We start from the raw sequence: 144179 nt of genomic DNA, 5'->3' as shown, positions 1-144179 counted from the left end.
TTTTCTGGCATGTTAGCCGTCTTCAGCCAGGCTTGCTTGAATCCAGTGGCAAAGTGAGCAAGGGACTCACGTCTGAGCATACCCTGCCAACTTATGGCGAACAAAGCGATACAAAAGGGGGTGGTGATGGACGGAGCATCAGAACCAATCAAACACTCACACCCAGTCAACAGATCTGAGTTTGATCCATCACCGTTCTTTAGCCCACTTGCCACCCCAGTTCAGACATGGCCATATGCAAATCAGTCTGACCCTGTGCCTCATGGGAACAGTCCAGCCCGAACTGCCAAGCCATGCATTCCCTGGACCGGAAACAAGCTTCCTAGGACCGGTTTCTGGCATTTCAGCCGTCTTAAGCCAGGCTTGCTTGAATCCAGTGGCAAAGTGAGCAAGGGACTCACGTCTGAGCATACCCTGCCAACTTATGGCGAACAAAGCGGAACAAAAGGGGGTGGTGATGGACGGAGCATCAGAACCAATCAAACACTCACACCCAGTCAACAGATCCGAGTTTGATCCATCACCGTTCTTTAGCCCACTCTGCCACCCCATTTCAGACATGGCCATATGCAAATCAGTCTGACCCTGTGCCTCATGGGAACAGTCCAGCCTGAACTGCCAAGCCATGCCTTCCCTGGACCGGAATCAAGCTTCCTAGGACCGTTTTCTGGCATGTTAGTCGTCTTCTGCCAGGCTTGCTTGAATCCAGTGGGAAAGTGAGCAAGGGACTCACGTCTGAGCATACCCTGCCAACTTATGGCGAACAAAGCGGTACAAAAGATGGTGGTGATGGACGGAGCATCAGAACCAATCAAACACTCACACCCAGTCAACAGATCCGAGTTTGATCCATCACCGTTCTTTAGCCCACTCTGCCACCCCAGTTCAGACATGGCCATATGCAAATCAGTCTGACCCTGTGCCTCATGGGAACAGTCCAGCCCGAACTGCCAAGCCATGCCTTCCCTGGACCGGAAACAAGCTTCCTAGGACCGGTTTCTGGCATTTCAGCCATCTTCAGCCAGGCTTGCTTGAATCCAGTGGCAAAGTGAGCAAGGGACTCACGTTTGAACATACCCTGCCAACTTATGGCGAACAAAGCGGTACAAAAGGGGGTGGTGATGGACGGAGCATCAGAACCAATCAAACACTCACAACCAGTCAACAGATCTGAGTTTGATCCATCACCGTTCTTTGGCCCACTCTGCCACCCCAGTTCAGACATGGCCATATGCAAATCAGTCTGACCCTGTGCCTTATGGGAACAGTCCAGCCCAAACTACCAAGCCATGCCTTCCCTGGACCGGAAACAAGCTTCCTAGGACCGGTTTCTGGCATTTCAGCCGTCTTCAGCCAAGCTTGCTTGAATCCAGTGGCAAAATGAGCAAGGGACTCACGTCTGAGCATACCCTGCCAACTTATGGCGAACAAAGCAGTACAAAAGGGGGTGGTGATGGACGGAGCATCAGAAACAATCAAATACTCACACCCAGTCAACAGATCCGAGTTTGATCCATCACCGTTCTTTAGCCCACTCTGCCACCCCCGTTCAGACATGGCCATATGCAAATCAGTCTGACCCTGTGCCTCATGGGAACAGTCCAGCCCGAACTGCCAAGCCATGCCTTCCCTGGACCGGAAACAAGCTTCCTAGGACCGGTTTCTGGCATTTCAGCCGTCTTCAGCCAGGCTTGCTTGAATCCAGTGGCAAAGTGAGCAAGGGACTCACGTCTGAGCATACCCTGCCAACTTATGGCGAACAAAGCAGTACAAAAGGGGGTGGTGATGGACGGAACATCAGAACCAATCAAACACTCACACCCAGTCAAAAGATCCGAGTATGATCCATCACCATTCTTTAGCCTACTCTGCCACCCCAGTTCAGACATGGCCATATGCAAATCAGTCTGACCCTGTGCCTCACGGGAACAGTCCAGCCCGAACTGCCAAGCCATGCCTTCCCTGGACCGGAAACAAGCTTCCTAGGACCGGTTTATGGCATTTCAGCCATCTTCAGCCAGGCTTGCTTGAATCCAGTGGCAAAGTGAGCAAGGGACTCACGTCTGAGCATATCCTGCCAACTTATAGCGAACAAAGCAGTACAAAAGGGGGTGGTGATGGACGGAGCATCAGAACCAATCAAACACTTACACCCAGTCAACAGATCCGAGTTTGATCCATCACCGTTCTTTAGCCCACTCTGCCACCCCAGTTCAGACATGGCCATATGCAAATCAGTCTGACCCTGTGCCTCATGAGTACAGTCCAGACCGAACGGCCAAGCCATGCCTTCCCTGGACCGGAAACAAGCTTCCTAGGACCGGTTTCTGGCATTTCAGCCGTCTTCAGCCAGGCTTGCTTGAATCCAGTGGCAAAGTGAGCAAGGGTCTCAAGTCTGAGCATACCCTGCCAACTTATGGCGAACAAAGCAGTACAAAAGGGGGTGGTGATAGACGGAGCATCAGAAACAATCAAACACTCACAACCAGTCAACAGATCTGAGTTTGATCCATCACCGTTCTTTGGCCCACTCTGCCACCCCAGTTCAGACATGGCCATATGCAAATCAGTCTGACCCAGTGCCTTATGGGAACAGTCCAGCCCAAACTACCAAGCCATGCCTTCCCTGGACCGGAAACAAGCTTCCTAGGACCGGTTTCTGGCATTTCAGCCGTCTTCAGCCAAGCTTGCTTGAATCCAGTGGCAAAATGAGCAAGGGACTCACGTCTGAGCATACCCTGCCAACTTATGGCGAACAAAGCAGTACAAAAGGGGGTGGTGATGGACGGAGCATCAGAAACAATCAAATACTCACACCCAGTCAACAGATCCGAGTTTGATCCATCACCGTTCTTTAGCCCACTCTGCCACCCCCGTTCAGACATGGCCATATGCAAATCAGTCTGACCCTGTGCCTCATGGGAACAGTCCAGCCCAAACTGCCAAGCCATGCCTTCCCTGGACCGGAAACAAGCTTCCTAGGACCGGTTTCTGGCATTTCAGCCGTCTTCAGCCAGGCTTGCTTGAATCCAGTGGCAAAGTGAGCAAGGGTCTCACGTCTGAGCATACCCTGCCAACTTCTGGCGAACAAAGCGTTACAAAAGGGGGTGGTGATGGACGGAGCATCAGAACCAATCAAACACTCACACCCAGTCAACAGATACGAGCTTGATCCATCACCAGTCTTTAGCCCACTCTGCCACCCCAGTTCACACATGGCCATATGCAAATCAGTCTGACCCTGTGCCTCATGAGAACAGTCCAGCCCGAACTGCCAAGCCATGCCTTCCCTGGACCGGAAACAAGCTTCCTAGGACCGGTTTCTGGCATTTCAGCCGTCTTCAGCCAGGCTTGCTTGAATCCAGTGGCAAAGTGAGCAAGGGACTCACGTCTGAGCATACCCTGCCAACTTATGGCGAACATAGCAGTACAAAAGGGGGTGGTGATGGACGGAACATCAGAACCAATCAAACACTCACACCCAGTCAACAGATCCGAGTATGATCCATCACCATTCTTTAGCCTACTCTGCCACCCCAGTTCAGACATGGCCATATGCAAATCAGTCTGACCCTGTGCCTCACGGGAACAGTCCAGCCCGAACTGCCAAGCCATGCCTTCCCTGGACCGGAAACAAGCTTCCTAGGACCGGTTTCTGGCATTTCAGCCATCTTCAGCCAGGCTTGCTTGAATCCAGTGGCAAAGTGAGCAAGGGACTCACGTCTGAGCATATCCTGCCAACTTATAGCGAACAAAGCAGTACAAAAGGGGGTGGTGATGGACGGAGCATCAGAACCAATCAAACACTTACACCCAGTCAACAGATCCGAGTTTGATCCATCACCGTTCTTTAGCCCACTCTGCCACCCCAGTTCAGACATGGCCATATGCAAATCAGTCTGACCCTGTGCCTCATGAGTACAGTCCAGACCGAACGGCCAAGCCATGCCTTCCCTGGACCGGAAACAAGCTTCCTAGGACCAGTTTCTGGCATTTCAGCCGTCTTCAGCCAGGCTTGCTTGAATCCAGTGGCAAAGTGAGCAAGGGTCTCACGTCTGAGCATACCCTGCCAACTTCTGGCGAACAAAGCGGTACAAAAGGGGGTGGTGATGGACGGAGCATCAGAACCAATCAAACACTCACACCCAGTCAACAGATCCGAGCTTGATCCATCACCAGTCTTTAGCCCACTCTGCCACCCCAGTTCATACATGGCCATATGCAAATCAGTCTGACCCTGTGCCTCATGGGAACAGTCCAGCCCTAACTGCCAAGCCATGCCTTCCCTGGACCGGAAACAAGCTTCCTAGGGCCGGTTTCAGGCATTTCAGCCGTCTTCAGCCAGGCTTGCTTGAATCCAGTGGCAAAGTGAGCAACAGACTCACGTCTGAGCATATCCTGCCAACTTATAGCGAACAAAGCAGTACAAAAGGGGGTGGTGATGGACGGAGCATCAGAACCAATCAAACACTTACACCCAGTCAACAGATCCGAGTTTGATCCATCACCGTTCTTTAGCCCACTCTGCCACCCCAGTTCAGACATGGCCATATGCAAATCAGTCTGACCCTGTGCCTCATGAGTACAGTCCAGACCGAACGGCCAAGCCATGCCTTCCCTGGACCGGAAACAAGCTTCCTAGGACCGGTTTCTGGCATTTCAGCCGTCTTCAGCCAGGCTTGCTTGAATCCAGTGGCAAAGTGAGCAAGGGTCTCACGTCTATGCATACCCTGCCAACTTATGGCGAACAAAGCAGTACAAAAGGGGGTGGTGATGGACGGAGCATCAGAAACTATCAAACACTCACACCCAGTCAACAGATCCGAGTTTGATCCATCACCGTTCTTTAGCCCACTCTGCCACCCCTGTTCAGACATGGCCATATGCAAATCAGTCTGACCCTGTGCCTCATGGGAACAGTCCAGCCCGAACTGCCAAGCCATGCCTTCCCTGGACTGGAAACAAGCTTCCTAGGACCGGTTTCTGGCATTTCAGCCGTCTTCAGCCAGACTTGCTTGAATCCAGTGGCAAAGTGAGCAAGGGTCTCACGTCTGAGCATACCCTGCCAACTTCTGGCGAACAAAGCGGTACAAAGGCGGGTGGTGATGGACGGAGCATCAGAACCAATCAAACACTCACACCCAGTCAACAGATCCGAGCTTGATCCATCACCAGTCTTTAGCCCACTCTGCCACCCCAGTTCACACATGGCCATATGCAAATCAATCTGACCCTGTGCCTCATGGGAACAGTCCAGCCCGAACTGCCAAGCCATGCCTTCCCTGGACCGGAAACAAGCTTCCTAGGACCGGTTTCTGGCATTTCAGCCGTCTTCAGCCAGGCTTGCTTGAATCCAGTGGCAAAGTGAGCAAGGGACTCACGTCTGAGCATACCCTGCCAACTTATGGCGAACAAAGCAGTACAAAAGGGGGTGGTGATGGACGGAACATCAGAACCAATCAAACACTCACACCCAGTCAACAGATCCGAGTATGATCCATCACCATTCTTTAGCCTACTCTGCCACCCCAGTTCAGACATGGCCATATGCAAATCAGTCTGACCCTGTGCCTCATGGGAACAGTCCAGCCCGAACTGCCAAGCCATGCCTTCCCTGGACCGGAAACAAGCTTCCTAGGACCGGTTTATGGCATTTCAGCCATCTTCAGCCAGGCTTGCTTGAATCCAGTGGCAAAGTGAGCAACGGACTCACGTCTGAGCATACCCTGCCAACTTATGGCGAACAAAGCGGTACAAAAGGGGGTGGTGATGGACGGAGCATCAGAACCAATCAAACACTCACACCCAGTCAACAGATCCGAGCTTGATCCATCACCAGTCTTTAGCCCACTCTGCCACCCCAGTTCATACATGGCCATATGCAAATCAGTCTGACCCTGTGCCTCATGGGAACAGTCCAGCCCGAACTGCCAAGCCATGCCTTCCCTGGACCGGAAACAAGCTTCCTAGGGCCGGTTTCAGGCATTTCAGCCGTCTTCAGCCAGGCTTGCTTGAATCCAGTGGCAAAGTGAGCAACAGACTCACGTCTGAGCATATCCTGCCAACTTATAGCGAACAAAGCAGTACAAAAGGGGGTGGTGATGGACGGAGCATCAGAACCAATCAAACACTTACACCCAGTCAACAGATCCGAGTTTGATCCATCACCGTTCTTTAGCCCACTCTGCCACCCCAGTTCAGACATGGCCATATGCAAATCAGTCTGACCCTGTGCCTCATGAGTACAGTCCAGACCGAACGGCCAAGCCATGCCTTCCCTGGACCGGAAACAAGCTTCCTAGGACCGGTTTCTGGCATTTCAGCCGTCTTCAGCCAGGCTTGCTTGAATCCAGTGGCAAAGTGAGCAAGGGTCTCACGTCTATGCATACCCTGCCAACTTATGGCGAACAAAGCAGTACAAAAGGGGGTGGTGATGGACGGAGCATCAGAAACTATCAAACACTCACACCCAGTCAACAGATCCGAGTTTGATCCATCACCGTTCTTTAGCCCACTCTGCCACCCCTGTTCAGACATGGCCATATGCAAATCAGTCTGACCCTGTGCCTCATGGGAACAGTCCAGCCCGAACTGCCAAGCCATGCCTTCCCTGGACTGGAAACAAGCTTCCTAGGACCGGTTTCTGGCATTTCAGCCGTCTTCAGCCAGACTTGCTTGAATCCAGTGGCAAAGTGAGCAAGGGTCTCACGTCTGAGCATACCCTGCCAACTTCTGGCGAACAAAGCGGTACAAAGGCGGGTGGTGATGGACGGAGCATCAGAACCAATCAAACACTCACACCCAGTCAACAGATCCGAGCTTGATCCATCACCAGTCTTTAGCCCACTCTGCCACCCCAGTTCACACATGGCCATATGCAAATCAATCTGACCCTGTGCCTCATGGGAACAGTCCAGCCCGAACTGCCAAGCCATGCCTTCCCTGGACCGGAAACAAGCTTCCTAGGACCGGTTTCTGGCATTTCAGCCGTCTTCAGCCAGGCTTGCTTGAATCCAGTGGCAAAGTGAGCAAGGGACTCACGTCTGAGCATACCCTGCCAACTTATGGCGAACAAAGCAGTACAAAAGGGGGTGGTGATGGACGGAACATCAGAACCAATCAAACTCTCACACCCAGTCAACAGATCCGAGTATGATCCATCACCATTCTTTAGCCTACTCTGCCACCCCAGTTCAGACATGGCCATATGCAAATCAGTCTGACCCTGTGCCTCATGGGAACAGTCCAGCCCGAACTGCCAAGCCATGCCTTCCCTGGACCGGAAACAAGCTTCCTAGGACCGGTTTATGGCATTTCAGCCATCTTCAGCCAGGCTTGCTTGAATCCAGTGGCAAAGTGAGCAACGGACTCACGTCTGAGCATACCCTGCCAACTTATGGCGAACAAAGCAGAGCAAAAGGGTGTGGTGATGGACGGAGCATCAGAACCAATCAAACACTCACACCTAGTCAACAGATCCGTGTTTGATCGATCACAGTTCTTTAGCCCACTCTGCCACCCCAGTTCATACATGGCCATATGCAAATCAGTCTGACCCTGTGCCTCATGGGAACAGTCCAGCCCGAACTGCCAAGCCATGCCTTCCCTGGACCGGAAACAAGCTTCCTAGGACCGGTTTCTGGCATTTCAGCCGTCTTCAGCCAGGCTTGCTTGAATCCAGTGGCAAAGTGAGCAAGGGACTCACGTCTGAGCATACCCTGCCAACTTATGGCGAACAAAGCAGTACAAAAGGGGGTGGTGATGGACGGAGCATCAGAACCAATCAAATACTCACACCCAGTCAACAGATCCGAGTTTGATCCATCACCGTTCTTTAGCCCACTCTGCCACCCCAGTTCAGACATGGCCATATGCAAATCAGTCTGACCCTGTGCCTCATGGGAACAGTCCAGCCCGAACTGCCAAGCCATGCCTTCCCTGGACCAGAAACAAGCTTCCTAGGACCGGTTTCTGGCATTTCAGCCGTCTTCAGCCAGGCTTGCTTGAATCCAGTGGCAAAGTGAGCAAGGGACTCACGTCTGAGCATACCCTGCCAAACTTATGGCGAACAATGCGGTACAAAAGGGGGTGGTGATGGACGGAGCATCAGAACCAATCAAACACACACACCCAGTCAACAGATCCGAGTTTGATCCATCACCGTTCTTTAGCCCACTCTGCCACCCCATTTCAGACATGGCCATATGCAAATCAGTCTGACCCTGTGCCTCTTGGGAACAGTCCAGCCTGAACTGCCAAGCCATGCCTTTCCTGGACCGTAAACAAGCTTCCTAGGACCGGTTTCTGGCATTTTAGCCGTCTTCAGCCAGGCTTGCTTGAATCCAGTGGCAAAGTGAGCAAGGGACTCACGTCTGAGCATACCCTGCCAACTTATGGCGAACAAAGCAGTACAAAAGGGGGTGGTGATGGACGGAACATCAGAACCAATCAAACACTCACACCCAGTCAACAGATCCGAGTATGATCCATCACCATTCTTCAGCCTACTCTGCCACCCCAGTTCAGACATGGCCATATGCAAATCAGTCTGACCCTGTGCCTCATGGGAACAGTCCAGCCCGAACTGCCAAGCCATGCCTTCCCTGGACCGGAAAAAAGCTTCCTAGGACCGGTTTATGGCATTTCAGCCATCTTCAGCCAGGCTTGCTTGAATCCAGTGGCAAAGTGAGCAAGGGACTCACTTGTAGGACACCCCCGCGCCGCACGGCCACCAGCTGCTGCGTGTGCCCCTTCCGCCTTGTGCCTCGCTGCCCGGCTGCTGCCGCTTGACCACGCCCCCTCCCTCGAGCCTCGAGGTCCGTGGTTGCTCCTGTGCCCTGCTGTCTTCTGTCTACCCTAATTAGTTCTGTTTGCTTTATTCTTTGTGATTTCTTCATTTTTCCCTTATTGCCAGCATTGTCGTCTTCTGTTCCCTCCCCGCTCCCCGCTTCCCGCCACCGCCGCTAAGCCCCGCCCCTTTTGCCTTCTGTATCCCTCCCCGCTCCCGCCTCCCAGCTGCCCCGCCCACCCGCGCACTTGGCCATATATGGCGACCGTGCGACGCAGGTGAGTGTGACCTACTTGTAGGACACCCCCGCGCCGCACGGCCACCAGCTGCTGTGTGTGCCCCTTCCGCCTTGTGCCTCGCTGCCCGGCTGCTGCCGCTTGACCACGCCCCCTCCCTCGAGCCTCGAGGTCCGTGGTTGCTCCTGTGCCCTGCTGTCTTCTGTCTACCCTAATTAGTTCTGTTTGCTTTATTCTTTGTGATTTCTTCATTTTTCCCTTATTGCCAGCATTGTCGTCTTCTGTTCCCTCCCCGCTCCCCGCTTCCCGCCACCGCTGCTAAGCCCCGCCCCTTTTGCCTTCTGTATCCCTCCCCGCTCCCGCCTCCCAGCTGCCCCGCCCACCCGCGCACTTCGCCACATATGGCGACCATGCGAAAGCGCAGCGGTCACGCGCAGCGGTCACGCGCAGCGGGCGCGCCGATTGTGCGCCGAAGGCGCGCCAAAGGTAAGCCAGTCTGCGCCCGTCCGCGCCTGGACCGCGCCCAGTGCCAGGACCCCCGGCCCTCGAGGACCCCGACCGACCCGCCTGACGTACAACGCCGCCACCCTCATCGCACTCAACACCGGCGGAACCCAGGGATGCTACCGAGCTACTCCGAAGCACACCCACGGACCCTTCAGCTGCCACGCCTGCAAGTTCACCTGCATCCGGACCTGCCCGACACCAGCACCTGCCATGCCGAACACCAGCAGCAACCACCTCAAGTGCATCCTGCTCAACACTCGCTCCGTCCACAGACACGCCATCGAACTCTGGAACCTCATCGACACCACAGCCCCCGACGTCGCCTTCATCACGGAGACCTGGATGAACGCCTCCTCAGCGCCCGACATCGCCATCGCCATCCCAGAAGGATACAAGATCACCCGGAAGGATCGCAACGCCAACCAGGTGGGAGGAGGCATCGCCATCGTCCACAAGAACACCATCCGCATCACGACCAGCACCGACAACTCCCCACCCTCCGCCGAACACCTGCACTTCCAGATCCACACCGACCCGAAGACCACCCTCAGAGGCACCCTGATCTACCGACCTCCGGGACCACGCACCCAATTCAGCGAGGATATCGCCGACTTCGTCAGCCCGCACGCCCTCCCCTCCGCCGACTACATCCTCCTGGGGGACTTCAACTTCCACCTGGAGAACAACAACGACTGCAACACCAGCACCCTGCTCAACAACCTCACCAACCTTGGACTCAAGCAGCTGGTGTCCACCCCCACCCACCTCGCCGGACACACACTCGACGCCATCTTCTCATCCAGCAAAGACATCGCCTTCAGCCACGCCACAGAACTCCACTGGACGGATCACGGATGCATCCACTTCACCTTCAGAAGAACGACGATCCACCACCACCAGCAACAGGCTGCCCGAAGAAGCTGGAACAAGATCACAGCCGACCAGCTCGCCGCCTCCCTGAGCCAGCACCCTCCGGCCAGCTCAGCGAACCCCAGCCAGGCCGCCGACAACCTCTCAAAGTGGATCAGCGACTGCGCGGACGAACTCGCCCCACTGAGGACCCCGCCCAGCAGACCCGGCAGCAAGAGAGCCCCTTGGTTCACCGACGAACTCAAGAGCTCCAAGAAGAACTGCCGCGCCCTCGAGAAAGCCTGGAGAAGGGAACCCACGCCGGACAACAGGACCACCCTCAAGCTTGCCACCCGGAAACACCACCAACTGATCCGCATCGCCAAGAAGACGGCTTTCAAGAACCGACTGGACAACAACGCACACAACTGCAAGGAACTCTTCAACATCGTGAAAGAGCTCTCCAACCCCAACGCCGGAAGCAACGACATCACCCCTTCGCAAGACCTCTGCAACTCCCTCGCCTCCTACTTCCACAACAAGATCGCGGACATACACAACAGCTTCAGCACCCATCCGACCCACGCCACGACCGCAGCAACGCCACCCACCACCACCCTCCGCGCCTGGACCCCGGTCAACACCGAAGACACCGTCCACACGATGAACTCCGTCCACTCCGGATCTCCGACCGACCCCTGCCCTCACCATGTCTTCAACAAAGCCGACGCTGTCATCGCACCCCACCTGCGGGACATCATCAACACCTCATTCGACACCGCCACCTTCCCCGAGAGCTGGAAGCACGCCGAACTCAGCGCTCTACTCAAGAAACCTACTGCAGACCCCACCGAACTCAAGAATTACCACCCCATCTCTCTACTCCCGTTTCCAGCCAAAGTCATCGAGAAAACCGTCAACAAACAGCTGGCCGCCTTCCTCGAGACGAATGGATCCCTCGACCCATCGCAGTCCGGATTCCGTGCCAACCACAGCACCGAGACCGCCCTCATCGCCTCCACTGACGACATCCGAGCCCTGATGGACAACGGGGAAACAGCGGCCCTCATCCTCCTAGACCTCTCCGCGGCTTTCGACACGGTCTGCCACCGCACCCTAGTACAGCGCCTCAGCAACGTCGGAATCCAGGAGAAGGCGCTGGAATGGATCGTCTCCTTTCTCGACGGAAGAACACAAAGAGTCCGCCTACCACCGTACAAGTCAGAGGCCACCGAAGTAATCTGCGGCGTCCCTCAGGGATCCTCACTGAGCCCGACTCTCTTCAACGTCTACATGAGCCCTCTCGCGGCCATCGCACGCCAACACAACCTCAACATAATCTCCTACGCCGACGACACCCAGCTGATCCTCTCCCTGACCAACGACGACCCCGCCGCCGCCAAAGCCAACCTGCACGAAGGGATGAGAGAGGTAGCCAAGTGGATGACGACGAGCCGCCTGAAGCTGAACTCAGATAAGACGGAGGTCCTCATCCTGGGCTCCTCGCCCTCCGCCTGGGACGACTCCTGGTGGCCCCCCGCCCTGGGCACCGCACCCAAACCGACAGACCACGCACGCAACCTGGGTTTCATCTTGGACTCCTCCCTCTCCATGACCAGGCAAGTCAACGCCGTCTCCTCATCGTGCTTCAACATCCTGCGCATGCTTCGGAAGATCTTCTGGTGGATCCCCACGGAGACCAGGAAGACCGTCACCCAGGCCCTCGTCACCAGCCGACTGGACTACGGCAACGCACTCTACGCCGGAACCACCGCCAAGATCCAGAAGAGACTCCAGCGCATCCAGAACGCCTCAGCCAGACTCATCCTCGACATCCCACGTCACAGCCACATCTCCGGACACCTAAGAGACCTGCACTGGCTCCCGGTCAACAAGAGAATCACCTTCCGCCTCCTTACCCACGCACACAAAGCTCTCCACGACCAAGGCCCGAGCTACCTCAACAACCGAATCAACTTCTACGCTCCCAAACGCCACCTCCGATCCGCAAGCCACGCCCTCGCCACCGTCCCACGCATCCGCAGAACCACTGCTGGAGGAAGGTCCTTCTCCTACCTGGCCGCCAAGATCTCAAACTCCCTCCCGGCCGACCTGCGCCTGACCCAAGACCACCTCTCCTTCAGGAAGAAGCTCAAGACCTGGCTGTTCGAGCAGTAGCGGCACCCCCCCCCCCAAGCGCCTCGAGACCCTACGGGTAGGTAGTGCGCTCTATAAATTTCTTTGATTGATTGATTGATTGATTGACTCACTTCTGAGCATATCCTGCCAACTTATAGCGAACAAAGCAGTACAAAAGGGGGTGGTGATGGACGGAGCATCAGAACCAATCAAACACTTACACCCAGTCAACAGATCCGAGTTTGATCCATCACCGTTCTTTAGCCCACTCTGCCACCCCAGTTCAGACATGGCCATATGCAAATCAGTCTGACCCTGTGCCTCATGAGTACAGTCCAGACCGAACTGCCAAGCCATGCCTTCCCTGGACCGGAAACAAGCTTCCTAGGGCCGGTTTCGGGCATTTCAGCCGTCTTCAGCCAGGCTTGCTTGAATCCAGTGGCAAAGTGAGCAACGGACTCACGTCTGAGCATACCCTGCCAACTTATGGCGAACAAAGCAGAGCAAAAGGGGGTGGTGATGGACGGAGCATCAGAACCAATCAAACACTCACACCTAGTCAACAGATCCGTGTTTGATCGATCACCGTTCTTTAGCCCACTCTGCCACCCCAGTTCATACATGGCCATATGCAAATCAGTCTGACCCTGTGCCTCATGGGAACAGTCCAGCCCGAACTGCCAAGCCATGCCTTCCCTGGACCGGAAACAAGCTTCCTAGGACCGGTTTCTGGCATTTCAGCCGTCTTCAGCCAGGCTTGCTTGAATCCAGTGGCAAAGTGAGCAAGGGACTCACGTCTGAGCATACCCTGACAACTTATGGCGAACAAAGCAGTACAAAAGGGGGTGGTGATGGACGGAGCATCAGAACCAATCAAATACTCACACCCAGTCAACAGATCCGAGTTTGATCCATCACCGTTCTTTAGCCCACTCTGCCACCCCAGTTCAGACATGGCCATATGCAAATCAGTCTGACCCTGTGCCTCATGGGAACAGTCCAGCCCGAACTGCCAAGCCATGCCTTCCCTGGACCAGAAACAAGCTTCCTAGGACCGGTTTCTGGCATTTCAGCCGTCTTCAGCCAGGCTTGCTTGAATCCAGTGGCAAAGTGAGCAAGGGACTCACGTCTGAGCATACCCTGCCACCTTATGGCGAACAATGCGGTACAAAAGGGGGTGGTGATGGACGGAGCATCAGAACCAATCAAACACACACACCCAGTCAACAGATCCGAGTTTGATCCATCACCGTTCTTTAGCCCACTCTGCCACCCCATTTCAGACATGGCCATATGCAAATCAGTCTGACCCTGTGCCTCTTGGGAACAGTCCAGCCTGAACTGCCAAGCCATGCCTTTCCTGGACCGTAAACAAGCTTCCTAGGACCGGTTTCTGGCATTTTAGCCGTCTTCAGCCAGGCTTGCTTGAATCCAGTGGCAAAGTGAGCAAGGGACTCACGTCTGAGCATACCCTGCCAACTTATGGCGAACAAAGCGGTACAAAAGGGGGTGGTGATGGACGGAGCATCAGAACCAATAAAACACTCACACCCAGTCAACAGATCCGAGTTTGATCCATCACCGTTCTTTAGCCCACTCTGCCACCCCATTTCAGACATGGCCATATGCAAATCAGTCTGACCCTTGCCTCATGGGAACAGTCCAGCCCGAACTGCCAAGCCATGCCTTTCCTGGACCGGAAACAAGCTTCCTAGGACCGGTTTCTGGCATTTCAGCCGACTTAAGCCAGGCTTGCTTAAATCCAGTGGGAAAGTGAGCAAGGGACTCACGTCTGAGCATACCCTGCCAACTCATGGCATACAAAGCGGTACAAAAGGGGGTGGTGATGGACGGAGCATCAGAACCAATCAAACACTCACACCCAGTCAACAGATCCGACTTTGATCCATCACCGTTCTTTAGTCCACTCTGCCACCCCAGTTCAGACATGGCCAGCGACAAATAAGTCTGACCCTGTGCATCATGGGAACCGTCCAGCCCGAACTGCCAAGCCATGCCTTCCCTGGACCGGAAACAAGCGTCCTAGTACCGGTTTCTGGCATTTCAGCCATCTTCAGCCAGGCTTGCTTAAATCCAGTGGGAAAGTGAGCAAGGGACTCACGTCTGAGCATACCCTGCCAACTCATGGCATACAAAGCGGTACAAAAGGGGGTGGTGATGGACGGAGCATCAGAACCAATCAAACACTCATACCGAGTCAACAGATCCGAGTTTGATCCATCACCGTTCTTTAACCCACTCTGCCACCCCAGTTCAGACATGGCCATATGCAAATCAGTCTGACCCTGTGCCTCATGGGAACAGTCCAGCCCGAACTGCCAAGCCATGCCTTCTCTGGACCGGAAACAAGCTTTCTAGGACCAGTTTCTGGCATTTCAGCCGTCTTCAGCCAGGCTTGCTTGAATCCAGTGGCAAAGTGAGCAAGGGACTCACGTCTGAGCATACCCTGCCAACTTATGGCGAACAAAGCGGTACAATAGGGGGTGGTGATGGAGGGAGAATCAAAACCAATCAAACACTCACACCCAGTCAACAGATCCGAGTTTGATCTATCACCGTTCTTTAGCCCACTCTGCCACCCCAGTTCAGACATGGCCATATGCAAATCAGTCTGACCCTGTGCCTCATGGGAACAGTCCAGCCCGAACTGCCAAGCCATGCCTTCCCTGGACCGGAAACAAGCTTCCTAGGACCGGTTTCTGGCATTTTAGCCATCTTCAGCCAGGCTTGCTTGAATCCAGTGGCAAAGTGAGCAAGGGACTCACGTCTGAGCATACCCTGCCAACTTATGGCGAACAAAGCGGTACAAAAGGGGGTGGTGATGGACGGAGCATCAGAAACAATCAAACACTCACACCCAGTCAACAGATCCGAGTTTGATCCATCACCGTTCTTTAGCCCACTCTGCCACCCCAGTTCAGACATGGCCATATGCAAATCAGTCTGACCCTGTGCCTCATGGGAACAGTCCAGCCCGAACTGCCAAGCCATACCTTCCCTGGACCGGAAACAAGCTTCCTAGGACCGGTTTCTGGCATTTCAGCCGTCTTCAGCCAGGCTTGGTTGAATCCAGTGGCAAAGCGAGCAAGGGACTCACGTGTGAGCATACCCTGCCAACTTATGGCGAACAAAGCGGTAAAAAAGGGGGTGGTGATGGACGGAGCATCAGAAACAATCAAACACTCACACCCAGTCAACAGATTCGAGTTTGATCCATCACCGTTCTTTAGCCCACTCTGCCACCCCAGTTCAGACATGGTCATATGCAATTCAGTCTGACCCTGTGCCTCATGGGGACAGTCCAGCCCGAACTGCCAAGCCATGCTTTCCCTGGACCGGAAACAAGCTTCCTAGGACCGGTTTCTGGCATTTCAGCCGTCTTCAGCCAGGCTTGCTTGAATCCAGTGGCAAAGTGAGCAAGGGACTAACGTCTGAGCATACCCTGCCAACTTATGGTGAACAAAGCGGTACAAAAGGGGGTGGTGATGGACGGAGCATCAGAACCAATCAAACACTCACACCCAGTCAACAAATCTGACTTTGATCCATCACCGCTCTTTAGTCCACTCTGCCACCCCAGTTCAGACATGGCCATATGCAAATCAGTCTGACCCTGTGCCTCATGGAAACAGTCCAGCCCGAACTGCCAAGCCATGCCTTCCCTGGACCGGAAACAAGCGTCCTAGGACCGGTTTCTGGCATTTCAGCCATCTTCAGCCAGGCTTGCTTAAATCCAGTGGCAAAGTGAGCAAGGGACTCACGTCTGAGCATACCCTGCCAACTTATGGCGAACAAAGCGGTACAAAAGGGGGTGGGGATGGACGGAGCATCAGAACCAATCAAACACTCACACCCAGTCAACAGATCCGTGTTTGATCCATCACCGTTCTTTAGCCCACTCTGCCACCCCAGTTCAGACATGGCCATATGCAAATCAGTCTGACCCTGTGCCTCATGGGAGCAGTCCAGCCCGAACTGCCAAGCCATGCCTTCCCTAGACCGGAAACAAGCTTCCTATGACCGGTTTCTGGCATTTCAGCCGTCTTCAGCCAGGCTTGCTTGAATCCAGTGCAAAGTGAGCAAGGGACTCACATCTGAGCATACCCTGCTAACTTACGGCGAACAAAGCGGTACAAAAGGGGGTGGTGATGGACGGAGCATCAGAACCAATCAAACACTCACACCCAGTCAACAGATCCGACTTTGATCCATCACTGTTCTTTAGCCCACTCTGCCACCCCAGTTCAGACATGGCCATATGCAAATCAGTCTGACCCTGTGCCTCATGTTAACAGTCCAGCCCGAATTGCCAATCAATGCCTTCCCTGGACAGGAAACACGTTTCCTAGGACGGGTTTCTGGCATTTCAGCCGTCTTCAGCCAGGCTTGCTTGAATCCAGTGGCAAAGTGAGCAAGGGACTCACGTCTGAGCATACCCTGCCAACTTATGGCGAACAAAGCGGTACAAAAGGGGGTGGTGATGGACAGAGCATCAGAACCAATCAAACACTCACGCCCAGTCAACACATCCGAGTTTGATCCATCACCGTTCTTTAGCCCACTCTGCCACCCCAGTTCAGACATGGCCATATGCAAATCAGTCTGACCCTGTGCCTCATGGGAACAGTCCAGCCCAAACTGCCAAGCCATGCCTTCCCTGGACCGGAAACAAGCTTCCTAGGACCGGTTTCTGGCATTTCAGCCCTCTTCAGCCAAGCTTGCTTGAATCCAGTGGCAAAGTGAGCAAGGGACTCACGTCTGAGCATACCCTGCCAACTTATGGCGAACAAAGCGGTACAAAAGGGGGTGGTGATGGACGGAGCATCAGAACCAATCAAACACACACACACAGTCAACAGATCCGAGTTTGATCCATCACCGTTTTTTAGCCCACTCTGCCACCCCCTTTCAGACATGGCCATATGCAAATCAGTCTGACCCTGTGCCTCATGGGAATAGTCTAGCCTGAACTGCCAAGCCATGCCTCCCTGGACCAGAAACAAGCTTCCTAGGACCAGTTTCTGGCAATTTAGCCGTCTTCAGTCAGGCTTGCTTGAATCCAGTGGCAAAGTGAGCAAGGGACTCACGTCTGAGCATACCCTGCCAACTTATGGCGAACAAAGCGGTACAAAAGGGGGTGGTGATGGACGGAGCATCAGAACCAATCAAACACTCACACCCAGTCAACAGATCTGAGTTTGATCCATCACCGTTCTTTAGCCCACTCTGCCACCCCAGTTCAGACATGGCCATATGCAAATCAGTCTGACCCTGTGCCTCATGGGAACAGTCCAGCCCAAACTGCCAAGCCATGCCTTCCCTGGACCGGAAACAAGCTTTCTAGGACCGGTTTCTGGCATTTCAGCCGTCTTCAGCCAGGCTTGCTTGAATCCAGTGGCAAAGTGAGCAAGGGACTCACGTCTGAGCATACCCTGCCAACTTACGGCGAACAAAGCGGTACAAAAGGGGGTGGTGATGGACGGAGCATCAGAACCAATCAAACACTCATACCCAGTCAACAGATCCGAGTTTGATCCATCACCGTTCTTTAACCCACTCTGCCACCCCAGTTCAGACATGGCCATATGAAAATCAGTCTGACCCTGTGCCTCATGGGAACAGTTCAGCCCGAACTGCCAAGCCATGCCTTCCCTAGACTGGAAACAAGCTTCCTATGACCGGTTTCTGGCATTTCAGCCGTCTTCAGCCAGGCTTGCTTGAATCCAGTGCAAAGTGAGCAAGGGACTCACGTCTGAGCATACCCTGCTAACTTATGGCGAACAAAGCGGTACAAAAGGGGGTGGTGATGGACGGAGCATCAGAAACAATCAAACACTCACACCCAGTCAACAGATTCGAGTTTGATCCATCACCATTCTTTAGCCCACTCTGCCACCCCAGTTCAGACATGGCCATATGAAAATCAGTCTGACCCTGTGCCTCATGGGAACAGTCCAGCCCGAATTGCCAAGCCATGCCTTCCCTGGACAGGAAACAAGTTTCCTAGGACTGGTTTCTGGATTTTCAGCCGTCTTCAGCCAGGCTTGCTTGAATCCAGTGGCAAAGTGAGCAAGGGACTTACGTCTGAGCATACCCTGCCAACTTATGGCGAACAAAGCGGTACAAAAGGGGGTGGTGATGGACGGAGCATCAGAACCAATCAAACACTCACACCCAGTCAACAGATCCGACTTTGATCCATCACTCTTCTTTAGCCCACTCTGCCACCCCAGTTCAGACATGGCCATATGCAAATCAGTCTGACCCTGTGCCTCATGGGAACAGTCCAGCCCGAATTGCCAATCAATGCCTTCCCTGGACAGGAAACACGTTTCCTAGGACGGGTTTCTGGCATTTCAGCCGTCTTCAGCCAGGCTTGCTTGAATCCAGTGGCAAAGTGAGCAAGGGACTCACGTCTGAGCATACCCTGCCAACTTATGGCGAACAAAGCGGTACAAAAGGGGGTGGTGATGGACAGAGCATCAGAACCAATCAAACACTCACACCCAGTCAACAAATCCGACTTTGATCCATCACCGTTCTTTAGTCCACTCTGCCACCCCAGTTCAGACATGGCCATAGACAAATAAGTCTGACCCTGTGCATCATGGGAACTGTCCAGCCCGAACTGCCAAGACATGCCTTCCCTGGACCGGAAACAAGCGTCCTAGGACCGGTTTCTGGCATTTCAGCCATCTTCAGCCAGGCTTGCTTAAATCCAGTGGGAAAGTGAGCAAGGGACTCATGTCTGAGCATACCCTGCCAACTCATGGCATACAAAGCGGTACAAAAGGGGGTGGTGATGGACGGAGCATCAGAACCAATCAAACACTCATACCGAGTCAACAGATCCGAGTTTGATCCATCACCGTTCTTTAACCCACTCTGCCACCCTAGTTCAGACATGGCCATATGCAAATCAGTCTGACCCTGTGCCTCATGGGAACAGTTCAGCCCGAACTGCCAAGCCATGCCTTCCCTGGACCGGAAACAAGCTTACTATGACCGGTTTCTGGCATTTCAGCCGTCTTCAGCCAGGCTTGTTTGAATCCAGTGGCAAAGTGAGCAAGGGACTCACGTCTGAGCATACCCTGCCAACTTATGGCGATCAAAGCGGTACAAAAGGGGGTGGTGATGGAAGGAGCATCAGAAACAATCAAACACTCACACCCAGTCAACAGATCCGAGTTTGATCCATCACCATTCTTTAGCCCACTCTGCCACCCCAGTTCAGACATGGCCATATGAAAATCAGTCTGACCCTGTGCCTCATGGGAACAGTCCAGCCCGCATTGCCAAGCCATGCCTTCCCTGGACAGGAAACAAGTTTCCCAGGATGGGTTTCTGGCATTTCAGCCGTCTTCAGCCAGGCTTGCCTAAATCCAGTGGCAAAGTGAGCAAGGGACTCACGTCTGAGCATACCCTGCCAACTTATGGCGAACAAAGCGGTACAAAAGGGGGTGGGGATGGACGGAGCATCAGAACCAATCAAACACTCACACCCAGTCAACAGATCCGTGTTTGATCCATCACCGTTCTTTAGCCCACTCTGCCACCCCAGTTCAGACATGGCCATATGCAAATCAGTCTGACCCTGTGCCTCATGGGAGCAGTCCAGCCCGAACTGCCAAGCCATGCCTTCCCTGGACCGGAAACAAGCTTCCTAGGACCGGTTTCTGGCATTTCAGTCGTCTTCAGCCAGGCTTGCTTGAATCCAGTGGCAAAGTGAGCAAGGGACTCAGGTCTGAGCATACCCTGCCAACTTATGGCGAACAAAGCGGTACAAAAGGGGCTGGTGATGGACGGAGCATCAGAACCAATCAAACACTCACACCCAGTCAACAGATCCGAGTTTGATCCATCACCGTTCTTTGGCCCACTCTGCCACCCCAGTTCAGACATGGCCATATGCAAATCAGTCTGACCCTGTTCCTCATGGGAACAGTCCAGCCCGAACTGCCAAGCCATGCCTTCCCTGGACCGGAAACAAGCGTCCTAGGACCGGTTTCTGGCATTTCAGCCGTCTTCAGCCAGGCTTGCTTGAATCCAGTGGCAAAGTGAGCAAGGGACTCACGTCTGAGCATACCCTGCCAACTTACGGCGAACAAAGCGGTACACAAGGGGGTGGTGATGGACGGAGCATCAGAACCAATCAAACACTCATACCCAGTCAACAGATCCGAGTTTGATCCATCACCGTTCTTTAACCCACTCTGCCACCCCAGTTCAGACATGGCCATATGCAAATCAGTCTGACCCTGTGCCTCATGGGAACAGTTCAGCCCGAACTGCCAAGCCATGCCTTTCCTGGACAGGAAACAAGTTTCCTAGGACTGGTTTCTGGCATTTCAGCCGTCTTCAGCCAGGCTTGCTTGAATCCAGTGGCAAAGTGAGCAAGGGACCTACGTCTGAGCATACCCTGCCAACTTATGGCGAACAAAGCGGTACAAAAGGGGGTGGTGATGGACGGAGCATCAGAACCAATCAAACACTCACACCCAGTCAACAGATCCGACTTTGATCCATCACTGTTCTTTAGCCCACTCTACCACCCCAGTTCAGACATGGCCATATGAAAATCAGTCTGACCCTGTGCCTCATGGGAACAGTACAGCCCGAATTGCCAAGCAATGCCTTCCCTGCACAGGAAACACGTTTCCTAGGACGGGTTTCTGGCATTTCAGCCGTCTTCAGCCAGGCTTGCTTGAATCCAGTGGCAAAGTGAGCAAGGGACTCACGTCTGAGCATACCCTGCCAACTTATGGCGAACAAAGCTGTACAAAAGGGGGTGGTGATGGACGGAGCATCAGAACCAATCAAACACTCACACCCAGTCAACAAATCCGACTTTGATCCATCACCGTTCTTTAGTCCACTCTGCCACCCCAGTTCAGACATAGCCATATGCAAATCAGTCTGACCCTGTGCCTCATGGGAACAGTCCAGCCTGAACTGCCAAGCCATGCCTTCCCTGGACCGGAAACAAGCGTCCTAGGACCGGTTTCTGGCATTTCAGCCATCTTCAGCCAGGCTTGCTTAAATCCAGTGGCAAAGTGAGCAAGGGACTCACGTCTGAGCATACCCTGCCAACTTATGGCGAACAAAGCGGTACAAAAGGGGGTGGGGATGGACGGAGCATCAGAACCAATCAAACACTCACACCCAGTCAACAGATCCGTGTTTGATCCATCACCGTTCTTTAGCCCACTCTGCCACCCCAGTTCAGACATGGCCATATGCAAATCAGTCTGACCCTGTGCCTCATGGGAGCAGTCCAGCCTGAACTGCCAAGCCATGCCTTCCCTAGACCGGAAACAAGCTTCCTATGACCGGTTTCTGGCATTTCAGCCGTCTTCAGCCAGGCTTGCTTGAATCCAGTGCAAAGTGAGCAAGGGACTCACGTCTGAGCATACCCTGCTAACTTATGGCGAACAAAGCGGTACAAAAGGGGGTGGTGATGGACGGAGCATCAGAAACAATCAAACACTCACACCCAGTCAACAGATCCGAGTTTGATCCATCACCATTCTTTAGCCCACTCTGCCACCCCAGTTCAGACATGGCCATTTGAAAATCAGTCTGACCCTGTGCCTCATGGGAACAGTCCAGCCCGAATTGCCAAGCCATGCCTTCCCTGGACAGGAAACAAGTTTCCTAGGACTGGTTTCTGGCATTTCAGCCGTCTTCAGCCAGGCTTGCTTGAATCCAGTGGCAAAGTGAGCAAGAGACTTACGTCTGCGCATACCCTGCCAAATAATGGCGAACAAAGCGGTACAAAAGGGGTTGGTGATGGACGGAGCATCAGAACCAATCAAACACTCACACCCAGTCAACAGATCCGACTTTGATCCATCACCGTTCTTTAGTCCACTCTGCCACCCCAGTTCAGACATGGCCAGCGACAAATAAGTCTGACCCTGTGCATCATGGGAACCGTCCAGCCCGAACTGCCAAGCCATGCCTTCCCTGGACCGGAAACAAGCGTCCTAGTACCGGTTTCTGGCATTTCAGCCATCTTCAGCCAGGCTTGCTTAAATCCAGTGGGAAAGTGAGCAAGGGACTCACGTCTGAGCATACCCTGCCAACTCATGGCATACAAAGCGGTACAAAAGGGGGTGGTGATGGACGGAGCATCAGAACCAATCAAACACTCATACCGAGTCAACAGATCCGAGTTTGATCCATCACCGTTCTTTAACCCACTCTGCCACCCCAGTTCAGACATGGCCATATGCAAATCAGTATGACCCTGTGCCTCATGGGAACAGTTCAGCCCGAACTGCCAAGCCATGCCTTCCCTGGACCGGAAACAAGCTTACTATGATCGGTTTCTGGCATTTCAGCCGTCTTCAGCCAGGCTTGTTTGAATCCAGTGCAAAGTGAGCAAGGGACTCACGTCTGAGCATACCCTGCCAACTTATGGCGATCAAAGCGGTACAAAAGGGGGTGGTGATGGAAGGAGCATCAGAAACAATCAAACACTCACACCCAGTCAACAGATCCGAGTTTGATCCATCACCATTCTTTAGCCCACTCTGCCACCCCAGTTCAGACATGGCCATATGAAAATCAGTCTGACCCTGTGCCTCATGGGAACAGTCCAGCCCGCATTGCCAAGCCATGCCTTCCCTGGACAGGAAACAAGTTTCCTAGGACGGGTTTCTGGCATTTCAGCCGTCTTCAGCGAGGCTTGCTTAAATCCAGTGGCAAAGTGAGCAAGGGACTCACGTCTGAGCATACCCTGCCAACTTATGGCGAACAAAGCGGTACAAAAGGGGGTGGGGATGGACGGAGCATCAGAACCAATCAAACACTCACACCCAGTCAACAGATCCGTGTTTGATCCATCACCGTTCTTTAGCCCACTCTGCCACCCCAGTTCAGACATGGCCATATGCAAATCAGTCTGACCCTGTGCCTCATGGGAGCAGTCCAGCCCGAACTGCCAAGCCATGCCTTCCCTGGACCGAAAACAAGCTTCCTAGGACCGGTTTCTGGCATTTCAGTCGTCTTCAGCCAGGCTTGCTTGAATCCAGTGGCAAAGTGAGCAAGGGACTCACGTCTGAGCATACCCTGCCAACTTATGGCGAACAAAGCGGTACAAAAGGGGGTGGTGATGGACGGAGCATCAGAACCAATCAAACACTCACACCCAGTCAACAGATCCGAGTTTGATCCATCACCGTTCTTTGGCCCACTCTGCCACCCCAGTTCAGACATGGCCATATGCAAATCAGTCTGACCCTGTTCCTCATGGGAACAGTCCAGCCCGAACTGCCAAGCCATGCCTTCCCTGGACCGGAAACAAGCTTCCTAGGGCCGGTTTCTGGCATTTCAGCCGTCTTCAGCCAGGCTTGCTTGAATCCAGTGGCAAAGTGAGCAAGGGACTTACGTCTGAGCATACCCTGCCAACTTATGGCGAACAAAGCGGTACAAAAGGGGGTGGTGATGGACGGAGCATCAGAACCAATCAAACACTCACACCCAGTCAACAGATCCGACTTTGATCCATCACTGTTCTTTAGCCCACTCTACCACCCCAGTTCAGACATGGCCATATGAAAATCAGTCTGACCCTGTGCCTCATGAGAACAGTCCAGCCCGAATTGCCAAGCAATGCCTTCCCTGGACAGGAAACACGTTTCCTAGGACGGGTTTCTGGCATTTCAGCCGTCTTCAGCCAGGCTTGCTTGAATCCAGTGGCAAAGTGAGCAAGGGACTCACGTCTGAGCATACCCTGCCAACTTATGGCGAACAAAGCGGTACAAAAGGGGGTGGTGATGGACGGAGCATCAGAACCAATCAAACACACACAGCCAGTCAACAGATCCGAGTTTGATCCATCACCATTTTTTAGCCGACTCTGCCACCCCATTTCAGACATGGCCATATGCAAATCAGTCTGACCCTGTGCCTCATGGGAACAGTCTAGCCTGAACTGCTAAGCCATGCCTCCCTGGACCAGAAACAAGCTTCCTAGGACCAGTTTCTGGCATTTTAGCCGTCTTCAGCCAGGCTTGCTTGAATCCAGTGGCAAAGTGAGCAAGGGACTCACGTCTGAGCATACCCTGCCAACTTATGGCGAACAAAGCGGTACAAAAGGGGGTGGTGATGGACGGAGCATCAGAACCAATCAAACACTCACACCCAGTCAACAGATCTGAGTTTGATCCATCACCGTTCTTTAGCCCACTCTGCCACCCCAGTTCAGACATGGCCATATGCAAATCAGTCTGACCCTGTGCCTCATGGGAACAGTCCAGCCCGAACTGCCAAGCCATGCCTTCCCTGGACCGGAAACAAGCTTTCTAGGACCAGTTTCTGGCATTTCAGCCGTCTTCAGCCAGGCTTGCTTGAATCCAGTGGCAAAGTGAGCAAGGGACTCACGTCTGAGCATACCCTGCCAACTTATGGCGAACAAAGCGGTACAATAGGGGGTGGTGATGGAGGGAGAATCAAAACCAATCAAACACTCACACCCAGTCAACAGATCCGAGTTTGATCTATCACCGTTCTTTAGCCCACTCTGCCACCCCAGTTCAGACATGGCCACATGCAAATCAGTCTGACCCTGTGCCTCATGGGAACAGTCCAGCCCGAACTGCCAAGCCATGCCTTCCCTGGACCGGAAACAAGCTTCCTAGGACCGGTTTCTGGCATTTTAGCCATCTTCAGCCAGGCTTGCTTGAATCCAGTGGCAAAGTGAGCAAGGGACTCACGTCTGAGCATACCCTGCCAACTTATGGCGAACAAAGCGGTACAAAAGGGGGTGGTGATGGACGGAGCATCAGAAACAATCAAACACTCACACCCAGTCAACAGATCCGAGTTTGATCCATCACCGTTCTTTAGCCCACTCTGCCACCCCAGTTCAGACATGGCCATATGCAAATCAGTCTGACCCTGTGCCTCATGGGAACAGTCCAGCCCGAACTGCCAAGCCATACCTTCCCTGGACCGGAAACAAGCTTCCTAAGACCGGTTTCTGGCATTTCAGCCGTCTTCAGCCAGGCTTGGTTAAATCCAGTGGCAAAGCGAGCAAGGGACTCACGTGTGAGCATACCCTGCCAACTTATGGCGAACAAAGCGGTAAAAAAGGGGGTGGTGATGGACGGAGCATCAGAAACAATCAAACACTCACACCCAGTCAACAGATTCGAGTTTGATCCATCACCGTTCTTTAGCCCACTCTGCCACCCCAGTTCAGACATGGTCATATGCAATTCAGTCTGACCCTGTGCCTCATGGGGACAGTCCAGCCCGAACTGCCAAGCCATGCTTTCCCTGGACCGGAAACAAGCTTCCTAGGACCGGTTTCTGGCATTTCAGCCGTCTTCAGCCAGGCTTGCTTGAATCCAGTGGCAAAGTGAGCAAGGGACTAACGTCTGAGCATACCCTGCCAACTTATGGTGAACAAAGCGGTACAAAAGGGGGTGGTGATGGACGGAGCATCAGAACCAATCAAACACTCACACCCAGTCAACAAATCTGACTTTGATCCATCACCGTTCTTTAGTCCACTCTGCCACCCCAGTTCAGACATGGCCATATGCAAATCAGTCTGACCCTGTGCCTCATGGAAACAGTCCAGCCCGAACTGCCAAGCCATGCCTTCCCTGGACCGGAAACAAGCGTCCTAGGACCGGTTTCTGGCATTTCAGCCATCTTCAGCCAGGCTTGCTTAAATCCAGTGGCAAAGTGAGCAAGGGACTCACGTCTGAGCATACCCTGCCAACTTATGGCGAACAAAGCGGTACAAAAGGGGGTGGGGATGGACGGAGCATCAGAACCAATCAAACACTCACACCCAGTCAACAGATCCGTGTTTGATCCATAACCGTTCTTTAGCCCACTCTGCCACCCCAGTTCAGACATGGCCATATGCAAATCAGTCTGACCCTGTGCCTCATGGGAGCAGTCCAGCCCGAACTGCCAAGCCATGCCTTCCCTAGACCGGAAACAAGCTTCCTATGACCGGTTTCTGGCATTTCAGCCGTCTTCAGCCAGGCTTGCTTGAATCCAGTGCAAAGTGAGCAAGGGACTCACGTCTGAGCATACCCTGCTAACTTACGGCGAACAAAGCGGTACAAAAGGGGGTGGTGATGGACGGAGCATCAGAACCAATCAAACACTCACACCCAGTCAACAGATCCGACTTTGATCCATCACTGTTCTTTAGCCCACTCTGCCACCCCAGTTCAGACATGGCCATATGCAAATCAGTCTGACCCTGTGCCTCATGGGAACAGTCCAGCCCGAATTGCCAATCAATGCCTTCCCTGGACAGGAAACACGTTTCCTAGGACGGGTTTCTGGCATTTCAGCCGTCTTCAGCCAGGCTTGCTTGAATCCAGTGGCAAAGTGAGCAAGGGACTCACGTCTGAGCATACCCTGCCAACTTATGGCGAACAAAGCGGTACAAAAGGGGGTGGTGATGGACAGAGCATCAGAACCAATCAAACACTCACGCCCAGTCAACACATCCGAGTTTGATCCATCACCGTTCTTTAGCCCACTCTGCCACCCCAGTTCAGACATGGCCATATGCAAATCAGTCTGACCCTGTGCCTCATGGGAACAGTCCAGCCCAAACTGCCAAGCCATGCCTTCCCTGGACCGGAAACAAGCTTCCTAGGACCGGTTTCTGGCATTTCAGCCCTCTTCAGCCAAGCTTGCTTGAATCCAGTGGCAAAGTGAGCAAGGGACTCACGTCTGAGCATACCCTGCCAACTTATGGCGAACAAAGCGGTACAAAAGGGGGTGGTGATGGACGGAGCATCAGAACCAATCAAACACACACACACAGTCAACAGATCCGAGTTTGATCCATCACCGTTTTTTAGCCCACTCTACCACCCCCTTTCAGACATGGCCATATGCAAATCAGTCTGACCCTGTGCCTCATGGGAATAGTCTAGCCTGAACTGCCAAGCCATGCCTCCCTGGACCAGAAACAAGCTTCCTAGGACCAGTTTCTGGCAATTTAGCCGTCTTCAGTCAGGCTTGCTTGAATCCAGTGGCAAAGTGAGCAAGGGACTCACGTCTGAGCATACCCTGCCAACTTATGGCGAACAAAGCGGTACAAAAGGGGGTGGTGATGGACGGAGCATCAGAACCAATCAAACACTCACACCCAGTCAACAGATCTGAGTTTGATCCATCACCGTTCTTTAGCCCACTCTGCCACCCCAGTTCAGACATGGCCATATGCAAATCAGTCTGACCCTGTGCCTCATGGGAACAGTCCAGCCCAAACTGCCAAGCCATGCCTTCCCTGGACCGGAAACAAGCTTTCTAGGACCGGTTTCTGGCATTTCAGCCGTCTTCAGCCAGGCTTGCTTGAATCCAGTGGCAAAGTGAGCAAGGGACTCACGTCTGAGCATACCCTGCCAACTTACGGCGAACAAAGCGGTACAAAAGGGGGTGGTGATGGACGGAGCATCAGAACCAATCAAACACTCATACCCAGTCAACAGATCCGAGTTTGATCCATCACCGTTCTTTAACCCACTCTGCCACCCCAGTTCAGACATGGCCATATGAAAATCAGTCTGACCCTGTGCCTCATGGGAACAGTTCAGCCCGAACTGCCAAGCCATGCCTTCCCTAGACTGGAAACAAGCTTCCTATGACCGGTTTCTGGCATTTCAGCCGTCTTCAGCCAGGCTTGCTTGAATCCAGTGCAAAGTGAGCAAGGGACTCACGTCTGAGCATACCCTGCTAACTTATGGCGAACAAAGCGGTACAAAAGGGGGTGGTGATGGACGGAGCATCAGAAACAATCAAACACTCACACCCAGTCAACAGATTCGAGTTTGATCCATCACCATTCTTTAGCCCACTCTGCCACCCCAGTTCAGACATGGCCATATGAAAATCAGTCTGACCCTGTGCCTCATGGGAACAGTCCAGCCCGAATTGCCAAGCCATGCCTTCCCTGGACAGGAAACAAGTTTCCTAGGACTGGTTTCTGGCATTTCAGCCGTCTTCAGCCAGGCTTGCTTGAATCCAGTGGCAAAGTGAGCAAGGGACTTACGTCTGAGCATACCCTGCCAACTTATGGCGAACAAAGCGGTACAAAAGGGCGTGGTGATGGACGGAGCATCAGAACCAATCAAACACTCACACCCAGTCAACAGATCCGACTTTGATCCATCACTCTTCTTTAGCCCACTCTGCCACCCCAGTTCAGACATGGCCATATGCAAATCAGTCTGACCCTGTGCCTCATGGGAACAGTCCAGCCCGAATTGCCAATCAATGCCTTCCCTGGACAGGAAACACGTTTCCTAGGACGGGTTTCTGGCATTTCAGCCGTCTTCAGCCAGGCTTGCTTGAATCCAGTGGCAAAGTGAGCAAGGGACTCACGTCTGAGCATACCCTGCCAACTTATGGCGAACAAAGCGGTACAAAAGGGGGTGGTGATGGACAGAGCATCAGAACCAATCAAACACTCACACCCAGTCAACAAATCCGACTTTGATCCATCACCGTTCTTTAGTCCACTCTGCCACCCCAGTTCAGACATGGCCATAGACAAATAAGTCTGACCCTGTGCATCATGGGAACTGTCCAGCCCGAACTGCCAAGACATGCCTTCCCTGGACCGGAAACAAGCGTCCTAGGACCGGTTTCTGGCATTTCAGCCATCTTCAGCCAGGCTTGCTTAAATCCAGTGGGAAAGTGAGCAAGGGACTCATGTCTGAGCATACCCTGCCAACTCATGGCATACAAAGCGGTACAAAAGGGGGTGGTGATGGACGGAGCATCAGAACCAATCAAACACTCATACCGAGTCAACAGATCCGAGTTTGATCCATCACCGTTCTTTAACCCACTCTGCCACCCTAGTTCAGACATGGCCATATGCAAATCAGTCTGACCCTGTGCCTCATGGGAACAGTTCAGCCCGAACTGCCAAGCCATGCCTTCCCTGGACCGGAAACAAGCTTACTATGACCGGTTTCTGGCATTTCAGCCGTCTTCAGCCAGGCTTGTTTGAATCCAGTGGCAAAGTGAGCAAGGGACTCACGTCTGAGCATACCCTGCCAACTTATGGCGATCAAAGCGGTACAAAAGGGGGTGGTGATGGAAGGAGCATCAGAAACAATCAAACACTCACACCCAGTCAACAGATCCGAGTTTGATCCATCACCATTCTTTAGCCCACTCTGCCACCCCAGTTCAGACATGGCCATATGAAAATCAGTCTGACCCTGTGCCTCATGGGAACAGTCCAGCCCGCATTGCCAAGCCATGCCTTCCCTGGACAGGAAACAAGTTTCCCAGGACGGGTTTCTGGCATTTCAGCCGTCTTCAGCCAGGCTTGCCTAAATCCAGTGGCAAAGTGAGCAAGGGACTCACGTCTGAGCATACCCTGCCAACTTATGGCGAACAAAGCGGTACAAAAGGGGGTGGGGATGGACGGAGCATCAGAACCAATCAAACACTCACACCCAGTCAACAGATCCGTGTTTGATCCATCACCGTTCTTTAGCCCACTCTGCCACCCCAGTTCAGACATGGCCATATGCAAATCAGTCTGACCCTGTGCCTCATGGGAGCAGTCCAGCCCGAACTGCCAAGCCATGCCTTCCCTGGACCGGAAACAAGCTTCCTAGGACCGGTTTCTGGCATTTCAGTCGTCTTCAGCCAGGCTTGTTTGAATCCAGTGGCAAAGTGAGCAAGGGACTCACGTCTGAGCATACCCTGCCAACTTATGGCGAACAAAGCGGTACAAAAGGGGCTGGTGATGGACGGAGCATCAGAACCAATCAAACACTCACACCCAGTCAACAGATCCGAGTTTGATCCATCACCGTTCTTTGGCCCACTCTGCCACCCCAGTTCAGACATGGCCATATGCAAATCAGTCTGACCCTGTTCCTCATGGGAACAGTCCAGCCCGAACTGCCAAGCCATGCCTTCCCTGGACCGGAAACAAGCGTCCTAGGACCGGTTTCTGGCATTTCAGCCGTCTTCAGCCAGGCTTGCTTGAATCCAGTGGCAAAGTGAGCAAGGGACTCACGTCTGAGCATACCCTGCCAACTTACGGCGAACAAAGCGGTACAAAAGTGGGTGGTGATGGACGGAGCATCAGAACCAATCAAACACTCATACCCAGTCAACAGATCCGAGTTTGATCCATCACCGTTCTTTAACCCACTCTGCCACCCCAGTTCAGACATGGCCATATGCAAATCAGTCTGACCCTGTGCCTCATGGGAACAGTTCAGCCCGAACTGCCAAGCCATGCCTTTCCTGGACAGGAAACAAGTTTCCTAGGACTGGTTTCTGGCATTTCAGCCGTCTTCAGCCAGGCTTGCTTGAATCCAGTGGCAAAGTGAGCAAGGGACCTACGTCTGAGCATACCCTGCCAACTTATGGTGAACAAAGCGGTACAAAAGGGGGTGGTGATGGACGGAGCATCAGAACCAATCAAACACTCACACCCAGTCAACAGATCCGACTTTGATCCATCACTGTTCTTTAGCCCACTCTACCACCCCAGTTCAGACATGGCCATATGAAAATCAGTCTGACCCTGTGCCTCATGGGAACAGTACAGCCCGAATTGCCAAGCAATGCCTTCCCTGCACAGGAAACACGTTTCCTAGGACGGGTTTCTGGCATTTCAGCCGTCTTCAGCCAGGCTTGCTTGAATCCAGTGGCAAAGTGAGCAAGGGACTCACGTCTGAGCATACCCTGCCAACTTATGGCGAACAAAGCTGTACAAAAGGGGGTGGTGATGGACGGAGCATCAGAACCAATCAAACACTCACACCCAGTCAACAAATCCGACTTTGATCCATCACCGTTCTTTAGTCCACTCTGCCACCCCAGTTCAGACATGGCCATATGCAAATCAGTCTGACCCTGTGCCTCATGGGAACAGTCCAGCCCGAACTGCCAAGCCATGCCTTCCCTGGACCGGAAACAAGCGTCCTAGGACCGGTTTCTGGCATTTCAGCCATCTTCAGCCAGGCTTGCTTAAATCCAGTGGCAAAGTGAGCAAGGGACTCACGTCTGATCATACCCTGCCAACTTATGGCGAACAAAGCGGTACAAAAGGGGGTGGGGATGGACGGAGCATCAGAACCAATCAAACACTCACACCCAGTCAACAGATCCGTGTTTGATCCATCACCGTTCTTTAGCCCACTCTGCCACCCCAGTTCAGACATGGCCATATGCAAATCAGTCTGACCCTGTGCCTCATGGGAGCAGTCCAGCCTGAACTGCCAAGCCATGCCTTCCCTAGACCGGAAACAAGCTTCCTATGACCGGTTTCTGGCACTTCAGCCGTCTTCAGCCAGGCTTGCTTGAATCCAGTGCAAAGTGAGCAAGGGACTCACGTCTGAGCATACCCTGCTAACTTATGGCGAACAAAGCGGTACAAAAGGGGGTGGTGATGGACGGAGCATCAGAAACAATCAAACACTCACACAAAGTCAACAGATCCGAGTTTGATCCATCACCATTCTTTAGCCCACTCTGCCACCCCAGTTCAGACATGGCCATTTGAAAATCAGTCTGACCCTGTGCCTCATGGGAACAGTCCAGCCCGAATTGCCAAGCCATGCCTTCCCTGGACAGGAAACAAGTTTCCTAGGACTGGTTTCTGGCATTTCAGCCGTCTTCAGCCAGGCTTGCTTGAATCCAGTGGCAAAGTGAGCAAGAGACTTACGTCTGCGCATACCCTGCCAACTTATGGCGAACAAAGCAGTACAAAAGGGGGTGGTGATGGACGGAGCATCAGAACCAATCAAACACTCACACCCAGTCAACAGATCCGACTTTGATCCATCACCGTTCTTTAGTCCACTCTGCCACCCCAGTTCAGACATGGCCAGCGACAAATAAGTCTGACCCTGTGCATCATGGGAACCGTCCAGCCCGAACTGCCAAGCCATGCCTTCCCTGGACCGGAAACAAGCGTCCTAGTACCGGTTTCTGGCATTTCAGCCATCTTCAGCCAGGCTTGCTTGAATCCAGTGGGAAAGTGAGCAAGGGACTCACGTCTGAGCATACCCTGCCAACTCATGGCATACAAAGCGGTACAAAAGGGGGTGGTGATGGACGGAGCATCAGAACCAATCAAACACTCATACCGAGTCAACAGATCCGAGTTTGATCCATCACCGTTCTTTAACCCACTCTGCCACCCCAGTTCAGACATGGCCATATGCAAATCAGTATGACCTTGTGCCTCATGGGAACAGTTCAGCCCGAACTGCCAAGCCATGCCTTCCCTGGACCTGAAACAAGCTTACTATGATCAGTTTCTGGCATTTCAGCCGTCTTCAGCCAGGCTTGTTTGAATCCAGTGCAAAGTGAGCAAGGGACTCACGTCTGAGCATACCCTGCCAACTTATGGCAATCAAAGCGGTACAAAAGGGGGTGGTGATGGAAGGAGCATCAGAAACAATCAAACACTCACACCCAGTCAACAGATCCGAGTTTGATCCATCACCATTCTTTAGCCCACTCTGCCACCCCAGTTCAGACATGGCCATATGAAAATCAGTCTGACCCTGTGCCTCATGGGAACAGTCCAGCCCGCATTGCCAAGCCATGCCTTCCCTGGACAGGAAACAAGTTTCCTAGGACGGGTTTCTGGCATTTCAGCCGTCTTCAGCCAGGCTTGCTTAAATCCAGTGGCAAAGTGAGCAAGGGACTCACGTCTGAGCATACCCTGCCAACTTATGGCGAACAAAGCGGTACAAAAGGGGGTGGGGATGGACGGAGCATCAGAACCAATCAAACACTCACACCCAGTCAACAGATCCGTGTTTGATCCATCACCGTTCTTTAGCCCACTCTGCCACCCCAGTTCAGACATGGCCATATGCAAATCAGTCTGACCCTGTGCCTCATGGGAGCAGTCCAGCCCGAACTGCCAAGCCATGCCTTCCCTGGACCGGAAACAAGCTTCCTAGGACCGGTTTCTGGCATTTCAGTCGTCTTCAGCCAGGCTTGCTTGAATCCAGTGGCAAAGTGAGCAAGGGACTCACGTCTGAGCATACCCTGCCAACTTATGGCGAACAAAGCGGTACAAAAGGGGGTGGTGATGGACGGAGCATCAGAACCAATCAAACACTCACACCCAGTCAACAGATCCGAGTTTGATCCATCACCGTTCTTTGGCCCACTCTGCCACCCCAGTTCAGACATGGCCATATGCAAATCAGTCTGACCCTGTTCCTCATGGGAACAGTCCAGCCCGAACTGCCAAGCCATGCCTTCCCTGGACCGGAAACAAGCTTCCTAGGGCCGGTTTCTGGCATTTCAGCCGTCTTCAGCCAGGCTTGCTTGAATCCAGTGGCAAAGTGAGCAAGGGACTTACGTCTGAGCATACCCTGCCAACTTATGGCGAACAAAGCGGTACAAAAGGGGGTGGTGATGGACGGAGCATCAGAACCAATCAAACACTCACACCCAGTCAACAGATCCGACTTTGATCCATCACTGTTCTTTAGCCCACTCTACCACCCCAGTTCAGACATGGCCATATGAAAATCAGTCTGACCCTGTGCCTCATGAGAACAGTCCAGCCCGAATTGCCAAGCAATGCCTTCCCTGGACCAGAAACAAGCTTCCTAGGACCAGTTTCTGGCATTTTAGCCGTCTTCAGCCAGGCTTGCTTGAATCCAGTGGCAAAGTGAGCAAGGGACTCACGTCTGAGCATACCCTGCCAACTTATGGCGAACAAAGCGGTACAAAAGGGGGTGGTGATGGACGGAGCATCAGAACCAATCAAACACTCACACCCAGTCAACAGATCTGAGTTTGATCCATCACCGTTCTTTAGCCCACTCTGCCACCCCAGTTCAGACATGGCCATATGCAAATCAGTCTGACCCTGTGCCTCATGGGAACAGTCCAGCCCGAACTGCCAAGCCATGCCTTCCCTGGACCGGAAACAAGCTTTCTAGGACCAGTTTCTGGCATTTCAGCCGTCTTCAGCCAGGCTTGCTTGAATCCAGTGGCAAAGTGAGCAAGGGACTCACGTCTGAGCATACCCTGCCAACTTATGGCGAACAAAGCGGTACAATAGGGGGTGGTGATGGAGGGAGAATCAAAACCAATCAAACACTCACACCCAGTCAACAGATCCGAGTTTGATCTATCACCGTTCTTTAGCCCACTCTGCCACCCCAGTTCAGACATGGCCATATGCAAATCAGTCTGACCCTGTGCCTCATGGGAACAGTCCAGCCCGAACTGCCAAGCCATGCCTTCCCTGGCCCGGAAACAAGCTTCCTAGGACCGGTTTCTGGCATTTTAGCCATCTTCAGCCAGGCTTGCTTGAATCCAGTGGCAAAGTGAGCAAGGGACTCACGTCTGAGCATACCCTGCCAACTTATGGCGAACAAAGCGGTACAAAAGGGGGTGGTGATGGACGGAGCATCAGAAACAATCAAACACTCACACCCAGTCAACAGATCCAAGTTTGATCCATCACCGTTCTTTAGCCCACTCTGCCACCCCAGTTCAGACATGGCCATATGCAAATCAGTCTGACCCTGTGCCTCATGGGAACAGTCCAGCCCGAACTGCCAAGCCATACCTTCCCTGGACCGGAAACAAGCTTCCTAGGACCGGTTTCTGGCATTTCAGCCGTCTTCAGCGAGGCTTGGTTGAATCCAGTGGCAAAGCGAGCAAGGGACTCACGTGTGAGCATACCCTGCCAACTTATGGCGAACAAAGCGGTAAAAAAGGGGGTGGTGATGGACGGAGCATCAGAAACAATCAAACACTCACACCCAGTCAACAGATTCGAGTTTGATCCATCACCGTTCTTTAGCCCACTCTGCCACCCCAGTTCAGACATGGTCATATGCAATTCAGTCTGACCCTGTGCCTCATGGGGACAGTCCAGCCCGAACTGCCAAGCCATGCTTTCCCTGGACCGGAAACAAGCTTCCTAGGACCGGTTTCTGGCATTTCAGCCGTCTTCAGCCAGGCTTGCTTGAATCCAGTGGCAAAGTGAGCAAGGGACTAACGTCTGAGCATACCCTGCCAACTTATGGTGAACAAAGCGGTACAAAAGGGGGTGGTGATGGACGGAGCATTAGAACCAATCAAACACTCACACCCAGTCAACAAATCTGACTTTGATCCATCACCGTTCTTTAGTCCACTCTGCCACCCCAGTTCAGACATGGCCATATGCAAATCAGTCTGACCCTGTGCCTCATGGAAACAGTCCAGCCCGAACTGCCAAGCCATGCCTTCCCTGGACCGGAAACAAGCGTCCTAGGACCGGTTTCTGGCATTTCAGCCATCTTCAGCCAGGCTTGCTTAAATCCAGTGGCAAAGTGAGCAAGGGACTCACGTCTGAGCATACCCTGCCAACTTATGGCGAACAAAGCGGTACAAAAGGGGGTGGGGATGGACGGAGCATCAGAACCAATCAAACACTCACACCCAGTCAACAGATCCGTGTTTGATCCATCACCGTTCTTTAGCCCACTCTGCCACCCCAGTTCAGACATGGCCATATGCAAATCAGTCTGACCCTGTGCCTCATGGGAGCAGTCCAGCCCGAACTGCCAAGCCATGCCTTCCCTAGACCGGAAACAAGCTTCCTATGACCGGTTTCTGGCATTTCAGCCGTCTTCAGCCAGGCTTGCTTGAATCCAGTGCAAAGTGAGCAAGGGACTCACGTCTGAGCATACCCTGCTAACTTACGGCGAACAAAGTGGTACAAAAGGGGGTGGTGATGGACGGAGCATCAGAAACAATCAAACACTCACACCCAGTCAACAGATCCGAGTTTGATCCATCACCATTCTTTAGCCCACTCTGCCACCCCAGTTCAGACATGGCCATTTGAAAATCAGTCTGACCCTGTGCCTCATGGGAACAGTCCAGCCCGAATTGCCAAGCCATGCCTTCCCTGGACAGGAAACAAGTTTCCTAGGACTGGTTTCTGGCATTTCAGCCGTCTTCAGCCAGGCTTGCTTGAATCCAGTGGCAAAGTGAGCAAGGGACTTACGTCTGAGCATACCCTGCCAACTTATGGCGAACAAAGCGGTACAAAAGGGGGTGGTGATGGACGGAGCATCAGAACCAATCAAACACTCACACCCAGTCAACAGATCCGACTTTGATCTATCACTGTTCTTTAGCCCACTCTGCCACCCCAGTTCAGACATGGCCATATGCAAATCAGTCTGACCCTGTGCCTCATGAGAACAGTCCAGCCCGAATTGCCAAGCAATGCCTTCCCTGGACAGGAAACACGTTTCCTAGGATGGGTTTCTGGCATTTCAGCCGTCTTTAGCCAGGCTTGCTTGGATCCAGTGGCAAAGTGAGCAAGGGACTCACGTCTGAGCATACCCTGCCAACTTATGGCGAACAAAGCGGTACAAAAGGGGGTGGTGATGGACGGAGCATCAGAACCAATCAAACACTCACACCCAGTCAACAGATCCGACTTTGATCCATCACCGTTCTTTAGTCCACTCTGCCACCCCAGTTCAGACATGGCCATAGACAAATAAGTCTGACCCTGTGCATCATGGGAACCGTCCCGCCCGAACTGCCAAGCCATGCCTTCCCTGGACCGGAAACAAGCGTCCTAGGACCGGTTTCTGGCATTTCAGCCATCTTCAGCCAGGCTTGCTTAAATCCAGTGGGAAAGTGAGCAAGGGACTCACGTCTGAGCATACCCTGCCAACTCATGGCATTCAAAGCGGTACAAAAGGGGGTGGTGATGGACGGAGTATCAGAACCAATCAAACACTCATACCGAGTCAACAGATCCGAGTTTGATCCATCACCGTTCTTTAACCCACTCTGCCACCCCAGTTCAGACATGGCCATATGCAAATCAGTATGACCCTGTGCCTCATGGGAACAGTTCAGCCCGAACTGCCAAGCCATGCCTTCCCTGGACCGGAAACAAGCTTACTAGGATGGGTTTCTGGCATTTCAGCCGTCTTCAGCCAGGCTTGCTTAAATCCAGTGGCAAAGTGAGCAAGGGACTCACGTCTGAGCATACCCTGCCAACTTATGGCGAACAAAGCGGTACAAAAGGGGGTGGGGATGGACGGAGCATCAGAACCAATCAAACACTCACACCCAGTCAACAGATCCGTGTTTGATCCATCACCGTTCTTTAGCCCACTCTGCCACCCCAGTTCAGACACGGCCATATGCAAATCAGTCTGACCCTGTGCCTCATGGGAGCAGTCCAGCCCGAACTGCCAAGCCATGCCTTCCCTGGACCGGAAACAAGCTTCCTAGGACCGGTTACTGGCATTTCAGTCGTCTTCAGCCAGGCTTGCTTGAATCCAGTGGCAAAGTGAGCAAGGGACTCACGTCTGAGCATACCCTGCCAACTTATGGCGAACAAAGCGGTACAAAAGTGGGTGGTGATGGACCGAGCATCAGAACCAATCAAACACTCACACCCAGTCAAAAGATCCGAGTTTGATCCATCACCGTTCTTTGGCCCACTCTGCCACCCCAGTTCAGACATGGCCATATGCAAATCAGTCTGACCCTGTTCCTCATGGGAACAGTCCTGCCCGAACTGCCAAGCCATGCCTTCCCTGGACCGGAAACAAGCTTCCTAGGACCGGTTTCTGGCATTTCAGCCGTCTTCAGCCAGGCTTGCTCGAATTCAGTGGCAAAGTGAGCAAGGGACTAACGTCTGAGCATACCCTGCCAACTTATGGTGAACAAAGCGGTACAAAAGGGGGTGGTGATGGATGGAGCATCAGAACCAATCAAACACTCACACCCAGTCAACAGATCCGAGTTTGATCCATCACCGTTCTTTGGCCCACTCTGCCACCCCAGTTCAGACATGGCCATATGCAAATCAGTCTGACCCTGTTCCTCATGGGAACAGTCCAGCCCGAACTGCCAAGCCATGCCTTCCCTGGACCGGAAACAAGCGTCCTAGGACCGGTTTCTGGCATTTCAGCCGTCTTCAGCCAGGCTTGCTTGAATCCAGTGGCAAAGTGAGCAAGGGACTCACGTCTGAGCATACCCTGCCAACTTACGGCGAACAAAGCGGTACAAAAGGGGGTGGTGATGGACGGAGCATCAGAACCAATCAAACACTCATACCCAGTCAACAGATCCGAGTTTGATCCATCACCGTTCTTTAACCCACTCTGCCACCCCAGTTCAGACATGGCCATATGCAAATCAGTCTGACCCTGTGCCTCATGGGAACAGTTCAGCCCAAACTGCCAAGCCATGCCTTCCCTGGACAGGAAACAAGTTTCCTAGGACTGGTTTCTGGCATTTCAGCCGTCTTCAGCCAGGCTTGCTTGAATCCAGTGGCAAAGTGAGCAAGGGACTTACGTCTGAGCATACCCTGCCAACTTATGGCGAACAAAGCGGTACAAAAGGGGGTGGTGATGGACGGAGCATCAGAACCAATCAAACACTCACACCCAGTCAACAGATCCGACTTTGATCCATCACTGTTCTTTAGCCCACTCTACCACCCCAGTTCAGACATGGCCATATGAAAATCAGTCTGACCCTGTGCCTCATGAGAACAGTCCAGCCCGAATTGCCAAGCAATGCCTTCCCTGGACAGGAAACACGTTTCCTAGGATGGGTTTCTGGCATTTCAGCCGTCTTTAGCCAGGCTTGCTTGGATCCAGTGGCAAAGTGAGCAAGGGACTCACGTCTGAGCATACCCTGCCAACTTATGGCGAACAAAGCTGTACAAAAGGGGGTGGTGATGGACGGAGCATCAGAACCAATCAAACACTCACACCCAGTCAACAGATCAGAGTTTGATCCATCACCGTTCTTTAGCCCACTCTGCCACCCCAGTTCAGACATGGCCATATGCAAATCAGTCTGACCCTGTGCCTCATGGGAACAGTCCAGCCCGAACTGCCAAGCCATGCCTTCCCTGGACCGGAAACAAGCTTCCTAGGACCGGTTTCTGGCATTTTAGCCATCTTCAGCCAGGCTTGCTTGAATCCAGTGGCAAAGTGAGCAAGGGACTCACGTCTGAGCATACCCTGCCAACTTATGGCGAACAAAGCGGTACAAAAGGGTGGTGGTGATGGACGGAGCATCAGAAACAATCAAACACTCACACCCAGTCAACAGATCCGAGTTTGATCCATCACCGTTCTTTAGCCCACTCTGCCACCCCAGTTCAGACATGGCCATATGCAAATCAGTCTGACCCTGTGCCTCATGGGAGCAGTCCAGCCCGAACTGCCAAGCCATGCCTTCCCTAGACCGGAAACAAGCTTCCTAGGACCGGTTTCTGGCATTTCAGCCGTCTTCAGCCAGGCTTGCTTGAATCCAGTGCAAAGTGAGCAAGGGACTCACGTCTGAGCATACCCTGCTAACTTACGGCGAACAAAGCGGTACAAAAGGGAGTGGTGATGGACGGAGCATCAGAAACAATCAAACACTCACACCCAGTCAACAGATCCGAGTTTGATCCATCACCATTCTTTAGCCCACTCTGCCACCCCAGTTCAGACATGGCCATTTGAAAATCAGTCTGACCCTGTGCCTCATGGGAACAGTCCAGCCCGAATTGCCAAGCCATGCCTTCCCTGGACAGGAAACAAGTTTCCTAGGACTGGTTTCTGGCATTTCAGCCGTCTTCAGCCAGGCTTGCTTGAATCCAGTGGCAAAGTGAGCAAGGGACTTACGTCTGAGCATACCCTGCCAACTTATGGCGAACAAAGCGGTACAAAAGGGGGTGGTGATGGACGGAGCATCAGAACCAATCAAACACTCACACCCAGTCAACAGATCCGACTTTGATCTATCACTGTTCTTTAGCCCACTCTGCCACCCCAGTTCAGACATGGCCATATGCAAATCAGTCTGACCCTGTGCCTCATGGGAACAGTCCAGCCCGAATTGCCAAGCAATGCCTTCCCTGGACAGGAAACACGTTTCCTAGGACGGGTTTCTGGCATTTCAGCCGTCTTCAGCCAGGCTTGCTTGAATCCAGTGGCAAAGTGAGCAAGGGACTCACGTCTGAGCATACCCTGCCAACTTATGGCGAACAAAGCGGTACAAAAGGGGGTGGTGATGGACGGAGCATCAGAACCAATCAAACACTCACACCCAGTCAACAGATCCGACTTTGATCCATCACCGTTCTTTAGTCCACTCTGCCACCCCAGTTCAGACATGGCCATAGACAAATAAGTCTGACCCTGTGCATCATGGGAACCGTCCAGCCCGAACTGCCAAGCCATGCCTTCCCTGGACCGGAAACAAGCGTCCTAGGACCGGTTTCTGGCATTTCAGCCATCTTCAGCCAGGCTTGCTTAAATCCAGTGGGAAAGTGAGCAAGGGACTCACGTCTGAGCATACCCTGCCAACTTATGGCGAACAAAGCGGTACAAAAGGGGGTGGGGATGGACGGAGCATCAGAACCAATCAAACACTCACACCCAGTCAACAGATCCGTGTTTGATCCATCACCGTTCTTTAACCCACTCTGCCACCCCAGTTCAGACATGGCCATATGCAAATCAGTATGACCCTGTGCCTCATGGGAACAGTTCAGCCCGAACTGCCAAGCCATGCCTTCCCTGGACCGGAAACAAGCTTACTAGGACGGGTTTCTGGCATTTCAGCCGTCTTCAGCCAGGCTTGCTTAAATCCAGTGGCAAAGTGAGCAAGGGACTCACGTCTGAGCATACCCTGCCAACTTATGGCGAACAAAGCGGTACAAAAGGGGGTGGTGATGGACCGAGCATCAGAACCAATCAAACACTCACACCCAGTCAACAGATCCGAGTTTGATCCATCACCGTTCTTTGGCCCACTCTGCCACCCCAGTTCAGACATGGCCATATGCAAATCAGTCTGACCCTGTTCCTCATGGGAACAGTCCAGCCTGAACTGCCAAGCCATGCCTTCCCTGGACCGGAAACAAGCTTCCTAGGACCGGTTTCTGGCATTTCAGCCGTCTTCAGCCAGGCTTGCTCGAATCCAGTGGCAAAGTGAGCAAGGGACTAACGTCTGAGCATACCCTGCCAACTTATGGTGAACAAAGCGGTACAAAAGGGGGTGGTGATGGATGGAGCATCAGAACCAATCAAACACTCACACCCAGTCAACAGATCTGAGTTTGATCCATCACCGTTCTTTGGCCCACTCTGCCACCCCAGTTCAGACATGGCCATATGCAAATCAGTCTGACCCTGTTCCTCATGGGAACAGTCCAGCCCGAACTGCCAAGCCATGCCTTCCCTGGACCGGAAACAAGCGTCCTAGGACCGGTTTCTGGCATTTCAGCCGTCTTCAGCCAGGCTTGCTTGAATCCAGTGGCAAAGTGAGCAAGGGACTCACGTCTGAGCATACCCTGCCAACTTACGGCGAACAAAGCGGTACAAAAGGGGGTGGTGATGGACGGAGCATCAGAACCAATCAAACACTCATACCCAGTCAACAGATCCGAGTTTGATCCATCACCGTTCTTTAACCCACTCTGCCACCCCAGTTCAGACATGGCCATATGCAAATCAGTCTGACCCTGTGCCTCATGGGAACAGTTCAGCCCGAACTGCCAAGCCATGCCTTCCCTGGACAGGAAACAAGTTTCCTAGGACTGGTTTCTGGCATTTCAGCCGTCTTCAGCCAGGCTTGCTTGAATCCAGTGGCAAAGTGAGCAAGGGACTTACGTCTGAGCATACCCTGCCAACTTATGGCGAACAAAGCGGTACAAAAGGGGGTGGTGATGGACGGAGCATCAGAACCAATCAAACACTCACACCCAGTCAACAGATCCAACTTTGATCCATCACTGTTCTTTAGCCCACTCTACCACCCCAGTTCAGACATGGCCATATGAAAATCAGTCTGACCCTGTGCCTCATGAGAACAGTCCAGCCCGAATTGCCAAGCAATGCCTTCCCTGGACAGGAAACACGTTTCCTAGGATGGGTTTCTGGCATTTCAGCCGTCTTCAGCCAGGCTTGCTTGAATCCAGTGGCAAAGTGAGCAAGGGACTCACGTCTGAGCATACCCTGCCAACTTATGGCGAACAAAGCTGTACAAAAGGGGGTGGTGATGGACTGAGCATCAGAACCAATCAAACACTCACACCCAGTCAACAAATCCGAGTTTGATCCATCACCGTTCTTTAGTCCACTCTGCCACCCCAGTTCAGACATGGCCATATGCAAATCAGTCTGACCCTGTGCCTCATGGGAACAGTCCAGCCCGAACTGCCAAGCCATGCCTTCCCTGGACCGGAAACAAGCGTCCTAGGACCAGTTTCTGGCATTTCAGCCATCTTCAGCCAGGCTTGCTTAAATCCAGTGGCAAAGTGAGCAAGGGACTCACGTCTGAGCATACCCTGCCAACTTATGGCGAACAAAGCGGTACAAAAGGGGGTGGGGATGGACGGAGCATCAGAACCAATCAAACACTCACACCCAGTCAACAGATCCGTGTTTGATCCATCACCGTTCTTTAGCCCACTCTGCAACCCCAGTTCAGACATGGCCATATACAAATCAGTCTGACCCTGTGCCTCATGGGAACAGTCTAGCCTGAACTGCCAAGCCATGACGCCCTGGACCAGAAACAAGCTTCCTAGGACCAGTTTCTGGCATTTTAGCCATCTTCAGCCAGGCTTGCTTGAAACCAGTCGCAAAGTGAGCAAGGGACTCACATCTGAGCATACCCTGCCAACTTATGGCGAACAAAGCGGTACAAAAGGGGGTGGGTATGGACAGAGAATCAAAACCAATCAAACACTCACACCCAGTCAACAGATCCGAGTTTGATCCATCACCGTTCTTTAGCCCACTCTGCCACCCCAGTTCAGACATGGCCATATGCAAATCAGTCTGACCCTGTGCCTCATGGGAACAGTCCAGCCCGAACTGCCAAGCCATGCCTTCCCTGGACCGGAAACAAGCTTCCTAGGACCGTTTTGGCATTTTAGCCATCTTCAGCCAGGCTTGCTTGAATCCAGTGGCAAAGTGAGCAAGGGACTTACGTCTGAGCATACCCTGCCAACTTATGGCGAACAAAGCGGTACAAAAGGGGGTGGTGATGGACGGAGCATCAGAACCAATCAAACACTCACACCCAGTCAACAGATCCGAGTTTGATCCATCACCATTCTTTAGCCCACTCTGCCACCCCAGTTCAGACATGGCCATTTGAAAATCAGTCTGACCCTGTGCCTCATGGGAACAGTCCAGCCCGAATTGCCAAGCCATGCCTTCCCTGGACAGGAAACAAGTTTCCTAGGACTGGTTTCTGGCATTTCAGCCGTCTTCAGCCAGGCTTGCTTGAATCCAGTGGCAAAGTGAGCAAGGGACTTACGTCTGAGCATACCCTGCCAACTTATGGCGAACAAAGCGGTACAAAAGGGGGTGGTGATGGACGGAGCATCAGAACCAATCAAACACTCACACCCAGTCAACAGATCCGACTTTGATCCATCACTGTTCTTTAGCCCACTCTGCCACCCCAGTTCAGACATGACCATATGCAAATCAGTCTGACCCTGTGCTTAATGGGAACAGTCCAGCCCGAATTGCCAAGCAATGCCTTCCCTGGACAGGAAACACGTTTCCTAGGACGGGTTTCTGGCATTTCAGCCGTCTTCAGCCAGGCTTGCTTGAATCCAGTGGCAAAGTGAGCAAGGGACTCACGTCTGAGCATACCCTGCCAACTTATGGCGAACAAAGCGGTACAAAAGGGGGTGGTGATGGACGGAGCATCAGAACCAATCAAACACTCACACCCAGTCAACAAATCCGACTTTGATCCATCACCGTTCTTTAGTCCACTCTGCCACCCCAGTTCAGACATGGCATAGACAAATAAGTCTGACCCTGTGCATCATGGGAACCGTCCAGCCCGAACTGCCAAGCCATGCCTTCCCTGGACCGGAAACAAGCGTCCTAGGACCGGTTTCTGGCATTTCAGCCATCTTCAGCCAGGCTTGCTTAAATCCAGTGGGAAAGTGAGCAAGGGACTCACGTCTGAGCATACCCTGCCAACTCATGGCATACAAAGCGGTACAAAAGGGGGTGGTGATGGACGGAGTATCAGAACCAATCAAACACTCATACCAAGTCAACAGATCCGAGTTTGATCCATCACCGTTCTTTAACCCACTCTGCCACCCCAGTTCAGACATGGCCATATGCAAATCAGTATGACCCTGTGCCTCATAGGAACAGTTCAGCCCGAACTGCCAAGCCATGCCTTCCCTGGACCGGAAACAAGCTTACTATGACCGGTTTCTGGCATTTCAGCCGTCTTCAGCCAGGCTTGTTTGAATCCAGTGCAAAGTGAGCAAGGGACTCACGTCTGAGCATACCCTGCCAACTTATGGCGATCAAAGCGGTACAAAAGGGGGTGGTGATGGAAGGAGCATCAGAAACAATCAAACACTCACACCCAGTCAACAGATCCGAGTTTGATCCATCACCATTCTTTAGCCCACTCTGCAACCCCAGTTCAGACATGGCCATATGAAAATCAGTCTGACCCTGTGCCTCATGGGAACAGTCTAGCCTGAACTGCCAAGCCATGACGCCCTGGACCAGAAACAAGCTTCCTAGGACCAGTTTCTGGCATTTTAGCCGTCTTCAGCCAGGCTTGCTTGAATCCAGTGGCAAAGTGAGCAAGGGACTCACATCTGAGCATACCCTGCCAACTTATGGCGAACAAAGCGGTACAAAAGGGGGTGGGTATGGACAGAGAATCAAAACCAATCAAACACTCACACCCAGTCAACAGATCCGAGTTTGATCCATCACCGTTCTTTAGCCCACTCTGCCACCCCAGTTCAGACATGGCCATATGCAAATCAGTCTGACCCTGTGCCTCATGGGAACAGTCCTGCCCGAACTGCGAAGCCATGCCTTCCCTGGACCGGAAACAAGCTTCCTAGGACCGTTTTTGGCATTATAGCCATCTTCAGCCAGGCTTGCTTGAATCCAGTGGCAAAGTGAGCAAGGGACTTACGTCTGAGCATACCCTGCCAACTTATGGCGAACAAAGCGGTACAAAAGGGGGTGGTGATGGACGGAGCATCAGAACCAATCAAACACTCACACCCAGTCAACAGATCCGAGTTTGATCCATCACCATTCTTTAGCCCACTCTGCCACCCCAGTTCAGACATGGCCATTTGAAAATCAGTCTGACCCTGTGCCTCATGGGAACAGTCCAGCCCGAATTGCCAAGCCATGCCTTCCCTGGACAGGAAACAAGTTTCCTAGGACTGGTTTCTGGCATTTCAGCCGTCTTCAGCCAGGCTTGCTTGAATCCAGTGGCAAAGTGAGCAAGGGACTTACGTCTGAGCATACCCTGCCAACTTATGGCGAACAAAGCGGTACAAAAGGGGGTGGTGATGGACGGAGCATCAGAACCAATCAAAAACTCACACCCAGTCAACAGATCCGACTTTGATCCATCACTGTTCTTTAGCCCACTCTGCCACCCCAGTTCAGACATGGCCATATGCAAATCAGTCTAACCCTGTGCCTCATGGGAACAGTCCAGCCCGAATTGCCAAGCAATGCCTTCCCTGGACAGGAAACACGTTTCCTAGGACGGGTTTCTGGCATTTCAGCCGTCTTCAGCCAGGCTTGCTTGAATCCAGTGGCAAAGTGAGCAAGGGACTCACGTCTGAGCATACCCTGCCAACTTATGGCGAACAAAGCGGTACAAAAGGGGGTGGTGATGGACGGAGCATCAGAACCAATCAAACACTCACACCCAGTCAACAAATCCGACTTTGATCCATCACCGTTCTTTAGTCCACTCTGCCACCCCAGTTCAGACATGGCCATAGACAAATAAGTCTGACCCTGTGCATCATGGGAACCGTCCAGCCCGAACTGCCAAGCCATGCCTTCCCTGGACCGGAAACAAGCGTCCTAGGACCGGTTTCTGGCATTTCAGCCATCTTCAGCCAGGCTTGCTTAAATCCAGTGGGAAAGTGAGCAAGGGACTCACGTCTGAGCATACCCTGCCAACTCATGGCATACAAAGCGGTACAAAAGGGGGTGGTGATGGACGGAGTATCAGAACCAATCAAACACTCATACCAAGTCAACAGATCCGAGTTTGATCCATTACCGTTCTTTAACCCACTCTGCCACCCCAGTTCAGACATGGCCATATGCAAATCAGTATGACCCTGTGCCTCATAGGAACAGTTCAGCCCGAACTGCCAAGCCATGCCTTCCCTGGACCGGAAACAAGCTTACTATGACCGGTTTCTGGCATTTCAGCCGTCTTCAGCCAGGCTTGTTTGAATCCAGTGCAAAGTGAGCAAGGGACTCACGTCTGAGCATACCCTGCCAACTTATGGCGATCAAAGCGGTACAAAAGGGGGTGGTGATGGAAGGAGCATCAGAAACAATCAAACACTCACACCCAGTCAACAGATCCGAGTTTGATCCATCACCATTCTTTAGCCCACTCTGCAACCCCAGTTCAGACATGGCCATATGAAAATCAGTCTGACCCTGTGCCTCATGGGAACAGTCCAGCCCGCATTGCCAAGCCATGCCTTCCCTGGACAGGAAACAAGTTTCCTAGGACGGGTTTCTGGCATTTCAGCCGTCTTCAGCCAGGCTTGCTTAAATCCAGTGGCAAAGTGAGCAAGGGACTCACGTCTGAGCATACCCTGCCAACTTATGGCGAACAAAGCGGTACAAAAGGGGGTGGGGATGGACGGAGCATCAGAACCAATCAAACACTCACACCCAGTCAACAGATCCGTGTTTGATCCATCACCGTTTTTTAGCCCACTCTGCCACCCCAGTTCAGACATGGCCATATGCAAATCAGTCTGACCCTGTGCCTCATGGGAGCAGTCCAGCCCGAACTGCCAAGCCATGCCTTCCCTGGACCGGAAACAAGCTTCCTAGGACCGGTTTCTGGCATTTCAGTCGTCTTCAGCCAGGCTTGCTTGAATCCAGTGGCAAAGTGAGCAAGGGACTCACGTCTGAGCATACCCTGCCAACTTATGGCGAACAAAGCGGTACAAAAGGGGGTGGTGATGGACGGAGCATCAGAACCAATCAAACACTCACACCCAGTCAACAGATCCGAGTTTGATCCATCACCGTTCTTTGGCCCACTGTGCCACCCTAGTTCAGACATGGCCATATGCAAATCAGTCTGACCCTGTTCCTCATGGGAACAGTCCAGCCCGAACTGCCAAGCCATGCCTTCCCTGGACCGGAAACAAGCTTCCTAGGACCGGTTTCTGGCATTTCAGCCGTCTTCAGCCAGGCTTGCTTGAATCCAGTGGCAAAGTGAGCAAGGGACTAACGTCTGAGCATACCCTGCCAACTTATGGTGAACAAAGCGGTACAAAAGGGGGTGGTGATGGACGGAGCATCAGAACCAATCAAACACTCACACCCAGTCAACAGATCCGAGTTTGATCCATCACCGTTCTTTGGCCCACTCTGCCACCCCAGTTCAGACATGGCCATATGCAAATCAGTCTGACCCTGTTCCTCATGGGAACAGTCCAGCCCGAACTGCCAAGCCATGCCTTCCCTGGACCGGAAACAAGCATCCTAGGACCGGTTTCTGGCATTTCAGCCGTCTTCAGCCAGGCTTGCTTGAATCCAGTGGCAAAGTGAGCAAGGGACTCACGTCTGAGCATACCCTGCCAACTTACGGCGAACAAAGCGGTACAAAAGGGGGTGGTGATGGACGGAGCATCAGAACCAATCAAACACTCATACCCAGTCAACAGATCCGAGTTTGATCCATCACCGTTCTTTAACCCACTCTGCCACCCCAGTTCAGACATGGCCATATGCAAATCAGTCTGACCCTGTGCCTCATGGGAACAGTTCAGCCCGAACTGCCAAGCCATGCCTTCCCTGGACAGGAAACAAGTTTCCTAGGACTGGTTTCTGGCATTTCAGCCGTCTTCAGCCAGGCTTGCTTGAATCCAGTGGCAAAGTGAGCAAGGGACTTACGTCTGAGCATACCCTGCCAACTTATGGCGAACAAAGCGGTACAAAAGGGGGTGGTGATGGACGGAGCATCAGAACCAATCAAACACTCACACCCAGTCAACAGATCCGACTTTGATCCATCACTGTTCTTTAGCCCACTCTACCACCCCAGTTCAGACATGGCCATATGAAAATCAGTCTGACCCTGTGCCTCATGAGAACAGTCCAGCCCGAATTGCCAAGCAATGCCTTCCCTGGACAGGAAACACGTTTCCTAGGACGGGTTTCTGGCATTTCAGCCGTCTTCAGCCAGGCTTGCTTGAATCCAGTGGCAAAGTAAGCAAGGGACTCACGTCTGAGCATACCCTGCCAACTTATGGCGAACAAAGCTGTACAAAAGGGGGTAGTGATGGACGGAGCATCAGAACCAATCAAACACTCACACCCAGTCAACAAATCCGACTTTGATCCATCACCGTTCTTTAGTCCACTCTGCCATCCCAGTTCAGACATGGCCATATGCAAATCAGTCTGACCCTGTGCCTCATGGGAACAGTCCAGCCCGAACTGCCAAGCCATGCCTTCCCTGGACCGGAAACAAGCGTCCTAGGACCGGTTTCTGGCATTTCAGCCATCTTCAGCCAGGCTTGCTTAAATCCAGTGGCAAAGTGAGCAAGGGACTCACGTCTGAGCATACCCTGCCAACTTATGGCGAACAAAGCGGTACAAAAGGGGGTGGGGATGGACGGAGCATCAGAACCAATCAAACACTCACACCCAGACAACAGATCCGTGTTTGATCCATCACCGTTCTTTAGCCCACTCTGCAACCCCAGATCAGACATGGCCATATGCAAATCAGTCTGACCCTGTGCCTCATGAGAGAAGTCCAGCCCGAACTGCCAAGCCATGCCTTCCCTGGACCGGAAACAAGCTTCCTAGGACCGGTTTCTGGCATTTCAGTCGTCTTCAGCCAGGCTTGCTTGAATCCAGTGGCAAAGTGAGCAAGGGTCTCACGTCTGAGCATACCCTACCAACTTATGGCGAACAAAGCGGTACAAAAGGGGGTGGTGATGGACGGAGCATCAGAACCAATCAAACACTCACACCCAGTCAACAAATCTGACTTTGATCCATCACCGTTCTTTAGTCCACTCTGCCACCCCAGTTCAGACATGGCCATATGCAAATCAGTCTGACCCTGTGCCTCATGGGAACAGTCCAGCCCGAACTGCCAAGCCATGCCTTCCCTGGACCGGAAACAAGCGTCCTAGGACCGGTTTCTGGCATTTCAGCCATCTTCAGCCAGGCTTGCTTAAATCCAGTGGCAAAGTGAGCAAGGGACTCACGTCTGAGCATACCCTGCCAACTTATGGCGAACAAAGCGGTACAAAAGGGGGTGGGGATGGACGGAGCATCAGAACCAATCAAACACTCACACCCAGTCAACAGATCCGTGTTTGATCCATCACCGTTCTTTAGCCCACTCTGCCACCCCAGTTCAGACATGGCCATATGCAAATCAGTCTGACCCTGTGCCTCATGGGAGCAGTCCAGCCCGAACTGCCAAGCCATGCCTTCCCTGAACCGGAAACAAGCTTCCTAGGACTGGTTTCTGGCATTTCAGTCGTCTTCAGCCAGGCTTGCTTGAATCCAGTGGCAAAGTGAGCAAGGGACTCACGTCTGAGCATACCCTGCCAACTTATGGCGAACAAAGCGGTACAAAAGGGGGTGGTGATGGACGGAGCATCAGAACCAATCAAACACACACAGCCAGTCAACAGATCCAAGTTTGATCCATCACCATTTTTTAGCCGACTCTGCCACCCCATTTTAGACATGGCCATATGCAAATCAGTCTGACCCTGTGCCTCATGGGAACAGTCTAGCCTGAACTGCCAAGCCATGACGCCCTGGACCAGAAACAAGCTTCCTAGGACCAGTTTCTGGCATTTTAGCCGTCTTCAGCCAGGCTTGCTTGAATCCAGTGACAAAGTGAGCAAGGGACTCACGTCTGAGCATACCCTGCCAACTTATGGCGAACAAAGCGGTACAAAAGGGGGTGGTGATGGACGGAGAATCAAAACCAATCAAACACTCACACCCAGTCAACAGATCCGAGTTTGATCCATCACCGTTCTTTAGCCCACTCTGCCACCCCAGTTCAGACATGGCCATATGCAAATCAGTCTGACCCTGTGCCTCATGGGAACAGTCCAGCTCGAACTGCCAAGCCATGCCTTCCCTGGACCGGAAACAAGCTTCCTAGGACCGGTTTCTGGCATTTTAGCCATCTTCAGCCAGGCTTGCTTGAATCCAGTGGCAAAGTGAGCAAGGGACTCACGTCTGAGCATACCCTGCCAATTTATGGCGAACAAAGCGGTACAAAAGGGGGTGGTGATGGATGGAGCATCAGAAACAATCAGACACTCACACCCAGTCAACAGATCCGAGTTTGATCCATCACCGTTCTTTAGCCCACTCTGCCACCCCAGTTCAGACATGGCCATATGCAAATCATTCTGACCCTGTGCCTCATGGGAACAGTCCAGCCCGAACTGCCAAGCCATACCTTCCCTGGACCGGAAACAAGCTTCCTAGGACCGGTTTCTGGCATTTCAGCCGTCTTCAGCCAGGCTTGGTTGAATCCAGTGGCAAAGTGAGCAAGGGACTCACGTGTGAGCATACCCTGCCAACTTATGGCGAACAAAGCGGTAAAAAAGGGGGTGGTGATGGACGGAGCACCAGAAACAATCAAACACTCACACCCAGTCAACAGATTCGAGTTTGATCCATCACCGTTCTTTAGCCCACTCTGCCACCCCAGTTCAGACATGGCCATATGCAATTCAGTCTGACCCTGTGCCTCATGGGGACAGTCCAGCCCGAACTGCCAAGCCATGCTTTCCCTGGACCGGAAACAAGCTTCCTAGGACCGGTTTCTGGCATTTCAGCCGTCTTCAGCCAGGCTTGCTTGAATCCAGTGGCAAAGTGAGCAAGGGACTAACGTCTGAGCATACCCTGCCAACTTATGGTGAACAAAGCGGTACAAAAGGGGGTGGTGATGGACAGAGCATCAGAACCAATCAAACACTCACACCCAGTCAACAGATCTGAGTTTGATCCATCACCGTTCTTTGGCCCACTCTGCCACCCCAGTTCAGACATGGCCATATGCAAATCAGTCTGACCCTGTTCCTCATGGGAACAGTCCAGCCCGAACTGCCAAGCCATGCCTTCCCTGGACCGGAAACAAGCGTCCTAGGACCGGTTTCTGGCATTTCAGCCGTCTTCAGCCAGGCTTGCTGGAATCCAGTGGCAAAGTGAGCAAGGGACTCACGTCTGAGCATACCCTGCCAACTTATGGCGAACAAAGCGGTACAAAAGGGGGTGGTGATGGACGGAGCATCAGAACCAATCAAACACTCACACCCAGTCAACAAATCTGACTTTGATCCATCACCGTTCTTTAGTCCACTCTGCCACCCCAGTTCAGACATGGCCATATGCAAATCAGTCTGACCCTGTGCCTCATGGGAACTGTCCAGCCCGAACTGCCAAGCCATGCCTTCCCTGGACCGGAAACAAGCGTCCTAGGACCGGTTTCTGGCATTTCAGCCATTTTCAGCCAGGCTTGCTTAAATCCAGTGGCAAAGTGAGCAAGGGACTCACGTCTGAGCATACCCTGCCAACTTATGGCGAACAAAGCGGTACAAAAGGGGGTGGGGATGGACGGAGCATCAGAACCAATCAAACACTCACACCCAGTCAACAGATCCGTGTTTGATCCATCACCGTTCTTTAGCCCACTCTGCCACCCCAGTTCAGACATGGCCATATGCAAATCAGTCTGACCCTGTGCCTCATGGGAGCAGTCCAGCCCGAACTGCCAAGCCATGCCTTCCCTGAACCGGAAACAAGCTTCCTAGGACTGGTTTCTGGCATTTCAGTCGTCTTCAGCCAGGCTTGCTTGAATCCAGTGGCAAAGTGAGCAAGGGACTCACGTCTGAGCATACCCTGCCAACTTATGGCGAACAAAGCGGTACAAAAGGGGGTGGTGATGGACGGAGCATCAGAACCAATCAAACACACACAGCCAGTCAACAGATCCAAGTTTGATCCATCACCATTTTTTAGCCGACTCTGCCACCCCATTTTAGACATGGCCATATGCAAATCAGTCTGACCCTGTGCCTCATGGGAACAGTCTAGCCTGAACTGCCAAGCCATGACGCCCTGGACCAGAAACAAGCTTCCTAGGACCAGTTTCTGGCATTTTAGCCGTCTTCAGCCAGGCTTGCTTGAATCCAGTGACAAAGTGAGCAAGGGACTCACGTCTGAGCATACCCTGCCAACTTATGGCGAACAAAGCGGTACAAAAGGGGGTGGTGATGGACGGAGAATCAAAACCAATCAAACACTCACACCCAGTCAACAGATCCGAGTTTGATCCATCACCGTTCTTTAGCCCACTCTGCCACCCCAGTTCAGACATGGCCATATGCAAATCAGTCTGACCCTGTGCCTCATGGGAACAGTCCAGCTCGAACTGCCAAGCCATGCCTTCCCTGGACCGGAAACAAGCTTCCTAGGACCGGTTTCTGGCATTTTAGCCATCTTCAGCCAGGCTTGCTTGAATCCAGTGGCAAAGTGAGCAAGGGACTCACGTCTGAGCATACCCTGCCAATTTATGGCGAACAAAGCGGTACAAAAGGGGGTGGTGATGGATGGAGCATCAGAAACAATCAAACACTCACACCCAGTCAACAGATCCGAGTTTGATCCATCACCGTTCTTTAGCCCACTCTGCCACCCCAGTTCAGACATGGCCATATGCAAATCATTCTGACCCTGTGCCTCATGGGAACAGTCCAGCCCGAACTGCCAAGCCATACCTTCCCTGGACCGGAAACAAGCTTCCTAGGACCGGTTTCTGGCATTTCAGCCGTCTTCAGCCAGGCTTGGTTGAATCTAGTGGCAAAGTGAGCAAGGGACTCACGTGTGAGCATACCCTGCCAACTTATGGCGAACAAAGCGGTAAAAAAGGGGGTGGTGATGGACGGAGCACCAGAAACAATCAAACACTCACACCCAGTCAACAGATTCGAGTTTGATCCATCACCGTTCTTTAGCCCACTCTGCCACCCCAGTTCAGACATGGCCATATGCAATTCAGTCTGACCCTGTGCCTCATGGGGACAGTCCAGCCCGAACTGCCAAGCCATGCTTTCCCTGGACCGGAAACAAGCTTCCTAGGACCGGTTTCTGGCATTTCAGCCGTCTTCAGCCAGGCTTGCTTGAATCCAGTGGCAAAGTGAGCAAGGGACTAACGTCTGAGCATACCCTGCCAACTTATGGTGAACAAAGCGGTACAAAAGGGGGTGGTGATGGACGGAGCATCAGAACCAATCAAACACTCACACCCAGTCAACAGATCTGAGTTTGATCCATCACCGTTCTTTGGCCCACTCTGCCACCCCAGTTCAGACATGGCCATATGCAAATCAGTCTGACCCTGTTCCTCATGGGAACAGTCCAGCCCGAACTGCCAAGCCATGCCTTCCCTGGACCGGAAACAAGCGTCCTAGGACCGGTTTCTGGCATTTCAGCCGTCTTCAGCCAGGCTTGCTGGAATCCAGTGGCAAAGTGAGCAAGGGACTCACGTCTGAGCATACCCTGCCAACTTACGGCGAACAAAGCGGTACAAAAGGGGGTGGTGATGGACGGAGCATCAGAAACAATCAAACACTCGCACCCAGTCAACAGATCCTAATTTGATCCATCACCATTCTTTAGCCCACTCTGCCACCCCAGTTCAGACATTGCCATATGAAAATCAGTCTGACCCTGTGCCTCATGGGAACAGTCCAGCCCGAATTGCCAAGCCATGCCTTCCCTGGACAGGAAACAAGTTTCCTAGGACGGGTTTCTGGCATTTCATCCGTCTTCAGCCAGGCTTGCTTGAATCCAGTGGCAAAGTGAGCAAGGGACTCACGTCTGAGCATACCCTGCCAACTATTGGCGAACAAAGCGGTACAAAAGGGGGTGGTGATGGACGGAGCATCAGAACCAATCAAACACTCACACCCAGTCAACAGATCCGACTTTGATCCATCACTGTTCTTTAGCCCACTCTGCCACCCCAGGTCAGACATGGCCATATGAAAATCAGTCTGACCCTGTGCCTCATGGGAACAGTCCAGCCCGAATTGCCAAGCAATGCCTTCCCTGGACAGGAAACACGTTTCCTAGGACGGGTTTCTGGCATTTCAGCCGTCCTCAGCCAGGCTTGCTTGAATCCAGTGTCAAAGTTAGCAAGGGACTCATGTCTGAGCATACCCTGCCAACTTATGGCGAACAAAGCGGTACAAAAGGGGGTGGTGATGGACTGAGCATCAGAACCAATCAAACACTCACACCTAGTCAACAAATCCGACTTTGATCCATCACCGTTCTTTAGTCCACTCTGCCACCCCAATTCAGACATGGCCATATGCAAACCAGTCTGACCCTGTGCCTCATGGGAACAGTCCAGCCCAAACTGCCAAGCCATGCCTTCCCTGGACCGGAAACAAGCTTCCTAGGACCGGTTTCTGGCATTTCAGCCGTCTTCAGCCAGGCTTGCTTGAATCCAGTGGCAAAGTGAGCAAGGGACTCACTTCTGAGCATACACTGCCAACTTATGGCGAACAAAGCAGTACAAAAGGGGGTGGTGATGGACGGAGCATCAGAAACAATCAAACACTCACACCCAGTCAACAGATCCGAGTTTGATCCATCACCGTTCTTTATCCCACTCTGCCACCCCAGTTCAGACATGGCCATATGCAAACCAGTCTGACCCTGTGCCTCATGCGAACAGTCCAGCCCTAACTGCCAAACCATGCCTTCCCTGGACCGGAAACAAGCTTCCTAGGACAGGTTTCTGGCATTTCAGCCATCTTCAGCCAGGCTTGCATGAATCCAGTGGAAAAGTGAGCAAGGGACTAACGTCTGAGCATACCCTGCCAACTTATGGCGAACAAAGCGGTACAAAAGGGGGTGGTGATGGACGGAGAATCAGAACCAATCAAACACTCACACCCAGTGAACAGATCGGAGTTTGATCCATCACCGTTCTTTGGCCCACTCTGCCACCCCAGTTCAGACATGGCCATATGCAAATCAGTATGACCCTGTGCCTCATGGGAACAGTCCAGCCCAAACTGCCAAGCCATGCCTTCCCTGGACCGGAAAAAAGCTTCCTAGGACTGGTTTCTGGCATTTCAGCCGTCTTTAGCCAGGCTTGCTTGAATCCAGTGGCAAAGTGAGCAAGGGACTCACGTCTGAGCATACCCTGCCAACTTATGGTGAACAAAGCGGTACAAAAGTGGGTGGTGATGGACATAGCATCAGAACCAATCAAACACTCACACCCAGTCAGCAAATCCGACTTTGATCCATCACCGTTCTTTAGCCCACTCTGCCACCCCAGTTCAGACATGGCCATATGCAAATCAGTCTGACCCTGTGCCTCATGGGAACAGTCCAGCCCAAACTGCCAAGCCATGCCTTCCCTGGACCAGAAACAAGCTTCCTAGGACCGGTTTCTGGCATTTTAGCCGTCTTCAGCCAGGCTTGCTTGAATCCAGTGGCAAAGTGAGCAAGGGACTCACGTCTGAGCATTCCCTGCCAACTTATGGCGAACAATGCGGTACAAAAGGGGGTGGTGATGGACGGAGCATCAGAAACAATCAAACACTCACACCCAGTCAACAGATCCGAGTTTGATCCATCACCATTCTTTAGCCCACTCTGCCACTCCAGTTCAGACATGGCCATATGCAAATCAGTCTGACCCTGTGCCTCATGGGAACAGTCCAGCCCGAACTGCCAAGCCATACCTTCCCTGGACCGGAAACAAGCTTCCTAGGACCGGTTTCTGGCATTTCAGACGTCTTCAGCCAGGCTTGGTTGAATCCAGTGGCAAAGTGAACAAGGGACTCACGTGTGAGCATACCCTGCCAACTTATGGCAAACAAAGCGGTACAAAAGGGGGTGGTGATGGATGGAGCATCAGAAACAATCAAACACTCACACCCAGTCAACAGATCCGAGTTTGATCCATCACCGTTCTTTGGCCCACTCTGCCACCCCAGTTCAGACATGGCCATATGCAAACCAGTCTGACCCTGTGCCTCATGCGAACAGTCCAGCCCAAACTGCCAAGCCATGCCTTCCCTGGACCGGAAACAAGCTTCCTAGGACAGGTTTCTGGCATTTCAGCCATCTTCAGCCAGGCTTGCATGAATCCAGTGGAAAAGTGAGCAAGAGACTAACGTCTGAGCATACCCTGCCAACTTATGGCGAACAAAGCGGTACAAAAGGGGGTGGTGATGGACGGAGCATCAGAACCAATCAAACACTCACACCCAGTGAACAGATCGGAGTTTGATCCATCACCGTTCTTTGGCCCACTCTGCCACCCCAGTTCAGACATGGCCATATGCAAATCAGTATGTCCCTGTGCCTCATGGGAACAGTCCAGCCCAAACTGCCAAGCCATGCCTTCCCTGGACCGGAAACAAGCTTCCTAGGACCGGTTTCTGGCATTTCAGCCGTCTTTAGCCAGGCTTGCTTGAATCCAGTGGCAAAGTGAGCAAGGGACTCACGTCTGAGCATACACTGCCAACTTATGGCGAACAAAGCGGTACAAAAGGGGGTGGTGATGGACATAGCATCAGAACCAATCAAACACTCACACCCAGTCAACAGATCCGAGTTTGATCCATTACCGTTCTTTAGCCGACTCTGCCACCCCATTTCAGACATGGTCATATGCAAATCAGTCTGACCCTGTGCCTCATGGGAACAGTCTAGCCTGAACTGCCAAGCCATGACGCCCTGGACCAGAAACAAGCTTCCTAGGACCAGTTTCTGGCATTTTAGCCGTCTTCAGCCAGGCTTGCTTGAATCCAGTGGCAAAGTGAGCAAGGGACTCACGTCTGAGCATACCCTGCCAACTTATGGCGAACAAAGCGGTACAAAAGGGGGTGGTGATGGACGGAGAATCAAAACCAATCAAACACTCACACCCAGTCAACAGATCCGAGTTTGATCCATCACCGTTCTTTAGCCCACTCTGCCACCCCAGTTCAGACATGGCCATATGCAAATCAGTCTGACCCTGTGCCTCATGGGAACAGTCCAGCCCGAACTGCCAAGCCATGCCTTCCCTGGACCGGAAACAAGCTTCCTAGGACCGGTTTCTGGCATTTTAGCCATCTTCAGCCAGGCTTGCTTGAATCCAGTGGCAAAGTGAGCAAGGGACTCACGTCTGAGCATACCCTGCCAACTTATGGCGAACAAAGCGGTACAAAAGGGGGTGGTGATGGACGGAGCATCAGAAACAATCAAACACTCACACCCAGTCAACAGATCCGAGTTTGATCCATCACCGTTCTTTAGCCCACTCTGCCACCCCAGTTCAGACATGGCCATATGCAAATCAGTCTGACCCTGTGCCTCATGGGAACAGTCCAGCCCGAACTGCCAAGCCATACCTTCCCTGGACCGGAAACAAGCTTCCTAGGACCGGTTTCTGGCATTTCAGCCGTCTTCAGCCAGGCTTGGTTGAATCCAGTGGCAAAGTGAGCAAGGGACTCACGTGTGAGCATACCCTGCCAACTTATGGCGAACAAAGCGGTAAAAAAGGGGGTGGTGATGGACGGAGCACCAGAAACAATCAAACACTCACACCCAGTCAACAGATTCGAGTTTGATCCATCACCGTTCTTTAACCCACTCTGCCACCCCAGTTCAGACATGGCCATATGCAATTCAGTCTGACCCTGTGCCTCATGGGGACAGTCCAGCCCGAACTGCCAAGCCATGCTTTCCCTGGACCGGAAACAAGCTTCCTAGGACAGGTTTCTGGCATTTCAGCCATCTTCAGCCAGGCTTGCATGAATCCAGTGGAAAAGTGAGCAAGAGACTAACGTCTGAGCATACCCTGCCAACTTATGGCGAACAAAGCGGTACAAAAGGGGGTGGTGATGGACGGAGCATCAGAACCAATCAAACACTCACACCCAGTGAACAGATCGGAGTTTGATCCATCACCGTTCTTTGGCCCACTCTGCCACCCCAGTTCAGACATGGCCATATGCAAATCAGTATGTCCCTGTGCCTCATGGGAACAGTCCAGCCCAAACTGCCAAGCCATGCCTTCCCTGGACCGGAAACAAGCTTCCTAGGACCGGTTTCTGGCATTTCAGCCGTCTTTAGCCAGGCTTGCTTGAATCCAGTGGCAAAGTGAGCAAGGGACTCACGTCTGAGCATACACTGCCAACTTATGGCGAACAAAGCGGTACAAAAGGGGGTGGTGATGGACATAGCATCAGAACCAATCAAACACTCACACCCAGTCAACAGATCCGAGTTTGATCCATTACCGTTTTTTAGCCGACTCTGCCACCCCATTTCAGACATGGCCATATGCAAATCAGTCTGACCCTGTGCCTCATGGGAACAATCTAGCCTGAACTGCCAAGCCATGACGCCCTGGACCAGAAACAAGCTTCCTAGGACCAGTTTCTGGCATTTTAGCCGTCTTCAGCCAGGCTTGCTTGAATCCAGTGGCAAAGTGAGCAAGGGACTCACGTCTGAGCATACCCTGCCAACTTATGGCGAACAAAGCGGTACAAAAGGGGGTGGTGATGGACGGAGAATCAAAACCAATCAAACACTCACACCCAGTCAACAGATCCGAGTTTGATCCATCACCGTTCTTTAGCCCACTCTGCCACCCCAGTTCAGACATGGCCATATGCAAATCACTCTGACCCTGTGCCTCATGGGAACAGTCCAGCCCGAACTGCCAAGCCATGCTTTCCCTGGACTGGAAACAAGCTTCCTAGGACCGGTTTCTGGCATTTCAGCCGTCTTCAGCCAGGCTTGCTTGAATCCAGTGGCAAAGTGAGCAAGGGACTAACGTCTGAGCATACCCTGCCAACTTATGGTGAACAAAGCGGTACAAAAGGGGGTGGTGATGGACGGAGCATTAGAACCAATCAAACACTCACACCCAGTCAACAGATCTGAGTTTGATCCATCACCGTTCTTTGGCCCACTCTGCAACCCCAGTTCAGACATGGCCATATGCAAATCAGTCTGACCCTGTTCCTCATGGGAACAGTCCAGCCCGAACTGCCAAGCCATGCCTTCCCTGGACCAGAATCAAGCGTCCTAGGACTGGTTTTTGGCATTTCAGCCGTCTTCAGCCAGGCTTGCTGGAATCCAGTGGCAAAGTGAGCAAGGGACTCACGTCTGAGCATACCCTGCCAACTTACGGCGAACAAAGCGGTACAAAAGGGGGTGGTGATGGACGGAGCATCAGAAACAATAAAACACTCGCACCCAGTCAACAGATCCTAATTTGATCCATCACCATTCTTTAGCCCACTCTGCCACCCCAGTTCAGACATTGCCATATGAAAATCAGTCTGACCCTGTGCCTCATGGGAACAGTCCAGCCCGAATTGCCAAGCCATGCCTTCCCTGGACAGGAAACAAGTTTCCTAGGACGGGTTTCTGGCATTTCATCCGTCTTCAGCCAGGCTTGCTTGAATCCAGTGGCAAAGTGAGCAAGGGACTCACGTCTGAGCATACCCTGCCAACTTATGGCGAACAAAGCGGTACAAAAGGGGGTGGTGATGGACGGAGCATCAGAACCAATCAAACACTCACACCCAGTCAACAGATCCGACTTTGATCCATCACTGTTCTTTAGCCCAATCTGCCACCCCAGGTCAGACATGGCCATATGAAAATCAGTCTGACCCTGTGCCTCATGGGAACAGTCCAGCCCGAATTGCCAAGCAATGCCTTCCCTGGACAGGAAACACGTTTCCTAGGACGGGTTTCTGGCATTTCAGCCGTCCTCAGCCAGGCTTGCTTGAATCCAGTGTCAAAGTGAGCAAGGGACTCATGTCTGAGCATACCCTGCCAACTTATGGCGAACAAAGCGGTACAAAAGGGGGTGGTGATGGACTGAGCATCAGAACCAATCAAACACTCACACCTAGTCAACAAATCCGACTTTGATCCATCACCGTTCTTTAGTCCACTCTGCCACCCCAATTCAGACATGGCCATATGCAAACCAGTCTGACCCTGTGCCTCATGGGAACAGTCCAGCCCAAACTGCCAAGCCATGCCTTCCCTGGACCGGAAACAAGCTTCCTAGGACCGGTTTCTGGCATTTCAGCCGTCTTCAGCCAGGCTTGCTTGAATCCAGTGGCAAAGTGAGCAAGGGACTCACTTCTGAGCATACCCTGCCAACTTATGGCGAACAAAGCAGTACAAAACGGGGTGGTGATGGACGGAGCATCAGAAACAATCAAACACTCACACCCAGTCAACAGATCCGAGTTTGATCCATCACCATTCTTTATCCCACTCTGCCACCCCAGTTCAGACATGGCCATATGCAAACCAGTCTGACCCTGTGCCTCATGCGAACAGTCCAGCCCTAACTGCCAAACCATGCCTTCCCTGGACCGGAAACAAGCTTCCTAGGACAGGTTTCTGGCATTTCAGCCATCTTCAGCCAGGCTTGCATGAATCCAGTGGAAAAGTGAGCAAGGGACTAACGTCTGAGCATACCCTGCCAACTTATAGCGAACAAAGCGGTACAAAAGGGGGTGGTGATGGACGGAGCATCAGAACCAATCAAACACTCACACCAAGTGAACAGATCGGAGTTTGATCCATCACCGTTCTTTGGCCCACTCTGCCACCCCAGTTCAGACATGGCCTTATGCAAATCAGTCTGACCCTGTGCCTCATGGGAACAGTCCAGCCCGAACTGCCAAGCCATACCTTCCCTGGACCGGAAACAAGCTTCCTAGGACCGGTTTCTGGCATTTCAGCCGTCTTCAGCCAGGCTTGGTTGAATCCAGTGGCAAAGTGAGCAAGGGACTCACGTGTGAGCATACCCTGCCAACTTATGGCGAACAAAGCGGTAAAAAAGGGGGTGGTGATGGACGGAGCATCAGAAACAATCAAACACTCGCACCCAGTCAACAGATCCTAATTTGATCCATCACCGTTCTTTAGCCCACTCTGCCACCCCAGTTCAGACATTGCCATATGAAAATCAGTCTGACCCTGTGCCTCATGGGAACAGTCCAGCCCGAATTGCCAAGCCATGCCTTCCCTGGACAGGAAACAAGTTTCCTAGGACGGGTTTCTGGCATTTCATCCGTCTTCAGCCAGGCTTGCTTGAATCCAGTGGCAAAGTGAGCAAGGGACTCACGTCTGAGCATACCCTGCCAACTTATGGCGAACAAAGCGGTACAAAAGGGGGTGGTGATGGACGGAGCATCAGAACCAATCAAACACTCACACCCAGTCAACAGATCCGACTTTGATCCATCACTGTTCTTTAGCCCACTCTGCCACCCCAGGTCAGACATGGCCATATGAAAATCAGTCTGACCCTGTGCCTCATGGGAACAGTCCAGCCCGAATTGCCAAGCAATGCCTTCCCTGGACAGGAAACACGTTTCCTAGGACGGGTTTCTGGCATTTCAGCCATCCTCAGCCAGGCTTGCTTGAATCCAGTGTCAAAGTGAGTAAGGGACTCATGTCTGAGCATACCCTGCCAACTTATGGCGAACAAAGCGGTACAAAAGGGGGTGGTGATGGACTGAGCATCAGAACCAATCAAACACTCACACCTAGTCAACAAATCCGACTTTGATCCATCACCGTTCTTTAGTCCACTCTGCCACCCCAATTCAGACATGGCCATATGCAAACCAGTCTGACCCTGTGCCTCATGGGAACAGTCCAGCCCAAACTGCCAAGCCATGCCTTCCCTGGACCGGAAACAAGCTTCCTAGGACCGGTTTCTGGCATTTCAGCCGTCTTCAGCCAGGCTTGCTTGAATCCAGTGGCAAAGTGAGCAAGGGACTCACTTCTGAGCATACCCTGCCAACTTATGGCGAACAAAGCAGTACAAAAGGGGGTGGTGATGGACGGAGCATCAGAAACAATCAAACACTCACACCCAGTCAACAGATCCGAGTTTGATCCATCACCGTTCTTTATCCCACTCTGCCACCCCAGTTCAGACATGGCCATATGCAAACCAGTCTGACCCTGTGCCTCATGCGAACAGTCCAGCCCTAACTGCCAAACCATGCCATCCCTGGACCGGAAACAAGCTTCCTAGGACAGGTTTCTGGCATTTCAGCCATCTTCAGCCAGGCTTGCATGAATCCAGTGGAAAAGTGAGCAAGGGACTAACGTCTGAGCATACCCTGCCAACTTATGGCGAACAAAGCGGTACAAAAGGGGGTGGTGATGGACGGAGAATCAGAACCAATCAAACACTCACACCCAGTGAACAGATCGGAGTTTGATCCATCACCGTTCTTTGGCCCACTCTGCCACCCCAGTTCAGACATGGCCATATGCAAATCAGTATGACCCTGTGCCTCATGGGAACAGTCCAGCCCAAACTGCCAAGCCATGCCTTCCCTGGACCGGAAACAAGCTTCCTAGGACCGGTTTCTGGCATTTCAGCCGTCTTTAGCCAGGCTTGCTTGAATCCAGTGGCAAAGTGAGCAAGGGACTCACGTCTGAGCATACCCTGCCAACTTATGGTGAACAAAGCGGTACAAAAGGGGGTGGTGATGGACATAGCATCAGAACCAATCAAACACTCACACCCAGTCAGCAAATCCGACTTTGATCCATCACCGTTCTTTAGCCCACTCTGCCACCCCAGTTCAGACATGGCCATATGCAAATCAGTCTGACCCTGTGCCTCATGGGAACAGTCCAGCCCAAACTGCCAAGCCATGCCTTCCCTGGACCAGAAACAAGCTTCCTAGGACCGGTTTCTGGCATTTTAGCCGTCTTCAGCCAGGCTTGCTTGAATCCAGTGGCAAAGTGAGCAAGGGACTCACGTCTGAGCATACCCTGCCAACTTATGGCGAACAATGCGGTACAAAAGGGGGTGGTGATGGATGGAGCATCAGAAACAATCAAACACTCACACCCAGTCAACAGATCCGAGTTTGATCCATCACCGTTCTTTGGCCCACTCTGCCACCCCAGTTCAGACATGGCCATATGCAAACCAGTCTGACCCTGTGCCTCATGCGAACAGTCCAGGCCAAACTGCCAAGCCATGCCTTCCCTGGACCGGAAACAAGCTTCCTAGGACAGGTTTCTGGAATTTCAGCCATCTTCAGCCAGGCTTGCATGAATCCAGTGGAAAAGTGAGCAAGGGACTAACGTCTGAGCATACCCTGCCAACTTATGGCGAACAAAGCGGTACAAAAGGGGGTGGTGATGGACATAGCATCAGAACCAATCAAACACTCACACCCAGTCAACAAATCCGACTTTGATCCATCACCGTTCTTTAGCCCACTCTGCCATCCCAGTTCAGACATGGCCATATGCAAATCAGTCTGACCCTGTGCCTCATGGGAACAGTCCAGCCCAAACTGCCAAGCCATGCCTTCACTGGACCGGAAACAAGCTTCCTAGGACCGGTTTCTGGCATTTTTGCCGTCTTCAGCCAGGCTTGCTTGAATCCAGTGGCAAAGTGAGCAAGGGACTCACGTCTGAGCATACCCTGCCAACTTATGGCGAACAATGCGGTACAAAAGGGGGTGGTGATGGACGGAGCATCAGTAACAATCAAACACTCACACCCAGTCAACAGATCCGAGTTTGATCCATCACCATTCTTTAGCCCACTCTGCCACCCCAGTTCAGACATGGCCATATGCAAATCAGTCTGACCCTGTGCCTCATGGGAACAGTCCAGCCCGAACTGCCAAGCCATACCTTCCCTGGACCGGAAACAATCTTCCTAGGACCGGTTTCTGGCATTTCAGCCGTCTTCAGCCAGGCTTGCTTGAATCCAGTGGCAAAGTGAGCAAGGGACTCACGTCTGAGCATACCCTGCCAACTTATGGCGAACAAAGCGGTACAAAAGGGGGTGGTGATGGATGGAGAATCAAAACCAATCAAACACTCACACCCAGTCAACAGATCCGAGTTTGATCCATCACCGTTCTTTAGCCCACTCTGCCACCCCAGTTCAGACATGGCCATATGCAAATCAGTCTGACCCTGTGCCTCATGGGAACAGTCCAGCCCGAACTGCCAAGCCATGCCTTCCCTGGACCGGAAACAAGCTTCCTAGGACCGGTTTCTGGCATTTTAGCCATCTTCAGCCAGGCTTGCTTGAATCCAGTGGCAAAGTGAGCAAGGGACTCACGTCTGAGCATACCCTGCCAACTTATGGCGAACAAAGCGGTACAAAAGGGGGTGGTGATGGACGGAGCATCAGAAACAATCAAACACTCACACCCAGTCAACAGATCCGAGTTTGATCCATCACCGTTCTTTAGCCCACTCTGCCACCCCAGTTCAGACATGGCCATATGCAAATCAGTCTGACCCTGTGCCTCATGGGAACAGTCCAGCCCGAACTGCCAAGCCATACCTTCCCTGGACCGGAAACAAGCTTCCTAGGACCGGTTTCTGGCATTTCAGCCGTCTTCAGCCAGGCTTGGTTGAATCCAGTGGCAAAGTGAGCAAGGGACTCACGTGTGAGCATACCCTGCCAACTTATGGCGAACAAAGCGGTAAAAAAGGAGGTGGTGATGGACGGAGCACCAGAAACAATCAAACACTCACACCCAGTCAACAGATTCGAGTTTGATCCATCACCGTTCTTTAGCCCACTCTGCCACCCCAGTTCAGACATGGCCATATGCAATTCAGTCTGACCCTGTGCCTCATGGGGACAGTCCAGCCCGAACTACCAAGCCATGCTTTCCCTGGACCGGAAACAAGCTTCCTAGGACCGGTTTCTGGCATTTCAGCCGTCTTCAGCCAGGCTTGCTTGAATCCAGTGGCAAAGTGAGCAAGGGACTAACGTCTGAGCATACCCTGCCAACTTATGGTGAACAAAGCGGTACAAAAGGGGGTGGTGATGGACGGAGCATTAGAACCAATCAAACACTCACACCCAGTCAACAGATCTGAGTTTGATCCATCACCGTTCTTTGGCCCATTCTGCCACCCCAGTTCAGACATGGCCATATGCAAATCAGTCTGACCCTGTTCCTCATGGGAACAGTCCAGCCCGAACTGCCAAGCCATGCCTTCCCTGGACCAGAAACAAGCGTCCTAGGACCGGTTTTTGGCATTTCAGCCGTCTTCAGCCAGGCTTGCTGGAATCCAGTGGCAAAGTGAGCAAGGGACTCACGTCTGAGCATACCCTGCCAACTTACGGCGAACAAAGCGGTACAAAAGGGGGTGGTGATGGACGGAGCATCAGAAACAATCAAACACTCGCACCCAGTCAACAGATCCTAATTTGATCCATCACCATTCTTTAGCCCACTCTGCCACCCCAGTTCAGACATTGCCATATGAAAATCAGTCTGACCCTGTGCCTCATGGGAACAGTCCAGCCCGAATTGCCAAGCCATGCCTTCCCTGGACAGGAAACAAGTTTCCTAGGACGGGTTTCTGGCATTTCATCCGTCTTCAGCCAGGCTTGCTTGAATCCAGTGGCAAAGTGAGCAAGGGACTCACGTCTGAGCATACCCTGCCAACTTATGGCGAACAAAGCGGTACAAAAGGGGGTGGTGATGGACGGAGCATCAGAACCAATCAAACACTCACACCCAGTCAACAGATCCGACTTTGATCCATCACTGTTCTTTAGCCCACTCTGCCACCCCAGGTCAGACATGGCCATATGAAAATCAGTCTGACCCTGTGCCTCATGGGAACAGTCCAGCCCGAATTGCCAAGCAATGCCTTCCCTGGACAGGAAACACGTTTCCTAGGACGGGTTTCTGGCATTTCAGCCATCCTCAGCCAGGCTTGCTTGAATCCAGTGTCAAAGTGAGTAAGGGACTCATGTCTGAGCATACCCTGCCAACTTATGGCGAACAAAGCGGTACAAAAGGGGGTGGTGATGGACTGAGCATCAGAACCAATCAAACACTCACACCTAGTCAACAAATCCGACTTTGATCCATCACCGTTCTTTAGTCCACTCTGCCACCCCAATTCAGACATGGCCATATGCAAACCAGTCTGACCCTGTGCCTCATGGGAACAGTCCAGCCCAAACTGCCAAGCCATGCCTTCCCTGGACCGGAAACAAGCTTCCTAGGACCGGTTTCTGGCATTTCAGCCGTCTTCAGCCAGGCTTGCTTGAATCCAGTGGCAAAGTGAGCAAGGGACTCACTTCTGAGCATACCCTGCCAACTTATGGCGAACAAAGCAGTACAAAAGGGGGTGGTGATGGACGGAGCATCAGAAACAATCAAACACTCACACCCAGTCAACAGATCCGAGTTTGATCCATCACCGTTCTTTATCCCACTCTGCCACCCCAGTTCAGACATGGCCATATGCAAACCAGTCTGACCCTGTGCCTCATGCGAACAGTCCAGCCCTAACTGCCAAACCATGCCATCCCTGGACCGGAAACAAGCTTCCTAGGACAGGTTTCTGGCATTTCAGCCATCTTCAGCCAGGCTTGCATGAATCCAGTGGAAAAGTGAGCAAGGGACTAACGTCTGAGCATACCCTGCCAACTTATGGCGAACAAAGCGGTACAAAAGGGGGTGGTGATGGACGGAGAATCAGAACCAATCAAACACTCACACCCAGTGAACAGATCGGAGTTTGATCCATCACCGTTCTTTGGCCCACTCTGCCACCCCAGTTCAGACATGGCCATATGCAAATCAGTATGACCCTGTGCCTCATGGGAACAGTCCCGCCCAAACTGCCAAGCCATGCCTTCCCTGGACCGGAAACAAGCTTCCTAGGACCGGTTTCTGGCATTTCAGCCGTCTTTAGCCAGGCTTGCTTGAATCCAGTGGCAAAGTGAGCAAGGGACTCACGTCTGAGCATACCCTGCCAACTTATGGCGAACAAAGCGGTACAAAAGGGGGTGGTGATGGACATAGCATCAGAACCAATCAAACACTCACACCCAGTCAGCAAATCTGACTTTGATCCATCACCGTTCTTTAGCCCACTCTGCCACCCCAGTTCAGACATGGCTATATGCAAATCAGTCTGACCCTGTGCCTCATGGGAACAGTCCAGCCCAAACTGCCAAGCCATGCCTTCCCTGGACCAGAAACAAGCTTCCTAGGACCGGTTTCTGGCATTTTAGCCGTCTTCAGCCAGGCTTGCTTGAATCCAGTGGCAAAGTGAGCAAGGGACTCACGTCTGAGCATACCCTGCCAACTTATGGCGAACAATGCGGTACAAAAGGGGGTGGTGATGGATGGAGCATCAGAAACAATCAAACACTCACACCCAGTCAACAGATCCGAGTTTGATCCATCACCGTTCTTTGGCCCACTCTGCCACCCCAGTTCAGACATGGCCATATGCAAACCAGTCTGACCCTGTGCCTCATGCGAACAGTCCAGCCCAAACTGCCAAGCCATGCCTTCCCTGGACCGGAAACAAGCTTCCTAGGACAGGTTTCTGGCATTTCAGCCATCTTCAGCCAGGCTTGCATGAATCCAGTGGAAAAGTGAGCAAGGGACTAACGTCTGAGCATACCCTGCCAACTTATGGCGAACAAAGCGGTACAAAAGGGGGTGGTGATGGACGGAGCATCAGAACCAATCAAACACTCACACCCAGTGAACAGATCGGAGTTTGATCCATCACCGTTCTTTGGCCCACTCTGCCACCCCAGTTCAGACATGGCCATATGCAAATCAGTATGACCCTGTGCCTCATGGGAACAGTCCAGCCCAAACTGCCAAGCCATGCCTTCCCTGGACCGGAAACAAGCTTCCTAGGACCGGTTTCTGGCATTTCAGCCGTCTTTAGCCAGGCTTGCTTGAATCCAGTGGCAAAGTGAGCAAGGGACTCACGTCTGAGCATACCCTGCCAACTTATGGCGAACAAAGCGGTACAAAAGGGGGTGGTGATGGACATAGCATCAGAACCAATCAAACACTCACACCCAGTCAGCAAATCCGACTTTGATCCATCACCGTTCTTTAGCCCACTCTGCCACCCCAGTTCAGACATGGCCATATGCAAATCAGTCTGACCCTGTGCCTCATGGGAACAGTCCAGCCCAAACTGCCAAGCCATGCCTTCCCTGGACCAGAAACAAGCTTCCTAGGACCGGTTTCTGGCATTTTAGCCGTCTTCAGCCAGGCTTGCTTGAATCCAGTGGCAAAGTGAGCAAGGGACTCACGTCTGAGCATACCCTGCCAACTTATGGCGAACAATGCGGTACAAAAGGGGGTGGTGATGGATGGAGCATCAGAAACAATCAAACACTCACACCCAGTCAACAGATCCGAGTTTGATCCATCACCGTTCTTTGGCCCACTCTGCCACCCCAGTTCAGACATGGCCATATGCAAACCAGTCTGACCCTGTGCCTCATGCGAACAGTCCAGCCCAAACTGCCAAGCCATGCCTTCCCTGGACCGGAAACAAGCTTCCTAGGACAGGTTTCTGGCATTTCAGCCATCTTCAGCCAGGCTTGCATGAATCCAGTGGAAAAGTGAGCAAGGGACTAACGTCTGAGCATACCCTGCCAACTTATGGCGAACAAAGCGGTACAAAAGGGGGTGGTGATGGACGGAGCATCAGAACCAATCAAACACTCACAGCCAGTGAACAGATCGGAGTTTGATCCATCACCGTTCTTTGGCCCACTCTGCCACCCCAGTTCAGACATGGCCATATGCAAATCAGTATGTCCCTGTGCCTCATGGGAACAGTCCAGCCCAAACTGCCAAGCCATGCCTTCCCTGGACCGGAAACAAGCTTCCTAGGACCGGTTTCTGGCATTTCAGCCGTCTTTAGCCAGGCTTGCTTGAATCCAGTGGCAAAGTGAGCAAGGGACTCACGTCTGAGCATACCCTGCCAACTTATGGCGAACAAAGCGGTACAAAAGGGGGTGGTGATGGACATAGCATCAGAACCAATCAAACACTCACACCCAGTCAACAAATCCGACTTTGATCCATCACCGTTCTTTAGCCCACTCTGCCACCCCAGTTCAGACATGGCCATATGCAAATCAGTCTGACCCTGTGCCTCATGGGAACAGTCCAGCCCAAACTGCCAAGCAATGCCTTCACTGGACCGGAAACAAGCTTCCTAGGACCGGTTTCTGGCATTTTTGCCGTCTTCAGCCAGGCTTGCTTGAATCCAGTGGCAAAGTGAGCAAGGGACTCACGTCTGAGCATACCCTGCCAACTTATGGCGAACAATGCGGTACAAAAGGGGGTGGTGATGGACGGAGCATCAGTAACAATCAAACACTCACACCCAGTCAACAGATCCGAGTTTGATCCATCACCATTCTTTAGCCCACTCTGCCACCCCAGTTCAGACATGGCCATATGCAAATCAGTCTGACCCTGTGCCTCATGGGAACAGTCCAGCCCGAACTGCCAAGCCATACCTTCCCTGGACCGGAAACAAGCTTCCTAGGACCGGTTTCTGGTATTTCAGCCGTCTTCAGCCAGGCTTGGTTGAATCCAGTGGCAAAGTGAACAAGGGACTCACGTGTGAGCATACCCTGCCAACTTATGGCGAACAAAGCGGTACAAAAGGCGGTGGTGATGGACGGAGCATCAGAAACAATCAAACACTCACACCCAGTCAACAGATCCGAGTTTGATCCATCACCGTTCTTTGGCCCACTCTGCCACCCCAGTTCAGACATGGCCATATGCAAATCAGTCTGACCCTGTGCCTCATGGGAACAGTCCAGCCCGAACTGCCAAGCCATGCCTTCCCTGGACCGGAAACAAGCGTCCTAGGACCGGTTTCTGGCAGTTCAGCCGTCTTCAGCCAGGCTTGCTTGAATCCAGTGGCAAAGTGAGCAAGGGACTCACGTCTGAGCATACCCTGCCAACTTATGGCGAACAAAGCGGTACAAAAGGGGGTGGTGATGGACGGAGCATCAGAACCAATCAAACACTCATACCCAGTCAACAGATCCGAGTTTGATCCATCACCGTTCTTTAACCCACTCTGCCACCCCAGTTCAGACATGGCCATATGCAAATCAGTCTGACCCTGTGCCTCATGGGAACAGTTCAGCCCAAACTGCCAAGCCATGCCTTCCCTGGACCGGAAACGAACTTCGTATGACCGGTTTCTGTCATTGCAGCCGTCTTCAGCCAGGCTTGCTTGAATCCAGTGAAAAGTGAGCAAGGGACTCACGTCTGAGCATACCCTGCCAACTTATGGCGATCAAAGCGGTACAAATGGGGGTGGTGATGGACGGAGCATCAGAAACAGTCAAACACTCACACCCAGTCAACAAATCCGAGTTTGATCCATCACCATTCTTTAGCCCAATCTGCCACCCCAGTTAAGACATGGCCATATGAAAATCAGTATGACCCTGTGCCTCATGGGGGCAGTCCAGCCCGAACTGCCAAGCCATGCCTTCCCTGGACCGGAAACAAGCTTCCTAGGACCGGTTTCTGGCATTTTTGCCGTCTTCAGCCAGGCTTGCTTGAATCCAGTGGCAAAGTGAGCAAGGGACTCACGTCTGAGCATACCCTGCCAACTTATGGCGAACAAAGCGGTACAAAAGGCGGTGGTGATGGACGGAGCATCAGAAACAATCAAACACTCACACCCAGTCAACAGATCCGAGTTTGATCCATCACCGTTCTTTGGCCCACTCTGCCACCCCAGTTCAGACATGGCCATATGCAAATCAGTCTGACCCTGTGCCTCATGGGAACAGTCCAGCCCGAACTGCCAAGCCATGCCTTCCCTGGACCGGAAACAAGCGTCCTAGGACCGGTTTCTGGCAGTTCAGCCGTCTTCAGCCAGGCTTGCTTGAATCCAGTGGCAAAGTGAGCAAGGGACTCACGTCTGAGCATACCCTGCCAACTTATGGCGAACAAAGCGGTACAAAAGGGGGTGGTGATGGACGGAGCATCAGAACCAATCAAACACTCATACCCAGTCAACAGATCCGAGTTTGATCCATCACCGTTCTTTAACCCACTCTGCCACCCCAGTTCAGACATGGCCATATGCAAATCAGTCTGACCCTGTGCCTCATGGGAACAGTTCAGCCCAAACTGCCAAGCCATGCCTTCCCTGGACCGGAAACGAACTTCGTATGACCGGTTTCTGTCATTGCAGCCGTCTTCAGCCAGGCTTGCTTGAATCCAGTGAAAAGTGAGCAAGGGACTCACGTCTGAGCATACCCTGCCAACTTATGGCGATCAAAGCGGTACAAATGGGGGTGGTGATGGACGGAGCATCAGAAACAGTCAAACACTCACACCCAGTCAACAAATCCGAGTTTGATCCATCACCATTCTTTAGCCCAATCTGCCACCCCAGTTAAGACATGGCCATATGAAAATCAGTCTGACCCTGTGCCTCATGGGGGCAGTCCAGCCCGAACTGCCAAGCCATGCCTTCCCTGGACCGGAAACAAGCTTCCTACGACCAGTTTCTGGCAATTCAGCCGTCTTCAGCCAGGTTTGCTTGAATCCAGTGGCAAAGTAAGCAAGGGACTCACGTCTGAGCATACCCTGCCAACTTATGGTGAACAAAGCGGTACAAAAGGGGGTGGTGATGGACGGAGCATCAGAACCAATCAAACGCACACACCCAGTCAACAGATCCGAGTTTGATCCATCACTGTTTTTTAGCCCACTCTGCCACCCCATTTCAGACATGGCCATATGCAAATCAGTCTGACCCTGTGCCTCATGGGAACAGTCCAGCCTGAACTGCCAAGCCATGCCTCCCTGGACCAGAAACAAGCTTCCTAGGACCAGTTTCTAGCATTTTAGCCGTCTTCAGCCAGGCTTGCTTGAATCCAGTGGCAAAGTGAGCAAGGGACTCACGTCTGAGCATACCCTGCCAACTTATGGCGAACAAAGCGGTACAAAAGGGGGTGGTGATGGACGGAGCATCAGAACCAATCAAACACTCACACCCAGTCAACAGATCCGAGTTTGATCCACCCCAGTTCAGACATGGCCATATGCAAATCAGTCTGACCCTGTGCCTCATGGGAACAGTCCAGCCCGAACTGCCAAGCCATGCCTTCCCTGTACCGGAAACAAGCTTTCTAGGACCGGTTTCTGGCATTTCAGCCGTCTTCAGCCAGGCTTGCTTGAATCCAGTGGCAAAGTGAGCAAGGGACTCACGTCTGAGCATACCCTGCCAACTTATGGCGAACAAAGCGATACAAAAGGGGGTGGTGATGGACGGAGCATCAAATCCAATCAAACACTCACATCCAGTCAAAAGATCCGAGTTTGATCCATCACCGTTCTTTAGCCCACTCTGCCACCCCAGTTTAGACATGGCCATATGCAAATCAGTCTGACCCTGTGCCTCATGGGGGCAGTCCAGCCCGAACTGCCAAGCCATTCCTTCCCTGGACCGGAAACAAGCTTCCTACGACCAGTTTCTGGCAATTCAGCCGTCTTCAGCCAGGTTTGCTTGAATCCAGTGGCAAAGTAAGCAAGGGACTCACGTCTGAGCATACCCTGCCAACTTATGGTGAACAAAGCGGTACAAAAGGGGGTGGTGAAGGACGGAGCATCAGAACCAATCAAACGCACACACCCAGTCAACAGATCCGAGTTTGATCCATCACCGTTTTTTAGCCCACTCTGCCACCCCATTTCAGACATGGCCATATGCAAATCAGTCTGACCCTGTGCCTCATGGGAACAGTCCAGCCTGAACTGCCAAGCCATGCCTCCCTGGACCAGAAACAAGCTTCCTAGGACCAGTTTCTGGCATTTTAGCCGTCTTCAGCCAGGCTTGCTTGAATCCAGTGGCAAAGTGAGCAAGGGACTCACGTCTGAGCATACCCTGCCAACTTATGGCGAACAAAGCGGTACAAAAGGGGGTGGTGATGGACGGAGCATCAGAACCAATCAAACACCCACACCCAGTCAACAGATCCGAGTTTGATCCATCACCGTTCTTTAGCCCACTCAGCCACCCCAGGTCAGACATAGCCATATGAAAATCAGTCTGACCCTGTGCCTCATGGGAACAGTCCAGCCCGAATTGCCAAGCAATGCCTTCCCTGGACAGGAAACACGTTTCCTAGGACGGGTTTCTGGCATTTCAGCCATCCTCAGCCAGGCTTGCTTGAATCCAGTGTCAAAGTGAGTAAGGGACTCATGTCTGAGCATACCCTGCCAACTTATGGCGAACAAAGCGGTACAAAAGGGGGTGGTGATGGACTGAGCATCAGAACCAATCAAACACTCACACCTAGTCAACAAATCCGACTTTGATCCATCACCGTTCTTTAGTCCACTCTGCCACCCCAATTCAGACATGGCCATATGCAAACCAGTCTGACCCTGTGCCTCATGGGAACAGTCCAGCCCAAACTGCCAAGCCATGCCTTCCCTGGACCGGAAACAAGCTTCCTAGGACCGGTTTCTGGCATTTCAGCCGTCTTCAGCCAGGCTTGCTTGAATCCAGTGGCAAAGTGAGCAAGGGACTCACTTCTGAGCATACCCTGCCAACTTATGGCGAACAAAGCAGTACAAAAGGGGGTGGTGATGGACGGAGCATCAGAAACAATCAAACACTCACACCCAGTCAACAGATCCGAGTTTGATCCATCACCGTTCTTTATCCCACTCTGCCACCCCAGTTCAGACATGGCCATATGCAAACCAGTCTGACCCTGTGCCTCATGCGAACAGTCCAGCCCTAACTGCCAAACCATGCCATCCCTGGACCGGAAACAAGCTTCCTAGGACAGGTTTCTGGCATTTCAGCCATCTTCAGCCAGGCTTGCATGAATCCAGTGGAAAAGTGAGCAAGGGACTAACGTCTGAGCATACCCTGCCAACTTATGGCGAACAAAGCGGTACAAAAGGGGGTGGTGATGGACGGAGAATCAGAACCAATCAAACACTCACACCCAGTGAACAGATCGGAGTTTGATCCATCACCGTTCTTTGGCCCACTCTGCCACCCCAGTTCAGACATGGCCATATGCAAATCAGTATGACCCTGTGCCTCATGGGAACAGTCCAGCCCAAACTGCCAAGCCATGCCTTCCCTGGACCGGAAACAAGCCTCCTAGGACCGGTTTCTGGCATTTCAGCCGTCTTTAGCCAGGCTTGCTTGAATCCAGTGGCAAAGTGAGCAAGGGACTCACGTCTGAGCATACCCTGCCAACTTATGGCGAACAAAGCGGTACAAAAGGGGGTGGTGATGGACATAGCATCAGAACCAATCAAACACTCACACCCAGTCAGCAAATCTGACTTTGATCCATCACCGTTCTTTAGCCCACTCTGCCACCCCAGTTCAGACATGGCCATATGCAAATCAGTCTGACCCTGTGCCTCATGGGAACAGTCCAGCCCAAACTGCCAAGCCATGCCTTCCCTGGACCAGAAACAAGCTTCCTAGGACCGGTTTCTGGCATTTTAGCCGTCTTCAGCCAGGCTTGCTTGAATCCAGTGGCAAAGTGAGCAAGGGACTCACGTCTGAGCATACCCTGCCAACTTATGGCGAACAATGCGGTACAAAAGGGGGTGGTGATGGATGGAGCATCAGAAACAATCAAACACTCACACCCAGTCAACAGATCCGAGTTTGATCCATCACCGTTCTTTGGCCCACTCTGCCACCCCAGTTCAGACATGGCCATATGCAAACCAGTCTGACCCTGTGCCTCATGCGAACAGTCCAGCCCAAACTGCCAAGCCATGCCTTCCCTGGACCGGAAACAAGCTTCCTAGGACAGGTTTCTGGCATTTCAGCCATCTTCAGCCAGGCCTGCATGAATCCAGTGGAAAAGTGAGCAAGGGACTAACGTCTGAGCATACCCTGCCAACTTATGGCGAACAAAGCGGTACAAAAGGGGGTGGTGATGGACGGAGCATCAGAACCAACCAAACACTCACACCCAGTGAACAGATCGGAGTTTGATCCATCACCGTTCTTTGGCCCACTCTGCCACCCCAGTTCAGACATGGCCATATGCAAATCAGTATGTCCCTGTGCCTCATGGGAACAGTCCAGCCCAAACTGCCAAGCCATGCCTTCCCTGGACCGGAAACAAGCTTCCTAGGACCGGTTTCTGGCATTTCAGCCGTCTTTAGCCAGGCTTGCTTGAATCCAGTGGCAAAGTGAGCAAGGGACTCACGTCTGAGCATACCCTGCCAACTTATGGCGAACAAAGCGGTACAAAAGGGGGTGGTGATGGACATAGCATCAGAACCAATCAAACACTCACACCCAGTCAACAAATCCGACTTTGATCCATCACCGTTCTTTAGCCCACTCTGCCACCCCAGTTCAGACATGGCCATATGCAAATCAGTCTGACCCTGTGCCTCATGGGAACAGTCCAGCCCAAACTGCCAAGCCATGCCTTCACTGGACCGGAAACAAGCTTCCTAGGACCGGTTTCTGGCATTTTTGCCGTCTTCAGCCAGGCTTGCTTGAATCCAGTGGCAAAGTGAGCAAGGGACTCACGTCTGAGCATACCCTGCCAACTTATGGCGAACAATGCGGTACAAAAGGGGGTGGTGATGGACGGAGCATCAGTAACAATCAAACACTCACACCCAGTCAACAGATCCGAGTTTGATCCATCACCATTCTTTAGCCCACTCTGCCACCCCAGTTCAGACATGGCCATATGCAAATCAGTCTGACCCTGTGCCTCATGGGAACAGTCCAGCCCGAACTGCCAAGCCATACCTTCCCTGGACCGGAAACAATCTTCCTAGGACCGGTTTCTGGCATTTCAGCCGTCTTCAGCCAGGCTTGGTTGAATCCAGTGGCAAAGTGAACAAGGGACTCACGTGTGAGCATACCCTGCAAACTTATGGCGAACAAAGCGGTACAAAAGGCGGTGGTGATGGACGGAGCATCAGAAACAATCAAACACTCAAACCCAGTCAACAGATCCGAGTTTGATCCATCACCGTTCTTTGGCCCACTCTGCCACCCCAGTTCAGACATGGCCATATGCAAATCAGTCTGACCCTGTGCCTCATGGGAACAGTCCAGCCCGAACTGCCAAGCCATGCCTTCCCTGGACCGGAAACAAGCGTCCTAGGACCGGTTTCTGGCAGTTCAGCCGTCTTCAGCCAGGCTTGCTTGAATCCAGTGGCAAAGTGAGCAAGGGACTCACGTCTGAGCATACCGTGCCAACTTATGGCGAACAAAGCGGTACAAAAGGGGGTGGTGATGGACGGAGCATCAGAACCAATCAAACACTCATACCCAGTCAACAGATCCGAGTTTGATCCATCACCGTTCTTTAACCCACTCTGCCACCCCAGTTCAGACATGGCCATATGCAAATCAGTCTGACCCTGTGCCTCATGGGAACAGTTCAGCCCAAACTGCCAAGCCATGCCTTCCCTGGACCGGAAACGAACTTCGTATGACCGGTTTCTGTCATTGCAGCCGTCTTCAGCCAGGCTTGCTTGAATCCAGTGAAAAGTGAGCAAGGGACTCACGTCTGAGCATACCCTGCCAACTTATGGCGATCAAAGCGGTACAAATGGGGGTGGTGATGGACGGAGCATCAGAAACAGTCAAACACTCACACCCAGTCAACAAATCCGAGTTTGATCCATCACCATTCTTTAGCCCAATCTGCCACCCCAGTTAAGACATGGCCATATGAAAATCAGTCTGACCCTGTGCCTCATGGGGGCAGTCCAGCCCGAACTGCCAAGCCATGCCTTCCCTGGACCGGAAACAAGCTTCCTACGACCAGTTTCTGGCAATTCAGCCGTCTTCAGCCAGGTTTGCTTGAATCCAGTGGCAAAGTAAGCAAGGGACTCACGTCTGAGCATACCCTGCCAACTTATGGTGAACAAAGCGGTACAAAAGGGGGTGGTGATGGACGGAGCATCAGAACCAATCAAACGCACACACCCAGTCAACAGATCCGAGTTTGATCCATCACCGTTTTTTAGCCCACTCTGCCACCCCATTTCAGACATGGCCATATGCAAATCAGTCTGACCCTGTGCCTCATGGGAACAGTCCAGCCTGAACTGCCAAGCCATGCCTCCCTGGACCAGAAACAAGCTTCCTAGGACCAGTTTCTGGCATTTTAGCCGTCTTCAGCCAGGCTTGCTTGAATCCAGTGGCAAAGTGAGCAAGGGACTCACGTCTGAGCATACCCTGCCAACTTATGGCGAACAAAGCGGTACAAAAGGGGGTGGTGATGGACGGAGCATCAGAACCAATCAAACACTCACACCCAGTCAACAGATCCGAGTTTGATCCATCACCGTTCTTTAGCCCACTCTGCCACCCCAGTTCAGACATGGCCATATGCAAATCAGTCTGACCCTGTGCCTCATGGGAACAGTCCAGCCCGAACTGCCAAGCCATGCCTTCCCTGTACCGGAAACAAGCTTTCTAGGACCGGTTTCTGGCATTTCAGCCGTCTTCAGCCAGGCTTGCTTGAATCCAGTGGCAAAGTGAGCAAGGGACTCACGTCTGAGCATACTCTGCCAACTTATGGCGAACAAAGCGATACGAAAGGGGGTGGTGATGGACGGAGCATCAAATCCAATCAAACACTCACATCCAGTCAAAAGATCCGAGTTTGATCCATCACCGTTCTTTAGCCCACTCTGCCACCCCAGTTTAGACATGGCCATATGCAAATCAGTTTGACCCTGTGCCTCATGGGGGCAGTCCAGCCCGAACTGCCAAGCCATGCCTTCCCTGGACCGGAAACAAGCTTCCTACGACCAGTTTCTGGCAATTCAGCCGTCTTCAGCCAGGTTTGCTTGAATCCAGTGGCAAAGTAAGCAAGGGACTCACGTCTGAGCATACCCTGCCAACTTATGGTGAACAAAGCGGTACAAAAGGGGGTGGTGATGGACGGAGCATCAGAACCAATCAAACGCACACACCCAGTCAACAGATCCGAGTTTGATCCATCACCGTTTTTTAGCCCACTCTGCCACCCCATTTCAGACATGGCCATATGCAAATCAGTCTGACCCTGTGCCTCATGGGAACAGTCCAGCCTGAACTGCCAAGCCATGCCTCCCTGGACCAGAAACAAGCTTCCTAGGACCAGTTTCTGGCATTTTAGCCGTCTTCAGCCAGGCTTGCTTGAATCCAGTGGCAAAGTGAGCAAGGGACTCACGTCTGAGCATACCCTGCCAACTTATGGCGAACAAAGCGGTACAAAAGGGGGTGGTGATGGACGGAGCATCAGAACCAATCAAACACTCACACCCAGTCAACAGATCCGAGTTTGATCCATCACCGTTCTTTAGCCCACTCTGCCACCCCAGTTCAGACATGGCCATATGCAAATCAGTCTGACCCTGTGCCTCATGGGAACAGTCCAGCCCGAACTGCCAAGCCATGCCTTCCCTGTACCGGAAACAAGCTTTCTAGGACCGGTTTCTGGCATTTCAGCCGTCTTCAGCCAGGCTTGCTTGAATCCAGTGGCAAAGTGAGCAAGGGACTCACGTCTGAGCATACTCTGCCAACTTATGGCGAACAAAGCGATACAAAAGGGGGTGGTGATGGACGGAGCATCAAATCCAATCAAACACTCACATCCAGTCAAAAGATCCGAGTTTGATCCATCACCGTTCTTTAGCCCACTCTGCCACCCCAGTTTAGACATGGCCATATGCAAATCAGTTTGACCCTGTGCCTCATGGGGGCAGTCCAGCCCGAACTGCCAAGCCATGCCTTCCCTGGACCGGAAACAAGCTTCCTACGACCAGTTTCTGGCAATTCAGCCGTCTTCAGCCAGGTTTGCTTGAATCCAGTGGCAAAGTAAGCAAGGGACTCACGTCTGAGCATACCCTGCCAACTTATGGTGAACAAAGCGGTACAAAAGGGGGTGGTGATGGACGGAGCATCAGAACCAATCAAACGCACACACCCAGTCAACAGATCCGAGTTTGATCCATCACCGTTTTTTAGCCCACTCTGCCACCCCATTTCAGACATGGCCATATGCAAATCAGTCTGACCCTGTGCCTCATGGGAACAGTCCAGCCTGAACTGCCAAGCCATGCCTCCCTGGACCAGAAACAAGCTTCCTAGGACCAGTTTCTGGCATTTTAGCCGTCTTCAGCCAGGCTTGCTTGAATCCAGTGGCAAAGTGAGCAAGGGACTCACGTCTGAGCATACCCTGCCAACTTATGGCGAACAAAGCGGTACAAAAGGGGGTGGTGATGGACGGAGCATCAGAACCAATCAAACACTCACACCCAGTCAACAGATCCGAGTTTGATCCATCACCGTTCTTTAGCCCACTCTGCCACCCCAGTTCAGACATGGCCATATGCAAATCAGTCTGACCCTGTGCCTCATGGGAACAGTCCAGCCCGAACTGCCAAGCCATGCCTTCCCTGTACCGGAAACAAGCTTTCTAGGACCGGTTTCTGGCATTTCAGCCGTCTTCAGCCAGGCTTGCTTGAATCCAGTGGCAAAGTGAGCAAGGGACTCACGTCTGAGCATACCCTGCCAACTTATGGCGAACAAAGCGATACAAAAGGGGGTGGTGATGGACGGAGCATCAAATCCAATCAAACACTCACATCCAGTCAAAAGATCTGAGTTTGATCCATCACCGTTCTTTAGCCCACTCTGCCACCCCAGTTTAGACATGGCCATATGCAAATCAGTCTGACCCTGTGCCTCATGGGAACAGTCCAGCCCGAACTGCCAAGCCATGCCTTCCCTGGACCGGAAACAAGCTTCCTAGGACCGGTTTCTGGCATTTTAGCCGTCTTCAGCCAGGCTTGCTTGAATCCAGTGGCAAAGTGAGCAAGGGACTCACGTCTGAGCATACCCTGCCAACTTATGGCGAACAAAGCGGTACAAAAGGGGGTGGTGATGGACGGAGCATCAGAACCAATCAAACACTCACACCCAGTCAACAGATCCGAGTTTGATCCATCACCGTTCTTTAGCCCACTCTGCCACCCCAGTTCAGACATGGCCATATGCAAATCAGTCTGACCCTGTGCCTCATGGGAACAGTCCAGCCCGAACTGCCAAGCCATGCCTTCCCTGTACCGGAAACAAGCTTTCTAGGACCGGTTTCTGGCATTTCAGCCGTCTTCAGCCAGGCTTGCTTGAATCCAGTGGCAAAGTGAGCAAGGGACTCACGTCTGAGCATACCCTGCCAACTTATGGCGAACAAAGCGATACAAATGGGGGTGGTGAGGGACGGAGCATCAAATCCAATCAAACACTCACATCCAGTCAAAAGATCCGAGTTTGATCCATCACCGTTCTTTAGCCCACTCTGCCACCCCAGTTTAGACATGGCCATATGCAAATCAGTTTGACCCTGTGCCTCATGGGGGCAGTCCAGCCCGAACTGCCAAGCCATGCCTTCCCTGGACCGGAAACAAGCTTCCTACGACCAGTTTCTGGCAATTCAGCCGTCTTCAGCCAGGTTTGCTTGAATCCAGTGGCAAAGTAAGCAAGGGACTCACGTCTGAGCATACCCTGCCAACTTATGGTGAACAAAGCGGTACAAAAGGGGGTGGTGATGGACAGAGCATCAGAACCAATCAAACGCACACACCCAGTCAACAGATCCGAGTTTGATCCATCACCGTTTTTTAGCCCACTCTGCCACCCCATTTCAGACATGGCCATATGCAAATCAGTCTGACCCTGTGCCTCATGGGAACAGTCCAGCCTGAACTGCCAAGCCATGCCTCCCTGGACCAGAAACAAGCTTCCTAGGACCAGTTTCTGGCATTTTAGCCGTCTTCAGCCAGGCTTGCTTGAATCCAGTGGCAAAGTGAGCAAGGGACTCACGTCTGAGCATACCCTGCCAACTTATGGCGAACAAAGCGGTACAAAAGGGGGTGGTGATGGACGGAGCATCAGAACCAATCAAACACTCACACCCAGTCAACAGATCCGAGTTTGATCCATCACCGTTCTTTAGCCCACTCTGCCACCCCAGTTCAGACATGGCCATATGCAAATCAGTCTGACCCTGTGCCTCATGGGAACAGTCCAGCCCGAACTGCCAAGCCATGCCTTCCCTGTACCGGACACAAGCTTTCTAGGACCGGTTTCTGGCATTTCAGCCGTCTTCAGCCAGGCTTGCTTGAATCCAGTGGCAAAGTGAGCAAGGGACTCATGTCTGAGCATACCCTGCCAACTTATGGCGAACAAAGCGGTACAAAAGGGGGTGGTGATGGACGGAGCATCAGAAACAATCAAACCCTCACACCCAGTCAACAGATCTGACTTTGATCCATCACTGTTCTTTAGCCCACTCTGCCACCCCATTTCAGACATGGCCATATGAAAATCAGTCTGACCCTGTGCCTCATGGGAACAGTCCAGCCCGAATTGCCAAGCAATGCCTTCCCTGGACAGGAAACACGTCTCCTCGGACGGGTTTCTGGCATTTCAGCCGTCTTCAGCCAAGCTTGCTTGAATCCAGTGGCAAAGTGAGCAAGGGACTCACGTCTGAGCATACCCTGCCAACTTATGGTGAACAAAGCGGTACAAAAGGGGGTGGTGATGGACGGAGCATCAGAACCAATCAAACACTCACACCCAGTCAACAAATCCGACTTTGATCCATCACCGTTCTTTAGTCCACTCTGCCACCCCAGTTCAGACATGGCCATATTCAAACCAGTCTGACCCTGTGCCTCATGGGAACAGTCCAGCCCAAACTGCCAAGCCATGCCTTCCCTGGACCGGAAACAAGCTTCCTAGGACCAGTTTCTGGCATTTCAGCCGTCTTCAGCCAGGCTTGCTTGAATCCAGTGGCAAAGTGAGCAAGGGACTTACGTCTGAGCATACCCTGCCAACTTATGGCTAACAAAGCAGTACAAAAGAGGGTGGTGATGGACGGAGCATCAGAAACAATCAAACACTCACACCCAGTCAACAGATCCGAGTTTGATCCATCACCGTTCTTTTGCCAACTCTCCCACCCCAGTACAGACATGGCCATATGCAAATCAGTCTGACCCTGTGCCTCATGGGAACAGTCCAGCCCGAACTGCCAAGCCATGCCTTCCCTGGACCGGAAACAAGCTTTCTAGGACCGGTTTCTGGCATTTCAGCCATCTTCAGCCAGGCTTGGTTGAATCCAGTGGCAAAGTGAGCAAGAGTCTCACGTCTGAGCATACCCTGCCAACTTATGGTGAAAAAAGCGGTACAAAAGGGGGTGGTGATGGACGGAGCATCAGAACCAATCAAACACTCACACCCAGTCAATAGATCCGAGCTTGATCCATCACCAGTCTTTAGCCCACTTTGCCACCCCAGTTCACACATGGCCTTATGCAAATCAGTCTGACCCTGTGCCTCATGGGAACAGTCCAGCCCGAATTGCCAAGCAATGCCTTCCCTGGACAGGAAACACATTTCCTAGGACGGGTTTCTGGCATTTCAGCCGTCTTCAGCCAGGCTTGCTTGAATCCAGTGGCAAAGTGAGCAAGGGACTCATGTCTGAGCATACCCTGCCACCTTATGGTGAACAAAGCGGTACAAAAGGGGGTGGTGATGGACGGAGCATCAGAACCAATCAAACACTCACACCCAGTCAACAAATCCGACTTTGATCCATCACCGTTCTTTAGTCCACTCTGCCACCCCAGTTCAGACATGGCCATATGCAAACCAGTCTGACCCTGTGCCTCATGGGAACAGTCCAGCCCAAACTGCCAAGCCATGCCTTCCCTGGACCAGAAACAAGCTTCCTAGGACCGGTTTCTGGCATTTCAGCCGTCTTCAGCCAGGCTTGCTTGAATCCAGTGGCAAAGTGAGCAAGGGACTCACGTCTGAGCATACCCTGCCAACTTATGGCGAACAAGGCGGTACAAAAGGGGGTGGTGATGGACGGAGCATCAGAACCAATCAAACACTCACACCCAGTCAACAGATCCGAGTTTGATCCATCACCGTTCTTTAGCCCACTCTGCCACCCCAGTTCAGACCTGGCCATATGCAAACCAGTCTGACACTGTGCCTCATGGGAACAGTCCAGCCCGAACTGCCAAGCCATGCCTTCCCTGGACCGCAAACAATCTTCCTAGGACCGGTTTCTGGCATTTCAGCCGTCTTCAGCCAGGCTTGCTTGAATCCAGTGGCAAAGTGAGCAAGGGACTCACGTCTGAGCATACCCTGCCAACTTATGGCGAACAAAGCGGTACAAAAGGGGGTAGTGATGGACGGAGCATCAGAACTAATCAAACACTCACACCCAGTCAACTGATCCGAGTTTGATCCATTACCGTTCTTTAGCCCACTCTGCCACCCCATTTCAGACATGGCCATATGCAAATCAGTCTGACCCTTGCCTCATGGGAACAGTCCAGCCCGAACTGCCAAGCCATGCCTTCCCTGGACCGGAAACAAGCTTCCTAGGACCGGTTTCTGGCATTTCAGCCGTCTTCGGCCAGGCTTGTTTGAATCCAGTGGCAAAGTGAGCAAGGAACTCATGTCTGAGCATACCCTGCCAACTTATGGCGAACAAAGCGGTACAAAATGGGGTGGTGATGGACGGATTATCAGAAACAATCAAACACTCACACCCAGTCAACAGATCCGAGTTTGATCCATCACCGTTCTTTAGCCCACTCTGCCACCCCAGTTCAGACATGGCCATATTCAAACCAGTCTGACCCTGTGCCTCATGGGCACAGTCCAGCCCAAACTGCCAAGCCATGCCTTCCCTGGACCGGAAACAAGCTTCCTAGGACCGGTGTCTGGCATTTCAGCAGTCTTTAGCCAGGCTTGCATGAATCCAGTGGCAAAGTGAGCAAGGGACTCACGTCTGAGCATACCCTGCCAACTTATGGCGAACAAAGCAGTACAAAAGGGGGTGGTGATGGACATAGCATCAGAACCAATCAAACACTCACACCCAGTCAACAAATCCGACTTTGATCCATCACCGTTCTTTAGCCCACTCTGCCACCCCAGTTCAGACATGGCCATATGCAAATCAGTCTGACCCTGTGCCTCATGGGCACAGTCCAGCCCAAACTGCCAAGCCATGCCTTCCCTGGACCAGAAACAAGCTTCCTAGGACCGGTTTCTGGCATTTCAGCCGTCTTCAGCCAGGCTTGCTTGAATCCAGTGGCAAAATGAGCAAGGGACTCACGTCTGAGCATACCCTGCCAACTTATGGCGAACAAAGCAGTACAAAAGGGGGTGGTGATGGACGGAGCATCAGAAACAATCAAACACTCACACCCAGTCAACAGATCCGAGTTTGATCGATCACCGTTCTTTAGCCCACTCTGCCACCCCAGTTCAGACATGGCCATATGCAAATCAGTCTTACCCTGTGCCTCATGGGAACAGTCCAGCCCGAACTGCCAAGCCATGCCTTCCCTGGACCGGAAACAAGCTTCCTAGGACTGGTTTCTGGCATTTCAGCCGTCTTCAGCCAGGCTTGCTTGAATCCAGTGGCAAAGTGAGCAAGGGTCTCACGTCTGAGCATACCCTGCCAACTTATGGCGAACAAAGCAGTACAAAAGGGGGTGGTGATGGACGGAGCATCAGAACCAATCAAACACTCACACCCAGTCAACAGATCCGAGCTTGATCCATCACCAGTCTTTAGCCCACTCTGCCACCCCAGTTCACACATGGCCATATGCAAATCAGTCTGACCCTGTGCCTCATGGGAACAGTCCAGCCCGAACTGCCAAGCCATGCCTTCCCTGGACCGGAAACAAGCTTCCTAGGACCGGTTTCTGGCATTTCAGCCGTCTTCAGCCAGGCTTGCTTGAATCCAGTGGCAAAGTGAGCAAGGGACTCACGTCTGAACATACCCTGCCAACTTATGGCGAACAAAGCGGTACAACAGGGGGTGGTGATAGACGGAGCATCAGAACCAATCAAACACTCACACCCAGTCAACAGATCCAAGTTTGATCCATCACCGTTCTTTAGCCCACTCTGCCACCCCAGTTCAGACATGGCCATATGCAAATCAGTCTGACCCTGTGCCTCATGGGAACAGTCCAGCCCGAACTGCCAAGCCATGGCTTCCCTGGACCGGAAACAAGCTTCCTAGGACCGGTTTCTGGCATTTCAGCCGTCTTCAGCCAGGCTTGCTTGAATCCAGTGGCAAAGTGAGCAAGGGACTCACGTCTGAGCATACCCTGCCAACTTATGGCGAACAAAGCGGTACAAAAGGGGGTTGTGATGGACGGAGCATCAGAACCAATCAAACACTCACACCCAGTCAACAGATCCGAGTTTGATCCATTACCGTTCTGTAGCCCACTCTGCTACCCCATTTCAGACATGGCCATATGCAAATCAGTCTGACCCTTGCCGCATGGGAACAGTCCAGCCCGAACTGCCAAGCCATGCCTTCCCTGGACCGGAAACAAGCTTCCTAGGACCGGTTTCTGGCATTTCAGCCGTCTTCGGCCAGGCTTGTTTGAATCCAGTGGCAAAGTGAGCAAGGAACTCATGTCTGAGCATACCCTGCCAACTTATGGCGAACAAAGCGGTACAAAAGGGGGTGGTGATGGACGGAGCATCAGAAACAATCAAACACTCACACCCAGTCAACAGATCCGAGTTTGATCCATCACCGTTCTTTAGCCCACTCTGCCACCCCAGTTCAGACATGGCCATATGCAAACCAGTCTGACCCTGTGCCTCATGGGAACAGTCCAGCCCGAACTGCCAAGCCATGCCTTCCCTGGACCGGAAACAAGCTTCCTAGGACCAGTTTCTGGCATTTCAGCCATCTTCAGCCAGGCTTGCTTGAATCCAGTGGCAAAGTGAGCAAGGGACTCACGTCTGAGCATACCCTGCCATCTTATGGTGAACAAAGCGGTTATAAAAGGGGGTGGTGATGGACGGAGCATCAGAACCAATCAAACACTCACACCCAGTCAACAGATCGGAGTTTGATCCATCACCGTTCTTTGGCCGACTCTGCCCCCCTAGTTCAGACATGGCCATATGCAAATCAGTATGACCCTGTGCCTCATGGGAACAGTCAAGCCCAAACTGCCAAGCCATGCCTTCCCTGGACCGGAAACAAGCTTCCTAGTACCGGTTTCTGGCATTTCAGCAGTCTTTAGCCAGGCTTGCTTGAATCCAGTGGCAAAGTGAGCAAGGGACTCACGTCTGAGCATACCCTGCCAACTTATGGCGAACAAAGCAGTACAAAAGGGGGTGGTGATGGACATAGCATCAGAACCAATCAAACACTCACACCCAGTCAACAAATCCGACTTTGATCCATCACCGTTCTTTAGCCCACTCTGCCACCCCAGTTCAGACATGGCCATATGCAAATCAGTCTTACCCTGTGCCTCATGGGAACAGTCCAGCCCGAACTGCCAAGCCATGCCTTCCCTGGACCGGAAACAAGCTTCCTAGGACGGGTTTCTGGCATTTCAGCCGTCTTCAGCCAGGCTTGCTTGAATCCAGTGGCAAAATGAGCAAGGGACTCACGTCTGAGCATACCCTGCCAACTTATGGCGAACAAAGCAGTACAAAAGGGGGTGGTTATGGACAGAGCATCAGAAACAATCAAACACTCACACCCAGTCAACAGATCCGAGTTTGATCGATCACCGTTCTTTAGCCCACTCTGCCACCCCAGTTCAGACATGGCCATTTGCAAATCAGTCTTACCCTGTGCCTCATGGGAACAGTCCAGCCCGAACTGCCAAGCCATGCCTTCCCTGGACCGGAAACAAGCTTCCTAGGACTGGTTTCTGGCATTTCAGCCGTCTTCAGCCAGGCTTGCTTGAATCCAGTGGCAAAGTGAGCAAGGGTCTCACGTCTGAGCATACCCTGCCAACTTATGGCGAACAAAGCGGTACAAAAGGGGGTGGTGATGGACGGAGCATCAGAACCAATCAAACACTCACACCCAGTCAACAGATCCGAGCTTGATCCATCACCAGTCTTTAGCCCACTCTGCCACCCCAGTTCACACATGGCCATATGCAAATCAGTCTGACCCTGCGCCTCATGGGAACAGTCCAGCCCGAACTGCCAAGCCATGTCTTCCCTGGACCGGAAACAAGCTTCCTAGGACCGGTTTCTGGCATTTCAGCCGTCTTCACCCAGGCTTGCTTGAATCCAGTTGCAAAGTGAGCAAGGGACTCACGTCTGAGCATACCCTGCCAACTTATGGCGAACAAAGCGGTACAAAAGGGGGTGGTGATGGACGGAGCATCAGAACCAATCAAACACTCACACCCAGTCAACAGATCCGAGCTTGATCCATCACCAGTCTTTAGCCCACTCTGCCACCCCAGTTCACACATGGCCATATGCAAATCAGTCTGACCCTGTGCCTCATGGGAACAGTCCAGCCCAAACTGCCAAGCCATGCCTTCCCTGGACCGGAAACAAGCTTCCTAGGACCGGTTTCTGGCATTTCAGCCGTCTTCAGCCAGGCTTGCTTGAATCCAGTGGCAAAGTGAGCAAGGGACTCACGTCTGAACATACCCTGCCAACTTATGGCGAACAAAGCGGTACAAAAGGGGGTGGTGATGGACGGAGCATCAGAACCAATCAAACACTCACACCCAGTCAACAGATCCGAGTTTGATCCATCACTATTCTTTGGCCCACTCTGCCACCCCAGTTCAGACATGGCCATATGCAAATCAGTCTGACCCTTTGCCTCATGGGAACAGTTCAGCCCAAACTGCCAAGCCATGCCTTCCCTGGACCGGAAACAAGCTTCCTAGGACCGGTTTCTGGCATTTCAGCCGCCTTCAGCCAGGCTTGCTTGAATCCAGTGGCAAAGTGAGCAAGGGACTCACCTCTGAGCATAAACTGCCAACTTATGGTGAACAAAGCGGTACAAAAGGGGGTGGTGATGGACGGAGCATCAGAACCAATCAAACACTCACACCCAGTCATCAGATCCGAGTTTGATCCATCACCGTTCTTTAGCCCACTCTGCCACCCCAGTTCAGACATGGCCATATGCAAATCAGTCTGACCCTGTGCCTCATGCGAACAGTCCAGCCCGAACTGCCAAGCCATGCCTTCCATGGACCAGAAACACGCTTCCTAGGACCGGTTTCTGGCATTTCAGCCATCTTCAGCCAGGCTTGCATGAATCCAGTGGAAAAGTGAGCAAGGGACTCATGTCTGAGCATACCCTGCCAACTTATGGCGAACAAAGCGGTACAAAAGGGGGTGGTGATAGACGGAGCATCAGAACCAATCAAACACTCACACCCAGTCAACAGTTCGGAGTTTGATCCATCACCGTTCTTTGGCCCACTCTGCCACCCCAGTTCAGACATGGCCATATGCAAATCAGTATGACCCTGTGCCTCATAGGAACAGTCCAGCCCATACTGCCAAGCCATGCCTTCCCTGGACCAGAAACAAGCTTCCTAGGACCGATTTCTGGCATTTCAGCCGTCTTTAGCCAGGCTTGCTTGAATCCAGTGGCAAAGTGAGCAAGGGACTCACGTCTGAGCATACCCTGCCAACTTATGGCAAACAAAGCGGTACAAAAGGGGGTGGTGATGGACATAGCATCAGAACCAATCAAACATTCACACCCAGTCAACAAATCCGACTTTGATCCATCACCATTCTTGAGCCCACTCTGCCACCCCAGAACAGACATGGCCATATGCAAATCAGTCTGACCCTGTGCCTCAAGGGAACAGTCCAGCCCAAACTGCCAAGCCATGCCTTCCCTGGACCGGAAACAAGCTTCCTAGGACCGGTTTCTGGCATTTCAGCCGTCTTCAGCTAGGCTTGCTTGAATCCAGTAGCAAAATGAGCAAGGGACTCACGTCTGAGCATACCCTGCCAACTTATGGCGAACAAAGCAGTACAAAAGGGGGTGGTGATGGACGGAGCATCAGAAACAATCAAACACTCACACCCAGTCAACAGATCCGAGTTTGATCCATCACCGTTCTTTAGCCCACTCTTCCACCCCAGTTCAGACATGGCCATATGCAAATCAGTCTGACCCAGTGCCTCATGGGAACAGTCCAGCCCGAACTGCCAAGCCATGCCTTCCCTGGACCGGAAACAAGCTTCCTAGGACCGGTTGCTGGCATTTCAGCCGTCTTCAGCCAGGCTTGCTTGAATCCAGTGCCAAAGTGAGCAAGGGTCTCACGTCTGAGTATACCCTGCCAACTTATGGCGAACAAAGCGGTACAAAAGGGGGTGGTGATGGACGGAGCATCCGAACCAATCAAACACTCACACCCAGTCTACAGATCCGAGTTTAATCCATCACCGTTCTTTGGCCCACTCTGCCACCCCAGTTCAGACATGGCCATATGCAAATCAGTCTGACCCTGTGCCTCATGAGAACAGTTCAGCCCAAACTGCCAAGCCATACCTTCCCTGGACCGGAAACATGCTTCCTAGGACTGGTTTCTGGCATTTCAGCCGTCTTCAGCCAGGCTTGCTTGAATCCAGTGGCAATGTGAGCAAGGGACTCACGTCTGAGCATACCCTGCCAACTTATGGCGAACAAAGCGGTACAAAAGGGGATGGTGATGGACGGAGCATCAGAACCAATCAAACACTCACACCCAGTCAACAGATCCGAGTTTGATCCATCACCGTTCTTTAGCCCACTCTGCCACACCAGTTCAGACATGGCCATATGCAAATTAGTCTGACCCTGTGCCTCATGTGAACAGTCCAGCCCGAACTGCCAAGCCATAGCTTCCCAGGACCGGAAAGAAGCTTCCTAGGACCGGTTTCTGGCGTTTCAGCTGTCTTCAGCCCAGCTTGCTTGAATCCAGTGGCATAGTGAGCAAGGGACTCATGTCTGAGCATACCCTGCCAACTTATGGCAAACAAAGCGGTACAAAAGGGGGTGGTGATGGACGGAGCATCAGAACCAATCAAACACTCACACCCAGTCAACAGATCCGAGTTTGATCCATCACCATTCTTTAGCCCACTCTGCCACCCCAGTTCAGACATGGCCATATGCAAAGCAGTCTGACCCTGTGCCTCATGGGAACAGTCCAGCCCGAACTGCCAAGCCATGCCTTCCCTGGACCGGAAACAAGCTTCCTAGGACCGGTTTCTGGCATTTCAGCCGCCTTCAGCCAGGCTTGCTTGAATCCAGTGGCAAAGTGAGCATGGGACTCACGTCTGAGCATAAACTGCCAACTTATGGCGAACAAAGCGGTACAAAAGGGGGTGGTGATGGACGGAGCATCAGAACCAATCAAACACTCACACCCAGTCAACAGATCCGAGCTTGATCCATCACCAGTCTTTAGCCCACTCTGCCACCCCAGTTCAGACATGGCCATATGCAAATCAGTCTGACCCTGTGCCTCATGGGAACAGTCCAGCCCGAACTGCCAAGCCATGCCTTCCCTGGACCGGAAACAAGCTTCCTAGGACCGGTTTCTGGCATTTCAGCCGTCCTCAGCCAGGCTTGCTTGAATCCAGTGGCAAACTGAGCAAGGGACTCACGTCTGAGCATACCCTGCCAACTTATGGCGAACAAAGCAGTACAAAAGGGGTTGGTGATGGACGGAGCATTAGAACCAATCAAACACTCACACCCAGTCAACAGATCCGAGTTTGATCCATCACCATTCTTTAGCCCACTCTGCAACCCCAGTTCAGACATGGCCATATGCAAATCAGTCTGACCCTGTGCCTCATGGGAACAGTCCAGCCCGAACTGCCAAGCCATGCCTTCCCTGGACCGGAAACAAGCTTCCTAGGACCGGTTTCTGGCATTTCAGCCGTCTTCAGCCAGGCTTGCTTGAATCCAGTGGCAAAGTGAGCAAGGGACTCACGTCTGAGCATACCCTGCCAACTTATGGCGAACAAAGCGGTACAAAAGGGGGTGGTGATGGACGGAGCATCAGAACCAATCAAACACTCACACCCAGTCAACAGATCGGAGTTTGATCCATCACCGTTCTTTGGCCCACTCTGCCACCCCAGTTCAGACATGGCCATATGCAAATCAGTATGACCCTGTGCCTCATAGGAACAGTCCAGCCCATACTGCCAAGCCATGCCTTCCCTGGACCAGAAACAAGCTTCCTCGGACCGATTTCTGGCATTTCAGCCATCTTTAGCCGGGCTTGCTTGAATCCGGTGGCAAAGTAAGCAAGGGACTCACGTCTGAGCATACCCTGCCAACTTATGGCAAACAAAGTGGTACAAAAGGGGGTGGTGATGGACATAGCATCAGAACCAATCAAACATTCACACCCAGTCAACAAATCCGACTTTGATCCATCACCGTTCTTTAGCCCACTCTGCCACCCCAGAACAGACATGGCCATATGCAAATCAGTCTTACCCTGTACCTCAAGGGAACAGTCCAGCCCAAACTGCCAAGCCATGCCTTCCCTGGACCAGAAACAAGCTTCCTAGGACAGGTTTCTGGCATTTCAGCCGTCTTCAGCTAGGCTTGCTTGAATCCAGTGGCAAAATGAGCAAGGGACTCACGTCTGAGCATACCCTGCCAACTTATGGCGAACAAAGCAGTACAAAAGGGGGTGGTGATGGACGGAGCATCAGAAACAATCAAACACTCACACCCAGTCAACAGATCTGAGTTTGATCCATCACCGTTCTTTAGCCCACTCTGCCACCCCAGTTCAGACATGGCCATATGCAAATCAGTCTGACCCAGTGCCTCATGGGAACAGTCCAGCCCGAACTGCCAAGCCATGCCTTCCCTGGACCGGAAACAAGCTTCCTAGGACCGGTTTCTGGCATTTCAGCAGTCTTTAGCCAGGCTTGCTTGAATCCAGTGGCAAAGTGAGCAAGGGACTCACGTCTGAGCATACCCTGCCAACTTATGGCGAACAAAGCAGTACAAAAGGGGGTGGTGATGGACATAGCATCAGAACCAATCAAACACTCACACCCAGTCAACAAATCCGACTTTGATCCATCACCGTTCTTTAGCCCACTCTGCCACCCCAGTTCAGACATGGCCTTATGCAAATCAGTCTGACCCTGTGCCTCATGGGCACAGTCCAGCCCAAATTGCCAAGCCATGCCTTCCCTGGACCGGAAACAAGCTTCCTAGGACCGGTTTCTGGCATTTCAGCCGTCTTCAGCCAGGCTTGCTTGAATCCAGTGGCAAAATGAGCAAGGGACTCACGTCTGAGCATACCCTGCCAACTTATAGCGAACAAAGCAGTACAAAAGGGGGTGGTGATGGACGGAGCATCAGAAACAATCAAACACTCACACCCAGTCAACAGATCCGAGTTTGATCGATCACCGTTCTTTAGCCCACTCTGCCACCCCAGTTCAGACATGGCCATATGCAAATCAGTCTTACCCTGTGCCTCATGGGAACAGTCCAGCCCGAACTGCCAAGCCATGCCTTCCCTGGACCGGAAACAAGCTTCCTAGGACCGGTTTCTGGCATTTCAGCCGTCTTCAGCCAGGCTTGCTTGAATACAGTGGCAAAGTGAGCAAGGGTCTCACGTCTGAGCATACCCTGCCAACTTATGGCGAACAAAGCAGTACAAAAGGGGGTGGTGATGGACGGAGCATCAGAACCAATCAAACACTCACACCCAGTCAACAGATCCGAGCTTGATCCATCACCAGTCTTTAGCCCACTCTGCCACCCCAGTTCACACATGGCCATATGCAAATCAGTCTGACCCTGTGCCTCATGGGAACAGTCCAGCCTGAACTGCCAAGCCATGCCTTCCCTGGACCGGAAACAAGCTTCCTAGGACCGGTTTCTGGCATTTCAGCCGTCTTCAGCCAGGCTTGCTTGAATCCAGTGGCAAAGTGAGCATGGGACTCACGTCTGAGCATAAACTGCCAACTTATGGCGAACAAAGCGGTACAAAAGGGGGTGGTGATGAACGGCGCATCAGAACCAATCAAACACTCACACCCAGTCAACAGATCCGAGCTTGATCCATCACCAGTCTTTAGCCCACACTGCCACCGCAGTTCAGACATGGCCATATGCAAATCAGTCTGACCCTGTGCCTCATGGGAACAGTCCAGCCTGAACTGCCAAGCCATGCCTTCCCTGGACCGGAAACAAGCTTCCTAGGACCGGTTTCTGGCATTTCAGCCGTCTTCGGCCAGGCTTGCTTGAATCCAGTGGCAAAGTGAGCAAGGGACTCACGTCTGAGCATACCCTGCCAACTTATGGCGAACAAAGCGGTACAAAAGGGGGTGGTGATGGACGGAGCATCAGAAACAATCAAACCCTCACACCCAGTCAACAGATCTGACTTTGATCCATCACTGTTCTTTAGCCCACTCTGCCACCCCAGTTCAGACATGGCCATATGAAAATCAGTCTGACCCTGTGCCTCATGGGAACAGTCCAGCCCGAATTGCCAAGCAATGCCTTCCCTGGACAGGAAACACGTTTCCTAGGACGGGTTTCTGGCATTTCAGCCGTCTTCAGCCAAGCTTGCTTGAATCCAGTGGCAAAGTGAGCAAGGGACTCACGTCTGAGCATACCCTGCCAACTTATGGTGAACAAAGCGGTACAAAAGGGGGTGGTGATGGACGGAGCATCAGAACCAATCAAACACTCACACCCAGTCAACAAATCCGACTTTGATCCATCACCGTTCTTTAGTCCACTCTGCCACCCCAGTTCAGACATGGCCATATTCAAACCAGTCTGACCCTGTGCCTCATGGGAACAGTCCAGCCCAAACTGCCAAGCCATGCCTTCCCTGGACCGGAAACAAGCTTCCTAGGACCAGTTTCTGGCATTTCAGCTGTCTTCAGCCAGGCTTGCTTGAATCCAGTGGCAAAGTGAGCAAGGGACTTACGTCTGAGCATACCCTGCCAACTTATGGCGAACAAAGCAGTACAAAAGAGGGTGGTGATGGACGGAGCATCAGAAACAATCAAACACTCACACCCAGTCAACAGATCCGAGTTTGATCCATCACCGTTCTTTTGCCAACTCTCCCACCCCAGTACAGACATGGCCATATGCAAATCAGTCTGACCCTGTGCCTCATGGGAACAGTCCAGCCCGAACTGCCAAGCCATGCCTTCCCTGGACCGGAAACAAGCTTTCTAGGACCGGTTTCTGGCATTTCAGCCATCTTCAGCCAGGCTTGGTTGAATCCAGTGGCACAGTGAGCAAGGGTCTCACGTCTGAGCATACCCTGCCAACTTATGGTGAAAAAAGCGGTACAAAAGGGGGTGGTGATGGACGGAGCATCAGAACCAATCAAACACTCACACCCAGTCAATAGATCCGAGCTTGATCCATCACCAGTCTTTAGCCCACTTTGCCACCCCAGTTCACACATGGCCTTATGCAAATCAGTCTGACCCTGTGCCTCATGGGAACAGTCCAGCCCGAATTGCCAAGCAATGCCTTCCCTGGACAGGAAACACATTTCCTAGGACGGGTTTCTGGCATTTCAGCCGTCTTCAGCCAGGCTTGCTTGAATCCAGTGGCAAAGTGTGCAAGGGACTCATGTCTGAGCATACCCTGCCACCTTATGGTGAACAAAGCGGTACAAAAGGGGGTGGTGATGGACGGAGCATCAGAACCAATCAAACACTCACACCCAGTCAACAGATCCGAGTTTGATCCATCACCGTTCTTTAGCCCACTCTGCCACCCCAGTTCAGACATGGCCATATTCAAACCAGTCTGACCCTGTGCCTCATGGGCACAGTCCAGCCCAAACTGCCAAGCCATGCCTTCCCTGGACCGGAAACAAGCTTCCTAGGACCGGTTTCTGGCATTTCAGCAGTCTTTAGCCAGTCTTGCTTGAATCCAGTGGCAAAGTGAGCAAGGGACTCACGTCTGAGCATACCCTGCCAACTTATGGCGAACAAAGCAGTACAAAAGGGGGTGGTGATGGACATAGCATCAGAACCAATCAAACACTCACACCCAGTCAACAAATCCGACTTTGATCCATCACCGTTCTTTAGTCCACTCTGCCACCCCAGTTCAGACATGGCCATATGCAAACCAGTCTGACCCTGTGCCTCATGGGAACAGTCCAGCCCAAACTGCCAAGCCATGCCTTCCCTGGACCAGAAACAAGCTTCCTAGGACCGGTTTCTGGCATTTCAGCCGTCTTCAGCCAGGCTTGCTTGAATCCAGTGCCAAAGTGAGCAAAGGACTCACGTCTGAGCATACCCTGCCAACTTATGGCGAACAAAGCAGAACAAAAGGGGGTGGTGATGGACGGAGCATCAGAACCAATCAAACACTCACACCCAGTCAACAGATCCGAGTTTGATCCATCACCGTGCTTTAGCCCATTCTGCCACCCCAGTTCAGACATGGCCATATGCAAATCAGTCTGACCCTGTGCCTCATGGGAACAGTCCAGCCCGAACTGCCAAGCCATGCCTTCCCTGGACCGCAAACAATCTTCCTAGGACCGATTTCTGGCATTTCAGCCGTCTTCAGCCAGGCTTGCTTGAATCCAGTGGCAAAGTGAGCAAGGGACTCACGTCTGAGCATACCCTGCCAACTTATGGCGAACAAAGCTGTACAAAAGGGGGTGGTGATGGACGGAGCATCAGAACCAATCAAACACTCACACCCAGTCAACAGATCCGAGTTTGATCCATTACCGTTCTTTAGCCCACTCTGCCACCCCATTTCAGTCATGGCCATATGCAAATCAGTCTGACCCTTGCCTCATGGGAACAGTCCAGCCCGAACTGCCAAGCCATGCCTTCCCTGGACCGGAAACAAGCTTCCTAGGACCGGTTTCTGGCATTTCAGCCGTCTTCGGCCAGGCTTGTTTGAATCCAGTGGCAAAGTGAGCAAGGAACTCATGTCTGAGCATACCCTGCCAACTTATGGCGAACAAAGCAGTACAAAATGGGGTGGTGATGGACGGATTATCAGAAACAATCAAACACTCACACCCAGTCAACAGATCCGAGTTTGATCCATCACCGTTCTTTAGCCCACTCTGCCACCCCAGTTCAGACATGGCCATATTCAAACCAGTCGGACCCTGTGCCTCATGTGCACAGTCCAGCCCAAACTGCCAAGCCATGCCTTCCCTGGACCGGAAACAAGCTTCCTAGGACCGGTTTCTGGCATTTCAGCAGTCTTTAGCCAGGCTTGCTTGAATCCAGTGGCAAAGTGAGCAAGGGACTCACGTCTGAGCATACCCTGCCAACTTATGGCGAACAAAGCAGTACAAAAGGGGGTGGTGATGGACATAGCATCAGAACCAATCAAACACTCACACCCAGTCAACAAATCCGACTTTGATCCATCACCGTTCTTTAGCCCACTCTGCCACCCCAGTTCAGACATGGCCTTATGCAAATCAGTCTGACCCTGTGCCTCATGGGCACAGTCCAGCCCAAATTGCCAAGCCATGCCTTCCCTGGACCGGAAACAAGCTTCCTAGGACCGGTTTCTGGCATTTCAGCCGTCTTCAGCCAGGCTTGCTTGAATCCAGTGGCAAAGTGAGCAAGGGTCTCACGTCTGAGCATACCCTGCCAACTTATGGCGAACAAAGCAGTACAAAAGGGGGTGGTGATGGACGGAGCATCAGAACCAATCAAACACTCACACCCAGTCAACAGATCCAAGTTTGATCCATCACTGTTCTTTAGCCCACTCTGCCACCGCAGTTCAGACATGGCCATATGCAAATCAGTCTGACCCTGTGCCTCATGGGAACAGTCCAGCCCGAACTGCCAAGCCATGGCTTCCCTGGACCGGAATCAAGCTTCCTAGGACCGGTTTCTGGCATTTCAGCCGTCTTCAGCCAGGCTTGCTTGAATCCAGTGGCAAAGTGAGCAAGGGACTCACGTCTGAGCATACCCTGCCAACTTATGGCGAACAAAGCGGTACAAAAGGGGGTTGTGATGGACGGAGCATCAGAACCAATCAAACACTCACACCCAGTCAACAGATCCGAGCTTGATCCATCACCAGTCTTTAGCCCACTCTGCCACCCCAGTTCACACATGGCCATATGCAAATCAGTCTGACCCTGTGCCTCATGGGAACAGTCCAGCCCGAACTGCCAAGCCATGCCTTCCCTGGACCGGAAACAAGCTTCCTAGGACCGGTTTCTGGCATTTCAGCCGTCTTCAGCCAGGCTTGCATGAATCCAGTTGCAAAGTGAGCAAGGGACTCACGACTGAGCATACCCTGCCAACTTATGGCGAACAAAGCAGTACAAAAGGGGGTGGTGATGGACGGAGCATCAGAACCAATCAAACACTCACACCCAGTCAACAGATCCGAGTTTGATCCATCACCGTTCTTTAGCCCACTCTGCCACCCCAGTTCAGACATGGCCATATTCAAACCAGTCTGACCCTGTGCCTCATGGGCACAGTCCAGCCCAAACTGCCAAGCCATGCCTTCCCTGGACCGGAAACAAGCTTCCTAGGACCGGTTTCTGGCATTTCAGCAGTCTTTAGCCAGTCTTGCTTGAATCCAGTGGCAAAGTGAGCAAGGGACTCACGTCTGAGCATACCCTGCCAACTTATGGCGAACAAAGCAGTACAAAAGGGGGTGGTGATGGACATAGCATCAGAACCAATCAAACACTCACACCCAGTCAACAAATCCGACTTTGATCCATCACCGTTCTTTAGCCCACTCTGCCACCCCAGTTCAGACATGGCCATATGCAAATCAGTCTGACCCTGTGCCTCATGGGCACAGTCCAGCCCAAATTGCCAAGCCATGCCTTCCCTGGACCGGAAACAAGCTTCCTAGGACCGGTTTCTGGCATTTCAGCCGTCTTCAGCCAGGCTTGCTTGAATCCAGTGGCAAAATGAGCAAGGGACTCACGTCTGAGCATACCCTGCCAACTTATGGCGAACAAAGCAGTACAAAAGGGGGTGGTGATGGACGGAGCATCAGAAACAATCAAACACTCACACCCAGTCAACAGATCCGAGTTTGATCGATCACCGTTCTTTAGCCCACTCTGCCACCCCAGTTCAGACATGGCCATATGCAAATCAGTCTTACCCTGTGCCTCATGGGAACAGTCCAGCCCGAACTGCCAAGCCATGCCTTCCCTGGACCGGAAACAAGCTTCCTAGGACCGGTTTCTGGCATTTCAGCCGTCTTCAGCCAGGCTTGCTTGAATCCAGTGGCAAAGTGAGCAAGGGACTCACGTCTGAACATACCCTGCCAACTTATGGCGAACAAAGCGGTACAACAGGGGGTGGTGATAGACGGAGCATCAGAACCAATCAAACACTCACACCCAGTCAACAGATCCCAGTTTGATCCATCACTGTTCTTTAGCCCACTCTGCCACCCCAGTTCAGACATGGCCACATGCAAATCAGTCTGACCCTGTGCCTCATGGGAACAGTCCAGCCCGAACTGCCAAGCCATGGCTTCCCTGGACCGGAATCAAGCTTCCTAGGACCGGTTTCTGGCATTTCAGCCGTCTTCAGCCAGGCTTGCTTGAATCCAGTGGCAAAGTGAGCAAGGGACTCACGTCTGAGCATACCCTGCCAACTTATGGCGAACAAAGCGGTACAAAAGGGGGTTGTGATGGACGGAGCATCAGAACCAATCAAACACTCACACCCAGTCAACAGATCCGAGTTTGATCCATTACCATTCTGTAGCCCACTCTGCTACCCCATTTCAGACATGGCCATATGCAAATCAGTCTGACCCTTGCCGCATGGGAACAGTCCAGCCCGAACTGCCAAGCCATGCCTTCCCTGGACCGGAAACAAGCTTCCTAGGACCGGTTTCTGGCATTTCAGCCGTCTTCGGCAAGGCTTGTTTGAATCCAGTGGCAAAGTGAGCAAGGAACTCATGTCTGAGCATACCCTGCCAACTTATGGCGAACAAAGCGGTACAAAATGGGGTGGTGATGGACGGAGCATCAGAAACAATCAAACACTCACACCCAGTCAACAGATCCGAGTTTGATCCATCACCGTTCTTTAGCCCACTCTGCCACCCCAGTTCAGACATGGCCATATGCAAACCAGTCTGACCCTGTGCCTCATGGGAACAGTCCAGCCCGAACTGCCAAGCCATGCCTTCCCTGGACCGGAAACAAGCTTCCTAGGACCAGTTTCTGGCATTTCAGCCATCTTCAGCCAGGCTTGCTTGAATCCAGTGGCAAAGTGAGCAAGGGACTCACTTCTGAGCATACCCTGCCAACTTATGGCGAACAAAGCAGTACAAAAGGGGGTGGTGATGGGCATAGCATCAGAACCAATCAAACACTCACACCCAGTCAACAAATCTGACTTTGATCCATCACCGTTCTTTAGCCCACTCTGCCACCCCAGTTCAGACATGGCCATATGCAAATCAGTCTGACCCTGTGCCTCATGGGCACAGTCCAGCCCAAACTGCCAAGCCATGCCTTCCCTGGACCGGAAACAAGCTTCCTAGGATCGGTTTCTGGCATTTCAGCCGTCTTCAGCCAGGCTTGCTTGAATCCAGTGGCAAAATGAGCAAGGGACTCACGTCTGCGCATACCCTGCCAACTTATGGCGAACAAAGCAGTACAAAAGGGGGTGGTGATGGACAGAGCATCAGAAACAATCAAACACTCACACCCAGTCAACAGATCCGAGTTTGATCGATCACCGTTCTTTAGCCCACTCTGCCACCCCAGTTCAGACATGGCCATTTGCAAATCAGTCTTACCCTGTGCCTCATGGGAACAGTCCAGCCCGAACTGCCAAGCCATGCCTTCCCTGGACCGGAAACAAGCTTCCTAGGACCGGTTTCTGGCATTTCAGCCGTCTTCAGCCAGGCTTGCTTGAATCCAGTGGCAAAGTGAGCAAGGGTCTCACGTCTGAGCATACCCTGCCAACTTATGGCAAACAAAGTGGTACAAAAGGGGGTGGTGATGGACGGAGCATCAGAACCAATCAAACACTCACACCCAGTCAACAGATCCAAGCTTGATCCATCACCAGTCTTTAGCCCACTCTGCCACCCCAGTTCACACATGGCCATATGCAAATCAGTCTGACCCTGTGCCTCATGGGAACAGTCCAGCCCGAACTGCCAAGCCATGCCTTCCCTGGACCGGAAACAAGCTTCCTAGGACCGGTTTCTGGCATTTCAGTCATCTTCAGCCAGGCTTGATTGAATCCATTTGCAAAGTGAGCAAGGGACTCACGTCTGAGCATACCCTGCCAACTTATGGCGAACACAGCAGTACAAAAGGGGGTGGTGATGGACGGAGCATCAGAAACAATCAAACACTCACACCCAGTCAACAGATCCGAGTTTGATCCATCACCATTCTTTAGTCCACTCTGCCACCCCAGTTCAGACATGGCCATATGCAAATCAGTCTGACCCTGTGCCTCATGGGAACAGTCCAGCCCGAACTGCCAAGCCATGCCTTCCCTGGACCGGAAACAAGCTTCCTAGGACCGGTTTCTGGCATTTCAGCCGTCTTCAGCCAGGCTTGCTTGAATCCAGTGGCAAAGTGAGCAAGGGACTCACGTCTGAACATACCCTGCCAACTTATGGCGAACAAAGCGGTACAAAAGGGGGTGGTGATGGACGGAGCATCAGAACCAATCAAACACTCACACCCAGTCAACAGATCCGAGTTTGATCCATCACCATTCTTTGGCCCACTCTGCCACCCCAGTTCAGACATGGCCATATGCAAATCAGTCTGACCCTTTGCCTCATGGGAACAGTTCAGCCCAAACTGCCAAGCCATGCCTTCCCTGGACCGGAAACAAGCTTCCTAGGACCGGTTTCTGGCATTTCAGCCGCCTTCAGCCAGGCTTGCTTGAATTCAGTGGCAAAGAGAGCAAGGGACTCACCTCTGAGCATAAACTGCCAACTTATGGTGAACAAAGCGGTACAAAAGGGGGTGGTGATGGACGGAGCATCAGAACCAATCAAACACTCACACCCAGTCATCAGATCCGAGTTTGATCCATCACCGTTCTTTAGCCCACTCTGCCACCCCAGTTCAGACATGGCCATATGCAAATCAGTCTGACCCTGTGCCTCATGCGAACAGTCCAGACCGAACTGCCAAGCCATGCCTTCCCTGGACCGGAAACAAGCTTCCTAGGACCGGTATCTGGCATTTCAGCCGTCTTCAGCCAGGCTTGCTTGAATCCAGTGGCAAAGTGAGCAAGGGACTCACGTTTGAGCATACCTTGCCAACTTATGGCGAACAAAGCGGAACAAAAGGGGGTGGTGATGGACGGAGCATCAGAACCAACCAAACACTCACACCCAGTCAACAGATCTGAGTTTGATCCATCACCGTTCTTTAGCCCACTCTGCCACCCCAGATCAGACATGGCCATATGCAAATCAGTCTGACCCTGTGCCTCATGGGAATAGTACAGCCCGAACTGCCAACCCATACCTTCCCTGGACCGGAAACAAGCTTCCTAGGATCGGTTTCTGGCATTTCAGCCGTCTTCAGCCAGGCTTGCTTGAATCCAGTGGCAATGTGAGCAAGGGACTCACGTCTGAGCATACCCTGCCAACTTATGGCGAACAAAGCGGTACAAAAGGGGATGGTGATGGACGGAGCATCAGAACCAATCAAACACTCACACCCAGTCAACAGATCCGAGTTTGATCCATCACCGTTCTTTAGCCCACTCTCCCACCCCAGTTCAGACATGGCCATATGCAAATCAGTCTGACCCTGTGCCTCATGGGAATAATCCAGCCCGAACTGCCAAGCCATACCTTCCCTGGACCAGAAAGAAGCTTCCTAGGACTGGTTTCTGGCGTTTCAGCTGTCTTCAGCCCGGCTTGCTTGAATCCAGTGGCAAAGTGAGCAAGGGACTCATGTCTGAGCATACCCTGCCAACTTATGGAGAACAAAGCGGTACAAAAGGGGGTGGTGATGGACGGAGCATGAGAACCAATCAAACACTCACACCCAGTCAACAGATCCGAGTTTGATCCATCACCATTCTTTAGCCCACTCTGCCACCCCAGTTCAGACATGGCCATATGCAAATCAGTCTGACCCTGTGCCTCATGGGAACAGTCCAGCCCGAACTGCCAAGCCATGCCTTCCCTGGACCAGAAACACGCTTCCTAGGACCGGTTTCTGGCATTTCAGCCATCTTCAGCCAGGCTTGCATGAATCCAGTGGAAAAGTGAGCAAGGGACTCATGTCTGAGCATACCCTGCCAACTTATGGCGAACAAAGCGGTACAAAAGGGGGTGGTGATGGACGGAGCATCAGAACTAATCAAACACTCACACCCAGTCAACAGATCGGAGTTTGATCCATCACCGTTCTTTGGCCCACTCTGCCACCCCAGTTCAGACATGGCCATATGCAAATCAGTATGACCCTGTGCCTCATAGGAACAGTCCAGCCCATACTGCCAAGCCATGCCTTCCCTGGACCAGAAACAAGCTTCCTAGGACCGATTTCTGGCATTTCAGCCGTCTTTAGCCAGGCTTGCTTGAATCCAGTGGCAAAGTGAGCAAGGGACTCACGTCTGAGCATACCCTGCCAACTTATGGCAAACAAAGCGGTACAAAAGGGGGTGGTGATGGACATAGCATCCGAACCAATCAAACATTCACACCCAGTCAACAAATCCGACTTTGATCCATCACCGTTCTTTAGCCCACTCTGCCACCCCAGAACAGACATGGCCATATGCAAATCAGTCTGACCCTGTGCCTCAAGGGAACAGTCCAGCCCAAACTGCCAAGCCATGCCTTCCCTGGACCGGAAACAAGCTTCCTAGGACTGGTTTCTGGCATTTCAGCCGTCTTCAGCTAGGCTTGCTTGAATCCAGTAGCAAAATGAGCAAGGGACTCACGTCTGAGCATACCCTGCCAACTTATGGCGAACAAAGCAGTACAAAAGGGGGTGGTGATGGACGGAGCATCAGAAACAATCAAACACTCACACCCAGTCAACAGATCCGAGTTTGATCCATCACCGTTCTTTAGCCCACTCTGCCACCCCAGTTCAGACATGGCCATATGCAAATCAGTCTGACCCAGTGCCTCATGGGAACAGTCCAGCCCGAACTGCCAAGCCATGCCTTCCCTGGACCGGAAACAACCTTCCTAGGACCGGTTGCTGGCATTTCAGCCGTCTTCAGCCAGGCTTGCTTGAATCCAGTGCCAAAGTGAGCAAGGGTCTCACGTCTGAGTATACCCTGCCAACTTATGGCAAACAAAGCGGTACAAAAGGGGGTGGTGATGGACGGAGCATCAGAACCAATCAAACACTCACACCCAGTCAACAGATCCGAGTTTGATCCATCACCGTTCTTTGGCCCACTCTGCCACCCCAGTTCAGACATGGCCATATGCAAATCAGTCTGACCCTGTGCCTCATGAGAACAGTTCAGCCCAAACTGCCAAGCCATACCTTCCCTGGACCGGAAACATGCTTCCTAGGACTGGTTTCTGGCATTTCAGCCATCTTCAGCCAGGCTTGCTTGAATCCAGTGGCAATGTGAGCAAGGGACTCACGTCTGAGCATACCCTGCCAACTTATGGCGAACAAAGCGGTACAAAAAGGGATGGTGATGGACGGAGCATCAGAACCAATCAAACACTCACACCCAGTCAACAGATCCGAGTTTGATCCATCACCGTTCTTTAGCCCACTCTGCCACACCAGTTCAGACATGGCCATATGCAAATTAGTCTGACCCTGTGCCTCATGGGAACAGTCCAACCCGAACTGCCAAGCCATACCTTCACTGGACCGGAAAGAAGCTTCCTAGGACCGGTTTCTGGCGTTTCAGCTGTCTTCAGCCCGGCTTGCTTGAATCCAGTGGCATAGTGAGCAAGCGACTCATGTCTGAGCATACCCTGCCAACTTATGGCAAACAAAGCGGTACAAAAGGGGGTGGTGATGGACGGAGCATCAGAACCAATCAAACACTCACACCCAGTCAACAGATCCGAGTTTGATCCATCACCATTCTTTAGCCCACTCTGCCACCCCAGTTCAGACATGGCCATATGCAAAGCAGTCTGACCCTGTGCCTCATGGGAACAGTCCAGCCCGAACTGCCAAGCCATGCCTTCCCTGGACCGGAAACAAGCTTCCTAGGACCGGTTTCTGGCATTTCAGCCATCTTCAGCGAGGCTTGCATGAATCCAGTGGAAAAGTGAGCAAGGGACTCACGTCTGAGCATACCCTGCCAACTTATGGCGAACAAAGCGGTACAAAAGGGATGTGGTGATGGACGGAGCATCAGAACCAATCAAACACTCACACCCAGTCAACAGATCGGAGTTTGATCCATCACCGTTCTTTGGCCCACTCTGCCACCCCAGTTCAGACATGGCCATATGCAAATCAGTCTGACCCTGTGCCTCATGGGAACAGTCCAGCCCAAACTGCCAAGCCATGCCTTCCCTGGACCGGAAACAAGCTTCCTAGGACCGGTTTCTGGCATTTCAGCAGCCTTCAGCCAGGCTTGCTTGAATCCAGTGGCAAAGTGAGCATGGGACTCACGTCTGAGCATAAACTGCCAACTTATGGCGAACAAAGCGGTACAAAAGGGGGTGGTGATGGACGGAGCATCAGAACCAATCAAACACTCACACCCAGTCAACAGATCCAAGCTTGATCCATCACCAGTCTTTAGCCCACACTGCCACCCCAGTTCAGACATGGCCATATGCAAATCAGTCTGACCCTGTGCCTCATGGGAACAGTCCAGCCCGAACTGCCAAGCCATGCCTTCCCTGGACCGGAAACAAGCTTCCTAGGACCGGTTTCTGGCATTTCAGCCGTCTTCAGCCAGGCTTGCTTGAATCCAGTGGCAAAGTGAGCAAGGGACTCACGTCTGAGCATACCCTGCCAACTTATGGCGAACAAAGCAGTACAAAAGGGGTTGGTGATGGACGGAGCATTAGAACCAATCAAACACTCACACCCAGTCAATAGATCCGAGTTTGATCCATCACCATTCTTTAGCCCACTCTGCAACCCCAGTTCAGACATGGCCATATGCAAATCAGTCTGACCCTGTGCCTCATGGGAACAGTCCAGCCCGAACTGCCAAGCCATGCCTTCCCTGGACCGGAAACAAGCTTCCTAGGACCGGTTTCTGGCATTTCAGCCGTCTTCAGCCAGGCTTGCTTGAATCCAGTGGCAAAGTGAGCAAGGGACTCACGTCTGAGCATACCCTGCCAACTTATGGCGAACAAAGCGGTACAAAAGGGGGTGGTGATGGACGGAGCATCAGAACCAATCAAATACTCACACCCAGTCAACAGATCGGAGTTTGATCCATCACCGTTCTTTGGCCCACTCTGCCACCCCAGTTCAGATATGGCCATATGCAAATCAGTATGACCCTGTGCCTCATGGGAACAGTCCAGCCCGAACTGCCAAGCCATGCCTTCCCTGGACCGGAAACAAGCTTCCTAGGACCGGTTTCTGGCATTTCAGCCGTCTTCAGCCAGGCTTGCTTGAATCCAGTGGCAAAGTGAGCAAGGGACTCACGTCTGAGCATACCCTGCCAACTTATGGCGAACAAAGCGGTACAAAAGGGGGTGGTGATGGACGGAGCATCAGAACCAATCAAATACTCACACCCAGTCAACAGATCGGAGTTTGATCCATCACCGTTCTTTGGCCCACTCTGCCACCCCAGTTCAGATATGGCCATATGCAAATCAGTATGACCCTGTGCCTCATAGGAACAGTCCAGCCCATACTGCCAAGCCATGCCTTCCCTGGACCAGAAACAAGCTTCCTCGGACCGATTTCTGGCATTTCAGCCATCTTTAGCCAGGCTTGCTTGAATCCGGTGGCAAAGTGAGCAAGGGACTCACGTCTGAGCATACCCTGCCAACTTATGGCAAACAAAGCGGTACAAAAGGGGGTGGTGATGGACATAGCATCAGAACCAATCAAACATTCACACCCAGTCAACAAATCCGACTTTGATCCATCACCGTTCTTTAGCCCACTCTGCCACCCCAGAACAGACATGGCCATATGCAAATCAGTCTGACCCTGTACCTCAAGGGAACAGTCCAGCCCAAACTGCCAAGCCATGCCTTCCCTGGACTGGAAACAAGCTTCCTAGGACCGGTTTCTGGCATTTCAGCCGTCTTCAGCTAGGCTTGCTTGAATCCAGTGGCAAAATGAGCAAGGGACTCACGTCTGAGCATACCCTGCCAACTTATGGCGAACAAAGCAGTACAAAAGGGGGTGGTGATGGACGGAGCATCAGAAACAATCAAACACTCACACCCAGTCAACAGATCTGAGTTTGATCCATCACTGTTCTTTAGCCCACTCTGCCACCCCAGTTCAGACATGGCCATATGCAAATCAGTCTGACCCAGTGCCTCATGGGAACAGTCCAGCCCAAACTGCCAAGCCATGCCTTCCCTGGACCGGAAACAAGCTTCCTAGGACTGGTTTCTGGCATTTCAGCCGTCTTCAGCTAGGCTTGCTTGAATCCAGTAGCAAAATGAGCAAGGGACTCACGTCTGAGCATACCCTGCCAACTTATGGCGAACAAAGCAGAACAAAAGGGGGTGGTGATGGACGGAGCATCAGAAACAATCAAACACTCACACCCAGTCAACAGATCCGAGTTTGATCCATCACCGTTCTTTAGCCCACTCTGCCACCCCAGTTCAGACATGGCCATATGCAAATCAGTCTGACCCAGTGCCTCATGGGAACAGTCCAGCCCGAACTGCCAAGCCATGCCTTCCCTGGACCGGAAACAACCTTCCTAGGACCGGTTGCTGGCATTTCAGCCGTCTTCAGCCAGGCTTGCTTGAATCCAGTGCCAAAGTGAGCAAGGGTCTCACGTCTGAGTATACCCTGCCAACTTATTGCGAACAAAGCGGTACAAAAGGGGGTGGTGATGGACGGAGCATCAGAACCAATCAAACACTCACACCCAGTCAACAGATCCGAGTTTGATCCATCACCGTTCTTTGGCCCACTCTGCCACCCCAGTTCAGACATGGCCATATGCAAATCAGTCTGACCCTGTGCCTCATGAGAACAGTTCAGCCCAAACTGCCAAGCCATACCTTCCCTGGACCAGAAACAAGCTTCCTCGGACCGAATTCTGGCATTTCAGCCATCTTTAGCCAGGCTTGCTTGAATCCAGTGGCAAAGTGAGCAAGGGACTCACGTCTGAGCATACCCTGCCAACTTATGGCAAACAAAGCGGTACAAAAGGGGGTGGTGATGGACATAGCATTAGAACCAATCAAACATTCACACCCAGTCAACAAATCCGACTTTGATCCATCACCGTTCTTTAGCCCACTCTGCCACCCCAGAACAGACATGGCCATATGCAAATCAGTCTGACCCTGTACCTCAAGGGAACAGTCCAGCCCAAACTGCCAAGCCATGCCTTCCCTGGACTGGAAACAAGCTTCCTAGGACCGGTTTCTGGCATTTCAGCCGTCTTCAGCTAGGCTTGCTTGAATCCAGTGGCAAAATGAGCAAGGGACTCACGTCTGAGCATACCCTGCCAACTTATGGCGAACAAAGCAGTACAAAAGGGGGTGGTGATGGACGGAGCATCAGAAACAATCAAACACTCACACCCAGTCAACAGATCTGAGTTTGATCCATCACCGTTCTTTAGCCCACTCTGCCACCCCAGTTCAGACATGGCCATATGCAAATCAGTCTGACCCAGTGCCTCATGGGAACAGTCCAGCCCAAACTGCCAAGCCATGCCTTCCCTGGACCGGAAACAAGCTTCCTAGGACTGGTTTCTGGCATTTCAGCCGTCTTCAGCTAGGCTTGCTTGAATCCAGTAGCAAAATGAGCAAGGGACTCACGTCTGAGCATACCCTGCCAACTTATGGCGAACAAAGCAGTACAAAAGGGGGTGGTGATGGACGGAGCATCAGAAACAATCAAACACTCACACCCAGTCAACAGATCCGAGTTTGATCCATCACCGTTCTTTAGCCCACTCTGCCACCCCAGTTCAGACATGGCCATATGCAAATCAGTCTGACCCAGTGCCTCATGGGAACAGTCCAGCCCGAACTGCCAAGCCATGCCTTCCCTGGACCGGAAACAACCTTCCTAGGACCGGTTGCTGGCATTTCAGCCGTCTTCAGCCAGGCTTGCTTGAATCCAGTGCCAAAGTGAGCAAGGGTCTCACGTCTGAGTATACCCTGCCAACTTATGGCGAACAAAGTGGTACACAAGGGGGTGGTGATGGACGGAGCATCAGAACCAATCAAACACTCACACCCAGTCAACAGATCCGAGTTTGATCCATCACCGTTCTTTGGCCCACTCTGCCACCCCAGTTCAGACATGGCCATATGCAAATCAGTCTGACCCTGTGCCTCATGAGAACAGTTCAGCCCAAACTGCCAAGCCATACCTTCCCTGGACCGGAAACATGCTTCCTAGGACTGGTTTCTCGCATTCCAGCCGTCTTCAGCCAGGCTTGCTTGAATCCAGTGGCAATGTGAGCAAGGGACTCATGTCTGAGCATACCCTGCCAACTTATGGCGAACAAAGCGGTACAAAAAGGGATGGTGATGGACGGAGCATCAGAACCAATCAAACACTCACACCCAGTCAACAGATCCGAGTTTGATCCATCACCGTTCTTTAGCCCACTCTGCCACACCAGTTCAGACATGGCCATATGCAAATTAGTCTGACCCTGTGCCTCATGGGAACAGTCCAGCCCAAACTGCCAAGCCATACCTTCCCTGGACCGGAAAGAAGCTTCCTAGGACCGGTTTCTGGCGTTTCAGCTGTCTTCAGCCCGGCTTGCTTGAATCCAGTGGCATAGTGAGCAAGGGACTCATGTCTGAGCATACCCTGCCAACTTATGGCAAACAAAGCGGTACAAAAGGGAGTGGTGATGGACGGAGCATCAGAACCAATCAAACACTCACACCCAGTCAACAGATCCGAGTTTGATCCATCACCATTCTTTAGCCCACTCTGCCACCCCAGTTCAGACATGGCCATATGCAAAGCAGTCTGACCCTGTGCCTCATGGGAACAGTCCAGCCCGAACTGCCAAGCCATGCCTTCCCTGGACCGGAAACAAGCTTCCTAGGACCGGTTTCTGGCATTTCAGCCATCTTCAGCGAGGCTTGCATGAATCCAGTGGAAAAGTGAGCAAGGGACTCACGTCTGAGCATACCCTGCCAACTTATGGCGAACAAAGCGGTACAAAAGGGATGTGGTGATGGACGGAGCATCAGAACCAATCAAACACTCACACCCAGTCAACAGATCGGAGTTTGATCCATCACCGTTCTTTGGCCCACTCTGCCACCCCAGTTCAGACAAGGCCATATGCAAATCAGTCTGACCCTGTGCCTCATGGGAACAGTCCAGCCCAAACTGCCAAGCCATGCCTTCCCTGGACCGGAAACAAGCTTCCTAGGACCGGTTTCTGGCATTTCAGCCGCCTTCAGCCAGGCTTGCTTGAATCCAGTGGCAAAGTGAGCATGGGACTCACGTCTGAGCATAAACTGCCAACTTATGGCGAACAAAGCGGTACAAAAGGGGGTGGTGATGGACGGAGCATCAGAACCAATCAAACACTCACACCCAGTCAACAGATCCGAGCTTGATCCATCACCAGTCTTTAGCCCACACTGCCACCCCAGTTCAGACATGGCCATATGCAAATCAGTCTGACCCTGTGCCTCATGGGAACAGTCCAGCCCGAACTGCCAAGCCATGCCTTCCCTGGACCGGAAACAAGCTTCCTAGGACCGGTTTCTGGCATTTCAGCCGTCTTCAGCCAGGCTTGCTTGAATCCAGTGGCAAAGTGAGCAAGGGACTCACGTCTGAGCATACCCTGCCAACTTATGGAAAACAAAGCAGTACAAAAGGGGTTGGTGATGGACGGAGCATTAGAACCAATCAAACACTCACACCCAGTCAACAGATCCGAGTTTGATCCATCACCATTCTTTAGCCCACTCTGCAACCCCAGTTCAGACATGGCCATATGCAAATCAGTCTGACCCTGTGCCTCATGGGAACAGTCCAGCCCGAACTGCCAAGCCATGCCTTCCCTGGACCGGAAACAAGCTTCCTAGGACCGGTTTCTGGCATTTCAGCCGTCTTCAGCCAGGCTTGCTTGAATCCAGTGGCAAAGTGAGCAAGGGACTCACGTCTGAGCATACCCTGCCAACTTATGGCGAACAAAGCGGTACAAAAAAGGGTGGTGATGGACGGAGCATCAGAACCAATCAAACACTCACACCCAGTCAACAGATCGGAGTTTGATCCATCACCGTTCTTTGGCCCACTCTGCCACCCCAGTTCAGACATGGCCATATGCAAATCAGAATGACCCTGTGCCTCATAGGAACAGTCCAGCCCATACTGCCAAGCCATGCCTTCCCTGGACCAGAAACAAGCTTCCTCGGACCGATTTCTGGCATTTCAGCCATCTTTAGCCAGGCTTGCTTGAATCCGGTGGCAAAGTGAGCAAGGGACTCACGTCTGAGCATACCCTGCCAACTTATGGCAAACAAAGCGGTACAAAAGGGGGTGGTGATGGACATAGCATCAGAACCAATCAAACATTCACACCCAGTCAACAAATCCGACTTTGATCCATCACCGTTCTTTAGCCCACTCTGCCACCCCAGAACAGACATGGCCATATGCAAATCAGTCTGACCCTGTACCTCAAGGGAACAGTCCAGCCCAAACTGCCAAGTCATGCCTTCCCTGGACTGGAAACAAGCTTCCTAGGACCGGTTTCTGGCATTTCAGCCGTCTTCAGCTAGGCTTGCTTGAATCCAGTGGCAAAATGAGCAAGGGACTCACGTCTGAGCATACCCTGCCAACTTATGGCGAACAAAGCAGTACAAAAGGGGGTGGTGATGGACGGAGCATCAGAAACAATCAAACACTCACACCCAGTCAACAGATCTGAGTTTGATCCATCACCGTTCTTTAGCCCACTCTGCCACCCCAGTTCAGACATGGCCATATGCAAATCAGTCTGACCCAGTGCCTCATGGGAACAGTCCAGCCCAAACTGCCAAGCCATGCCTTCCCTGGACCGGAAACAAGCTTCCTAGGACCGGTTTCTGGCATTTCAGCCGTCTTCAGCTAGGCTTGCTTGAATCCAGTAGCAAAATGAGCAAGGGACTCACGTCTGAGCATACCGTGCCAACTTATGGCGAACAAAGCAGTACAAAAGGGGGTGGTGATGGACGGAGCATCAGAAACAATCAAACACTCACACCCAGTCAACAGATCCGAGTTTGATCCATCACCGTTCTTTAGCCCACTCTGCCACCCCAGTTCAGACATGGCCATATGCAAATCAGTCTGACCCAGTGCCTCATGGGAACAGTCCAGCCCGAACTGCCAAGCCATGCCTTCCCTGGACCGGAAACAAGCTTCCTAGAACCGGTTGCTGGCATTTCAGCCGTCTTCAGCCAGGCTTGCTTGAATCCAGTGCCAAAGTGAGCAAGGGTCTCACGTCTGAGTATACCCTGTCAACTTATGGCGAACAAAGCGGTACAAAAGGGGGTGGTGATGGACGGAGCATCAGAACCAATCAAACACTCACACCCAGTCAACAGATCCGAGTTTGATCCATCACCGTTCTTTGGCCCACTCTGCCACCCCAGTTCAGAAATGGCCATATGCAAATCAGTCTGACCCTGTGCCTCATGAGATCAGTTCAGCCCAAACTGCCAAGCCATACCTTCCCTGGACCGGAAACATGCTTCCTAGGACTGGTTTCTGGCATTTCAGCCGTCTTCAGCCAGGCTTGCTTGAATCCAGTGGCAATGTGAGCAAGGGACTCACGTCTGAGCATACCCTGCCAACTTATGGCGAACAAAGCAGTACAAAAGGGGATGGTGATGGACGGAGCATCAGAACCAATCAAACACTCACACCCAGTCAACAGATCCGAGTTTGATCCATCACCGTTCTTTAGCCCACTCTGCCACACCAGTTCAGACATGGCCATATGCAAATTAGTCTGACCCTGTGCCTCATGGGAACAGTCCAGCCCGAACTGCCAAGCCATACCTTCCCTGGACTGGAAAGAAGCTTCCTAGGACCGGTTTCTGGCGTTTCAGCTGTCTTCAGCCCGGCTTGCTTGAATCCAGTGGCATAGTGAGCAAGGGACTCATGTCTGAGCATACCCTGCCAACTTATGGCAAACAAAGCGGTACAAAAGGGGGTGGTGATGGACGGAGCATCAGAACCAATCAAACACTCACACCCAGTCAACAGATCCGAGTTTGATCCATCACCATTCTTTAGCCCACTCTGCCACCCCAGTTCAGACATCGCCATATGCAAAGCAGTCTGACCCTGTGCCTCATGGGAACAGTCCAGCCCGAACTGCCAAGCCATGCCTTCCCTGGACCGGAAACAAGCTTCCTAGGACCGGTTTCTGGCATTTCAGCCATCTTCAGCGAGGCTTGCATGAATCCAGTGGAAAAGTGAGCAAGGGACTCACGTCTGAGCATACCCTGCCAACTTATGGCGAACAAAGCGGTACAAAAGGGATGTGGTGATGGACGGAGCATCAGAACCAATCAAACACTCACACCCAGTCAACAGATCGGAGTTTGATCCATCACCGTTCTTTGGCCCACTCTGCCACCCCAGTTCAGACATGGCCATATGCAAATCAGTCTGACCCTGTGCCTCATGGGAACAGTCCAGCCCAAACTGCCAAGCCATGCCTTCCCTGGACCGGAAACAAGCTTCCTAGGACCGGTTTCTGGCATTTCAGCCGTCTTCAGCCAGGCTTGCTTGAATCCAGTGGCAAAATGAGCAAGGGACTCACGTCTGAGCATACCCTGCCAACTTATGGCGAACAAAGCAGTACAAAAGGGGTTGGTGATGGACAGAACATCAGAACCAATCAAACACTCACACCCAGTCAACAGATCCGAGTTTGATCCATCATAATTCTTTAGCCCACTCTGCCACCCCAGTTCAGACATGGCCATATGCAAATCAGTCTGACCCTGTGCCTCATGGGAACAGTCCAGCCCAAACTGCCAAGCCATGCCTTCCCTGGACCGGAAACAAGCTTCCTAGGACCGGTTTATGGCATTTCAGCCGTCTTCAGCCTGGCTTGCTTGAATCCAGTGGCAAAGTGAGCAAGGGACTCACGTCTGAGCATACCCTGCCAAGTTATGGCGCACAAAGCGGTACAAAAGGGGGTGGTGATGGACGGAGCATCAGAACCAATCAAACACTCACACCCAGTCAACAGATCCGAGTTTGATCCATCACCGTTCTTTGGCCCACTCTGCCACCCCAGTTCACACATGGCCATATGCAAATCAGTCTGACCCTGTGCCTCATGGGAACAGTTCAGCCCAAACTGCCAAGCCATGCCTTCCCTGGACCGGAAACAAGCTTCCTAGGACCGGTTTCTGGCATTTCAGCCGCCTTCAGCCAGGCTTGATTGAATCCAGTGGCAAAGTGAGCAAGGGACTCACGTCTGAGCATAAACTGCCAACTTATGCCAAACAAAGCGGTACAAAAGGGGGTGGTGATGGACGGAGCATCAGAACCAATCAAACACTCACACCCAGTCATCAGATCCGAGTTTGATCCATCACCGTTCTTTAGCCCACTCTGCCACCCCAGTTCATACATGGCCATATGCAAATCAGTCTAACCCTGTGCCTCATGGGAACAGTCCAGCCCGAACTGCCAAGCCATGCCTTCCCTGGACCGGAAACAAGCTTCCTAGGACCGGTTTCTGGCATTTCAGCCATCTTCAGCCAGGCTTGCATGAATCCAGTGGAAAAGTGAGCAAGGGACTCACGTGTGAGCATACCCTGCCAACTTATGGCGAACAAAGCGGTACAAAAGGGGGTGGTGATGGACGGAGCATCAGAACCAATCAAACACTCACACCCAGTCAACACATCGGAGTTTGATCCATCACCGTTCTTTGGCCCACTCTGCCACCCCAGTTCAGACATGGCCATATGCAAATCAGTCTGACCCTGTGCCTCATGGGAACAGTCCAGCCCGAACTGCCAAGCCATGCCTTCCCTTAACCGGAAACAAGCTTCCTAGGACCGGTTTCTGGCATTTCAGCTATCTTCAGCCAGGCTTGCATGAATCCAGTGGAAAAGTGAGCAAGGGACTCACGTCTGAGCATACCCTGCCAACTTATGGCGAACAAAGCGGTACAAAAGGGGGTGGTGATGGACGGAGCATCAGAACCAATCAAACACTCACACCCAGTCAACAGATCCGAGTTTGATCTATCACCGTTCTTTAGCCCACTCTGCCACCCCAGTTCAGACATGGCCATATGCAAATTAGTCTGACCCTGTGCCTCATGGGAACAGTCCAGCCCGAACTGCCAAGCCATGCCTTACCTGGTCCGGAAACAAGCTTCCTAGGACTGGTTGCTGGCATTTCAGCCGTCTTCAGCCAGGCTTGCTTGAATCCAGTGGCAAAGTGAGCAAGGGTCTCACGTCTGAGCATACCCTGCCAACTTATGGCGAACAAAGCGGTACAAAAGGGGGTGGTGATGGACGGAGCATCAGAACCAATCAAACACTCACACCCAGTCAACAGATCCGAGCTTGATCCATCACCAGTCTTTAGCCCACTCTGCCACCCCAGTTCACACATGGCCATATGCAAATCAGTCTGACCCTGTGCCTCATGGGAACAGTCTAGCCCGAACTGCCAAGCCATGCCTTCCCTGGACGGGAAACAAGCTTCCTAGGACCGGTTTCTGGCATTTCAGCCGTCTTCAGCCAGGCTTGCTTGAATCCAGTGGCAAAGTGAGCAAGGGACTCACGTCTGAGCATACCCTGCCAACTTATGGCGAACAAAGCGGTACAAAAGGGGGTGGTGATGGACGGAGCATCAGAACCAATCAAACACTCACACCCAGTCAACAGATCCGAATTTGATCCATCACCGTTCTTTGGCCCACTCTGCCACCCCAGTTCAGACATGGCCATATGCAAATCAGTCTGACCCTGTGCCTCATGGGAACAGTTCAGCCCAAACTGCCAAGCCATGCCTTCCCTGGACCGGAAACAAGCTTCCTAGGACCGGTTTCTGGCATTTCAGCCGCCTTCAGCCAGGCTTGCTTGAATCCAGTGGCAAAGTGAGCAAGGGACTCACGTCTGAGCATAAACTGCCAACTTATGGCGAGCAAAGCGGTAATAAAGGGGGTGGTGATGGACGGAGCATCAGAACCAATCAAACACTTACACCCAGTCATCAGATCCGAGTTTGATCCATCACCGTTCTTTAGCCCACTCTGCCACCCCAGTTCAGACATGGCCTAATGCAAATCAGTCTGACCCTGTGCCTCATGGGAACAGTCCAGACCGTACTGCCAAGCCATGCCTTCCCTGGACCGGAAACAAGCTTCCTATGACCGGTTTCTGGCATTTCAGCCGTCTTCAGCCAGGCTTGCTTGAATCCAGTGGCAATGTGAGCAAGGGACTCACGTCTGAGCATACCCTGCCGACTTATGGTGAACAGAGCGGTACAAAAGGGGGTGGTGATGGACGGAGCATCAGAACCAACCAATCACTCACACCCAGTCAACAGATCTGAGTTTGATCCATCACCGTTCTTTAGCCCACTCTGCCACCCCAGATCAGACATGGCCATATGCAAATCAGTCTGACCCTGTGCCTCATGGGAACAGTACAGCCCGAATTGCCAAGCCATACCTTCCCTGGACCGGAAACAAGCTTCCTAGGACCGGTTTCTGGTATTTCAGCCGTCTTCAGCCAGGCTTGCTTGAATCCAGTGGCAATGTGAGCAAGGGACTCACGTCTGAGCATACCCTGCCAACTTATGGCGAACAAAGCGGTACAAAAGGGGGTAGTGATGGACGGAGCATCAGAACCAATCAAACACTCACACCCAGTCAACAAATCCGACTTTGATCCATCACCGTTCTTTAGTCCACTCTGCCACCCCAGTTCAGACATGGCCATATGCAAACCAGTCTGACCCTGTGCCTCATGGATACAGTCCAGCCCAAACTGCCAAGCCATGCCTTCCCTGGACCGGAAACAAGCTTCCTAGGACCGGTTTCTGGCATTTCAGCCGTCTTCAGCCAGGCTTGCTTGAATCCAGTGGCAAAGTGAGCAAGGGACTCACGTCTGAGCATACCCTGCCAACTTATGGCGAACAAAGCAGTACAAAAGGGGGTGGTGATGGACAGAGCATCAGAAACAATCAAACACTCACACCCAGTCAACAGATCCGAGTTTGATCCATCACCGTTCTTTAGCCCACTCTGCCACCCCAGTTCAGACATGGTTATATGCAAATCAGTCTGACCCTGTGCCTCATGGGAACAGTCCAGCCCGAACTGCCAAGCCATGCCTTCCCTGGACCGGAAACAAGCTTCCTAGGACCGGTTTCTGGCATTTCAGCCGTCTTCAGCCAGGCTTGCTTGAATCCAGTGGCAAAGTGAGCAAGGGACTCACGTCTGAGCATACCCTGCCAAATTATGGCGAACAAAGCGGTACAAAAGGGGGTGGTGATGGACGGAGCATCAGAACCAATCAAACACTCACACCCAGTCAACAGATCCGAATTTGATCCATCACCGTTCTTTGGCCCACTCTGCCACCCCAGTTCAGACATGGCCATATGCAAATCAGTCTGACCCTGTGCCTCATGGGAACAGTTCAGCCCGAACTGCCAAGCCATGCCTTCCCTGGACCGGAAACAAGCTTCCTAGGACCGGTTTCTGGCATTTCAGCCATCTTCAGCCAGGCTTGCTTGAATCCAGTGGCAAAGTGAGCAAGGGACTCACGTCTGAGCATACCCTGCTAACTTATGGCGAACAAAGCGGTACAAAAGGGGGTGGTGATGGACGGAGCATCAGAACCAATCAAACACTCACACCCAGTCAACAGATCCGAGTTTGATCCATCACCGTTCTTTGGCCCACTCTGCCACCCCAGTTCAGACATGGCCATATGCAAATCAGTCTGACCCTGTGCCTCATGGGAACAGTTCAGCCCAAACTGCCAAGCCATGCCTTCCCTGGACCGGAAACAAGCTTCCTAGGACCGGTTTCTGGCATTTCAGCCGCCTTCAGCCAGGCTTGCTTGAATCCAGTGGCAAAGTGAGCAAGGGACTCACGTCTGAGCATAAACTACCAACTTATGGCGAACAAAGCGGTAATAAAGGGGGTGGTGATGGACGGAGCATCAGAACCAATCAAACACTTACACCCAGTCATCAGATCCGAATTTGATCCATCACCGTTCTTTAGCCCACTCTGCCACCCCAGTTCAGACATGGCCATATGCAAATCAGTCTGACCCTGTGCCTCATGGGAACAGTCCAGACCGAACTGCCAAGCCATGCCTTCCCTGGACCGGAAACAAGCTTCCTATGACCGGTTTCTGGCATTTCAGCCGTCTTCAGCCAGGCTTGCTTGAATCCAGTGGCAAAGTGAGCAAGGGACTCACGTCTGAGCATACCCTGCCGACTTATGGCGAACAAAGCGGTACAAAAGGGGGTGGTGATGGACGGAGCATCAGAACCAACCAAACACTCACACCCAGTCAACAGATCTGAGTTTGATCCATCACCGTTCTTTAGCCCACTCTGCCACCCCAGATCAGACATGGCCATATGCAAATCAGTCTGACCCTGTGCCTCATGGGAACAGTACAGCCCGAATTGCCAAGCCATACCTTCTCTGGACCGGAAACAAGCTTCCTAGGACCGGTTTCTGGTATTTCAGCCGTCTTCAGCCAGGCTTGCTTGAATCCAGTGGCAATGTGAGCAAGGGACTCACGTCTGAGCATACCCTGCCAACTTATGGCGAGCAAAGCGGTACAAAAGGGGGTGGTGATGGACGGAGCATCAGAACCAATAAAACACTCATACCCAGTCAACAGATCCGGGTTTGATCCATCACCGTTCTTTAACCCACTCTGCCACCCCAGTTCAAACATGGCCATATGCAAATCAGTCTGACCCTGTGCCTCATGGGAACAGTACAGCCCGAATTGCCAAGCCATACCTTCCCTGGACCGGAAACAAGCTTCCTAGGACCGGTTTCTGGTATTTCAGCCGTCTTCAGCCAGGCTTGCTTGAATCCAGTGGCAATGTGAGCAAGGGACTCACGTCTGAGCATACCCTGCCAACTTATGGCGAACAAAGCGGTACAAAAGGGGGTAGTGATGGACGGAGCATCAGAACCAATCAAACACTCACACCCAGTCAACAAATCCGACTTTGATCCATCACCGTTCTTTAGTCCACTCTGCCACCCCAGTTCACACATGGCCATATGCAAACCAGTCTGACCCTGTGCCTCATGGATACAGTCCAGCCCAAACTGCCAAGCCATGCCTTCCCTGGACCGGAAACAAGCTTCCTAGGACCGGTTTCTGGCATTTCAGCTGTCTTCAGCCAGGCTTGCTTGAATCCAGTGGCAAAGTGAGCAAGGGACTCACGTCTGAGCATACCCTGCCAACTTATGGCGAACAAAGCAGTACAAAAGGGGGTGGTGATGGACAGAGCATCAGAAACAATCAAACACTCACACCCAGTCAACAGATCCGAGTTTGATCCATGACCGTTCTTTAGCCCACTCTGCCACCCCAGTTCAGACTTGGCCATATGCTAACCAGTCTGACCCTGTACCTCATGGGAACAGTCCAGCCCGAACTGCCAAGCCATGCCTTCCGTAGACCGGAAACAAGCTTCCTAGGACCGGTTTCTGGTATTTCAGCCGTCTTCAGCCAGGCTTGCTTGAATCCAGTGGCAATGTGAGCAAGGGACTCACGTCTGAGCATACCCTGCCAACTTATGGCGAGCAAAGTGGTACAAAAGGGGCTGGTGATGGACGGAGCATCAGAAACAATCAAACACTCACACCCAGTCAACAGATCCGAGTTTGATCCATCAACGTTCTTTAGCCCACTCTGCCACCCCAGTTCAGACATGGTTATATGCAAATCAGTCTGACCCTGTGCCTCATGGGAACAGTCCAGCCCGAACTGCCAAGCCATGCCTTCCCTGGACCGGAAACAAGCTTCCTAGGACCGGTTTCTGGCATTTCAGCCGTCTTCAGCCAGGCTTGCTTGAATCCAGTGGCAAAGTGAGCAAGGGACTCACGTCTGAGCATACCCTGCCAAATTATGGCGAACAAAGCGGTACAAAAGGGGGTGGTGATGGACGGAGCATCAGAACCAATCAAACACTCACACCCAGTCAACAGATCCGAATTTGATCCATCACCGTTCTTTGGCCCACTCTGCCACCCCAGTTCAGACATGGCCATATGCAAATCAGTCTGACCCTGTGCCTCATGGGAACAGTTCAGCCCGAACTGCCAAGCCATGCCTTCCCTGGACCGGAAACAAGCTTCCTAGGACCGGTTTCTGGCATTTCAGCCATCTTCAGCCAGGCTTGCTTGAATCCAGTGGCAAAGTGAGCAAGGGACTCACGTCTGAGCATACCCTGCTAACTTATGGCGAACAAAGCGGTACAAAAGGGGGTGGTGATGGACGGAGCATCAGAACCAATCAAACACTCACACCCAGTCAACAGATCCGAGTTTGATCCATCACCGTTCTTTGGCCCACTCTGCCACCCCAGTTCAGACATGGCCATATGCAAATCAGTCTGACCCTGTGCCTCATGGGAACAGTTCAGCCCAAACTGCCAAGCCATGCCTTCCCTGGACCGGAAACAAGCTTCCTAGGACCGGTTTCTGGCATTTCAGCCGCCTTCAGCCAGGCTTGCTTGAATCCAGTGGCAAAGTGAGCAAGGGACTCACGTCTGAGCATAAACTACCAACTTATGGCGAACAAAGCGGTAATAAAGGGGGTGGTGATGGACGGAGCATCAGAACCAATCAAACACTTACACCCAGTCATCAGATCCGAATTTGATCCATCACCGTTCTTTAGCCCACTCTGCCACCCCAGTTCAGACATGGCCATATGCAAATCAGTCTGACCCTGTGCCTCATGGGAACAGTCCAGACCGAACTGCCAAGCCATGCCTTCCCTGGACCGGAAACAAGCTTCCTATGACCGGTTTCTGGCATTTCAGCCGTCTTCAGCCAGGCTTGCTTGAATCCAGTGGCAAAGTGAGCAAGGGACTCACGTCTGAGCATAAACTACCAACTTATGGCGAACAAAGCGGTAATAAAGGGGGTGGTGATGGACGGAGCATCAGAACCAATCAAACACTTACACCCAGTCATCAGATCCGAATTTGATCCATCACCGTTCTTTAGCCCACTCTGCCACCCCAGTTCAGACATGGCCATATGCAAATCAGTCTGACCCTGTGCCTCATGGGAACAGTCCAGACCGAACTGCCAAGCCATGCCTTCCCTGGACCGGAAACAAGCTTCCTATGACCGGTTTCTGGCATTTCAGCCGTCTTCAGCCAGGCTTGCTTGAATCCAGTGGCAAAGTGAGCAAGGGACTCACGTCTGAGCATACCCTGCCAACTTATGGCGAACAAAGCGGTACAAAAGGGGGTGGTGATGGACGGAGCATCAGAACCAACCAAACACTCACACCCAGTCATCAGATCTGAGTTTGATCCATCACCGTTCTTTAGCCCACTCTGCCACCCCAGATCAGACATGGCCATATGCAAATCAGTCTGACCCTGTGCCTCATGGGAACAGTACAGCCCGAATTGACAAGCCATACCTTCCCTGGACCGGAAACAAGCTTCCTAGGACCGGTTTCTGGTATTTCAGCCATCTTCAGCCAGGCTTGCTTGAATCCAGTGGCAATGTGAGCAAGGGACTCACGTCTGAGCATACCCTGCCAACTTATGGCGAACAAAGCGGTACAAAAGGGGGTGGTGATGGACGGAGCATCAGAACCAATCAAACACTCACACCCAGTCAACAGATCCGAATTTGATCCATCACCGTTCTTTAGTCCACTCTGCCACCCCAGTTCAGACATGGCCATATGCAAACCAGTCTGACCCTGTGCCTCATGGATACAGTCCAGCCCAAACTGCCAAGCCATGCCTTCCCTGGACCGGAAACAAGCTTCCTAGGACCGGTTTCTGGCATTTCAGCCGTCTTCAGCCAGGCTTGCTTGAATCCAGTGGCAAAGTGAGCAAGGGACTCACGTCTGAGCATACCCTGCCAACTTATGGCGAACAAAGCAATACAAAAGGGGGTGGTGATGGACGGAGCATCAGAAACAATCAAACACTCACACCCAGTCAACAGATCCGAGTTTGATCCATCAACGTTCTTTAGCCCACTCTGCCACCCCAGTTCAGACATGGTTATATGCAAATCAGTCTGACCCTGTGCCTCATGGGAACAGTCCAGCCCGAACTGCCAAGCCATGCCTTCCCTGGACCGGAACCAAGCTTCCTAGGACCGGTTTCTGGCATTTCAGCCGTCTTCAGCCAGGCTTGCTTGAATCCAGTGGCAAAGTGAGCAAGGGACTCACGTCTGAGCATACCCTGCCAACTTATGGCGAACAAAGCGGTACAAAAGGGGGTAGTGATGGACGGAGCATCAGTACCAATCAAACACTCACACCCAGTCAACAGATCCGGGTTTGATCCATCACCGTTCTTTAACCCACTCTGCCACCCCAGTTCAGACATGGCCATATGCAAATCAGTCTGACCCTGTGCCTCATGGGAACACTCCAGCCCGAACTGCCAAGCCATGCCTTCCCTGGACCGGAAACAAGCTTCCTAGGACCGGTTTCTGGCATTTCAGCCGTCTTCAGCCAGGCTTGCTTGAATCCAGTGGCAAAGTGAGCAAGGGACTCACGTCTGAGCATACCCTGCCAACTTATGGCGAACAAAGCAGTACAAAAGGGGGTGGTGATGGACAGAGCATCAGAAACAATCAAACACTCACACCCAGTCAACAGATCCGAGTTTGATCCATCACCGTTCTTTAGCCCACTCTGCCACCCCAGTTCAGACATGGCCATATGCTAACCAGTCTGACCCTGTACCTCATGGGAACAGTCCAGCCCGAACTGCCAAGCCATGCCTTCCCTAGACCGGAAACAAGCTTCCTAGGACAGGTTTCTGGCTTTTAAGTCATCTTCAGCCAGGCTTGCATAAATCCAGTGGAAAATTGAGCAAGGGACTCACGTCTGAGCATACCCTGCCATCTTATGGTGAACAAAGCGGTACAAAAGGGCGTGGTGATGGACGGAGCATCAGAACCAATCAAACACTCACACCCAGTCAACAGATCGGAGTTTGATCCATCACCGTTCTTTGGCCCACTCTGCCCCCCTAGTTCAGACATGGCCATATGCAAATCAGTATGACCCTTTGCCTCATGGGAACAGTCCAGCCCAAACTGCCAAGCCATGCCTTCCCTGGACCGGAAACAAGCTTCCTAGGACCGGTTTCTGGCATTTCAGCAGTCTTTAGCCAGGCTTGCTTGAATCCAGTGGCAAAGTAAGCAAGGGACTCACGTCTGAGCATACCCTGCCAACTTATGGCGAACAAAGCAGTACAAAAGGGGGTGGTGATGGACATAGCATCAGAACCAATCAAACACTCACACCCAGTCAACAAATCCGACTTTGATCCATCACCGTTCTTTAGCCCACTCTGCCACCCCAGTTCAGACATTGCCATATGCAAATCAGTCTGACCCTGTGCCTCATGGGCACAGTCCAGCCCAAACTGCCAAGCTATGCCTTCCCTGGACCGGAAACAAGCTTCCTAGGACCGGTTTCTGGCATGTCAGCCGTCTTCAGCCAGGCTTGCTTGAATCCAGTGGCAAAATGAGCAAGGGACTCACGTCTGAGCATACCCTGCCAACTTATGGTGAACAAAGCAGTACAAAAGGGGGTGGTGATGGACGGAGCATCAGAAACAATCAAACACTCACACCCAGTCAACAGATCCGAGTTTGATCGATCACCGTTCTTTAGCCCACTCTGCCACCCCAGTTCAGACATGGCCATATGCAAATCAGTCTTACCCTGTGCCTCATGGGAACAGTCCAGCCCGAACTGCCAAGCCATGCCTTCCCTGGACCGGAAACAAGCTTCCTAGGACCGGTTTCTGGCATTTCAGCCGTCTTCAGCCAGGCTTGCTTGAATCCAGTGGCAAAGTGAGCAAGGGTCTCACGTCTGAGCATACCCTGCCAACTTATGGCGAACAAAGCAGTACAAAAGGGGGTGGTGATGGACGGAGCATCAGAACCAATCAAACTCTCACACCCAGTCAACAGATCCGAGCTTGATCCATCACCAGTCTTTAGCCCACTCTGCCACCCCAGTTCACACATGGCCATATGCAAATCAGTCTGACCCTGTGCCTCATGGGAACAGTCCAGCCCGAACTGCCAAGCCATGCCTTCCCTGGACCGGAAACAAGCTTCCTAGGACCGGTTTCTGGCATTTCAGCCGTCTTCAGCCAGGCTTGCATGAATCCAGTTGCAAAGTGAGCAAGGGACTCACGTCTGAGCATACCCTGCCAACTTATGGCGAACAAACCAGTACAAAAGGGGGTGGTGATGGACGGAGCATCAGAACCAATCAAACACTCACACCCAGTCAACAGATCCGAGTTTGATCCATCACCATTCTTTAGCCCACTCTGCCACCCCAGTTCAGACATGGCCATATGCAAATCAGTCTGACCCTGTGCCTCATGGGAACAGTCCAGCCCGAACTGCCAAGCCATGCCTTCCCTGGACCGGAAACAAGCTTCCTAGGACCGGTTTCTGGCATTTCAGCCGTCTTCAGCCAGGCTTGCTTGAATCCAGTGGCAAAGTGAGCAAGGGACTCACGTCTGAACATACCCTGCCAACTCATGGCGAACAAAGCGGTACAACAGGGGGTGGTGATAGACGGAGCATCAGAACCAATCAAACACTCACACCCAGTCAACAGATCCAAGTTTGATCCATCACCGTTCTTTAGCCCACTCTGCCACCCCAGTTCAGACATGGCCATATGCAAATCAGTCTGACCCTGTTCCTCATGGGAACAGTCCAGCCCGATCTGCCAAGCCATGGCTTCCCTGGACCGGAAACAAGCTTCCTAGGACCGGTTTCTGGCATTTCAGCCGTCTTCAGCCAGGCTTGCTTGAATCCAGTGGCAAAGTGAGCAAGGGACTCACGTCTGAGCATACCCTGCCAACTTATGGCGAAGAAAGCGGTACAAAAGGGGGTTGTGATGGACGGAGCATCAGAACCAATCAAACACTCACACCCAGTCAACAGATCCGAGTTTGATCCATTACCGTTCTGTAGCCCACTCTGCCACCCCATTTCAGACATGGCCATATGCAAATCAGTCTGACCCTTGCCGCATGGGAACAGTCCAGCCCGAACTGCCAAGCCATGCCTTCCCTGGACCGGAAACAAGCTTCCTAGGACCGGTTTCTGGCATTTCAGCCGTCTTCGGCCAGGCTTGTTTGAATACAGTGGCAAAGTGAGCAAGGAACTCATGTCTGAGCATACTCTGCCAACTTATGGCGAACAAAGCGGTACAAAATGGGGTGGTGATGGACGGAGCATCAGAACCAATCAAACACTCACACCCAGTCAACAGATCCGAGTTTGATCCATCACCGTTCTTTAGCCCACTCTGCCACCCCAGTTCAGACATGGCCATATGCAAACCAGTCTGACCCTGTGCCTCATGGGAACAGTCCAGCCCGAACTGCCAAGCCATGCCTTCCCTGGACCGGAAACAAGCTTCCTAGGACCAGTTTCTGGCATTTCAGCCATCTTCAGCCAGGCTTGCATGAATCCAGTGGAAAAGTGAGCAAGGGACTCACGTCTGAGCATACCCTACCATCTTATGGTGAACAAAGCGGTACAAAAGGGGGTGGTGATGGACGGAGCATCAGAACAAATCAAACACTCACACCCAGTCAACAGATCGGAGTTTGATCCATCACCGTTCTTTGGCCCACTCTGCCCCCCTAGTTCAGACATGACCATATGCAAATCAGTATGACCCTGTGCCTCATGGGAACAGTCAAGCCCAAACTGCCAAGCCATGCCTTCCCTGGACCGGAAACAAGCTTCCTAGGACCGGTTTCTGGCATTTCAGCCGTCTTCAGCCAGGCTTGCTTGAATCCAGTGGCAAAATGAGCAAGGGACTCACGTCTGAGCATACCCTGCCAACTTATGGCGAACAAAGCAGTACAAAAGGGGGTGGTGATGGACAGAGCATCAGAAACAATCAAACACTCACACCCAGTCAACAGATCCGAGTTTGATCGATCACCGTTCTTTAGCCCACTCTGCCACCCCAGTTCAGACATGGCCATATGCAAATCAGTCTGACCCTGTGCCTCATGGGAACAGTCCAGCCCGAACTGCCAAGCCATGGCTTCCCTGGACCGGAATCAAGCTTCCTAGGACCGGTTTCTGGCATTTCAGCCGTCTTCAGCCAGACTTGCTTGAATCCAGTGGCAAAGTGAGCAAGGGACTCACGTCTGAGCATACCCTGCCAACTTATGGCGAACAAAGCGGTACAAAAGGGGGTTGTGATGGACGGAGCATCAGAACCAATCAAACACTCACACCCAGTCAACAGATCCGAGCTTGATCCATCACCAGTCTTTAGCCCACTCTGCCACCCCAGTTCACACATGGCCATATGCAAATCAGTCTGACCCTGTGCCTCATGGGAACAGTCCAGCCCGAACTGCCAAGCCATGCCTTCCCTGGACCGGAAACAAGCTTCCTAGGACCGGTTTCTGGCATTTCAGCCGCCTTCAGCCAGGCTTGCTTGAATCCAGTGGCAAAGTGAGCAAGGGACTCACCTCTGAGCATAAACTGCCAACTTATGGTGAACAAAGCGGTACAAAAGGGGGTGGTGATGGACGGAGCATCAGAACCAATCAAACACTCACACCCAGTCATCAGATCCGAGTTTGATCCATCACCATTCTTTAGCCCACTCTGCCACCCCAGTTCAGACATGGCCATATGCAAATCAGTCTGACCCTGTGCCTCATGCGAACAGTCCAGACCGAACTGCCAAGCCATGCCTTCCCTGGACCGGAAACAAGCTTCCTAGGACCGGTATCTGGCATTTCAGCCGTCTTCAGCCAGGCTTGCTTGAATCCAGTGGCAAAGTGAGCAAGGGACTCACGTCTGAGCATACCTTGCCAACTTATGGCGAACAAAGCGGTACAAAAGGGGGTGGTGATGGACGGAGCATCAGAACCAACCAAACACTCACACCCAGTCAACAGATCTGAGTTTGATCCATCACCGTTCTTTAGCCCACTCTGCCACCCCAGATCAGACATGGCCATATGCAAATCAGTCTGACCCTGTGCCTCATGGGAATAGTACAGCCCGAACTGCCAAGCCATACCTTCCCTGGACCGGAAACAAGCTTCCTAGGACCGGTTTCTGGCATTTCAGCCGTCTTCAGCCAGGCTTGCTTGAATCCAGTGGCAATGTGAGCAAGGGACTCACGTCTGAGCATACCCTGCCAACTTATGGCGAACAAAGCGGTACAAAAGGGGATGGTGATGGACGGAGCATCAGAACCAATCAAACACTCACACCCAGTCAACAGATCGGAGTTTGATCCATCACCGTTCTTTGGCCCACTCTGCCCCCCTAGTTCAGACATGACCATATGCAAATCAGTATGACCCTGTGCCTCATGGGAACAGTCAAGCCCAAACTGCCAAGCCATGCCTTCCCTGGACCGGAAACAAGCTTCCTAGGACCGGTTTCTGGCATTTCAGCCGACTTCAGCCAGGCTTGCTTGAATCCAGTGGCAAAATGAGCAAGGGACTCACGTCTGAGCATACCCTGCCAACTTATGGCGAACAAAGCAGTACAAAAGGGGGTGGTGATGGACAGAGCATCAGAAACAATCAAACACTCACACCCAGTCAACAGATCCGAGTTTGATCGATCACCGTTCTTTAGCCCACTCTGCCACCCCAGTTCAGACATGGCCATATGCAAATCAGTCTGACCCTGTGCCTCATGGGAACAGTCCAGCCCGAACTGCCAAGCCATGGCTTCCCTGGACCGGAATCAAGCTTCCTAGGACCGGTTTCTGGCATTTCAGCCGTCTTCAGCCAGACTTGCTTGAATCCAGTGGCAAAGTGAGCAAGGGACTCACGTCTGAGCATACCCTGCCAACTTATGGCGAACAAAGCGGTACAAAAGGGGGTTGTGATGGACGGAGCATCAGAACCAATCAAACACTCACACCCAGTCAACAGATCCGAGCTTGATCCATCACCAGTCTTTAGCCCACTCTGCCACCCCAGTTCACACATGGCCATATGCAAATCAGTCTGACCCTGTGCCTCATGGGAACAGTCCAGCCCGAACTGCCAAGCCATGCCTTCCCTGGACCGGAAACAAGCTTCCTAGGACCGGTTTCTGGCATTTCAGCCGCCTTCAGCCAGGCTTGCTTGAATCCAGTGGCAAAGTGAGCAAGGGACTCACCTCTGAGCATAAACTGCCAACTTATGGTGAACAAAGCGGTACAAAAGGGGGTGGTGATGGACGGAGCATCAGAACCAATCAAACACTCACACCCAGTCATCAGATCCGAGTTTGATCCATCACCATTCTTTAGCCCACTCTGCCACCCCAGTTCAGACATGGCCATATGCAAATCAGTCTGACCCTGTGCCTCATGCGAACAGTCCAGACCGAACTGCCAAGCCATGCCTTCCCTGGACCGGAAACAAGCTTCCTAGGACCGGTATCTGGCATTTCAGCCGTCTTCAGCCAGGCTTGCTTGAATCCAGTGGCAAAGTGAGCAAGGGACTCACGTCTGAGCATACCTTGCCAACTTATGGCGAACAAAGCGGTACAAAAGGGGGTGGTGATGGACGGAGCATCAGAACCAACCAAACACTCACACCCAGTCAACAGATCTGAGTTTGATCCATCACCGTTCTTTAGCCCACTCTGCCACCCCAGATCAGACATGGCCATATGCAAATCAGTCTGACCCTGTGCCTCATGGGAATAGTACAGCCCGAACTGCCAAGCCATACCTTCCCTGGACCGGAAACAAGCTTCCTAGGACCGGTTTCTGGCATTTCAGCCGTCTTCAGCCAGGCTTGCTTGAATCCAGTGGCAATGTGAGCAAGGGACTCACGTCTGAGCATACCCTGCCAACTTATGGCGAACAAAGCGGTACAAAAGGGGATGGTGATGGACGGAGCATCAGAACCAATCAAACACTCACACCCAGTCAACAGATCCGAGTTTGATCCATCACCGTTCTTTAGCCCACTCTCCCACCCCAGTTCAGACATGGCCATATGCAAATCAGTCTGACCCTGTGCCTCATGGGAATAATCCAGCCCGAACTGCCAAGCCATACCTTCCCTGGACCGGAAACAAGCTTCCTAGGACCGGTTTCTGGCGTTTCAGCTGTCTTCAGCCCGGCTTGCTTGAATCCAGTGGCAAAGTGAGCAAGGGACTCATGTCTGAGCATACCCTGCCAACTTATGGAGAACAAAGCGGTACAAAAGGGGGTGGTGGTGGACCGAGCATGAGAACCAATCAAACACTCACACCCAGTCAACAGATCCGAGTTTGATCCATCACCATTCTTTAGCCCACTCTGCCACCCCAGTTCAGACATGGCCATATGCAAATCAGTATGACCCTGTGCCTAATAGGAACAGTCCAGCCCATACTGCCAAGCCATGCCTTCCCTGGACCAGAAACAAGCTTCCTAGGACCGATTTCTGGCATTTCAGCCGTCTTTAGCCAGGCTTGCTTGAATCCAGTGGCAAAGTGAGCAAGGGACTCACGTCTGAGCATACCCTGCCAACTTATGGCAAACAAAGCGGTACAAAAGGGGGTGGTGATGGACGGAGCATCAGAACCAATCAAACACTCACACCCAGTCAACAGATCCGAGTTTGATCCATCACCATTCTTTAGCCCACTCTGCCACCCCAGTTCAGACATGGCCATATGCAAATCAGTCTGACCCTGTGCCTCATGGGAACAGTCCAGCCCGAACTGCCAAGCCATGCCTTCCCTGGACCGGAAACAAGCTTCCTAGGACCGGTTTCTGGCATTTCAGCCGTCTTCAGCCAGGCTTGCTTGAATCCAGTGGCAAAGTGAGCAAGGGACTCACGTCTGAACATACCCTGCCAACTCATGGCGAACAAAGCGGTACAACAGGGGGTGGTGATAGACGGAGCATCAGAACCAATCAAACACTCACACCCAGTCAACAGATCCAAGTTTGATCCATCACCGTTCTTTAGCCCACTCTGCCACCCCAGTTCAGACATGGCCATATGCAAATCAGTCTGACCCTGTTCCTCATGGGAACAGTCCAGCCCGATCTGCCAAGCCATGGCTTCCCTGGACCGGAAACAAGCTTCCTAGGACCGGTTTCTGGCATTTCAGCCGTCTTCAGCCAGGCTTGCTTGAATCCAGTGGCAAAGTGAGCAAGGGACTCACGTCTGAGCATACCCTGCCAACTTATGGCGAAGAAAGCGGTACAAAAGGGGGTTGTGATGGACGGAGCATCAGAACCAATCAAACACTCACACCCAGTCAACAGATCCGAGTTTGATCCATTACCGTTCTGTAGCCCACTCTGCCACCCCATTTCAGACATGGCCATATGCAAATCAGTCTGACCCTTGCCGCATGGGAACAGTCCAGCCCGAACTGCCAAGCCATGCCTTCCCTGGACCGGAAACAAGCTTCCTAGGACCGGTTTCTGGCATTTCAGCCGTCTTCGGCCAGGCTTGTTTGAATACAGTGGCAAAGTGAGCAAGGAACTCATGTCTGAGCATACTCTGCCAACTTATGGCGAACAAAGCGGTACAAAATGGGGTGGTGATGGACGGAGCATCAGAACCAATCAAACACTCACACCCAGTCAACAGATCCGAGTTTGATCCATCACCGTTCTTTAGCCCACTCTGCCACCCCAGTTCAGACATGGCCATATGCAAACCAGTCTGACCCTGTGCCTCATGGGAACAGTCCAGCCCGAACTGCCAAGCCATGCCTTCCCTGGACCGGAAACAAGCTTCCTAGGACCAGTTTCTGGCATTTCAGCCATCTTCAGCCAGGCTTGCATGAATCCAGTGGAAAAGTGAGCAAGGGACTCACGTCTGAGCATACCCTACCATCTTATGGTGAACAAAGCGGTACAAAAGGGGGTGGTGATGGACGGAGCATCAGAACAAATCAAACACTCACACCCAGTCAACAGATCGGAGTTTGATCCATCACCGTTCTTTGGCCCACTCTGCCCCCCTAGTTCAGACATGGCCATATGCAAATCAGTATGACCCTGTGCCTCATGGGAACAGTCAAGCCCAAACTGCCAAGCCATGCCTTCCCTGGACCGGAAACAAGCTTCCTAGGACCGGTTTCTGGCATTTCAGCCGTCTTCAGCCAGGCTTGCTTGAATCCAGTGGCAAAATGAGCAAGGGACTCACGTCTGAGCATACCCTGCCAACTTATGGCGAACAAAGCAGTACAAAAGGGGGTGGTGATGGACAGAGCATCAGAAACAATCAAACACTCACACCCAGTCAACAGATCCGAGTTTGATCGATCACCGTTCTTTAGCCCACTCTGCCACCCCAGTTCAGACATGGCCATATGCAAATCAGTCTGACCCTGTGCCTCATGGGAACAGTCCAGCCCGAACTGCCAAGCCATGGCTTCCCTGGACCGGAATCAAGCTTCCTAGGACCGGTTTCTGGCATTTCAGCCGTCTTCAGCCAGACTTGCTTGAATCCAGTGGCAAAGTGAGCAAGGGACTCACGTCTGAGCATACCCTGCCAACTTATGGCGAACAAAGCGGTACAAAAGGGGGTTGTGATGGACGGAGCATCAGAACCAATCAAACACTCACACCCAGTCAACAGATCCGAGCTTGATCCATCACCAGTCTTTAGCCCACTCTGCCACCCCAGTTCACACATGGCCATATGCAAATCAGTCTGACCCTGTGCCTCATGGGAACAGTCCAGCCCGAACTGCCAAGCCATGCCTTCCCTGGACCGGAAACAAGCTTCCTAGGACCGGTTTCTGGCATTTCAGCCGCCTTCAGCCAGGCTTGCTTGAATCCAGTGGCAAAGTGAGCAAGGGACTCACCTCTGAGCATAAACTGCCAACTTATGGTGAACAAAGCGGTACAAAAGGGGGTGGTGATGGACGGAGCATCAGAACCAATCAAACACTCACACCCAGTCATCAGATCCGAGTTTGATCCATCACCATTCTTTAGCCCACTCTGCCACCCCAGTTCAGACATGGCCATATGCAAATCAGTCTGACCCTGTGCCTCATGCGAACAGTCCAGACCGAACTGCCAAGCCATGCCTTCCCTGGACCGGAAACAAGCTTCCTAGGACCGGTATCTGGCATTTCAGCCGTCTTCAGCCAGGCTTGCTTGAATCCAGTGGCAAAGTGAGCAAGGGACTCACGTCTGAGCATACCTTGCCAACTTATGGCGAACAAAGCGGTACAAAAGGGGGTGGTGATGGACGGAGCATCAGAACCAACCAAACACTCACACCCAGTCAACAGATCTGAGTTTGATCCATCACCGTTCTTTAGCCCACTCTGCCACCCCAGATCAGACATGGCCATATGCAAATCAGTCTGACCCTGTGCCTCATGGGAATAGTACAGCCCGAACTGCCAAGCCATACCTTCCCTGGACCGGAAACAAGCTTCCTAGGACCGGTTTCTGGCATTTCAGCCGTCTTCAGCCAGGCTTGCTTGAATCCAGTGGCAATGTGAGCAAGGGACTCACGTCTGAGCATACCCTGCCAACTTATGGCGAACAAAGCGGTACAAAAGGGGATGTGATGGACGGAGCATCAGAACCAATCAAACACTCACACCCAGTCAACAGATCCGAGTTTGATCCATCACCGTTCTTTAGCCCACTCTCCCACCCCAGTTCAGACATGGCCATATGCAAATCAGTCTGACCCTGTGCCTCATGGGAATAATCCAGCCCGAACTGCCAAGCCATACCTTCCCTGGACCGGAAACAAGCTTCCTAGGACCGGTTTCTGGCGTTTCAGCTGTCTTCAGCCCGGCTTGCTTGAATCCAGTGGCAAAGTGAGCAAGGGACTCATGTCTGAGCATACCCTGCCAACTTATGGAGAACAAAGCGGTTCAAAAGGGGGTGGTGGTGGACCGAGCATGAGAACCAATCAAACACTCACACCCAGTCAACAGATCCGAGTTTGATCCATCACCATTCTTTAGCCCACTCTGCCACCCCAGTTCAGACATGGCCATATGCAAATCAGTATGACCCTGTGCCTAATAGGAACAGTCCAGCCCATACTGCCAAGCCATGCCTTCCCTGGACCAGAAACAAGCTTCCTAGGACCGATTTCTGGCATTTCAGCCGTCTTTAGCCAGGCTTGCTTGAATCCAGTGGCAAAGTGAGCAAGGGACTCACGTCTGAGCATACCCTGCCAACTTATGGCAAACAAAGCGGTACAAAAGGGGGTGGTGATGGACGGAGCATCAGAACCAATCAAACACTCACACCCAGTCAACAGATCCGAGTTTGATCCATCACCGTTCTTTGGCCCACTCTGCCACCCCAGTTCAGACATGGCCATATGCAAATCAGTCTGACCCTGTGCCTCATGAGAACAGTTCAGCCCAAACTGCCAAGCCATACCTTCCCTGGACCGGAAACATGCTTCCTAGGACTGGTTTCTGGCATTTCAGCCGTCTTCAGCCAGGCTTGCTTGAATCCAGTGGCAATGTGAGCAAGGGACTCACGTCTGAGCATACCCTGCCAACTTATGGCGAACAAAGCGGTACAAAAGGGGATGGTGATGGACGGAGCATCATAACCAATCAAACACTCACACCCAGTCAACAGATCCGAGTTTGATCCATCACCGTTCTTGAGCCGACTCTGCCACACCAGTTCAGACATGGCCATATGCAAATTAGTCTGACCCTGTGCCTCATGGGAACAGTCCAGCCCGAACTGCCAAGCCATACCTTCCCTGGACCGGAAAGAAGCTTCCTAGGACCGGTTTCTGGAGTTTCAGCTGTCTTCAGCCCGGCTTGCTTGAATCAAGTGGCATAGTGAGCAAGGGACTCATGTCTGAGCATACCCTGCCAACTTATGGCAAACAAAGCGGTACAAAAGGGGTGGTGATGGACGGAGCATCAGAACCAATCAAACACTCACACCCAGTCAACAGATCCGAGTTTGATCCATCACCATTCTTTAGCCCACTCTGCCACCCCAGTTCAGACATGGCCATATGCAAAGCAGTCTGACCCTGTGCCTCATGGGAACAGTCCAGCCCGAACTGCCAAGCCATGCCTTCCCTGGACCGGAAACAAGCTTCCTAGGACCGGTTTCTGGCATTTCAGCCATCTTCAGCGAGGCTTGCATGAATCCAGTAAAAAAGTGAGAAAGGGACTCACGTCTGAGCATACCCTGCCAACTTATGGCGAACAAAGCAGTACAAAAGGGGTTGGTGATGGACGGAGCATTAGAACCAATCAAACACTCACACCCAGTCAACAGATCCGAGTTTGATCCATCACCATTCTTTAGCCCACTCTGCAACCCCAGTTCAGACATGGCCATATGCAAATCAGTCTAACCCTGTGCCTCATGGGAACAGTCCAGCCCGAACTGCCAAGCCATGCCTTCCCTGGACCGGAAACAAGCTTCCTAGGACCGGTTTCTGGCATTTCAGCCGTCTTCAGCCAGGCTTGCTTGAATCCAGTGGCAAAGTGAGCAAGGGACTCACGTCTGAGCATACCCTGCCAACTTATGGCAAACAAAGCGGTACAAAAGGGGGTGGTGATGGACGGAGCATCAGAACCAATCAAACACTCACACCCAGTCAACATATCGGAGTTTGATCCATCACCGTTCTTTGGCCCACTCTGCCACCCCAGTTCAGACATGGCCATATGCAAATCAGTATGACCCTGTGCCTCATAGGAACTGTCCAGCCCATACTGCCAAGCCATGCCTTCCCTGGACCAGAAACAAGCTTCCTCGGACCGATTTCTGGCATTTCAGCCATCTTTAGCCAGGCTTGCTTGAATCCGGTGGCAAAGTGAGCAAGGGACTCACGTCTGAGCATACCCTGCCAACTTATGGCAAACAAAGCGGTACAAAAGGGGGTGGTGATGGACATAGCATCAGAACCAATCAAACATTCACACCCAGTCAACAAATCCGACTTTGATCCATCACCGTTCTTTAGCCCACTCTGCCACCCCAGAACAGACATGGCCATATGCAAATCAGTCTGACCCTGTACCTCAAGGGAACAGTCCAGCCCAAACTGCCAAGCCATGCCTTCCCTGGACCGGAAACAAGCTTCCTAGGACCGGTTTCTGGCATTTCAGCCGTCTTCAGCTACGCTTGCTTGAATCCAGTGGCAAAATGAGCAAGGGACTCACGTCTGAGCATACCCTGCCAACTTATGGCGAACAAAGCAGTACAAAAGGGGGTGGTGATGGACGGAGCATCAGAACCAATCAAACACTCACACCCAGTCAACAGATCCGAGTTTGATCCATCACCATTCTTTAGCCCACTCTGCCACCCCAGTTCAGACATGGCCATATGCAAATCAGTCTGACCCTGTGCCTCATGGGAACAGTCCTTCCCGAACTGCCAAGCCATGCCTTCCCTGGACCGGAAACAAGCTACCTAGGACCGGTTTCTGGCATTTCAGCCGTCTTCAGCCAGGTTTGCTTGAATCCAGTGGCAAAGTGAGCAAGGGACTCACGTCTGAACATACCCTGCCAACTTATGGCGAACAAAGCGGTACAAAAGGGGGTGGTGATGGACGGAGCATCAGAACCAATCAAACACTCACACCCAGTCAACAGATCCGAGTTTGATCCATCACCATTCTTTGGCCCACTCTGCCACCCCAGTTCAGACATGGCCATATGCAAATCAGTCTGACCCTTTGCCTCATGGGAACAGTTCAGCCCAAACTGCCAAGCAATGCCTTCCCTGGACCGGAAACAAGCTTCCTAGGACCGGTTTCTGGCATTTCAGCCGCCTTCAGCCAGGCTTGCTTGAATCCAGTGGCAAAGTGAGCAAGGGACTCACCTCTGAGCATAAACTGGCAACTTATGGTGAACAAAGCGGTACAAAAGGGGGTGGTGATGGACGGAGCATCAGAACCAATCAAACACTCACACCCAGTCATCAGATCCGAGTTTGATCCATCACCGTTCTTTAGCCCACTCTGCCACCCCAGTTCAGACATGGCCATATGCAAATCAGTCTGACCCTGTGCCTCATGCGAACAGTCCAGACCGAACTGCCAAGCCATGCCTTCCCTGGACCGGAAACAAGCTTCCTAGGACCGGTATCTGGCATTTCAGTCGTCTTCAGCCAGGCTTGCTTGAATCCAGTGGCAAAGTGAGCAAGGGACTCACGTCTGAGCATACCTTGCCAACTTATGGCGAACAAAGCGGTACAAAAGGGGGTGGTGATGGACGGAGCATCAGAACCAACCAAACACTCACACCCAGTCAACAGATCTGAGTTTGATCCATCACCGTTCTTTAGCCCACTCTGCCACCCCAGATCAGACATGGCCATATGCAAATCAGTCTGACCCTGTGCCTCATGGGAATAGTACAGCCCGAACTGCCAAGCCATACCTTCCCTGGACCGGAAACAAGCTTCCTAGGACCGGTTTCTGGCATTTCAGCCGTCTTCAGCCAGGCTTGCTTGAATCCAGTGGCAATGTGAGCAAGGGACTCACCTGAGCATACCCTGCCAACTTATGGCGAACAAAGCGGTACAAAAGGGGATGGTGATGGACGGAGCATCAGAAACAATCAAACACTCACACCCAGTCAACAGATCCGAGTTTGATCCATCACCGTTCTTTAGCCCACTCTCCCACCCCAGTTCAGACATGGCCATATGCAAATCAGTCTGACCCTGTGCCTCATGGGAATAATCCAGCCCAAACTGCCAAGCCATACCTTCCCTGGACCGGAAGGAAGCTTCCTAGGACCGGTTTCTGGCGTTTCAGCTGTCTTCAGCCCGGCTTGCTTGAATCCAGTGGCAAAGTGAGCAAGGGACTCCTGTCTGAGCATACCCTGCCAACTTATTGAGAACAAAGTGGTACAAAAGGGGGTGGTGATGGACGGAGCATGAGAACCAATCAAACACTCACACCCAGTCAACAGATCCGAGTTTGATCCATCACCATTCTTTAGCCCACTCTGCCACCCCAGTTCAGACATGGCCATATGCAAATCAGTCTGACCCTGTGCCTCATGGGAACAGTCCAGCCCGAACTGCCAAGCCATGCCTTCCCTGGACCGGAAACACGCTTCCTAGGACCGGTTTCTGGCATTTCAGCCATCTTCAGCCAGGCTTGCATGAATCCAGTGGAAAAGTGAGCAAGGGACTCATGTCTGAGCATACCCTGCCAACTTATGGCGAACAAAGCGGTACAAAAGGGGGTGGTGATGGACGGAGCATCAGAACCAATCAAACACTCACACCCAGTCAACAGATCCGAGTTTGATCCATCACCGTTCTTTAGCCCACTCTGCCACCCCAGTTCAGACATGGCCATATGCAAATCAGTCTGACCCAGTGCCTCATGGGAACAGTCCAGCCCGAACTGCCAAGCCATGCCTTCCCTGGACCGGAAACAAGCTTCCTAGGACCGGTTGCTGGCATTTCAGCCGTCTTCAGCCAGGCTTGCTTGAATCCAGTGCCAAAGTGAGCAAGGGTCTCACGTCTGAGTATACCCTGCCAACTTATGGCGAACAAAGCGGTACAAAAGGGGGTGGTGATGGACGGAGCATCAGAACCAATCAAACACTCACACCCAGTCAACAGATCCGAGTTTGATCCATCACCGTTCTTTGGCCCACTCTGCCACCCCAGTTCAGACATGGCCATATGCAAATCAGTCTGACCCTGTGCCTCATGGGAACAGTCCTTCCCGAACTGCCAAGCCATGCCTTCCCTGGACCGGAAACAAGCTACCTAGGACCGGTTTCTGGCATTTCAGCCGTCTTCAGCCAGGTTTGCTTGAATCCAGTGGCAAAGTGAGCAAGGGACTCACGTCTGAACATACCCTGCCAACTTATGGCGAACAAAGCGGTACAAAAGGGGGTGGTGATGGACGGAGCATCAGAACCAATCAAACACTCACACCCAGTCAACAGATCCGAGTTTGATCCATCACCATTCTTTGGCCCACTCTGCCACCCCAGTTCAGACATGGCCATATGCAAATCAGTCTGACCCTTTGCCTCATGGGAACAGTTCAGCCCAAACTGCCAAGCAATGCCTTCCCTGGACCGGAAACAAGCTTCCTAGGACCGGTTTCTGGCATTTCAGCCGCCTTCAGCCAGGCTTGCTTGAATCCAGTGGCAAAGTGAGCAAGGGACTCACCTCTGAGCATAAACTGGCAACTTATGGTGAACAAAGCGGTACAAAAGGGGGTGGTGATGGACGGAGCATCAGAACCAATCAAACACTCACACCCAGTCATCAGATCCGAGTTTGATCCATCACCGTTCTTTAGCCCACTCTGCCACCCCAGTTCAGACATGGCCATATGCAAATCAGTCTGACCCTGTGCCTCATGCGAACAGTCCAGACCGAACTGCCAAGCCATGCCTTCCCTGGACCGGAAACAAGCTTCCTAGGACCGGTATCTGGCATTTCAGTCGTCTTCAGCCAGGCTTGCTTGAATCCAGTGGCAAAGTGAGCAAGGGACTCACGTCTGAGCATACCTTGCCAACTTATGGCGAACAAAGCGGTACAAAAGGGGGTGGTGATGGACGGAGCATCAGAACCAACCAAACACTCACACCCAGTCAACAGATCTGAGTTTGATCCATCACCGTTCTTTAGCCCACTCTGCCACCCCAGATCAGACATGGCCATATGCAAATCAGTCTGACCCTGTGCCTCATGGGAATAGTACAGCCCGAACTGCCAAGCCATACCTTCCCTGGACCGGAAACAAGCTTCCTAGGACCGGTTTCTGGCATTTCAGCCGTCTTCAGCCAGGCTTGCTTGAATCCAGTGGCAATGTGAGCAAGGGACTCACCTGAGCATACCCTGCCAACTTATGGCGAACAAAGCGGTACAAAAGGGGATGGTGATGGACGGAGCATCAGAAACAATCAAACACTCACACCCAGTCAACAGATCCGAGTTTGATCCATCACCGTTCTTTAGCCCACTCTCCCACCCCAGTTCAGACATGGCCATATGCAAATCAGTCTGACCCTGTGCCTCATGGGAATAATCCAGCCCAAACTGCCAAGCCATACCTTCCCTGGACCGGAAGGAAGCTTCCTAGGACCGGTTTCTGGCGTTTCAGCTGTCTTCAGCCCGGCTTGCTTGAATCCAGTGGCAAAGTGAGCAAGGGACTCCTGTCTGAGCATACCCTGCCAACTTATTGAGAACAAAGTGGTACAAAAGGGGGTGGTGATGGACGGAGCATGAGAACCAATCAAACACTCACACCCAGTCAACAGATCCGAGTTTGATCCATCACCATTCTTTAGCCCACTCTGCCACCCCAGTTCAGACATGGCCATATGCAAATCAGTCTGACCCTGTGCCTCATGGGAACAGTCCAGCCCGAACTGCCAAGCCATGCCTTCCCTGGACCGGAAACACGCTTCCTAGGACCGGTTTCTGGCATTTCAGCCATCTTCAGCCAGGCTTGCATGAATCCAGTGGAAAAGTGAGCAAGGGACTCATGTCTGAGCATACCCTGCCAACTTATGGCGAACAAAGCGGTACAAAAGGGGGTGGTGATGGACGGAGCATCAGAACCAATCAAACACTCACACCCAGTCAACAGATCCGAGTTTGATCCATCACCGTTCTTTAGCCCACTCTGCCACCCCAGTTCAGACATGGCCATATGCAAATCAGTCTGACCCAGTGCCTCATGGGAACAGTCCAGCCCGAACTGCCAAGCCATGCCTTCCCTGGACCGGAAACAAGCTTCCTAGGACCGGTTGCTGGCATTTCAGCCGTCTTCAGCCAGGCTTGCTTGAATCCAGTGCCAAAGTGAGCAAGGGTCTCACGTCTGAGTATACCCTGCCAACTTATGGCGAACAAAGCGGTACAAAAGGGGGTGGTGATGGACGGAGCATCAGAACCAATCAAACACTCACACCCAGTCAACAGATCCGAGTTTGATCCATCACCGTTCTTTGGCCCACTCTGCCACCCCAGTTCAGACATGGCCATATGCAAATCAGTCTGACCCTGTGCCTCATGAGAACAGTTCAGCCCAAACTGCCAAGCCATACCTTTCCTGGACCGGAAACATGCTTCCTAGGACTGGTTTCTGGCATTTCAGCCGTCTTCAGCCAGGCTTGCTTGAATCCAGTGGCAATGTGAGCAAGGGACTCACGTCTGAGCATACCCTGCCAACTTATGGCGAACAAAGCGGTACAAAAGGGGATGGTGATGGACGGAGCATCAGAACCAATCAAACACTCACACCCAGTCAACAGATCCGAGTTTGATCCATCACCGTTCTTTAGCCCACTCTGCCACACCAGTTCAGACATGGCCATATGCAAATTAGTCTGACCCTGTGCCTCATGGGAACAGTCCAGCCCGAACTGCCAAGCCATACCTTCCCTGGACCGGAAAGAAGCTTCCTAGGTCCGGTTTCTGGCGTTTCAGCTGTCTTCAGCCCGGCTTGCTTGAATCCAGTGGCATAGTGAGCAAGGGACTCATGTCTGAGCATACCCTGCCAACTTATGGCAAACAAAGCGGTACAAAAGGGGGTGGTGATGGACGGAGCATCAGAACCAATCAAACACTCACACCCAGTCAACAGATCCGAGTTTGATCCATCACCATTCTTTAGCCCACTCTGCCACCCCAGTTCAGACATGGCCATATGCAAAGCAGTCTGACCCTGTGCCTCATGGGAACAGTCCAGCCCGAACTGCCAAGCCATGCCTTCCCTGGACCGGAAACAAGCTTCCTAGGACCGGTTTCTGGCATTTCAGCCATCTTCAGCGAGGCTTGCATGAATCCAGTGGAAAAGTGAGCAAGGGACTCACGTCTGAGCATAAACTGCCAACTTATGGCGAACAAAGCGGTACAAAAGGGGGTGGTGATGGACGGAGCATCAGAACCAATCAAAGACTCACACCCAGTCAACAGATCCGAGTTTGATCCATCAACGTTCTTTGGCCCACTCTGCCACCCCAGTTCAGACATGGCCATATGCAAATCAGTCTGACCCTGTGCCTCATGGGAACAGTCCAGCCCGAACTGCCAAGCCATGCCTTCCCTGGACCGGAAACAAGCTTCCTAGGACCGGTTTCTGGCATTTCAGCCGTCTTCAGCCAGGCTTGCTTGAATCCAGTGGCAAAGTGAGCAAGGGACTCACGTCTGAGCATACCCTGCCAACTTATGGCGAACAAAGCAGTACAAAAGGGGTTGGTGATGGACGGAGCATTAGAACCAATCAAACACTCACACCCAGTCAACAGATCCGAGTTTGATCCATCACCATTCTTTAGCCCACTCTGCAACCCCAGTTCAGACATGGCCATATGCAAATCAGTCTGACCCTGTGCCTCATGGGAACAGTCCAGCCCGAACTGCCAAGCCATGCCTTCCCTGGACCGGAAACAAGCTTCCTAGGACCGATTTCTGGCATTTCAGCCGTCTTCAGCCAGGCTTGCTTGAATCCAGTGGCAAAGTGAGCAAGGGACTCATGTCTGAGCATACCCTGCCAACTTATGGCGAACAAAGCGGTACAAAAGGGGGTGGTGATGGACGGAGCATCAGAACCAATCAAACACTCACACCCAGTCAACAGATCGGAGTTTGATCCGTCACCGTTCTTTGGCCCACTCTGCCACCCCAGTTCAGACATGGCCATATGCAAATCAGTATGACCCTGTGCCTCATAGGAACAGTCCAGCCCATACTGGCAAGCCATGCCTTCCCTGGACCAGAAACAAGCTTCCTAGGATCGGTTTCTGGCATTTGAGCCGTCTTCAGCTAGGCTTGCTTGAATCCAGTGGCAAAATGAGCAAGGGACTCACGTCTGAGCATACCCTGCCAACTTATGGCGAACAAAGCAGTACAAAAGGTGGTGGTGATGGACGGAGCATCAGAAACAATCAAACACTCACACCCAGTCAACAGATCTGAGTTTGATCCATCACCGTTCTTTAGCCCACTCTGCCACCCCAGTTCAGACATGGCCATATGCAAATCAGTCTGACCCAGTGCCTCATGGGAACAGTCCAGCCCGAACTGCCAAGCCATGCCTTCCCTGGACCGGAAACAAGCTTCCTAGGACCGGTTGCTGGCATTTCAGCCGTCTTCAACCAGGCTTGCTTGAATCCAGTGGCAAAGTGAGCAAGGGTCTCACGTCTAAGTATACCCTGCCAACTTATGGCGAACAAAGCGGTACAAAAGGGGGTGGTGATGGACGGAGCATCAGAACCAATCAAACACTCCTACCCAGTCAACAGATCCGAGCTTGATCCATCACCAGTCTTTAGCCCACACTGCCACCCCAGTTCAGATATGGCCATATGCAAATCAGTCTGACTCTGTGCCTCATGGGAACAGTCTAGCCCGAACTGCCAAGCCATGCCTTCCCTGGACCGGAAACAAGCTTCCTAGGACCGGTTTCTGGCATTTCAGCCGCCTTCAGCCAGGCTTGCTTGAATCCAGTGGCAAAGTGAGCAAGGGACTCACGTCTTAGCATACCCTTCCAACTTATGGCGAACAAAGCAGTACAAAAGGGGTTGGTGATGGACGGAGCATCAGAAACAATCAAACACTCACACCCAGTCAACAGATCCGAGTTTGATCCATCACCATTCTTTAGCCCACTCTGCCACCCCAGTTCAGGCATGGCCATATGCAAATCATTCTGACCCTGTGCCTCATGGGAACAGTTCAGCCCAAACTGCCAAGCCATACCTTCCCTGGACCGGAAACATGCTTCCTAGGACTGGTTTCTGGCATTTCAGCCGTCTTCAGCCAGGCTTGCTTGAATCCAGTGGCAATGTGAGCAAGGGACTCACGTCTGAGCATACCCTGCCAACTTATGGCGAACAAAGCGGTACAAAAGGAGATGGTGTTGGACGGAGCATCAGAACCAATCAAACACTCACACCCAGTCAACAGATCCGAGTTTGATCCATCACCGTTCTTGAGCCCACTCTGCCACACCAGTTCAGACATGGCCATATGCAAATTAGTCTGACCCTGTGCCTCATGGGAACAGTCCAGCCCGAACTGCCAAGCCATACCTTCCCTGGACCGGAAAGAAGCTTCCTAGGACCGGTTTCTGGCGTTTCAGCTGTATTCAGCCCGGCTTGCTTGAATCCAGTGGCCTAGTGAGCAAGGGACTCATGTCTGAGCATACCCTGCCAACTTATGGCAAACAAAGCGGTACAAAAGGGGGTGGTGATGGACGGAGCATCAGAACCAATCAAACACTCACACCCAGTCAACAGATCCGAGTTTGATCCATCACCATTCTTTAGCCCACTCTGCCACCCCAGTTCCGACATGGCCATATGCAAATCAGTCTGACCCTGTGCCTCATGGGAACAGTCCAGCCCGAACTGCCAAGCCATGCCTTCCCTGGACCGGAAACAAGCTTCCTAGGACCGGTTTCTGGCATTTCAGCCATCTTCAGCGAGGCTTGCATGAATCCAGTGGAAAAGTGAGCAAGGGACTCACGTCTGAGCATACCCTGCCAGCTTATGGCAAACAAAGCGGTACAAAAGGGGATGGTGATGGACGGAGCATCAGAAGCAATCAAACACTCACACCCAGTCAACAGATCCGAGTTTGATCCATCACCGTTCTTTAGCCCACTCTGCCACACCAGTTCAGACATGGCCATATGCAAATTAGTCTGACCCTGTGCCTCATGGGAACAGTCCAGCCCGAACTGCCAAGCCATGCCTTCCCTGGACCGGAAACAAGCTTCCTAGGACCGGTTTCTGGCATTTCAGCCGTCTTCAGCCAGGCTTGCTTGAATCCAGTGGCAAAGTGAGCAAGGGACTCACGTCTGAGCATACCCTGCCAACTTATGGCGAACAAAGCGGTACAAAAGGGGATGGTGATGGACGGAGCATCAGAACCAATCAAACACTCACACCCAGTCAACAGATCCGAGTTTGATCCATCACCGTTCTTTAGCCCACTCTGCCACACCAGTTCAGACATGGCCATATGCAAATTAGTCTGACCCTGTGCCTCATGGGAACAGTCCAGCCCGAACTGCCAAGCCATGCCTTACCTGGTCCGGAAACAAGCTTCCTAGGACCGGTTGCTGGCATTTCAGCCGTCTTCAGCCAGGCTTGCTTGAATCCAGTGGCAAAGTGAGCAAGGGTCTCACGTCTGAGCATACCCTGCCAACTTATGGCGAACAAAGTGGTACAAAAGGGGGTGGTGATGGACGGAGCATCAGAACCAATCAAACACTCACACCCAGTCAACAGATCCGAGCTTGATCCATCACCGGTCTTTAGCCCACTCTGCCACCCCAGTTCACACATGGCCATATGCAAATCAGTCTGACCCTGTGCCTCATGGGAACAGTCTAGCCCGAACTGCCAAGCCATGCCTTCCCTGGACCGGAAACAAGCTTCCTAGGACCGGTTTCTGGCATTTCAGCCGTCTTCAGACAGGCTTGCTTGAATCCAGTGGCAAAGTGAGCAAGGGACTCACATCTGAGCATACCCTGCCAACTTATGGCGAACAAAGCGGTACAAAAGGGGGTGGTGATGGACGGAGCATCAGAACCAATCAAACACTCACACCCAGTCAACAGATCCGAATTTGATCCATCACCG

This window comes from Triturus cristatus, chromosome 1_1 (assembly GCF_964204655.1).
Source record: "Triturus cristatus chromosome 1_1, aTriCri1.1, whole genome shotgun sequence".
NCBI lineage: Eukaryota > Metazoa > Chordata > Amphibia > Caudata > Salamandridae > Triturus > Triturus cristatus.
The sequence above is the reverse complement of the archived record's forward strand: the minus strand, read 5'-3'. Positions refer to the sequence as shown.